Source organism: Schistocerca piceifrons, chromosome 2 (genome assembly GCF_021461385.2).
Source record: "Schistocerca piceifrons isolate TAMUIC-IGC-003096 chromosome 2, iqSchPice1.1, whole genome shotgun sequence".
NCBI lineage: Eukaryota > Metazoa > Arthropoda > Insecta > Orthoptera > Acrididae > Schistocerca > Schistocerca piceifrons.
In genome coordinates, this window is record NC_060139.1 from 596,868,315 (window position 1) to 597,012,493 (window position 144,179).

Consider the following 144,179-nt stretch of genomic DNA (forward strand, 5'->3'; position numbering starts at 1 on the left):
AAATGTTCAAACGTAACTACATTCTGTATTTTAATTTAAAAAACGTAACTGTTACCAGCTGTTTATCTAAAATTGTCAGCCATATGTTTGTGGCTATTACAGTGCTATCTGTCACAAAGTGAAAGAAGCGATCCAACTAAAACATTCATATTTCTTTACGTACTACACAAATATGTAATAAAAAATGGGGGTTCCCATTTTTAAAAAACACAGTTGATATTCATTTGGCCTATGACAGTGCCATCTAGTGGGCCAACCATAGCGGCATCTGGTTTCCCCCTTCAAGCTAGACAAGTTTTGTTCTTTATAGTTTTTTCGTTTGACGCTTATTTCGTGAGATATTTGGCATGGTCACCCTGTACGATATAAACATTGTGTAAAATGTGAGATAATTCAAACAACATAAGAATGAACATTTGGATACTTTGTTATATACGGAAATGAAAGTAAGGGATAGAATTATAGTGTGTAAATCTGTTGCAGGAAGAAGTGGAATTCTTCTTCACCATGAGTTCCGATGTCATTGATAAATCAGTACCTGACCTGAGCAAAAAACTTCTGGGTCTTAGGGAGTGTCTCTTCCACATGGCCCATGAAATGGTTGGCATATGATGGGACAATCAAGGTTCCCATAGCAGTCCATTTGGTTTGTTTGTAGTTCTGACCTTTATAAGTGAAGCTGTTAGGGGGAAGGATGAAACAGGCTAGTGTAATAATAAATGAGATTTTAGGAAGATTTTAGATGGGCATTGAGAGAGGTAGTGTCCCAGGGTGAGGAGCGTGGCTGTATGTAAGATATTCATATAAGGTGAGGATGCATCAATTAGAACAAGCCTTCCAGACAGGAGAGAGGTGAGAATGGAGTTGAAACATCTCAGAAAGTGGTTAGTGTCTTTAATGTAGGATGGAAGGTTCTGCATGATGGGCTGGAGGTGTTTTTCAACCCAAGCTGAAATGCATTTGGTGATGGATTTAAAGCCAGCTATTATGGTACAACCAGGACATTGGTACTTTTGTATTTTGTGGAGTTGGTAGACACTGATGGTGTATGGGTCAGGGAGATTTAGAAGTTCTATGGCATCAATTGGGAGCCTTTATGAGGGACCTAGAGTTTTCAGAAATTTCTACAGCTCAGTCTAGATAGAATGAATGTTGTCATTAGGGACAATTTTGTAGGTTGAGGCATCCAAGAGCTTGTGGTGGCCCTCTGCCTCTCCTTACAGTGAAGTACAAAATAGCTGACCCCTGTCCACAGGGAGAATGATCACAGAAAGAGATGCCTTCAGGTCACAGGAGAGTTGGAACTTTGGTGAGAGACAATGCAAGAATTGAGGAATCCTTAGAATTGAGGAATTCTTAGAAGAAGAATATAATAATTCCAATCCCAAAGAAAGCAGGTGTTGACAGATGTGAAAATTACCGAACTATCAGCTTAATAAGTCACAGCTGCAAAATACTAACACGAATTCTCTACAGACGAATGGAAAAACTAGTAGAAGCCAACCTCGGGGAAGATCAGTTTGGATTCCGTAGAAACACTGGAACACGTGAGGCAATACTGACCTTACGACTTATCTTAGAAGAAAGATTAAGGAAAGGCAAACCTACGTTTCTAGGATTTGTAGACTTAGAGAAAGCTTTTGACAATGTTGACTGGAATACTCTCTTTCAAATTCTAAAGGTGGCAGGGGTAAAATACAGGGAGCGAAAGGCTATTTACAATTTGTACAGAAACCAGATGGCAGTTATAAGAGTCGAGGGACATGAAAGGGAAGCAGTGGTTGGGAAGGGAGTAAGACAGGGTTGTAGCCTCTCCCCGATGTTGTTCAATCTGTATATTGAGCAAGCAGTAAAGGAAACAAAAGAAAAATTCGGAGTAGGTATTAAAATTCATGGAGAAGAAATAAAAACTTTGAGGTTCGCCGATGACATTGTAATTCTGTCAGAGACAGCAAAGGACTTGGAAGAGCAGTTGAATGGAATGGACAGTGTCTTGAAGGGAGGATATAAGATGAACATCAACAAAAGCAAAACAAGGATAATGGAATGTAGTCTAATTAAGTCGGGTGATGCTGAGGGAATTAGATTAGGAAATGAGACACTTAAAGTAGTAAAGGAGTTTTGCTATTTGGGGAGCAAAATAACTGATGATGGTCGAAGTAGAGAGGATATAAAATGTAGGCTGGCAATGGCAAGGAAAGCGTTTCTGAAGAAGAGAAATTTGTTAACATCCAGTATTGATTTAAGTGTCAGGAAGTCATTTCTGAAAGTATTCGTATGGAGTGTAGCCATGTATGGAAGTGAAACATGGACGATAAATAGTTTGGACAAGAAGAGAATAGAAGCTTTCGAAATGTGGTGCTACAGAAGAATGCTGAAGATTAGATGGGTAGATCACATAACTAATGAGGAAGTATTGAATAGGATTGGGGAGAAGAGAAGTTTGTGGCACAACTTGACCAGAAGAAGGGATAGGTTGGTAGGACATGTTCTGAGGCATCAAGGGATCACCAATTTAGTATTGGAGGGCAGCGTGGAGGGTAAAAATCGTAGAGGGAGACCAAGAGATGAATACACTAAACAGATTCAGAAGGATGTAGGTTGCAGTAGGTACTGGGAGATGAAAAAGCTTGCACAGGATAGAGTAGCATGGAGAGCTGCATCAAACCAGTCTCAGGACTGAAGACCACAACAACAACAACAATAGAATGCCAGGAAAAGATAGCTTTGAGAAAGAGGATCCCACTTTGATACAGTTTGGAAGTGTTCTTTACAGGGTTAAATGTTCACTGTGCTTGTTATCTGTTGGGAAACAGTGATATTTACATTTGAGTTTACAAATGAATAACAGGATTTTTCACTAAGGCAGTCTGGTTAAATTTGAGTATGGGGCTGAATATTAGGTTTTTGGAAATAATTGACGTACCAGGATCAGAGAGGGACCTGGATCAGAAGTTAAGGATGGATTGTGAGCCTGGGTTGTTAGGTGTTAGGGTTTGTCAAGGTTCATGGTTGGGTTTTAGTGGGAGATGTGCTGGGATTGAGACGTTAAACAAGGAGGGTAGCTTGGGCGTGTTGGTTAGAAAGTGAGGAGAGCTATTAGTGGTAGGGCTGAGGATGGCAGTTGAGGCTCTGGCATGAGGACTTGGTAATGGGACACCACTCTGCAGAATTTGACAAAAAAGTCTGGACACATTCTTTGTGTGGTGCAAGACACTTTGTTCTGGTTTACATTTGGCTTCCAGGAGAATTGCACTGAATGTGCTAGCGCACCCAGGAGGTGGATTGTGGGAAATTTTAAAAAGAGAGATAGCAGCTACTGGATTTGGTGATTGGTAGAAACAATCTATTGGTCAAACACTCTTAGAAAACAAAGTGAAAGCCACATTATTATTGTGTCTCACAGAACATTGGCTTGATGAAGACAAGTAACATACTGTGTCTCTACCCAACTTTATGGTAGGTGGTTATTCTGTAGAAAAATTCTTAAACATGGTAGTTGCATATTCATAAGAAATAATATAAACTTAATACATATAAAATTTCCTCTTGAAATAATGAAGGAAAAAGATGTAGAGCTATCAGAAGATGAAATAGTGGACACTAAACTAGTCATTACTTGTTTATACAAAGTTCCAGCTGCTTCCACAAATACTTTCCTAATAAGTTTGGAATATTCAGTTAACAGAGTAACAGAAAGAAACAGAAGAGTTATTCTACATGGTGATTTTAATATTGATTTTTCCAGGACACCAAGGAAAGGAATGAATTACTGAATCTTTTGCAAACATTTAACATGGAAGCTACCATAGAAACAACAACTCATATGCAAAGATTTCATCTACCACCATTGATCAGATATTTGTAAATGTAGAAATGACTGTAAAACAGAAACACTAAACATAGGCTTTAGGGATCACACAACTCAAAAACTGTATCTGAGTATCAAAACTGAGCTAAAATTTAAACACTGCCTACCAACCACCAGTAGAAACTACAGTAATGAAAATATAAATCACTTTCTCCATTACTTGAGCAAAGAAAACTGGAAAAAGATTTTTAACTGCAAACATACAGATGGAGAATTTAATAATCTTATTAACAATTTTTCCTACTGTTTTGAATTGTGCTTGACTATACACAAGGAAAAAAATATATAAATTGATCACTTCTGGGATTCTGATATCCTCAAACAAAAAAAGATTACTACACAGATTGTCCAAACAATTCACATCACCAGAATTTGATACTTATTATAAAACCTATCAAAAGACTTCAAAATTGCTGTCAAACAAGCAAAAATAATGGCAAATGACATACGTAACAAATTCCGCCAACAAGATGAAACCCATGTGGAATATTGTAAGGAAGCAAACTGCAGCAGAGCAGACAGATTTCCATAATATTAAATGCCTAATGGAGAAGTCAAGTGTGATAACTGAACCTACAAAAACTGCAAGGACATTTAATTCCTATTTTACGCAGATAGCAGAACATAATATAAATAAAAATTTACAGTGTACTTCCAGAAATCAGTCCAGATGTACTAGAAATAATAAATATATTTTTCTATACCCCTCCAATGAAAAAGAAATACTTGCTATAATCAAAGAACTGAAGCCCCAATTCTCTGTTAGCATGACAATATCCCTGACTGCATCTTGAAGAAATGTGCTCCCCTGATAGCCAGACCACTTTCAACAACGGTAATTGTTCTCTATCAGAAGGGGTGTTCCCAGAAAAAATGAAGTTAGCAAAAGTAAAACCCCTGTTCAAGAAAGGGATAAAAACAGAAGTACAAAACTACAGGCCTCTTTCACTACTATCTGGTTTTCCCAAAAGAATTGAAAAAAATATCTGTTATCAAATACACAACACGGATTCTGAAAATCTAAATCTACTGAGACTGCAATTCGATGATTCCATCTCAAATCATACAGTTCATGTCAAGTCATGGCCATGAATTTCTCTGGAAAAAATATATATTAGACCTCTATATTGTGAGTGTTACGAAATGAAGTATTTTCGTTTTATCTTTATTTTTATAAATGTTACAGCACTTTGAAAAACGTATTTTGTAAATACTAACTCTTAAAACATTAGAGCACAAAAAGAAATATAGCTAATAAACTGAAAGTGTCAGAGGCCTGGCAGATGATTTGTTTTAGAGCTCCCTCTTAGTTTGTTGAAATTTAGTTGACAGCCACACACTTATGGGCTTCCTTTAACTTACAAATTTAAGACAAAAATACGAAATTCAAGCTAATTTTTCCACTTAACTTTTTTTCTAATTGGAAAGTCACAAAACGCTACTTTTCTGTCGTATTACCAGACACTACTGCTGTAATTATAAACAGTATCTCCTCTGCTCTAGCTATCTGTATTTTCTAAATGTTTATTACTGAAAATGTAAAAAATTACATTTTTACGAGTTTTTACGAATTATTTGCTCGAAAACCCACATCCAAAAACTTTTGGAAATTGCACAAAATATTGTTTGGTTAATATGTTATTGGTCAGTACAAACACAGTGAAAAATATTTTTCTGTGTCAAGTGTTAAAAATTTTTCAACATTCTGCGTATTTTGCATCATTAAATTCCTAGTGTAAAATATGCATGTTGGGAACACTGTTTCCAGTGCTCTTCTATTGATAACAAACAAGTGAGGACTTGCACATAAGCCATTATGCATTGAGTATTGTGAGGAAATACAGTAGTGAAAAAGTGTGGTGTGTGGACTATGAAAAAAGACACGAGAAAGAGGTGTTTAGGAAAAGAGAAAAATCCATTGTGCAGGAATTGCTATCCTCACTATAAGAAGAAATTTAGTGACAACCCATCTGAACAATCGCCATCATCTGTATGTGAAACTGAAGAAGACAGTGCAGATGTTTATATTCCTGGATGCGAAGTTGTTGGTGCATTGAATGTTAGCATTTCTGCTGTAACCCCTACTATATCCCTCTTTACGCCCAGGAAAGGTGATAAGCACATGAAGAAAACAGTATGTAAAAAGAAAGTGGAAGAAACTGATAAAGTTTTACACAAGCAACGTCTTGAAAACTTTGTGAAGTGTATAAATGCAGATGCAATTGGTCCAGAACCAGAAGATAGTGATATATGCACGGAATGTGATATGTGGTTTCGAAACCTAAATACTGCCATCTCAGAAGTCATCTATACTGAGACGGTCCAGTTACTGACGCTGATACCAGGCAGCTACTCTAAGCAGCAGACACAGAAATACATACCCATTTCCTCACATTATTTGGTTTCAAAAACTTGTAAAATAAAGAATGCGAAAAGTATTTGTGCATGCCCATATTCTTACTGTGGACATCCGTTGCAAGATGATACATTTTCTGTTTCTCTGGAATATTACCTAAGGGATGACAAAGATTGCAGCAGCCAAAGTCCTAACCAGGGTAATGTTATCTCTGTTAGTGAAAATGGTGAAAAAGTTGAAATGGTAAAAAGATATCTGACAAGATCAATAAGAAAAGTATGTCTCCTAATGAAAAAGGAGAACCTAAATTTAAAAAATGGTCTCATAAAATTCTACTCCTTACGACCAAAATGGGTAAAATGCCGGCCAGTGAAGGAAGTATGTAAATCCCTTTACTGCATTAATTTGAAACATGTTTTTTAGCCATAAGCAATGTCACAGGAAAGAAGTACACAGAAATGGACCTGATGCCTTTGTGTACATGTCAAGAGCTGCAAAATAAATGTTGGTTGCAGGAGTGTGCAATGTGACTCGGTGCTGAAGTGATGACTGTTGAAGCATTACACCTTCAGGACACTGACAATGACATAATCTATGCATTGTGGGAGGGAGCAGAGTTGGTGAAGAAGAGAGTAGAGCGAGAGAAGTTTGTTAGAGGTTAGGCATTGGGTCATGAAAGGAATAACTCACCATCACATCGGGAGGATTCAGAGACAGGCCATAGCAGAAGTAAAATCAGCCGCATCTCAGAATTCTGTCGCATTAGTTCTTCATTTTGGCTTTGCTGGGAACTGGTCCATTATTTTGCAGAACGAAATTCAAAGTTGTCACTGACATACATCACAGGCATCAATATTCACGTATTGCTCACTTCCTTGGAATATCACACTGTCTTGTTACTGTCAATGATGATTCTATTCATGACAGTGAACATGCATGTTACGCTCTCAGCATAATAATTGATGATATAGCATCTAAAGGCCACACACTGTAGAGATTCGAGAATTTCTGTGTAAATTCTAGAACCACTCAGCCTTCTATGTCTCAAACACACGATATTCTGGATATGAATGTGGAATCCCACCTACTGCACGTCACATGTTTGTGTGTGCAGGTTTAAAATCACCTGCTCTCAGGTACGGACAACCTCCACTGAGGTGGTCTCCAATATTGGAGTCTTGTCTATTGACATTTACTCCACGAATATAAGATAAAATTGACTAGGATTAGAAGGGTTAGCTAAAACTTATCTGAGCTCGACAGGATTAAATATTGTGGGTGCTAGGAAACTTGCGGTGTGAGGAAGAGGAATGTCTGTTCTTCTTCTTCTGCTTAGCTCTTGGAATAGCAGAGATTATGCATTGTCAGTCATGCTTGGTAAAAATAAGGAGCGGTTTATAAGGTCCAAGTCCCTCTTAGGAACGATGGTGGTTAGATTTGCAATTGCCCAACCAAAATCATAAGGCTTGTGGGGTAGAGGTGGTTTAGGAACATTGGAGTCGGTAAAAGGGTATGGGGTATTGTGATGCGCATACATCTTGTCACACAATGATTTTGCGACCATCTTCAGTAGTTCTGGCGCAGTCATTTCTGTCCCTGCTGGCGGCATATTGACTACCTCTCCTGTGTCTTGTTCTTGGATGGGCACAGCAGTTGTGTCTTCATCTTTCATCAGTGGCTGTTCCGCCTTGTCCTCGGGAGGGTGGGTGGGTGGCTCGATGTCCTTGACGACATCCTCCCACGTTGCTGGTGGAGCTGGCTCGGAATCTTGTTTCCGCAGGCCCTCCCCTTTCGAGGAGGGGACACACATCTCTATCGTCACCTCTGTGAGCACCCCCACAACACCCTGCATTACCATCTCAGCCCGAAGTGCAGCCCTACCCTCTGCCATGGCAGATTTGAGAGCGGAAACTGTGTTAGAGACAGCATCATCAATCTTGCGAATGATTTCGGGACTGCAGCAGCGCAGTCCTACATTCGCGCCAACACCAGCAGAAGTGTGGGCAGAGTGTTTACCGCATCTTTGTCCATTGCCACCTCCTCTTGCGTGGTGATCTGCCGTCGGCATGTGTGCCGCCCCTTCCCACGGCCACAGTCTTGAGATAAATGCAGTCACGGTAGATGGCGGCATGTGTGCTGCCGCAGTTGAAACATGTAGCTGCGGTGTCCCTAGGTTTCGTGCAATCGCATGTGAGGTGCGACTTTGCACACTTTAAACATGGGAGTACACCTGTGCAGTCCATGGCGAAGTGCCTCAGCTTCTGACAGCGGAAGCACTATACAGGCTTCTTCCTCTTCTGCTTGCTGTCCATCCTCTTTTGCTTGCTGTCCAGACCGAGCGCTTGGCCCAGGAGGCTAACGATTGCGGTAACTTGTTCTCCTCGTCTTCCCATTGGGCGTCCAGGCATGTTGGCATGGAGAGCGAGGGTAGCAGCAAGCAGCAGTTGTGGTTTAAAATCAGTCACGGGAAGAAAGTAGACGCGGCAGACGAACGGCACTGACAAGTACCTGTAAGGCAATTCACAGATGTTTTAGTGCGTGTGTAACGAAGAACCATGGAGTTTATACGCAGCTCTGTGCTTACTGGGCCATTGACTATTGTTATTATACAAAGACAGTTGTAAAAGAACTCTTGAAAACTTTTGACATAACGTTGCAATAGGCAAGACTTATTTTCTGATTTATGATAAGAAAAGTTATGGTTTCGAAGCCAACTTTCTTTTAACTGTAATTTAATTTGTATCTGAAGTTTGACTGTAAGAGGGACTTAAGGGACGTTATATATTTATGTTGAAAGTGAGAGTTTTATTGCGTATGAAAGTCAAATACATTGTTAACTGACGAAAAGCAAAGTTTGTACCATAGACTGGGGCGAATAGGGACAGAATTTCAGGTTTTTAAATAATAAACCCAGAAATACAATCTGAACATGAGTTTTTAATCATTAAAGAGGGAGATGGTATAATCATTCAACCTTGAAACTGGGTATATTTGGTATTGCTTAATATAATTTGTGGTAATTAGCAATTATAAAGCGTCCCTATTTACCCCTTGGTAGGGGTCACTAGGGACAGTGATAAGTATAACTCACAGAACCTTATTGCAACAGGCAAATGGGTCAAAAGGGACACAAAAATGGTTTTTAAAAATACAAATTAACCTTTAATACTTTAGGATATTAAAACATCTTTCAAACATATGCCTGCCTCGTCTTATTAACGGTTCTTTCATGACTTGAATCACTTGAATAGAATCAAATTCAGATACTTCTTCAACAACAGGGAAAACGTAAACATTATTGTCTTTGGAGTTTTGACTCAAAAATGATGCCACATATGTTTTTCCTTCAAGCACAACTTCGGTAATTCTACCAATAAAATATTTTTGAGCCCCCTTTACGCTCTCAAATTTCACTTCCACCCAATCCCCAACGAGTAACACCCTATCAGTAGACAGTTCTTTTGGTTTGTGAGTAGTTGTGGAGACTTCTCTCTCTTCATAACTGTGATCACTGTTGTCACCATCACTACCTTCTTATGATTCATTCACTGGATTCGACAAGTCATGTGCATGAACATTTCTGCCAGGTGGTATGTTCAGTTTCCTTTTTCTACCTGGTTTTGGCAAATTATCATCAGGCCACCTTTGATGGTTTAAGAATTCAACCAGGCTGTCATTAACAGTGCCAGTGCTGCCTTCTCCACTTTTTTCAGATGACAACATTCCAATAACTTGATCTTCATTGAAAGGGTAAATACCAGTCTCCTTGAAACGTTTCTTTCTATGGTTGGTGATAACATGTCAAGGATTTCTTTCAAAAGTCGAGGAAAGTACTTCTTATCAATTCCTAAAAACTTGTTGTTAGTTCTGCTTTTCCAATTCTCCAGAACCTTTCGCCAAGCCTGTTTCAATGGCCTAAACATTGCAACATCTAGAGGTTGTGTAAGATGAGTTGAGTTCGGTGGTAAGAAAACACACGCAACGCCATGTTTTTTGCACAAATCAATAACAGCTAGAGACAGATGAGAGCACAAGTTGTCACCAATAATGACTTTTCTTTCCTCAAAGCAATGAAAATAAGGTATCACTATAGACTTAAACCAATGTGAGAAACAGCTGCCGTCCATGTAGCCTCATTTACTTCTGTTAAACCTTGCCCCAGCAGGACCACCTTCACTCCACAGATCGTATAGGTGTTTGTTTAGCTTTACATATCGCGTTAGGTGGCAATAATGTGCCATCGCCTGTAGCAGCAAACATCACGCATACATTAGATTTTGTTTGATTCATAACCCTGTCAGGATATTTGCAGCCTCTTTTGTACAGAAGTTTTTTCCTTCCAGGGTCGTCCACCAGGTTTGTCTCATCATAATATAATACTTGCTCTGGGGGAACACCATTAAGAGACATTTGCAACTCTTCAAAATAACGAACAATATCCTGTGAGGTAACTTTAGCCCTGCTTTAGGATATAGTTTGACATATTAGCGGAGAAATAATTTTGTGTCTCTCGATTAAAGATTGTGGCCAATCTGGACCTGGAAGATTGTTTTTAAATTGCTTTATTATTCTTCCTTCTCTGTCCAAATAGTACTTCACAAAACATCGTACATCAAAAATGCTTAGTGGATAAGGCCAGCACAGCAGCAGTACAGCCAGTTCCTTGCTGAGCTAGGACCAGCTACGACGGACCTCACCGACGCTCTTGATGAATAGTCATCTACTTGTTATTTGTTTTCTTTGTGTGTATATAGTGATTGTTCGAGAAGTGTAGTTCAGTTTCAATAAAAGACATTATACTGAGTGTTCTATAATACTGAGTATTCTTCAAGGAGAGCATGCCAATGGAGTGGAAAATGGCTATTATGTGGCCCATATATAAAAAAGGCTCTATAAATTAAACTGCCAGAATTACCAAGGAATATCCCTGCTAAATACTACGAGGGCCGTTCAGAAAGTAACCTCCGGTTGATTTAAAAAAATACACCAAGTTAAATAAAAATATTTTAATATATACTTCTTACAACTACATCTTTGCACTATTTTTCTACATAGTCTCCATAGCGATTGAGGCACTTATCGTATCTCTTCACAAGCTTTGAAATTCCTTCTGCATAAAAATCACCCGCTTGTGCCTGGAGCCAGCCTGTGACCGCATCTTTGAGCTCTTCGTCGTCATCAAACCGCTGTGACCCGAGCCATTTCTTCAAATGCATGAAGAGGTGATAATCACTTGGTGCCAGGTCTGGGCTGTAAGGTGGATGGTTGATAACGTCCCACTTGAAGGACTCAAGAAGGGCCGTTGTTCTGCGAGCAGAGTGAGGACGGGCGTTATCGTGCAAAAAAACGATACCGGAAGTCAGCATAGTACGGCGTTTGTTCTGTATAGCCCGTCGTAACTTTTTTATTGTTTCACAGTACACGTCTTGATTAATGGTCGTACCACGTTCCATGAATTCAACCAACAACACCCCTTTGGCATCCCAAAACACCGTTGCCATCAGTTTTCTGGCAGAAAAATCTTGCGAGGCTTTTCTTGGTTTGGTAGGCGAATTTGAATGTGCCCACATCTTTGATTGTTCTTTTGTCTCAGGGTTCACGTACTTAATCCAGGTTTCGTCACCGGTCACGATTCTGTTTAACAATGGTTCTCCTTCGTCCTCATAATGTGACAGAAAGTCTAATGCAGAGGCCATTCTTTGAGTTTTGTGGTGGTCGGTAAGAATTTTGGGCACCCATCGTGCACAGAACTTACGGTAACCCAATCTTGCTGTCACTATCTCGCACAAGAGAGTCTTAGAAATCTGTGGAAAACCAGTAGACAACTCCGACATTGAGAAACGTCGATTTTCATGAACTTTTGCATCAACTGTCTGAACGAGTTCGTCAGTCACCAATGATGGTCTACCACTCCTCTCTTCATCATGAACGTTTTCTCGTCCACTTTTAAATAAACGTACCCATTCATGGACAACTCCTTCACTCATAACTCTTGGTCCGTACACGGCACAAAGCTCACGATGAATAGCTGCTGCAGAATATCCTTTGGCTGTAAAAAACCTTATGACAGCACGCACTTCACATTTGGCGGGGTTTTCTATTGCAGCACACATTTCAAACTGCCACAAAAACTAAACTAGCGCAGGTACGACGTTCACTCGACCACGGCTTGATGCCGACTGACCTGTTGAGTGCGTGAACGCACAGATGGCGTCGCTACTCCCCCCCACAACCCGCACTGTGACCAATCGGAGGTTACTTTCTGAACCGCCCTCGTACATATAAAGTGTTCTCCAAGACCTTAACTAGGAGGCTTACTCCCTATGTGGAAGAGAGAATTGGAGACTATCGGTGTAGCTTTTGAAGAAATAGGTCAACAACTGACCAAATACTCACACTACTCGGAAAATGTTCTGAACATCAAATAAAGAAATATCAGCTTTATATTGATTTTAATCAAGCCTATGGTACCATCTCAAGAGTGACATTGCAGAATGTTATGGAAGAGGCAGGATTACCTAAGAAGCTCGCTAAACTTAATATGATGACCCTCAGTGAAACAAATTATAAAGTAAAAGTACAGTATAAAATCTCCAAAGAAGTGGAAGTGAAGAAGGACTGAGACAGGGTGACAATATCTTCTCACTGCTATTCAACCTCTGCCTAGAAAAAGTCATAAGTCAGATAGAGATAAATAGAGGAGGAACCATTTTTTAATCGTTCACTGCCATACCTAACCTACGCAGATGTTGTGGCATTACTCGCCCAAAACACTGTTGTGCTGGCTGATGCCTATCAACTGGAGAGAGGTGCAAAGGAACTTGGCCTGGTAGTCAATGTCGAAAAGACCAACTATATGGCAATGACCAGCCAGCAAAACGTACCAAATCTCAGGATAGCCGACAAGGAGTTTGAAAGAGTGAGAGACTTCAAGTACCTCAGATCGACTATCACAGAGACGGTTGACATCAGCAGCGAGGTGAAAGCTAGAATAGCAGGAGGCAACAGATGCTACTTTGCCACACTGCCCATGCTTAGGGGCTCACTTCTATCACGAAAATCTAAAACCCTCATTTACAAAACAATTATAAGACCAGTTGTTGCCGAGACATGGACTGTGATTGCAAATGAGGAAAGGAACCTTAGCATTTGGGAGAGAAAGGATCTATGTAAAATATACGGCCCAATATACGATCAAGAATGTTGGCACATCCGTATGAATGCAGAATTAGAACAACTTTTGAAGAACCTGACATTGTCACTACCATTATGATAAGAAGACTGCAAAGGGCAGGACACATGGTTGGAATGGAGGAAGATAGAACATGTAAGAAGATTTTTGATAGCAATGGCAGATGGCAGACGACAGAAGGGATGTCCCAGAAAGAGACATGTGGACAGAATTGAAAAAGACATGAAAAAGCTGGGTGTCAGAGGATGGAGACAGAATGCCATGGACCAGATAGAATGGCAGGATATTGTGATGCAGGCCAAGGCCCTCCAAGGGCTGTAGAACGGATTAGTAGTAGTGGTAGTAGTAGTAGTAGTAGTAATAACCTGCTGCTTTAATTTTGTCTTTTCTGGTAATCTGGATTGGAATACACCAAAGACTTTTTTGCAGAAAATTAATAATTTTAACTAATTTAAGCTACTGTTTTGATATTGTTTACATTGTGCCTCACCGGTATTTTGAATGAAGGAAAGATCTTGGATTAGAAGAATTTATACACAATACAAACTACTGGCACATGACAGGAATAAAATTGCTATTGTAATTATGGACTAACGAACACTTAAAGCTCTCATATTTCTAGTCATCAAGAGACAGCTCTTTTTATGTTTTCTAGATAAAAATTGTTTGTATCCCAAATAAAAATATGACATGATAATTTTTCAGTCTGAATTAAGCATACTCACGTTTTAATTAGTGTTAGTTAATGGAATTGTAATCACAACTATGTAGAAATGTAAAATTTTACTCGTACAAAATTTAATTAATTGAATCTAGGACTTTCATTCAATAAACTAAGCCCTCTGTTCACCTGAAAATGATAGGGTGATTTATATTTAATTAAGTAAAGTAATATATGCAAATTAATTTGTTTCAATGATAGAATATGTAATTTATGGTCGTAATAGAAACAGATTCTTTTCTGTCTTTGCATGAAATTATCACTTCTATTTCACGTAAATGTCTATGGAATTTGGGAAGATGTATGTAAAAATTTTAATTGTTATAAACCTAAAAATTTAATATCTGACAATGACAGTAACTGTTTAAAACCATATAAATAGAGGTGATTTGTAGGCCGCCATAAGTTAGTCAGAGGTTCCGTCTTATGTCAGTCATGAGACAGTATTAAGTCAATTCTATACATGTAGTTTGCCACCAAACATCTATCATGCAAAATAAATTTCTTTGTGAACAAGAAATAATGGAATTTATTTTAACCATTGCATAATTCCTGTGTGGAAATGCAGTAACATCAAGATGGACCTATGGCAGCATTAAGAAGCAGCATCCCAGATTACACAAGATGCGTATTATTTATATGGTGGAGGATATCCACAATGTGACATGGTATTATTCTTGTACTTGTGTTAAGCAATGATACACATCCCAAACTTCATCACCCAAAAACATTTTCGCCATGTTATATTACTCTCTCTCTCTCTCTCTCTCTCTCTCTCTCTCTCTCTCTCTCTCTCTCTCTCTCTGTGTCTGTCTTTTACAGGTATATCTCCCTGTGACTGTAGCAGCTCTGAATGTTTGAGAGGTTAACTTGGATGGAAGTGAATCATTAATTGTGGGAGAACCAACAGAATAAGATCAAATTGTTTCACATATGGTGTCAAAGAATGATGCTGAAAATTAAGTGGATTGATCAAATGAGGATCTCTATAGAACAGATGAGAAACGGAATGTGTAGGAAACATTGTCTAAGAAGGCGCAGAATGATAAAACCTGCATTGAGAGTCCAGCAAATAACCTTGATAGTACTAGAGGTAGCTCTAGAGGCCACAAACTGTAGGACCACATAGAAACTGGAATATACAGAACAAGTCATTACAGGCAAGATGTAAGGGATACTAAGGGACAAAGGGATTGCCACAGGGTAGGAAATCATGGCAGACCACATCAAACACTCAGAAGACTCACTGAAAAAACGTTAGTAGACCAACAAGCATGGGGAGCAAAGAAAGGGATGGGTTGTTGCAACTGCGGTAGAGATACACTTTGAGAAGCATTAAGTTGTGCACCATCACTAAACTGGAGTCTTAGAGGATGAGTCAGAGAGAGAGAACTGTAGGGGAGGTTGGAATACAGTGCTGGGACTGAAGAGGAATTGGATGAAAAATGACAGAAGATGCAAGAGTGAAAGCAAGGGAGTGAGAAGGGGACAACTCAGATGGGGAATAGCAGAGGTTTATATCAGGGTAACTGTGAGAAATGAGAGTACGTTGCTGAAACAGTTACTTCTTACATAGTACGGAGGCTATGAAGAAGCTTTTTAATTCACTGTTATTCTGGTTTTCATTGTTTTCAGAAATCACACAGTCAAGTTTACAATTATCCACTGCTTGATAGTGGCCATTCATTACTACAGACAGTTTTTCAGTTGTCGTACCCACATAGAGTGCTACAAAACAAATGCATCAAAGGCTATATATGAAATAGCTGCTTTTGTGGGTCAGATGTTTGTGTTGGGTTAGATAAAATATACCTGGGTATGAAAGGTAGTAAGTGTGCTAGTTTCATGTGAAGGTCTGGTATTGTCTCTGCCATGTCCATAAGTGAATGTTGCATGAAGTTCAGGTTTGGGAGCCAGTCTGCCTAAGGGATGAACAACAATAATATGTTGTCTAGATGAATGATGAAATATTTCATTGGGAGATAAGGTTACAATTTATGAGATCTAATTTTTTGTGTGCAGATGGTCTCTCTCTTTTTAGAATGTGTTCAGATGAATGTGAAATGAGGTCACTTTGAAATTTGGAAGCGATGAGTGACCTAAATATCTGAATAAACAACACAATCAACAGTACTGGACACATTTTAATTTATTTGAAAAGATAGTCTATTATCTCTGAATTCAAGTTTATCATTACCACATTCAGACGCAACACAGAACCTGATCTGTATGAGTGTTTTATATGCACCTTGGGAACAAAATAAAACAAAACAAGCATATCTTTGTGGTCTGGGGCTATTCAAAAAGATATCATCTTTAGTTATTGCAAAAGATGCAATTGTGGTGTGTCTAATAGAGATCTAACAGCAAAAGAAAAAAGAAACAGTGGAAGTGCCTACCAAGCAAGCTGCAAATTAAACTGAAAGAAAAACTGTCTACTGCATAAAAGCGATTAGAATTCATGTCTCTGTGAGTTTATTTCAGTAACAATCAACGCAAATACATATTGGCAATAACACAGATACCACAAAAAATTTCAGTTGACTTGATTTCTTTTGGAGCAGTGATTATTTCATCTGATTTATGTATCTGCAACATCAGTATTATTGTAAGCTTAATGGGGTAATCATATTTGTGCAAAGATCTGTAATGCTGTTAAGGAATGATTTTGAGGAAATTTGTTGATATTATTTCCAGTATACAATGAATTTTTGATGTAATTACATGATTACTTTTGAAAGGAAGTGATATGTCAACTATACCCTTGTTTTTGTATTTATAATCAGTCTTCAAAAGGTATTCATGAGAATAGTTCTCATACAATGTGATTACTGTAAGCTGAGAAATAGTGTATTGAAAGGATCAGTGAAAGAGTGGAATTTTCCTTGTTTTGTTATTATCAAAACTCATTCTCTTGTGATCTTTATCTTAATGTATATTTTATCTTAAAATAACAAACTACTGATACACGGATGCACGTACATACATTTATAAAGAGACAGGCAGGCATTAAATTACCTGTGGTAAACTGCTCTCACTCAATAGATTCATACAGTAATTAGTTTCTTATAGACTATGATGCCTCACTTAAAATTAATTTGCCTAGCACATGTGCTTTTGTTATGCATTCACCTAAAACAAGTTCAGGTAAGAGACAAATCATGTCTAAGTGCTCTTAATTTTGTAACAAGTAGGTTAAAATTGGAAAAAATGTACTTCATATCTATTTTGTATATTATTTTCTGTAATCAACATTTTTTGGTTCAGAAGCGCACCTTTAGAATAATATATGTTATTGAATGAAGCTGTTGTTCTTATTGTTGAAAATTTTGTTTATTGCCTACAACTTTTTCATAATAAATCTTATTTTTATGTTAGGGTGCAGGAAGTTACAAAACAATTGACACACCACTGGGCTCTCTAAGAGGTCAGCAGTTAACCACTACAGCTGGAAACACTGTTTATTTCTTCAGAGGAATTCCATATGCTGAACCTCCAGTTGGGTCTCTGCGTTTTCAGGTGAGAAAAAGACTAGTACTGCAAATGAAAAAATTTATACATTTGTAAATATGTATTTAAAAGTAATGATCAATGGTAGAAGCATAAAACTATTTTCAGATTCAGTAGCCGGTATCAAAAGACAAAGCCTCAAGTATATACAACATTTAAAACTGTTACATCAAAAGAACCAAGACTGAATATCAAAATTGTTAGTCCTTCTGATGGAAGTTTTATTTTGCTTATGATCCAAAATATTGTTTCTATTAAGCAAGCATTCAGTTAACAGAAATGCCTCTTTGATAACATCATCATTTAATTTTGCTATTTATTATGTTATTGTCATAATTTCTTTTGCAATTTAGTTTCATTTTTTTCCTTAGTTTACATATACTACTTTTGTTACATTCTGGACTTTCCATTCTTTGATTTTATTCTTCTGTCTTCCTTGCATCTGCATATTGCTGGCATTTGATAGTGACTCAAGTGAATAATATTTAAAACACATACCATGCATAAGTATTCGTAATGGGCTACTTTCATTTATGTGTCATGTAATTAAATGGAGCCAAATAATAAAATATATGACTGTGAATCCAATGCTCTCTCTTGTACTTTGTAGGAATAGATTGAAGACATTTGCATTTCATTACTGATATCCTATCTTTGTCATACAGAAAATGCATAATTTTTGTATTTTGTAGTATCCTCAACATAACAGAAGCAGTTCAAAGTAATTATTTTAAATATTTAACACTTTAAGGTCCAGCCACTTAGAAAGCTTTTGGGCCCAGAAAATCAGCCGTTTATGTCATTATTTGAAATTTTACTGGCTGATCTGTGTTGGAGATATCTTAAAGGGCAATTAATACTGACTTGTCCCTTACCAATTTGTATCTATGTACAAAAATAATGAAGAGGATCAATAAGATGATACAATACAATACACACTAAAAAGACCAAGCTTCAAGTTTTGTTTCTCATCACTATCATATTTCTGCACTATATTGCAAATTTTACAATACTGATGAGAGAAAATATAACTATCTTTTTAAAAAATGTGCAAGGTAGGTTTTTGAACAATTTCACACATAATTGGCCTATGCATGGAAAAGTCTGAAACACTCTGACATGAAGAGAAATATGTTGCAGTTAGGGCAATATCAGCTTGTTTAATAATTTCAATTATGTGATTTTGACAGTAATACCATCATACAAACCTACTGCTGATAGTTGCACTAAGAACAAGTTTTGAGCCATTGTTGTGCCTTTTCTATAAGAGTTCTTCATCAATTTCTTCAGACTTTCTCATTCAGATATTTCTCCCTCCAGTCCAGAGTCATAAATTGTTTCATCTAGTTTCCAACCCTTTTCACTCTCTTAACAAATGTGACATATTTGTCACAGAATTACAGAAAATATCAAAAGTTAATGGCTACTTGCATGAAACTCATGACAATGCAAACGCACAATAGCTCAGTTAGTTGTGACAGCAACTCTTAAACTCACTACTGTTTCTTTTGAAATAATTCTGTAAACTGACGACAGAGATCTGCACCAGTCAAGGGACAGGTAGATAGATGTACATACATTGTTCACATATGAAATAAGTCCAGTTTTTGAGCTTAGTTGACTGACTCATCATAAACCATTGCAGCCCAAAATATACTCATGTATGGACCGGTCGCAGCAGTATCACGGCCCAAGTTGTGTGCAGGCTTTGTCATCAAAGTGTTAGAGTGAGGTACCTAAACAGATACCATCATAAAATAATCTTACTGATATCTTGTCTACAACATGGAACTTGTATATACTATCCACAGTAGCTAAAATGATGTGAGAGCAGAAGAGGCTGTGTTTTGTGCTATTGTTTAACACATCCCAGGTACACTTCTTTTAAACATATCCATATGGTCTGTTTCCAGTGCCACAGTAAACAGTAAATGTGGTATCTGTGCATGTTCAGAATCCAGAATAAATTGAACAGATCTTACATATTGAAGGATATGATTCCAAAAAAAGGCAGCAGATATCCAACATTGTCCACAAGAAAATGTATGTTGATGGCAGTAGAATTGTTCTGCAGTTTGCTTCAAATGCCAGTTCTCTGAATGTTCTCTTAATGAACTTCAGAATCCTCAAATTAAACAACTACAATGTGTATTAGAGATGAAAAAAGACCCACTGTGACACTTGCTAAGGAAAGAGGTGGAGTGGAAATAGTATTTGGCACAACAAGAACATACTAAATAAGAGAATGTCTCAAAACACCTCCAGTGCTTCATTATTATGATGTACATGAAGATGAGAAATTGTCAGTTGATCCCAGCAAATGAGTTATAGTAGCTGTCCTATTTTAAAGTGAACAACCAGTTGCATATGCTACAAACTCATAGTCACCAGCACAATAGTTCCATCCACAAATACACTCCTGGAAATTGAAATAAGAACACCGTGAATTCATTGTCCCAGGAAGGGGAAACTTTATTGACACATTCCTGGGGTCAGATACATCACATGATCACACTGACAGAACCACAGGCACATAGACACAGGCAACAGAGCATGCACAATGTCGGCACTAGTACAGTGTATATCCACCTTTCGCAGCAATGCAGGCTGCTATTCTCCCATGGAGACAATCGTAGAGATGCTGGATGTAGTCCTGTGGAACGGCTTGCCATGCCATTTCCACCTGGCGCCTCAGTTGGACCAGCGTTCGTGCTGGACGTGCAGACCGCGTGAGACGACGCTTCATCAAGGCCCAAACATGCTCAATGGGGGACAGATCCGGAGATCTTGCTGGCCAGGGTAGTTGACTTACACCTTCTAGAGCACGTTGGGTGGCACGGGATACATGCGGACGTGCATTGTCCTGTTGGAACAGCAGGTTCCTTTGCTGGTCTAGGAATGGTAGAACGATGGGTTCGATGATGGTTTGGATGTACCGTGCACTATTCAGTGTCCCCTCGACGATCACCAGTGGTGTACGGCCAGTGTAGGAGATCGCTCCCCACACCATGATGCCGGGTGTTGGCCCTGTGTGCCTCGGTCGTATGCAGTCCTGATTGTGGCGCTCACCTGCACGGCGCCAAACACGCATACGACCATCATTGGCATCAAGGCAGAAGCGACTCTCATCGCTGAAGACGACACGTCTCCATTCGTCCCTCCATTCACGCCTGTCGCGACACCACTGGAGGGCGGCTGCATGATGTTGGGGCGTGAGCGGAAGACGGCCTAACGGTGTGCGGGACCGTAGCCCAGCTTCATGGAGATGATTGCGAATGGTCCTCGCCGATACCCAAGGAGCAACAGTGTCCCTAATTTGCTGGGAAGTGGCGGTGCGGTCCCCTACAGCACTGCGTAGGATCCTACGGTCTTGGCGTGCATCCGTGCATCGCTGCGGTCCGGTCCCAGGTCGACGGGCACGTGCACCTTCCGCCGACCACTGGCGACAACATCAATGTACTGTGGAGACCTCACGTCCCACGTGTTGAGCAATTGGGCGGTACGTCCACCCGGCCTCCCGCATGCCCACTATACGCCCTCGCTCAAAGTCCATCAACTGCACATACGGTTCACGTCCACGCTGTCGCGGCATGCTACCAGTGTTAAAGACTGCGATGGAGCTCCGTATGCCATGGCAAACTGGCTGACACTGACGGCGGCGGTGCACAAATGTTGAGCAGCTAGCGCCATTCGACGGCCAACACAGTGGTTCCTGGTGTGTCCGCTGTGCTGTGCGTGTGATCATTGCTTGTACAGTCCTCTCGCAGTGTCCGGAGCAAGTATGGTGGGTCTGACACACCGGTGTCAATGTGTTCTTTTTTCCATTTCCAGGAGTGTAGAAAGAGGTCACAGCAGTTAAATATACAGTCAAAAAATTTCATGAAGATAATTATGGCAAAAAATTGAACACAAAGGACCGGAGTCAATTTTAAAAATAATTATTGAGAGGTGCACCTGCAGGACTAATTATTGATATTTGGCCATACACTCATAAAGTAATTCATACTAAAGCATCAAAACATACGAATACCTGATATTCTAAGTAGAGTCTGCAAGGAACAAGAAGATAAAGCAGAAATGGAGGAACTGGAAGTACTGATGGTTTCATCTGACAGTGGAGAATTCCTGATTTAAATGAAGGAAGCTACATTAAAGGATAAAAATATTAGTTACCTGACCATATGTAATGCAAGGATTTCCAAATACAGTTAAGGAATTTCCACAAGAACTGTCATATTTCTGGACCTTTAAAGAAATGATTAGCTATGCTGAAGGAATTTCCTTCAAAGGATAAAATATAATTATGCCAGCACAATTAACTGGAAGGACAGTGAAATCAATCCATGAAAGACACCTTGCCATAGAATATTGTTGCAAGAGAGCTGTAGAATATGTGTACTGGAGAAATATGAAACAAGACATTAAGAAATACATATCAAGATGTAACATACGAGGTGTGGCTAGAAAAAAACTGGTCTAGTACTGGTGAAACAATAAAACGAATGCAATAAGGCTGAGAGTCGTGTGGCCTGTCACGTGACTCTCGCTCCACCTACTGCTCGAGTTTCATCTGCCTCCTGCACTCAGTCTGCCCGTGGCGTCTGTTTTAAGTAGTTGACGTTTCGTCAGTGCGTCGGAAAATGTTGAGTGTACAGAAAGAACAGCGTGTTAACATCAAATTTTGTTTCGAACTAGGAAAATCTGCAAGTGAAACGTTTGTAATGTTACAACAAGTGTACAGCGATGATTGTTTATCGCGAACACAAGTGTTTGAGTGGTTTAAACGATTTAAAGATGGCCGCGAAGACACCAGTGATGACACTCGCACTGGCAGATCATTGTCAGCAAAAACTGATGCAAACATTGAAAAAATCGGTAAACTTGTTCGACAAGATCGCCGTTTAACAATCAGAGCAGTGTCTGAGTTAACAGGAGTTGACAAGGAAAGTGTTAGGCAGATTCTTCATGAAAGTTTCAACATGAACAAAGTGTGTTCAAAAATGGTTCCAAAGTGTCTCACAATTGAACAGAAGGAACGCCGAAGAATGATTTGTTCTGACATCCTGGAAAACATTGAAAGTGATCCCACCTTCTTACAAAATGTTATTACTTGCGATGAATCGTGGTTTTTTACTTACGATCCCAAAACTAAACGCCAATCGATGCATTGGAAAACTCCTGGTTCTCCACGACAAAAAAAAGCACGAATGTCAAAATCGAAATTCAAGGCAATGATGATTGTTTTTTTTGACATCAAAGGGATTGTGCACATTGATTGGGTACCAGAGGGACAAACAGTGAATCAGCATTACTACATTAGCGTCCTGGCTACCCTACGTGAGCAAGTACGGAGAAAACGGAACAATTTGTGGAGAAAAAAGTCATGGATCCTTCACCAAGACAATGCCCCAGCTCACAGTGCATTGTCAGTGAAGACGTTTTTGGCAAAACACAACATTCCCATCTTAGATCATCCACCCTACTCACCTGATTTGGCCCCCTGTGACTTTTTTCTTTTCCCTAAAGTCAAGTCAGCTTTGAAAGGAACTAGATTTGAGACTGTTGAAGCAGTAAAAGAAAAAGCGATGGAAGTAATGTATGGACTTACCGAAAATGATCTGCAGCATTGCTCTGAACAGTGGAAAATTCGTATGGAGCAGTGTAGAGACCGAGGAGGAGAGTACATTGAAGGAGATAACATGAAATTGTAAATAATTGTAAATAAATGTTTTTTCCAGCATCAGTCCGGTTTTTTTCTAGCCGCACCTCGTATGTCAACAGCTTTCAAGAAATGAGATAAATGAACCAATTATAGTAAAATCAATACTAAGTGGTGGATAGAGCAAATGGATGTGAAAGTTAAGGAAATGTGCAAGCTTTCAGAGCCAGTGACTCCTTATTCTGAAAGAAGGGTTGAGGGGGAAGGTAGAGTATTGAGGGTTACAATTCAAGCACAACATCTATTTTATTTTATTTTTTTTCAGTGTGTTCCTTTTTCCCTTTCCCATGGCAACTCTGTGCTATTATCTTTTATTCTGTTGTTGATATGAGGTTGCCAACTGTTATGGTTTCTTGTGCTTGTTTAGAAGTGAATAGCTGTTAACTGTAGTTCATAAAATAAATCATTATTATCACTCATAAACTGATAATTCATGTGCCCGAGGAATGCCCACAGCTCTTTAGATTAATCAGGTTATGGGCCCAGAGGTGCATTGATCTACAGGACACATAATTTGCTTATATAGTACAAGGGATGTGATCTCAATATTGATCATGGTTGTTGAGGCAGGGGAATATAAAATTCCGCTGTTTGTGGAATCAGTTTTAGTAACTGGAAATTTCAAAATGAGGTGTTATTAAATGAGATCTATGTGTTGGAATTTATTTGAATGAAGTATTCAGAAATTGTCATATTTGAAGATAATTGTATGGCAGAAGTACAAGCAAAGGAAGTTGCACAATTGCATCCTCAGGGTCTTTCGTGGTGGGAAGACTGGATAAAATCCTCTCAGTTTTCAAGCTGCATCAATTCCAATAAAATTCTTGAGCTTTCAACAGCTAGCTTCACTGTCATTGTCGGGAGTAAAAGTGCTGACTGCCATGAATGGCACTATTTCCCATGTATATACCTATGATTACACCCACTGGCACCAATCAGAGAGGGACAAAATGATGTGTGCGCGGAAGGCGAATTGAGCAGCTCATAGCTTATTAGAAGATGACGCATAGCAGCCACAATCTGACACAGGCCATAGTCAGGAAGATAGGGAAGTTATTAAAGGAATCTGGTTTACCAGATGAAGTGGTGAAGAAATTGATGCTTCACACTGCGAGACCTTCCAGGCTTTATGGACAGCCAAAGATATATAAGGAACTTGTTCCTCTTATACCCATTGTTAGTGCAATCAACTCGCCTGCCTGTAGACTGGCAAAACATGTTACAGGATTATTAGAGCCAAAGCTGGATCATTGTGAACACCATGTTGTAAACTCACAGACATTTGTTGAAATGCTCAAGACAAGGAAAATAGGTCAAAACAATGTAATGGTTAGTCTGGACGTGGAGTCACTTTTAATGAGGATGCCAGTACAAGACATACTGGATATTTTGGCTAAACAGTTTCCACTTGGAATTCTCAAGTTGTTATCATGTTCTAGCAACAATGTACTTCTTGTACCATGATGAATATTATGAAATGATGGGTGGCACAGCAATGGGCTCACCACTGTTTCCTGCAGTCACGAATTTCTTCGCGGAGCACTTTGAGGAAAAGACTCTGAACTATAGGGTGCTGTGTCCATCTTGCATCCTCAGGTACATCGATGACGACCTTCCTGATATGGCCTCATGGTGAGAATACAATGCAGCAGTTCATGGTCACATGAACGTGTCAATCCCAACATTAAATTTACCGTCTAGATGGAGAAGGATGGCAAACTAGCATTCTTTGATGTTTTAGTTGAGTGGAAGGAAGGAGGCTGGTTTGGTCATTCAGTCTACAGGAAACTGGCACACACTGATTGATATTTAAATGCCGATAGTTTTCATCACTCTGTACACAAGAAAGCGGTCCTGAACACGTTAATGCTCAGAGCCAAAGTTATTTATGATGACGACCACCTACAGTCTGAATTGGAGCAACTGAGGCATGTGTTCAGGGAGAATGGCTTCAGCAAAAGAGACACTGCAAATGCTGTTGGGCGTACCAAAGAAGGACGTTTGGGAATCGGCAGAAGAAGTTGAGCTGATGGCTTTCCTGCCATACTGTGAGGCAGAGCAGCAAGGTAGGATGTCTACTGCAAAGACATGGACTGAGACCAGCGGTCTGGCCCACCCCGAAGATATGAGATATGTTGTGCCCTGTTAAAGATGACATAGCTCTTCATGTATCCAGTATGTGTTGTCCCTTGCGAGTGCAGCAGCATCTATATAGGCCAGACAATTCCCACAACTGCAGAGCATTTTACCAAGCACAAGAGACATATTAAGCAAAGAGAGATTGACACAACAGCCATAGCTGAGCATTGCCTTGAAAACAGACACAAGATACAGTTTGAGAACACAAAGACTGATGGCTCATGTGTCAACATACTGGGACTCAGTTATAAAAGAGGTGGCTGAGATTAGAATGAACAGCAACAATTTCAACAGAGACCAGGGCTACTCACTGGGTGTATTGTGGGGCAGGCTTTGGATATTGAAAGGAAGCAACGGTGGATGTTTAACGTTTATAAGGAGGCGGGAGCAGCAGTTTCATACATGGCACTAGCCTGTTATGCCATCTGATGTCACACGGTCCTGCGGCAGGCTGGAGCTGTTATGAGATGCCCAACTCATCTTTCACACACATGTCATTTTGGCCCTCTCTGATTGGCACCAGTGGACGTAATCATATTTATATAAGCATGAAATGGTGCCAGTTCTGGCAGTCAATAGTTTTACTCCTGATGATAATGGTGGATCTAGCCACCGAAAGCTCAAGAATTTTTTTGGAACTGAGACAGCTTGAAAATGAAGATGATTTTATCCAAGATGCACAATTAGCAACTTTGAAGAAATGCGACAGCAAATAAAAGTCACAAATTGTACAGAGAATTAAAGATACTTATCTGGAGGATGCCAAAGAGAAAGCTACCCCATTTGATATGTGGTCAGTGTTAAGCAATGTTTTCAAGCAAAGGGGAATGGCAAACCAGTTGTTAATTTGGCAAATTTTACTAATGATGAAATTTGACGCAACAAAAAACTTGATTATTGGTTATTTTCTGCAAAATCACAAATTGATTTGAGAACTATGATTGTCTGACGCAAAAGTAGAAGAAGCTGATGTTGTTTGACATCTTTTGTTGACAATGCCTCCAGATTATGATAATCTTGTCACAGTACTAGAAAGACTGTGATCAGATACATTAACTCTAGATTTCATCACAAACCAGCTTTTGCATGAAGGGACGAGGAGGTAAGTTGCTGTCAGGAAAGACCACATTAAATCATTGACAGTTTTCTTGTCACAGCCAGGACAGAAATTTAAGTCTGGTAAGTATGGTAAAGTATTAAATCAGATAGCAGAGGTACTTATCATTTAGTTTTTCCTTGTTATAATTATAGTTTGAAAGGATATAAAATGTCAGGTTGTTGAAAGCCAAAGAAAAATGAAGCACAGAAACTGAAAAAAACTCTGCAGGGGCAACCTCTGATAATCAAGATGGGAAAGAGAATAATTACTGTTTCCTCACAGATAGTTGTAAAAATTCATCAAAATTTAGTGGAATTAAATGGTATTCGGATTCTGGAGCTATAAATAATTTAATAAATAATAACATACAATTGAAATGTGTGAAAATGTTTCCATAATCAATTAAAATCAATGTTGTGAAGTTTGCAGCATTTTATATGGGCTGTGATAAATGCATTGTTGAAACTGAAGTTATGAGTTATGTAAAATAGCCAGAAAATTCTAATTTTGAATATAGATATTTTCTCAGTTGCAGACCTCAGCTATAACCTGTTGTCAGCATGTAAACTAGAACTGAAAGGTTTACAGGTAGTTTTTGAGAACTATGTATGAGTCAAACACATACACACTAAATTTTATATGCAAGGGACTTCAATGTCATGTAGCCTCAGCAATAGAGACTATTGAACTATGGTGTGAAGAGTTGTCTTATCTGAGTTACGTAAGTTTTCATAGGTTACAGATGCAAGTTGATGGAATGAATTTCAAACATGACTAGTCAGTTTATGATTTTTATTATACATATATTGATGGGGAACAGATGTCATATCCCCATAAAACATGAAGAGCAAAAACAACCAGACCACTAGAACCTATTTATAATGATCTAGATGGATCAGTTACTCCAAACTCATATGAAAATAAAATGTATGTTTTAACTTTTATTGATTATTTTACTAATTTTTCTTGTGTCTATCTGCTAGAAACATAGTCAGAAGTGTTGTATTTTTCAAAATTCATGAAGCAATGTCCATATCTCATTTTAATTTGAAAATTAATCATTTTCACTGTGGTTATGGGTGATAGTTTCTCAAATTAGCTGTAGACTTTCTGTTAAATTTTGAGCATTCAATTTGAGTTAACTATGTGATATATACCATAGCACAATGGAGTTTCTGAACATCTAAATAGGACTATTTTGGACAAAGCATGTTGTATGCCTTTCAAATCAAAACTCGACATGAGTTTCTGGACAGAAGCAATGTTGGCCACAGTTTATATTACAAATAGGAGTCCAACTAAAGCCTTGGTAGGAAAACTATTAGCAGAATGAAATTTTCACTCTGCAGTGGAGCGTGCGCTGATATGAAACTTTCCTGGCAGATTAAAACTGTGTGCCGGACTGAGACTTCAACTCGGGACCTTTGCCTTTCTCGGGCAAGTGCTCTACCAGCTGAGCAACCCAAGCATGACTCACAACCCGTCCCCACAGCTTTAATTCTGCCAGTATCTCATCTCCTATCTTCCAAACTTCACAGAAGCTCTCCTGCATACCTTGCAGAACTAGCACAACAGGAAGAAAGGATATTGTGGAGACATGGCTTAGCCACAGCCTGGGGGATGTTTCCAGAGTGAAATATTCACTCTACAGAAGAGTGTGCGCTGACATGAAAGTTAAGGAAATGTGCAAGTTTTTGGAGCCAATGGCTCCTTCTTTTGGCAGAATGGTTGAGGGGGAAGGAAGAGGGATGAAGGTAAAGGACTGGTGTGGGTCAGGGGAGACTTACTGGACAGTATGAGAAGAAAGGACTGATTGTTGTGGACTGTACTGGACAACACTGAAAACCTTTAAGTTCACAGGTTTTCAAATCTCATCCAGTGCAGTATTTCAGTTGTTTATTGTGTATTCAGTTTGATAACAGGTGATAGAAAATATGTTGGTGACTCTGTCTGATTTAATAAACTAGCACAGTGTCATCCATGATTATCTGATAATAATAAAATCTTATGCCTTGTGCCTGTACACCTTCCAACACTTTCAACTTTCTAGCAACTATCACGACTTATTTTACAGGAGATGCAGTTCTAACTATTTATTAACATTTCAAGAGCACTTTGTTTACTTTTGGAGTTTCCATAATTCATCACAGATAACACTTATGGCAGTTAGCAGTGATTGTGCACTAAATTTACACTTCCATCACACTTTTTTTCCCCCATAATCTGTATACTGTTTTTGTACACACAACGTTTGTCCACTTAGCCAAAGAAGTTATTTTCGTGAGTGCATTTCATTATATCTCACTTCAACATTATCTCACATTTTTCTAATTTTACTAATATTTGCGTGATACATTATAAACTTTCACATTGGTTCTCAGCTTGGTTCATCTACATCTACATCCATTTGTTCGTGTAAAGAAAGATTGTCAGTATGCCTCTGTGTAGGCTCTAATCTCTCTGATTTTATCCTCAAGGTCTCTTTGCGAGACATACATAGGAGGAAGCAATACTCTGGTTGACTCTCCTCGGTGAAGGTATGTTCTCGAAACTTCAACAAAAGCCTGAACCAAGCTACTGAGCATCTCTCTTGCAGAGTCTTCCACTGAAGTTTATCTGTCATCTCCGTAATGCTTTCATGATTACTAAATGATCCTGTAATGAAGTGCGCTGCTCTCCATTGGATCTTCTCTATCTCTTCTATCAACCCTATCTGGTACGGATCCCACACCAGTGAGCAGTATTCAAGCAGTGGGCGAACAAGTGTACTGTACCCTACTTCCTTTGTTTTCGGACTGCATTTTCTTAGAATTCTTCCAATGAATTTCAGTCTGGCATTTGCTTTACCAACGATTAATTTTATATGGTCATTCCATTTTAAATCACTCCTAAAACCTACTCCCAGATAATTTATGGAATTAACTGCTTCCAGTTGCTGACCTGCTATATTGTAGGTAAATGATAAAGGATCTTTCTTTATATGTATTTGCAGCACATTACACTTATCTACATTGAGATTCAACTGCACCATGCGTCAATTCATTGCAGATCCTCCTGCATTTCAGTACAATTTTTCATTGTTACAATCTCTCGATATACTACAGCATTACCCTCAAAAGCCTCAGTGAACTTCTGATGTTATCCTCAAGGTCATTTATATATATTGTGAAGAGCAATGGTCCTACAGCACTCCCCTGCAGCACACCTGAAATCACTCTTACTTCAGAAGACTTCTCTCCATTGAGAATGACGTGCTGCGTTCTATTATCTAGGAACTCTTCAATCCAATCACACAATTGGTCTGATAGTCAATATGCTCTTACTTTGCTCATCAAACAACTGTGGGGAACTGTATCAAATGCCTTGCAGAAGTCAAGAAACATGGCATCTACCTGGGAACCTGTGCCTGTGGCCCTCTGAGTCTCGTGGATGAATAGCATGAGCTGGGTTTCACACAATCGTCTTTTTTGAAACCCATTCTGAGTCCTACAGAGTAGATTTCTAGTCTCCAGGGAAGTCATTATACTCAAACATAATATGTGTTCCAAAATTCTACAACTGATCGACGTTAGAGATATAGGTCTATAGTTCTGCACGTCTGTTCGACATCCCTTCTTGATAATGGGGATGACCTGTGCCCTTTTCCAATCCTTTGGAATGCTATGCTTTTCTAGAGACCTATGGTACACCTCTCCAAGAAGGGGGCGGGAGGAGGGGGGGGGGGGGGGGCAAGTTCCTTAATGTACTCTGTGTAAAATCGAACTGGTATCCCACCAGGTCCAGCATCCTTTCCTCTTTAGAATGATTTTAATTGTTTTTCTATCCCTCTGTCATCTATTTAGATATCTACCATTTTGTCATCTGTGTGACAATCTAGAGAAGGAACTACAGTGCAGTCTTCCTCTGTGAAACAGCTTTGGAAAAAGACATTTAGTAATTCGGCCTTTAGTCTGTCATCCTCTGTTTCAGGACCAATTTGGTCACAGAGTGTCTGGACATTTTGTTTTGATCCACCTTCCGCTTTGATATAAGACCAAAGTTTCTTAGGATTTTCTGCCAAGTCAGTACATAGAACTTTACTTTCAAATTTGTTGAACGCCTCTCACACAGCCCTCCTCACACTACATTTTGCATCATGTAATTTTTGTTTGTCTGTAAGGCTTTGTCTATGTTTATGTTTGTTGAGAAGTTCCCTTTGCTTCTGTAGCAGTTTTCTAACTTGATTGTTGTACCATGGTGGCTCTTTTCAATCTCTTATGATCTTGCTTGGCACATACTCATCTAATGCATATTGTACAATGGTTTTGAACTTTGTCTACTGATCCTCAACACTATCTGTACTTGAGATTCCTGTTAATATGATCTATTTCTGTTTAATAGCAAGAACAATTTCCTGAACTTAACTTCCTAAAGTGACATAGCAATGTCAAGAGTGATATGTCGTGCCATTTCTTTATAGGCTGTGAAAAGATCCAGGATTTAATTTTTAACGGTGGCACACAGACTAATGACTGTGATCTGTATGTCACCATCACTTGTCCCATGTCTGAACAAATACTGCTGATAAAAATTTGTTTCACTGAGTAGACTCAAAATGACTGTCTTTGGATGCAAAAGGAATACACCATCATCCTACAAAGTGTAACCTACTTGTTCTGACCCAAGCATAATGAAATGGAAAGTTCAGAATGGAATTACAACAATATGAAAAGGATAGATTGTTACTCACTACATAGAGGAGACATTGAGTTGCAGACAGAAAAGTCCTTCTTCCAAAATAGAAAACACACATTCACACAAACACAAATCACACAGTCATGGCCACTGTCTTCAGGTGCTGGGACTTCACTCACAATAAAACACAGCAAGGAAGAACAGGAAAAGGCTGGTTACTGAGTAATGTAATGTGTTAGACTAAAGAAACAAAGGAAAACAGCAGTGGGCTGTGGGATGGAAGGAAAGCCATTTGGCAAAAATCAAACTGTGGAAAGTCAAGGGTGGAATGAGAACAATATCAAAAGAATATTCAAATAAATTACAAGAATGCAGCCAGGTGACTTAGCCAACAACTGTCAATATTTTGACAGGACACACCCTGCCATTTTCAAGACATAACTGCAACAAGGAAGTGCTGTGCAAGGGCATTTAAAAGTCCAGCTTTCAGAGAAACTCTGAAGCTTCAAGAGTTTCGCTGAAAACCAATATTTTAAGTTTCCTTGCAGAACACTTTCTTGCTAAAATTTTGCCTTGAAAATGGCAGGATGTGCTTCTGTCAAAATATTGGTAGTTGTTGACAATGTCATCAACTGCATTCCTGTAAGTTATTTGAACATTACTGAAATGTTTTGACATGAACGAATGTAACCAAGTTAAGACAACAATGTATATGCCATAAGAAACTAAGGTCTCACATGAAAAGAATAGATTGCTACTCACCACATAAGTCACAGACAGGTACAATGAAAAATACTGCTAACATTTAAGGTTTCAGATAAAAAAGATGAAACAATGGAAACTCTAGGTAGGAATATCAACAATGTGGGTCCAAGCTGCTTGAGATGGCAGTTGTATGTGCATGAGGTGTGCTTGCTTGTGTGAATGAATGGTGTGTCTATCTCTTTCTTTTTCTGACAAAGGCTATGGCCAAAAGTTAATCTATAAGTGCCTTTTTTAACTGTCCTGTCTGGAACTTAACATTTCGTCTTTATGGCTAGTTGCAGTCTATCTTTTCCTACATTGTAGACAAAAAAGAACTCCTTCTGAAATAGAAAACACACACACATTCACACAAGCACAACTCGTTCACTTAGCTCTATCAGTATTTCATTCCAATAAAATAAAATATTTATTTAGCACACTGAGCAAAATAATTTAACAAAGCAGGACAAATTGTATTTTTCTGTGTATCTCATTATAATCTTTCATTCACTGTAACCAACTGCAAAACAGCTTGTTTAGATTTTTGGGTTTTGTGGTAAATTCAGATACATCTTGTCAATCAGATACTTCATGGTCAAACGACAGCTCACTTTCAGTTTTCAGCAGACACATGTACATTGTAGCAGACACATGTACATTGTATTTGGGAACTGTCTAAGCATTCATCTCAGTGAAGACTATTTCACAATTGACTTTACAAATATCAGTATTTTCCAAAGGTGTTATGTTGAAGAAAGATGTTACATATCAGAGAGTTTTAAAACTGTTACATGTTTATCCCTCAACACAATTGATTTACGAAAGTATTATGAGTTTGAATATGGTTTTTTAAAAAATGTTGCATGATCAAATTAATATAAATTCACGACTGATTTTCTGATAAAAGTACTATTAAAAGAACAACTTGGTTGCAACACAATTATACATAATACTAATTCATGCAAATACTTCCTCTAAAAATATAAATGAGCAAACTAATACCATATGGCTTAATAATTACAAAACAAAATGACTGATGCCACATCACAAAACTAAGTGCACTATGAAACCATAAACTGAATATACTGATGCTCCTTTTGCAGAAACATCACACAGAGATGAAAGTGGTCATGTGTGTGTGTGTGGGGGGGGGGGGGGGGGGGGGGGTTTACATACCAATTTATGAGTGAGTGTGTGTAGTTTGCATTACTCAATTTATTTGCTTGTGTTTCTGTATCTGATGAAGGACTTTGTCCAATAGTTAAAAGAAGACTACAGTCTGCTTAGCGGCTATTTAACGTTTTCCTAAGGGGTGAATTGCAATCTGTTCTTTTCCTAATGTTATTCCATCCCAGATTTTCTATTATTTGATAATTTGTATTTAGTTTAAGAATAATGTACATATTTTCAAAACCAGTACTGAAGAACACAGTCTTTTACATTTAACACTGTGCATGAGCCCATATGGTTAAATATGTTGTACTTTGCAGCCACCTGTACCTATATCACCATGGACTGAAAGGAGGGATGCCTTGGCAGCATCAAGTAGCTGTACACAGCTAACTGGTAAAGGAACTATAGAGGGAACTGAAGATTGCCTTTATCTCAACGTGTTCACTCCTGAGGTACTTTCCTATATGTATTTGTTTATTTATTTAGATCCTTGTATCTCATCATTATAAAATGATGTAGGATTTGTCATAGATGATCTTTCATAGATAACAGAACATTAAAGATTCATAATTATATGTTGGCTAATAAGATTTTCTTACATATAACATGAAACCATAGACTTGAGAACAGTCATAATATATGAAATTAGAATTATAAATGAATACAATTAATTTTTCAAATAAGCATGTTGGGTCAGTATGATAAAGGAAATAAACTGTTCTATTTTTCTGGCTGAACTGCTGTATTTTGCATGCTGATGATTCAAATATTCGTTGACACTATAAAAACTCTTGCTAATTAACATTTCTTTGGCTATTTTTTGAATATGTGGAATTTTGATATTATTTTAACTTCCTTTGGTAGTTTGCTACACATAATTTTTGGCTGATAAGGAGCATATTTTTGATACATGATTTTTGTGTAAATTTCTCTTTGAAAAGCATTTTTATTTCTCATTTTGTAATTTTGTATTCATATTTGTCATATGACATACTTAATATACAAATATATAATGTTTTATATCATGACACCTTCAATAATATGCTCAGTTAATATTGATATGTACATGGTACTATTTTATACATCCCTTCTTCGTATCTGCTATAGTGTCTTGTTGCCTGTGTAGTGTCTATACTCTTATGTCTGAATAATTTCTTTTTTAATTCAATTGATATGTTCAAACATCACGATTTCCTTCTCTGAAATCACTGATATGTTTCAGTTTGTAGTTATCAAATAGATGAATTTCTTGTGACTTCATAGCCTTTTCTGGAGTAATAAGTCTTGAAAGTCTCTTCAGGTTTGCTGCTGCATCCTAATTTTAATATTTTGGTGATCAAACTGGTTGCCATCTTCAGGAGAATGCTGCTTCTGCTAATGTGTCCCACTGAGAACTGACGCCAAGCTGGAAATCGACACCCTGTATAGGCCACCGTACTGTACATGGCGCATGCACTGCCCATCAAGGTTGCCGGGGCCAAGACTGGGTAGTTTGAGCCCCCTTTAGTAGAACACTGGCGGCAACAATATATCACACTCAGGACAATTTTTGAACAATTGGATTGGCCACACCAACGAATGTTCGGTTTTGATGCGGCATAGTACAGGATTCCATGTCCTGCTAAGAGGAAACCCATTATCTCAGTTAATTGAATTATCTGCCAAGCTAATTGCAATTGCCTCTATTTAGAGACTGTTCCAAAAACCAGAAGTGTTGGTAACTATCTTAGTTTCATCAAATTTTGTACTGTGTCCCTAATTTAAGCAGTGTTCTGCTACTGGCGATTTTTCCAGCTGTTGTAGCCTCATATGATGGCAATGTTCCTCACACCTGTCATGAACTATGTGAATCAAATGGACGATGTTAGCCTTTGCACATTGACATGGAATTTTATGTACACCATGTTTGCTAAGCCCCAAATCATCTTTCACAGAGTCGAGTAGTTCCTTGATCTTAGAAGGTCGATGAAACACACTCTTAATGTCAAAAAGCCTTAAAATTCTTCCAGTCTTAAACAAACACCACAGCACAGGGAATAAATGCCACCAATCTATGTTCCTCTTCATGAACGTCCAGTGATGATCCAGACTCCATATCCCTTCTCAGAGCGTCCATTACCCTTAAAAACAGCCATCAAATGTGCAAGTTCTTGGGTTAAGCTATCTGCATTGGAAATGGCATATGCTCTGCATACCAATGTCCTGAGGATGCCACTGCATTGGTGTGGTGAATGACAACTCTTAGAATGCAGATATTGATGTGTGTGTATTGGCTTTAGGTAAAATCCTTACTTTTACATTTGAAAAGTTTTACAACTTGTTTCTTTGTTAAGCACAATTAGAGACTAAATGTATTCTTCACTCATTCAGTGACATCCTGTACAGGCTGCTGTTCTCTTACCAAACTTTTGTCCTTATGGAGGTGGTCTCTGAAAATGAATTCAGGCTACTGCAGATAGAAAAAAGTTAACCTAACATCCATTATAAAAAATATTGTGTAGTTAAAACTTTGCTCACAGTATTGTTTCTACAACTGTCCTCTATGATATGCACATTGATTGTACAGAATGTAGACTCAAAATAAAAGCAAATTGAAACTACATTGGTTCTGGTGCACTTTTGTACTGTAGTATGTATGCATACTATTTACATATATTAAACTGCCATAATTCTCAATTTGATAATTGCTTGAAGATAGGAGGATGTCAAGCTAATAGCTGCATGTACATGTGTCTAACATGTATCTGTTATGAAAGTGTGAAGATATCAATATAACTTTATTCAAAAGTAAAAAGGAAATGAAAATCTGTGTTTTGTGAGGTGGAGAAAAGATTGCCATTTACTATCTCAGGTGCAATTAATCAAGAATTGACAAATTCATGCATGGGAAAACAGACCATAGAAATTCTAATGGGTCATAGTCAAGAGAAATAAGCCTGAGTGAGCTAGCAGGCTCAAAAATAGGGTCTGTTGCACTGACACAGTGTACATTAAATGTAGTTTTGCAGAGGTCACTGACGTCCACAGTAACATGTGATAATTTTTTTACTGAGTGTTTAAAAGAGATAGCACTTGCACATGTAAATAATTTATCTCTGCTCAAAGCATGTACAGGTGAATATAGCTACTACCAGCATATCACTGAATATGAAATTAGTTCAGTTAACACTGTCATTGGCAGTGGAAAACTGGCTTCCATGCCGGAAGAACTTGTCACACACTGCAGCAATGAGCATTTCTCACTTCTAGAGACTTTGAAAGAGATAGTATTTGCACAATTAAATATGTTTTTGCTGCACTCAAAGCATTTATGCATATATACATACTACCTTCATGTCACTACAAGTGAAATGAATCCAGCTGACCCTACCATGGGCAGCAGGAGACTGGCTTCAGTCACTATAGATCTTGTTAAGTATTGCAGTAAAGAGCATCACTCACTTACAGATGGTGCTGTGATCTACTGAATGCTTCTGTAAACTCATTGGTGTCATATTGACTTACCTACATTTACACAGTGGCAGTATTATGTTCCCAAAAAGAATTTAAGTGAGGTAGTGGTGTTTGCCATTCACTTACTAATTCAGATGAAACAGAATACTTTTACAAAACTGTTGTCACAATAATTGCCAGAATAACATTTTTTTGCTACATATGTCAAAATCTTGCCTACTAATTGTTTACACAGTTACTTTATTTTGGTAAGAAACACCATCCCACTGTACTGTTGGTTGCCTCTGCTATTTGAAGATATCCTTGTGAGATATTTTAGGTACTCTGATTGCATGATAACCAGAAAATGCTCTTTGATCATTTATCAAATTGTGTGATTTTGATTCATCTTTGCTGTCAAGACAAAGATTAATCGTCCATATAAAAAACTGTCTTATTAGTATCTTTTAAACTGCAGTTACATCTTTATTACATTTACCGATGTTGAATTGTCTGGATTTGATTATTTTTCTTAAAGAATCTTTATTTATTCACCAGCATAAACTTTGTACCCTTTAAATTAATCCCCCTTAGATATAATACACTTGTGCTAGTGCTTTTGACAATCCTTGAAGTACTTCTGGAATTCACTTTTCATTATAATGTTCAGCTCCTTTAGTGATTCTGCTTTTAGCTCATCAGTAGTAGCAAAACAAGATCCTTTCATGGTGCTCTTCAGCCTCAGGAATAGAAAGAAGTTGCAGGGGGCATGTCCAGCAAAAACGGTGACTGACACAATATCAGTTCTGTTTTTTGCTGAAAAATAATGAAGAAGCTTTGAGTTGTGAGAAGGAGCATTATCATGACACAATTTCCCTGAGGAGTTTTGCCACAATTATGCTTGCTTTCTTTAAATTGGTTCATGCAAATGGCACATAACTTCAAAGTATTATTCCATATTGCCATACGGCCAAAAGGCAGGAACTCATGATGCATTATCCCATTGTAATCAAAGGTAACATTCACATGTGATCAAACTTGTCAAATTATTTTTGGTCTTGAATGTTCAGGTAATTACCTTTGGTATGATTGGGCCATACCTGTATACCCATGTTTTGTCACCTGTTATAAACTTCTTTAGAAGTTCTCGACCATTGTCGACTTCATTCAGTAATTTCTGAGTGATGTCTATGTGATGTCATTTTTGGTCAAAATTCAACAACCTTGGAACAAACTTTTCTGCTACACATATTGTGTCAAAAAGGTTCAAAAAATTGCTAGGCATGAGCCAAGGAATCTGCTGACATCATCAGCAACCTCTGAGATGGATATTCGGCACTTTTCCAAAACAATTTTCTTTACTTCTTCCACATTGTCATCAGCAATTAATGTGCCAGAGCATCTAGGGTGGTTATTTTCTTCAACATCTTATTGAACCTCTTTGAAACATTTACACTGCTCATAAACTCTTGTCTTACTCATAGGAGATTTGCCTATAGTTGAGCAGTGAAGCACAATGTGCTGAGCAGCATGTTCAGCAACTGGGTGGTCCAGCTGTCTCTTGGGCACAAGAGAGATTAAGATGTTTTTTCTGGGACATCTCAAAGGAAATATTAAGGGATCCTAAAACTGACAAAAATGATGAAAAATAAGAAAGGGGTGTATTTTAACTTGAAAATAAAAGTTGACTTTCAGACATGAAATGGATGGATAACAGGTCTGCAAGTTTTCTCTTGGTACTGGACAATGTAGTGGAACTTACAGTTGTCAAAAGAAAAATTAAGGGTGGTTCTCACCAAAAATATTAATCAGTGTTTTGTAATCCAAGTGTGTACTAAGATTATGCTACAGGTATACTAGCTGAATGGGCTGCAGTGCTATGAAAAGCTTCTCTGTTGAGCGGCTGAGTAAGATTTATTTAATTTTTTTGCTATAGCCAATAATTTTATACTGGGAAGACTAACAAGAAACAGGTGTCAAAATCAGCTACCATTTCATGTCTTTGGCAAAGTGATAGCAAGAACTATTTCTTGAAATACAGAGGATGGCAGCCTCTTTTCCTGTTCCTATGGATGATTAGTGTAGGCAAATACCAACCTTTTGTTAGGAATACCTACAATAGGTGTTCAAATTGTTGCATGTACTCATGTGAAAAGCTTACAGTCTGCATGTGTAAAACAAATTATATACCTTTGTCCAGTACCCATTCTTCACAAATTTTCATGTGGAGCTAGATTTTGAATTTTCAGATAAAAGTCAAGTTTTTGCTCTTGAAATGTGAAATAAACAGCATATGCTAAAATGTCTGAAGAAGTGAGTCATATGTAATATACAATTTAATATGGAAGTATATGTTGGAGGAATACTTTCAATCTCCTAGTATAACCAGATACAAATGGAAAACAACACATATTGTTCTACCAGAATTATTTCAGGTAATCCCAGATAATATTTTAATGATTGTGTCTTCTAAGTGACACACAAAGGGGTTAGAATAACAGACGAACTGGTTGCAGTGCTCATGGACATGATTGATCACATGTAGCTTTGCAGTTTACATTTGCTAATTCAAAATGTTCAGTACAATGTTAAGTTTTAATGACCACGTGTTCTGTTCCCACCTCTGTATGTATAGGCAACAATGTGATTATAAAATTACAAAGAGACAGAATGGTTGGCCAGTACCTACCTCTAGGAGGCTAAATCCAGTATTACAGGCAGACATATTTAATAGAGACAACTGCAATTGGTCTTGTCCCTCCTCATCCACACACTCATAAAAAGAATTGTGGCCTGCCCCTATCTATTACTAGTTATTGTAATGCAGCTGGTGAACAATCTAACAGTTCAGAAGGCTCAGATTATGGTTTTCACTTTCACTTTTAAATGTGTATCCCGTGGTACAAGAATTTCACCTCCTGACAATAAGTAAATGCCAGCAATTCTGTCTCTTTGTAATTTCATAGTTTCCTCAAGTGAATTTGCGTTTCTATACAGCACTGTAATTACTCTGTTGCCTATAGATACAGAGTTTATGCCTAGAGTGAATAAGATAAAGGGTATGATAAAAGTAGCTCCATTTATAGAGTTACTCAGACAATTCCCAGAAAAAAATAAACATACCAGTGTATAGGTAAATCAAAAGTTCTCCTTGGATGCATTTGTCTAGACAGATTACATGATCAAATGTTATAATCTGCATACAAAATCTGATATATTTAGCTATTACAGTGGACATACTTTGAACTAGTTCAAAAGCTGTTATTAAATAAGTATTGGCCTCAAGTTCTCACTTTCTTTCCTGACAGCTACCATCAGATAATGATAACCCCAAACCTGTACTAGTGAATATCCATGGTGGCTGCTTCACTGCAGGATCTGGTGGTTCACGACCATCTGAGTATTTTATTGACAATGGTATTGTATATGTTGCAATCAATTATCGTCTTGGACCATTAGGTAAGCATACTTCCAACATTTTAGAAAACTCACAGATTCTGTAATACATATGTCACTATCCATGATTTTGTTTCAATATGTTTGCAGATAATGACAACATAGAACCCACCAATGTCATCAATCCATCTATGTAAATGAAAAAAAAAATCTGCCTGAGTCATATTGGATCAAAAGCTGTTATTTTTCTCAGAACAAAAGAGTAAGAGGAACAGAACTGAGCAGTTTTACTACAGAGTATGATGAGGAAATAAGGAAGTAGTGACTCTTTTGCATTTCGTAAGAGAAATGAGTGCTTATTATTAACTGGAATACAATTGATAATGATTTATTATTTGAATTATAGAATGAAACACTAGCAGAATGAATAGAAAAGAAGGAATGATAGGGTAGACCATCATGTTGTTGGTATGGTTATAAGGAACTCAACATTATCTCAACTGAAAAATTTTGGGCTAAACAATATTGGTTGTCACCATCTGGCAGGAACCACAATGGCACTACTTTTACTGATAATAATGTGTAATGAGATTACTGCACATTTTAAATGAAACATAATCTATGTGAAGAAAGCACTCTAGGTTAGTCAATCATTGTAATTGAATGTTTATACAGCTCATCTGTTTTAGGAGCTGTAGTGACTAAAAGTTACAGAGAAAACATGGATAATAAAATGTTTTCTGATTATGCTGTGGCAACAGGGGGATATTTCAGCTTCTTTGTTCTAGATTGGGTGACTCACATGATTAAAACAGGTGCCAGAGACAGACATTCACAAGTGATCATGCTATATATGTTACCTGAAGATTACCTTCATGAGATAGAAAATCTAGCTGTGAGGGCAATGTATTGCATCTAGTGGTAACTAACATATTCCAACTTTTGGATGAAGTTACTGCAGGGTATGGAATCACTGTACATGAGGCTGTTACAGATTCAATCAGCACATATGTCAGTATTAATGTTAAGAAAGGTAGAAAAATATTTTTTCATTGCAGCTGTAACAAGATACAAACTGCAACAGCAAACATTCTTCTGTGAGGATGAAAATGTGGAAAAGCAATAAATAAATTCAGAAATATTGTATAATATGCTTTACCCATGTTATGGACTAGTTAGTTTGTGACAAATGGGAAATATCTGCCATTATTTACTAGCTATGTTAGAAAGTTGCTCTGAAAGCAACATGTAGATGCAAATGATGGCAAAGAGTTTTTGAGGAAAAACGCAAATAGATTTACAAAGATCAATGTGAGAAGCATTCAGTGAATCCAAAAGTAAACATTTGTCTCCTAGTCTGATGAAAAATCCTAAGACTTTTGATGTTACATAATGTCAATAAATGAATTGATGTCACCCACACAGTATCCCAGTAATTATTCTGGTATTGGAAGGGAGGGTTACAAAGAGAAGACTGAATTACTGGATTTAGTCTTCCAAAACAGTTTCACTGTGGAAGATCATCCTATGGTGTCTCCTTTCAAATATTGCGTGAACGTCAAAATGTCGGATATTGAGAAAGTGATAAGGTAACAGAAAACCATCTACAGTCACTTAACAGGAGAAAAGCAACTTTACCTGATAAGATAGTTGTATGATTCTATATAGATTAAGACAAAGAACTTGCTCCCATTCTTGTAACAGTTTATCATATGACTCTGAAGTAGTCCATGTGACTGCAGAAAGATACAACTCATTCCCATTTTAAAGAAAGTTTCTGGGGCAAGTGCATAACTACTGGTCTATATTTTTGGTATCCATTTTTGTAGAATTATGGAATATGTTTTATTTTCATGCAAAATTACCTGTTTGAACACCAAAAATCTCATCTGTAGTAATCAAAATGGGTTCCATAAACAACATTCTTGTGAAACTGTCACAGGGCAGTAGATAAAAAACATCCAGGTTTATGTCACTTTCCTTGACTTCCAAAAGGCATTCAATATAACTGCCCACTGTCACACAATGATCAAAAGTTGAGCTTATAAAATATCACACCAGGTTATAACTGGATTGAAAACTCTTCAAGACAAGAATTCAACACACCGTAGCAGGATGAAATTATATGATGCAAAACTGACTTGGGACATATCCCATGGCAGTATTACAGGAACGTTATTGAGATCATTAGTAAGCACAAGATCATCACAGAAGCGCTTATCAGATTACAGTGACAGACACTACAACAGAAACATTCTATATCAAGGAGAAATCTGTACTGAATTCAAACAGTGTACATTCCAGAAGAGTTAGGCAATACATTATTTCCTTCATCACACATTTTACAAAATGACCATGATGTAAAACTCAGGGAAATTTGAGTTCATGCAGAGGCTTACTGACAGTAAGTGTCCTTGCACACCATTCTTAAATGGAAAAGGAAATGAAAGAACGGTACCCAAAGAAATTTCTGCCAGTCACTGTGTGGTGATGCAGGCGTAGATGATATAGGGGAAACTACGAAAGATGTGAATCCTGTAGTTCCCTTACCCTCTGTTTCATAATTAGTCTGTTGAATTCTCATCTTTGTTAAAAAGGAATTTGCATTCTGCTTCAGACTTAAAATATATGTTTTTTTTTTATATTTTTAGGATTCATGAGTACTGGAGATTCACTCCTTCCTGGGAATCTTGGTATGAAGGATCAAGTACTTGCACTTCAGTGGGTACAACAGAATATTGCTGCATTTGGTGGGAATCCCAATGATGTTACTATTTTTGGTCAAAGTGCAGGAGGAGCTTCAGTTCATTATCATCTATTATCTCCATTGTCAAAAGGTATGATTACAAAGACAAAGTATCTTAATAGCAGATTTTCAGGAAGACAGAATGGCTGACCAGTATTTACCTTAGGGATGTGAAATTTGAAGTATTGATAAATATGTACAGAAAGACTAATTTTTGAAACTGATAGTAGTTTCCTCATTTAGGAAAGCAGGACAAACAGAGGAAATTTAGAAAGGAGAACCAGATCACTCTTACCCATATTAAAATGGATTGACACAGAAAATATAATGTAACATACACATTCATGACACTTTAAATATTGGTGTCATACAATGTTTGTAATTGAAAGCTTCAGTTTTCAGCCCTATTCAATATTAACAAAAAATAGAGGGAAAAGGGTTATAACATAGTCATTCTTAAACAACCATAAAATTTAATGCTCTATTATTCATACAATTCAAATAACATTGCATGACATATCACAATTTCTCCACAACATTATGGGTTAAGCATTAGCTATAACTAAATTATACTTATCTGCTTATTTCATTGCAGTCATTCATTGATTGTAGGTAAGTGTTAACCAGCTTCTTCCATCCTTTGGACTCTGTGCAAAATACAAACACAATATGTTGGTCAGGTATATCAAAATCAAAAGAAGACCCTGAATTCATTCATTTTTCATGAGATGCAAAATTTATTTTTCACTATGTGAATACATTTCTTCCAATCACTTTCATTAAAAAGCTACTCGTATTGCTGCAGTTATTACAGCATACAAACATAATACTAACAACTGTGCCCTCGAGATATGACCTGGCAGATTGGTCTTGTGTGAACAGAGAAATTCGCCTAACGAATAGTAAACCGAAACACTTTTGCACTAAGTTTATGAATGTGACACTACTGGATACAGACAGGTATGAGAGACACTGCTTCACAAAGCATGGACTACATCTAAATCAGTTTGGCAAAAATAAACTAGCAGCAGACATTGGAAAAGCTTTTCATGAAATAATAGGCCTAAACAATAACGATCATGAAAGCAGACCAGTCATAGCCCTAACTAACGAGGGAAACTAGTGGCCTGGGCCAACTCTAGCAGGATTTGGTCCAGTAACAAAAATCTGCAACAAGTAATTAATACATAAACGGAAGTTCACTCAAACAGCAATACAATTAAAGACAAACAAAAGTTAACAGTGTTTCATCAGAACATAAGAGGCCTATACTGCAAGCTGGATCAGTTCACAGCAAATATAGAAGACACAAAAGGTATAAACAGTGCCCACATTCTGTGTCTAACAGAACACCACATCACTGCTGGTATTGAAGTGGTCCCTATTCCCAACTATGTTTTGGCAACATCTTATTGCAGGAACTATATGGGCAAAGGAGGAGTGGCTGTATATGTAAAAAACAATGTCTTGTTCATGGCAATAGATGTACAAAGATTCTGCTTTAAGCTACATTTTGAAGTATGTGCTATAGAGGTGCCAGACACTGTCTCCAGATTAACAGTTGTGGCAGTTTACAGGGCACCATCTGGTAATTTTAAAGCGTTTGTTAAACAATTAGATACTCTTTTGTTGTACTTAAGTAGAAAAAATAGGGGCATGGTAGTTGTTGGGGATTTTAACATAGATTTCTTGGTTAATTCTCCCTGCAAGGTGGAGTTTGAAAATCTCATGTGCACGTACAACCTTGTTCCCGTGGTTAGCTCGCCCACCAGAACCACAACCTCTTCCAGTACTCTTATTGATAACGTTTTTGTTGATCAGAGTAAAGTCAACCATATTAATATTGAAATGGTTATAAATGGTCTATCTGACCATGACGGACAACGAGTTACTTTCAACAGCTTGGGAATTCCTCTGAGTGACACCTCACTTAGATGGAAAACAGTAAGGAAAATAAGTGAGGAAGCTATTCAAACATTCAGATCATGTCTTCAGCATACTGACTGGACACCTGTTTATCTAGCAGAAACTGCTAATTCAAAAAACCATTTATTCACAAATGAGATAGCAGGTACCTTTGAAAGTGTATTTCCAAAAAAGTCATAGAGTCCAACCTGCTAGGTCTGCAAAAAAACCATGGCTCACTAAGGGCACCATGGCTTCCTGTCAGAGAAAAAGACAACTCTACATAGCATCAAAGACTTCTAACAACCCTGCTCAGCTAAAACATTATAAACTCTACTGTAAAATTCTTGCCAAAGTAATTAAAAACTCTAAAAGTATGTGTATAGCATCTGAAATTACTAATTCTGAAAATAAAATTAAAACAATCTGCAATGTGATACAGAGAGAAACAGGGACTGTAAACTACACCAAAGACAAAAATATTCTTTTAACTGTTAACAATTCAGAGATAACTAATAGTGAGGAAATTGCTGAAATCTTTAACCAACATTTTTTAACTGTCCCAACACAGATAGGTTGCCAAGGTTCTGTAGATAAAGCTGCCTGTATAATGAAAAATAATTTTCCAGAACCTTTCAGTCAAATAAGTGTGCTTCCCATTACTGCCAATGAAATCAAAAAAATCATACAGTCTTTGAAAAATAAACATTCTGCCGGTATCGACGATATTTCAAGCGAGCTGTCGAAGGCTTGCTGTAGTGAAGTGACCGAAGTTTTGTCTCACATCTGCAACACATCCATGCAACAAGGAGTGTTTCCAGACAGAATGAAATACTCTGTTGTCAGGCCCCTGTACAAAGCAGGGGATGCTACAAATGTGTCAAACTATCGTCCTATCTCTCTATTAACAACATTTTCAAAAGTCCTAGAAAAAGCTCTGTACAACAGGATTGTGGCACACCTTGGTGACCTGAACCTCATTAACAGTCAGCAGTTTGGTTTTCAAAAGGGAGTTTCAATAGATAACGCAATTTTATCATTCACAAATGATGTTCTAGAGTCTGTAAACAGCAAGAGGCTGCCAATTGGTGTCTTATGCGACCTATCAAAGGCGTTCGACTGTGTAGATCACCAGATACCCCTCAAGAAGGCCTGTCATTATGGAATTACAGGACCTGTAGGGAACTGGTTAAAATCGTACCTCGAAAATAGGAAGCAGAAGATTATTCTAGATGTTTCAGATAGTGTATCACAATATATAGTGGACTGTGAGTGGGGAATTGTGCATCATGGAGTGCCACAGGGACTAGTGCTTGGGCCCTTGCTGTTCATCATATATGTTAATGACCTGCCTTTATCAATCAATAAGCAGTGTAAATTTACAATGTTCGCTGATGATACGAGCATTGTGGTGGATAATGTGTCAACTACTGACTTAGAATCCGAGGTCAATGATATCCTTAAAGAAGTTCTGTGTTGGTTTAGTATTGACTCCTTTTCAATAAACCTGAAAAAACCAATTTTATCCAGTTCCAGACAACCCACAGAAGCCCAAAAGAAATAGTTATCACACAGAATGATCAAATGATAAAGCAAGTGTACTTATCAAAATTCCTAGGCGTATACGTGGACAGTAGGCTGAACTGGGAACATCACGTTCTACAAACACTAAAACGGCTGACGTCGGCAACATTTGCTTTACGAATTTTGTCACGCTTCAATGACATTACCATCTCAAAGTCAGCTTACTTTGGCTATTTTCATTCAGTCACGTGTTACGGCATCATCTTCTGGGGCAATACACCTGCCGCAAGGGAAATCCTCACAGCACAAAAAAGAGCAATAAGAATCATTTGTGGTGTACCCCCACGAACCTCATGTTGAAATCTTTTTAAACGACTTGAAATACTGACAGCAACATCTCAGTACATATATTCACTGATGTGCTTCATAATAAATAACCCCACTCTGTATGAAACGAATTGCCTACATCATGAACATAACACCAGAAGAAAAGAGGATTTCCACTGTGAGTTAAAGAACTTGACACTTGAATAGAAAGGGGTAAAGTACGCTGGAATGAAAATTTTCAATTCCCTACCCAACAGCATCAAAAGTATAAGGAGTAGTACATCAGTATTTAAACATAGCTTGAAAAATTATTTACATGAGACCTCACTTTATTCACTAGAGGAGTTCTTTCAGAGAAATAAGTAAAACCCAGATTGGAAAGATGTTTTTAAATTTTTTGACACTGTTTACTGTTAAACTAATGTAATAATGCCCTAATGTAAAAATTCCTGTTTTTCTCATTTCCATTTTTGGGTCACTTTTAAACCCAAAGTGGAAGTTTTGATTACTGTTCAAGGTTAAAATAGATGCAATAATGCCCTAAATATGAAACTGCTATCTTCACATATATGTTGACTAGTTTTTAAGCTAATAAGTATGACTTTTGTGCACTGTTATTAATACTATAACAATGTCTTTATTCTATGTATTTTATTATGTACATTGACACGTTCCACAACTGAGTGACTTGCTCACATGTACAGATCTATGGAACAAGTATATAAATAAATATATATATAAATAAAAATAAAAAAAACAATCACTCTCTAAGCATTAATGCACAACCAACAAAATCCATCTTACAATCAACTACCCAATGTTCAGCAAAGATGGTGTTCATTTCAAAGACATTTAAGATATTAAATATTTATCTTTAACATATTTATTTTAAAAAGCATTTTGAATTTTAATATAATTATTGTAAATGTTCATGTAAAATATTTGTTTTTTTCAAAGTGAAATAATTATTGTAACTAATAAAAATTTACAGTGTGATTATAAAAAAGAAATAATTTCTTTTTCCTTGAAAAATTGACATGGATGTGACAGAAGTATACATCATGTGAAAAATTTCCTCTATTAGATAAGGAGCAAAGTATGGCATACAACACAAAAATAACAAAATGGAAAAACTGATATCACATCACAAATAGTATTGCAAAACTTAGTTTTTGTTGTCTGCGAAGTTGTTATTTCTTAGTAACTCATGATCCCTGTGGCACTGCAGGAACTGACATTATTTAGCCCCTCTTGTAGCATACTTATTAGTGCATTGAACTTTTTGCAACTTGATTTATGTGAAACTGTTTCCATAATGAATATTAACAAATCAAAAACTAAGATCAGCATGATCAATGTCAATTTACAATTAATGTTTTGCTTAGCTATCATAAAAACTGAGGCAAATAGCAAAGCAAGGAGAAATCAGTGGAGTGTTACATTTCAAATCAAACTACGTAAATAATGTTTATGTATAAATACAAATTTGTATTTATATTTAAATAAAACGATTAAAATACACACACACACACACACACACACACACACACACACACACACACACACACACATACACACACCCAGAGTCATAGTTAGTGTTTGCAGTCCACCATGTCACAAAGTCCGTTCACATTTGTACTATATCTGTATCATCCCAAACAGTTATATGTGCAATTGTAAGTGATGTACTATAGCAATGCACTCTTTAGTTTGCACCCTCTGACAGATTGTATTATCTCACTGCCAAATTGAAGGAGAACCATTAGGTCTAGCAGTGAGAGGCAGACAGTATTAATCAGGTCTATAACCTACACCAACAAAAAATTATCACATCAACTATTAAGGAGAATCATTATGTGCAGTTTGTACTTCAAAAATGAATTTATTATTCAAGAACCACTAAATATAAGCAAAACGAAAAGAATTAAAACATCAGCAACTCCTGCTTTGTCAGATAAACTAATTCATTGCTGTGTAGTTACTACTGAGTAGCGTACTTTATGTTTAAGTTTATTTTATGGTCAATACATATGGATAACACTTACTATATAGTGCAAGAAACCAGACTAATTCAATACATTGGTTATTTGTAATACTGCTATTGACATTTTTCATTTTAATGCAGACTGGGTTGAAAGATGGTCTGTGATGTACTGCATGGTCCAGGTTAGGTTGGAAGCTGATAAATTGGTTGTGAGGTGGCAAAGCCAACAAATGTGTCATGACAATCATGCCAAGGAGTAACAAACAGATGTAGAGGTGGGCATGCATGGTCCTCAAAGATAGAAACGTACTTGTGCTGATCCATTGAGCCGTTCAGAATGATGAGATCACACACGTGATTACATGAAAACATTCCCCATACCATAATCTTCCATCCTCCTCCCTGGACCCTTCCAAAGATTGTTCAGAGTGGTTTTTTTTTTAGACTTCATAACATATGCACCAATGGCCATCTTTCTGACTGAGTTTAAAATGTGACTCATCTGAAATGGCCACATATCACTATTCAGTGGGTGTCCAGTAGTGATATTGGTGTACAACTTCTAGCCTTCATCACCAGTGAACAGCAGTAAGCCCCGGTGCATGAACCAGGTGCCTGCTGCGAAGGTCCATACACAGCAACATTCATTGATCAGTCATTGAGGAGACATTGTTGGTAGCCGATTGATTGATCTGAGAGGTCAGTTGCACCTGTCACCTATAGACCGAGGGGCACCACAGTTGTCTTGGATCGAATTTTGGATAGCACCATTTCACCATGTACAGTATAATTTAACCACAGCAGCATGTGTACAGTTTACAAACTTAGTCATTTCAGAAATGCCTCCATCCATGGCCTGAAAACCAAAGATGATGCTGTATGTCAGACAAATCCCTCTATTTCCACATTATGACAATGACTGCACTGTTTTCTGGATCCCCACCAACATGTTATATATATCCTCCACTGCTCATAGTGCCACCTTCCATATGTGAGTGGCTATCACACATGATATTGAACATAGGTGGTCACTTCATAAGTGTGACTGGACTGTCTAATTCACTTTTCTCTCTACCACCTCTCCCTTCACCTATGTCTAGAAAATAAATATCTACAAAGTATAAATAATATACTCATAATATCTCATTACAAATTATATTTGGTGATGATTATTTCTAGTTTGTCTATCCACAGGTCTCTTCCATCGTGGAATAGCGTCAAGTGGAGCAGCCCTTAATCCGTGGGCATTTGATAAAAATGCGGCAGATAGAACTTTCCGTTATGTTTCATACTTAGGATATAATGCAGAAAGCACTTCAGATCTTATGGACTTTCTTATGAATGTTGAAGCAACTGAACTGGTAAAAGCAAAGTCCCCAGCTCTGTCTGATGAGGTATGATCCCAGCTGTTTTTTAATGCAAAAATAGATATATTGTCTTGCAGAATGTCCATGACTGATATTATTATTCTAACTAATCTATTGCCAAATAAAACTTTCATCATTCTACAGTTGTCAAAGTAATTTGTCTGGGAATAAAATGGTTGAAACTTTTTTTTGTCATATTTATAAAATAAGTATTGGTAGCTCAGTTCCAGCTTTATAAAACTATGTTAGCTGACTAAAGTAATTCACTTCCACGTAATGAAATGAATGTGTGGGAAGGCATTTCTAAATTTGGAAAGACTTTGGTGTTTTCTGTTGCCCTAAAAGTAATTGTCATATTTCTCATAGTACTTGCAACATGTTAAAGGAGCTCTTTAAGATGAGAAAGATATAAGTTAGCTTGCATTTGGTTACATTGATATCTTTAGAAACACAAAATCTCAGCTCACCTGCACTTAACTTCACCAGTCATATCAGTAGAGACTTTCATCATCCAACAATCAACTGGGAAAATTACAGTTTTCTTAGTGGTGTGCATGATAAGACATCCTGTGCAATATTACTAAATCCCTTCTCTGAAAACTGCCTAGAACAGATAATTCAGAATCCTGCTCATGATGAAAATAAGTTAGATCTATAGGCAACAAATAGACCTGACCTCTCTGAGGATGTCCACACCAAAAATGATATCAGTGATGATGAGGTGGCTGTGGCAACAATGATTATTGAAGTACAAAGGACAACCAAAACAAGTAGAAAGATATATATGTTCAGGAAGCTAGATTAAAAATCAGTAATGTCATATCTCATTGAGGAACCTGAAACTTTTAGCACAGTACAGTTTAAAAGAATAGTTGACGATGCACTGGATGCATATGTACCCAGTAGATCACTTCATAATGAGAGGGACCCTCCCACTTCATAATGAGAGGGACCGTCCATGATATATAGTCACGAGTCACTATAAAGAAGCTTCTAAAAAAAATTTTAAAAAAATAGAGATTACTGCATACCAGATGAAAAACAAAGCCTAGGGCTATAGATACAGAGATGCTGAATTGCATGCATTTGGCTGTCAAGAGACCAGTGTTGAAGCCTTCAGTGACTACCATAACAGAATATTGTCAAATTATCTTTCACAAAACCTTATGATATTCTGGTCATATGTAAGGGCTATTAGTGGAACCAAAGGTAGTGCTCACTGCAGTGTTATGTGGCTTTATGCTTAATTACAGACTTACAGTTTTATCAGTTGATTTGTTTTCACCACGTAACACCCACTGTTTACGTCCTTCTTCATTGCTGAGTGTTGTATCACTTTTCGTTCTGACACCACAACTCTTCCTTTCCTATATCTTTACTACTTTTTATCTATATAAATGATGAACTATTGGTTTTGCCATTTAACAACTTTTTAATAACTGTGGAAGTATTACAGGTATCGGGTCCCACCTAATGTGTCACCCACCTATACGTTTTACATGAACCTTTCAAGACTCAATTGATCTGTTTTACAAAGAGAAGGCAGAATATCTCTTCCTTTGATGTTGTCCAACAATGACCTAGGAGGCTCGACGCCCTCGTGGCCCAGTCTCTTCCATGGCTCGTGGTAGTTTGCAGCATTCATTTTATTCCTTGCCCACTTGCCGCTATGTCAAACTTTCATGGTGATCGTTGGGCAACGTCTTCCATGTTATCTGCAACATAAATAAACTTTCTTCCCACAGTATTTCTAAAAACCCAAAAACAAACTTAAAGAACATAATAATAATAACTGTTCTTACAATTATTCGTATAAGTCTTGGTTGATTTAATGAGGGGTGGGACAGGCCTAAGCCTTGTGACACCACACCACACGCTCATGAATGAAACAGGAACTGGTATTGTGGGCACCAAAACAAAAGCTGAAATGCTTAATTCCATTTTCAAATGTTCTTTTACAAAGGAAAACCCAGAAGAATTGCCCCAATTTAATCTTCATGCCACTGAATTATGAGTGAAATAAGTTTTAGTGCCAGTGATGTTGAGAAACATCTGAAATTGTTAAAACCGAACAAAGCTCCAAAGCCTGATGAAATCCCTGTCAGATTCTATAATGAATTTGTAGTTGAGTTAGTTATCCTTCTAACTAGAATCTGTCTTAGGTCCCTTGAACAAAAGACTGACAAGAGGCACAAAATGTAGTTGAAGTGATCCACGAAACTACCATTCAATATCCATGACATCAATTTGTTGTAGAAACTTGGAACATATTGAAGCACAAACATAATGAGGTACCTCAGACAGAACAACCTCCTCCATGCCAGCAAGCATGGATCCTGAAAACATCAATCACGTGAAACGAAACCTGCACTTTTCTCACATGATGTACTAAAAACTTTGGATTAAGCCAGTCAGGTGGATGCAGTATTTCTTGATTTCAGAAAAGTATTTGAGTCAATGCCACATCTACGCTTATTGTCAAAAGTATGATCATATGGCATGTATATAAGCAAAATTTGTTACTGTATTGGGGACTTTTTAGTAGTGAGGGTGCAGCATGTTATCTTTGTCAAATGTAGAAGTAACTTCAGGTATGCCACAAGGAAATGTGTTGAGACTCTTGCTGTTCATATTGTACATTAATGACAATGTCAATAGTGATCTCAGACTTTTTGCAGATAACACAGTTATCTGCAGTGAAGTACTATCTGAAAGAAGCTGCATAAATATTTGGTCAGACCTTGATAAGATTTAAATGTGGTATAAATAGTGCCAAATCACTTTGCTAACTTGGTTTAAATGTTAAGGAATGTAAAATTATACAGTTCACAAAATGATAAAAAAAATAATTATCCTATTACTATAATACAATCAGTCACAGTTGATATTGGTCAACTCCTGCAAATACCTAGCTGTGAAACTTGGCACAGATATGAAATGGAATGATCACATAGGCTCAGCTGTGGATGAATCAGATGGTAGACTTTGGTTTATTGGTAGAAAACTGGGAAAATGTGATCAGTCTACAAAAACAATTGCTTACGAATCACTTGTGCGACCCACTCTGAATACTCCAAGTGTATGGGACCCATACCAAATAGCCCTATCAAGGGATGTTGGGCATAAACAGAGAAGGGCAGCATGAGTAATCACAGATTTGTTTTTATCCATGGGAGAGCATCACAGAGCTTCTGAAGAAACCAAACTGGCAGACTCTTCAAGATACACATAAACTATCCCAAGACAACCTACTTACAAAGTTTCAATAACTGGCTTTAAATGATGGTTCCAGAAATATATTAGAATCCTCTTTTTTTTTTTGCTGCCATAGGGACTGTGAGTCAAGATTAGATTAATTACAGCACACACAGAGGCATTTAAACAACATTCTTCCCACAATCCTTATGTGAATCGAACAGAAAGAAACCCTAATAACTGGTACAGTGGAACATACCATCTGCTGTGCACTTCACAGTGGTTTGCAGAGTATAGATTTAGATGTATATGTACAATTTCTGTATTACTGTTGTTACAAAGCTTTAATCAGTGAGAATAAGCAGCATAAAAATATTTATCAATTGCTATATGCCCAAATTTACATGTATCACTCTCTGTGTTACCATTTGCAGTATTTTGAAGGAGAAAGCCATAGCAAGTAGTTTGTATGTATACACCCAGATCTTCTTATATGCAAACATAAAATCATTTTTCCCAATATATATGAACTGCCATTTTTCCAAATATCATTTATATTCTATATTATTTAGTGCATGGAAAAGCAACTGAAAAATGTAACATTTATGAAACAGAAAAATTAGATAGAAGGTAAACATGAAAATATTAACATATTAAAATGTAGTTATGTCAAACGAACATTAAGAGTAACTACACAATAGCATTTGAAAAGACCTTCATGAAGTCATTTCAGCCTCCTAGAAAATTCCATTTTGAGTATTCACAAATGGCATAGTGTGTTGTTTGCTCCAGTGTGTAACAATGGGATTGGATTTGAGGCTGTATACAATCCCCCATTTATAAAATGATGCTTTGCATCTTGAATGCCTAGCTCTGCTGCAGTTTAGGTGGTTTGAAATATTTTTTGACGAATGCATGCTGTTGGTGGCATTGTTGGCTCCGTTTGATTTGCCAGGCATTGTCCAGCAAATATTGTTCATGTAGTTCTCTAGCACTCTTTTAAATTTCAATGACTATGTTAGTGGATTAGTGGAAACTGTTGGCATATCACACATGCATTTTAGATAAAGCTTGATATGTGGAAGCTGAGAAAGAATTTTGTTGATCTGAGACTTTACATTCCTTATTCTGCTCCAAGTTCATTATATTTTGTCAGTACCTCACTTTTTTTGTTTCTTTGGCTGCTACTTGTGCTGTTTTCCCTCTTTATCACTTGTCACTTTTCAGTTTTCAACTCTTTTTCATTACTGTTTTACAGCTAAGTTTTCTCATGTACATCTGTCCCATCAGTCCAAAAAGTTTCAAAACTAGAGTAATAAAATGTAGAGAAGAGTTAAGATGGCGGTTTAGTGCTTCAAATGCTCTTCATAGTCTCCCCCTACTTGTGTGACTTGATATGTATCCTGTAGGTATGCCTGTAAGAGGCTTTTGGCTATTCCTCTGATACCATAAGCTTCGATCTTATGAAGTAGCAGCTCATCAGATACTGTGTCAAGTGCACATGATAATCTGGCAACAAATATGTCATCTTTTCTTTCTCATTCAACTTCATAAATGTTGTATGTATTAGTTCACACATGGCAGATGTTGTTGAGAAGCCTTTTTCCTCTGACAAAAAAGCTTTCTAACCTTATTGCAGTAATCTTTTCTAATTCTATGTTGGTAGTTTTCAATTTCATCATATTACCTTTTTGTGCAATGGCTTCACTATTGTATATTTTAATTCAGAAGGAAACACATCTTCATTCAAATTTTCATTGAAGAGGTGGCCCATAACAGGAATGAGTGAATGAATGTTGGCATCTTTTTAAGATAATGAAGGAAGTTTCATCAATCTAGTAGAGACTTTGTTTTCCATTTTATTTATCAGTTATTCTCTTTGTCTTCAGTGTTTTCTGCACAATATATATCATTCTGTGTCTCAAACTGCAGTGTGGACTTGAACTTCTCAAAAGATTTTTCTTTGTCATCTAATTTTGCTCATCTCATATGTACGTTGTGAATTGTGCATGCTCAGTAATTCCATTGTCTGGCAAAGATGACCAGAGAGGTGAAGTTTTATTATATAAACTCTGCAGTTTTCTAAGTTGGTGTAAAAGTGATCTATACAGCTAGAGGAACTCAAATACATCATGTCATGCATGTGCATACTTCAGATTGAGACTGAAGGCTGTCATTCAACCTAAAGACAAGTAAACTGAATGATTGTACTTGATAGGCTCACCCAAGTACTGTGAAAAGTGATTGTGTAATACGTAAAATTTTAAGAAAAAATAGAAAAGTAGGAGATGAGATACTGGTAGACATAAAGCTGTGAGAATAATTTGTAAGTTGTATTTGGGTAGCTCAGTTAGCAGAGAACTTGCCCACAAAAGGAAAAGGCTGTAGGTTCAAGTCACAGTCTGGTATACTATTTTAATCTGCCAGGAAGTTTCAATTAATGGTGACACATCCTGTTGACATTTGTTTGTATCTTTTATTTACATTTTCTTTGCATGGAGCTGTCACAGTGACGGCTCTTGCAAACTTCAGAAATAATAGTATGACAATAATTAAAAACTAAACTAAGCTCCACCTGAACAGATCACGAAGGCCAAATGATACCAACTGGCCACCATGCCATCTTCAGCCCACAAGCATCACTGGATGTGGCTATGGAGGGGCATGTGGACAACATTCTGCTCTCCTGGCTGTATGTCAGTTTGTGAGATCAGAGCCACTACTTCTAAACTCTAGCAGCTCATCAGTTTGCCTCACAAGGGCTGATTGCACCCCATTTGCCAACAACACTTGGTAGACTGGATGGTCACCTTCCAAGTGCTAGCCCAGTTTGACAGCACTTAACTTTGGTGATCTGATGGGAACTGGCATTACCACTGTGACAAGGCCACTGGCATGATAATAATTACACTTACAAAATATCTTACAAACTACAACTGCTGCATCTTGTATCTATTTTATACATTTAACAATAGATGACAGGAAGACTTTATAGAATCATGTGATCATGATGCAGTTATACATAGAATATTTATGTCTAGGTCACACTTAATTTCTTATAATTACATGTTTCCGCAGACTGTCAGCATCACAACTGTAGTAAGCCAAAAAAGAATAAGCATGGAATACAACTTATTACATATGTTACTATAAAGGACACAATTTCAGAAACTGATAAAAGACAAATAAAGCAGACAAATATGAAAGATACATATCAGTAACTTAAAAAATAAATACAACATATTACATCAAAAAGTACATGTTCACACAGGCATGTACTACTGGTAACAAACCAACAAGTGAGAAAGTAAATTGTTAATCCATTGCCAAGTGGAACTCTAAACTCAAGAAAAGTGCACTCTAATTTAACAGAAGAATCACAGGTTTGAACATAATTAAAATACAAATTACATTAAAAATATGTTTTACCTTTGGGTTTCAATAATGCAATGTCATTTGTCACATGCTTATGGATTAATGGATAAACACATACATACTTAAATGTTGTAAGCTTTACCAAACATGAAGTTATATAAGGATAAGACATTATGAGAAAGAAACTTTCCTAGCAAGTTAAAACTATGTGCCAGGCAGGAAATGAAAAATGGGACTTTTATCTTTCATAGGAAGTGTTCTATCAACTGAGCTATGCAAGCACAACTGATGTCCCAACCTCACAGCTTTTCTTCCACCTGTACCTCAACTCCTGGAAACAATCCATGTCTCCACAACATCCCTTTTTTGGTAGTTGAAGTCTCACAAGGTACGCCAAAGAGCTTCTGTGAAGTTTGGAAGATAGGAGATGTGATACTGGTAGAGAATAATCTGTGAGACTGAGTCATGAGTAATGTTTGGATAGCTCAGTTGGTTGTGCAATTGCTCGTGAATGGCAAAGGTCCCAGGTTTGAATCCCAATCTGGCACACAATTTTAATCTTCCAGGAAAGTTTCAAATCAGCATAAACTCTGGTGCAGAGTGGAAACAAATTATGGAATTATGAGACAGTTTTATAACAAAATGGCAGCAAACATTAAAATAATATTGGGTGAATGAAGAATACTAACTGCAGCCCAAACTTGTGGTGGACCTGAATAAAGGAGTGCAACTTGAAGAGCAGTCAGATCTCAAATAAAGGTGCACTAAATAAGATATTTTGCTTTTTAAAGATATATTCAACACAAGATAAAACTAATAAGAAAGACACAAACAAATCACATACAAAATAACGTGAAGAAACTATATAAAATATTGAAGTAGCATGATTCGGAAGAGTAAGGCCACAGATTGTTGTGAGAAATTGCAGAGCATGAAAATACAGTTAAAAAAATCAGTAGCTAAAGGACATTGCAAGTGTAAAGTATAAAAGTCAACCACTGCACAACATTCTTTCAAAGCCATGAGAAAGTAGAGCTTGCAGGTGTTTTGACATCATAACAAGTCATAAAAAATATCAAACAACCAGTTGTTACTAAAATCAGTGTGCTCATTTAACACATTCTGACTGTAAATACTTTAGGAATACACACCTAAAAGTAGAATCATTAACTCATTGACAGGAAAAAAGAAAGAGAGAGAGAGGAGGAGGAGAAGAAGAAGAAGAAGAAGAAGAAGAAGAAGAAGAAGAAGAAAGAAGAAAGAAATAAAGAAAGAAAGAAAGAAAGCTTGCTAACTTCTAGAATAATCCTTCTTTGAGCTAGTGTAAAAACTCACACAGGCACACCTTTGCCCCTACATGAAACCACTTGGACACACAGTGCCAGGTCTGTCTAGGATGAAGTGGGGGTTGTGTTGCGTGGTGTCACTAGTGGGAGAGAGAGGTGGAAGGCAGGGAGAGGGGTTGGGGGTGGGTTGCTAGTGGCTCAGAAGGAGGCAGCCACTTCCTGGCTGGGTTGGTTAGAACTGAGGATGTGTTGCAGCAATAACTCCCATCTGCATAGTTGTGAAGCGACCATTGAAATTGAGCATGATATGCTCATCTGGATTTTGCACCATCAGATGGTCAACTTTGTTTTTGGCTACAGTTTTCTGATGGTCATTCATCCTTGTGGACAACTAGTTGGTAGTCATTCTGGCATAAAAAGCTGTACAGTGTTTGCAGCAGACTTGGTATACAATATGGCTGCTTTCACAGGTGACTCAGCGTCTGAAGCGATAATGGAAGCCTGTGGCATGACTGGAGTAGGAGGTGCTAGATGGGTGGATTAGTGAGATCTTACACCTGACTCTTTCACAGAGTACCACTTGAGAAGGGGTGGAAATGATCTTGGGTAGGATATCCCTCATAACAGCATGATGGTAGATAATTGAAACTGTGACAAAGGACAGGGTTCACTCATTTGCAACTGATTCTTGTGGGTGGTGAGAGGATTGGGAGTGTGTGAGGATGTGGCACAGGAGATCTGTTTGTGGTGGGTTTTGGGCATAGTGCATGTCTGTGAAGGCCTTTGTGAGACTGTAAGCATACTAGGCAAGCGTGTCACCCATGGGTGGTCAGGATGACTGGGAGGGATTTATGATGTTGAATGGATGGCAACTGTTGAAATGTAGGTACTGTTGGTGGATAGTGGATTTAAAGTGGACAGAGTCATCAGAGGTGGAGGTCAATGTCCAGGATGGTGACACTATGGGTTGAGGGGGACAAGGTGATGCATATGGGAGAGAAGGTGTTGAGGTTGTGAAAGACTGACAATAGGGTTGGCACTTTGGGTTGAGGAGGACAAGGTGATGCATATGGGAGAGAAGGTGTTGAGGTTGTGACAGACTGACAATAGGGTGTCTTGGCCCTAAGACCAGGTCATGAAGGTATCATCAGTAAACCTGAAACAGGCTAGGGTTTGGGAATTTTGGGAGGCTAGGAAGCTTTCTTCTAGATGACCCATAAACAGGTTGGCATATGAGGGTGCCTTGCAGGCAGGGCAGTTTCAAAAAGATTTTTCCATACAGAGGACAAATCATTTGGCTCCCTTTCCCCCTCCCACCCTCCTTACCCATACAGACCTAAGTTACTTTTCTGTGTGCTCTTATCAAGACTTTTATGAATAAATCCAAATCTAGTGATTTTTTACAAATAAATTTTACATAGATAAATCTCTGTAACAGAAATATATTTCTTTATCTTACTCCAGTGCTAAACACTAAAATACCAACGATTTATTTCTATTTAAGATAATCTCTGAGATTTTGTTAGCTTTATTTTATTTTTTATGGTTTTACTATGGGAGAAAAAACTAGACAGTGTAATTTTCTATGTTCAGTTAAATTGTGCTATTGACTAAAATGAGTGAAAAGCATGCAAATATAAAATTTTGTTATTTTATTTTAGTTTATTAATAGAAGTTTTTAACTTTATAATTTCCAAGTTATTTCATTTTCTACCAGAAAAAGTCTGGGAGCAATATGATAAAACATCGATATAACTTTCATTTGTCTAGATTGTCAGTTTGTAAAATACAAGGACCCATCACATTAATTTAACCACTGCCCATGTTTGACATCAACATATTTTAATCACTCACAGATGGCAAGTGGCAGCTTTAGCAATGGAGGACACATAAAGTTTGTTGGGGCACATGGAAAACAGTGCAGCTGTCATCGTATTACCTGATGTCCAAAAAAGGGCATGACATTGGATTTTGAGGCAAACATGGAACCATTTCTAAAATGGCTAAGCCTGTAAACACTTCATGTGGCTCTTTGGTTAAAATATACCATCTATGGCAAGATAGCACTTCCAATACTGGATCAAGGCAACTGTGGTCAACCATGGACCATGGATGACAATGGTTACCAATGGCTGCAGAGATGTGTACAGGCAAATAGATTACAACTGTTGAGGAGCTGACTGCCCAGATGAACTACCAACAGGGTCTCCTCAAGGAACGTTTGCTTAATGTTGTTGCATATGGGCCTTCACAGCAGGCACTTGGTTCAAGTACCCAAGTTGACTGCTGTTCCTCAGCAATGAAGGGTGGAATCTGCTCACCAATACTGCAACTTATTGTCCACTGAATGCCAACAGGGGCCCGTTTCAGGTGAATCACATTTTGTGCTCCATTGTACCATGGCTATTGAATCACCAGAAGGGTCAAGATCAAAGGAAGGATGTTATGAAGTGGGGCTCTATGGCATCCACCAGCAGCAAAATTCAGTGTGTCTCACAGCTTGCAGCATATGTGCATGGTTCAAAGATCACTGTGATAAACTGATCATACTCCCATGGCCACAAAACACCCCAGATTTAAACCCAATCCAGAATCTGTGGGCTCACCTTGATTGGGGTGTTCACACCACATATCCTTAGCCAAGAAATCTAGTGCAGCTGGTGACACCATCAGGGTCATCATACTCCAAATGCCTTTTGGTGCCTCTGAGAGCCTCAATTACCCTCTTTCTAGATGTTTCACAGTGCTCTGCACTGCAAAAAGTGGTTACTCAGGCTTTTGATAGGCAGTCACACTAATGTTGCTGGACAGTGTACTTTTACTAGTTTCAAATGTATTAGCAATCATCTCAAGATCATTATATGTCATTACTAACTGTAACACATCACTTGTTTTAAATTCAAGTACTGCATTATTTTTTAATGATTCAGTGCTTGATTGTACAACATGTGACATGTTACATTCTGTAACATTATTTTGTGATCTGAAGATGATTGCTAGCACAGTGGAAATGGGACATATAATTCTACAAACTCACTACCTAGACAATTAAAGGTTATTAATGTCAACACAGTATTCATTGCATTACATTTCTTTAATAATACTTTTCATGTCCTTACCATTCTGTTTTGGAAACATTTATTTTTCACTGATCAGGACACCTCTTCCTTTTCCAGGAGGGACCATCACCCTTGGTCTCATCATGGTCATTTGCAACTGCTACAGAGCATTTGACTTCTTGCAGAATTCCTACTGTTTCAATTATTCCCACTTTGTCTGTACCATCTCTTGCATTTAAACCATCCACAAAATAACTCATTTTCTTCAAAACATTCATTCAAATATGTCAACAAATGTCCTACTGATAAGCTGAACTGTCCTTACCAGTGTCTATTTCGACAATGCATTGGCAGCAAGAGCTTCATTGTTGTGTACGCATTCACTACAGCGCAGCCAACCTAATTCTGAATAAGAAAAATATTCCTTTGAATTGTAACAAACTGAAAAGAAACTTTGAATGTCTAGATTGGTAAGTCTGACGTCAGTTGGTATTCCTTGCATCTGGACATGGCTTGATGACCACCATGCGTATTGAATTTGGTTGGTTTTGCAAACGTTGGACTCTTAGCGGGATTTGAACTCAAAGGCAATGTGCAGTTAGCAGCTTTTGCAACTGAATACGATTTTCCACAGCCAATTTCAATGGTTTATTGTGGGGTTTGCACCCTGAAACCTATTCTATCGTTCCAGGACTGAAAAAAATTTATATGGTAGTGCACTCCAGTCAAAATCAACAAAAAATGCATTTAGCAGCATTTGAATCTGGCCTGCTCGTGTACAATTTGTTATTTTTGGAACTTCACAGTCATTTGTGAAATTGCTAGGATAGATTTTGCTACTGTCAGTACTGATAAAAATTTTGTCTGTGAACAATATAGTGGTCTAGGAATTTAGAAATGTTCCTGGAACCATTTTATGGGCATACACTGGCTATATCCTATTTACAAGTACAAGCACTATACTGAAAATCATGGAAAATTATGAAAACCTTAATTAAAGGCTTAATCCAATTAATGAAGTATGCCAACCCATGTTGTGTATAAACATTAGGTCAGCAAAAGTGTAATGTCAAAGACAAGAATCTAAAATGCAAAGAGGCACTATCTGTTATGGAAAATGTAACAGTTTTTGTAGCTTACTGTTGATTATATTGTAAGTTAATTAGTTTCACCAAATTTGAACTATTTTTCTGAAAAGTTGGAATGCCAGTCTTTATAATGTATAATGTGTGGTGTCACTAAGCCCATAAAGACATATTTTCTTAAGCAATATTTGCTACGTTTTATGGCAATGAAAAGTTTAATCATTCATATATTTTGATTAGTATCACTTTCATAAAAAAATTACATATATTAGAAGTATTGGAACATTAAAATCAATATTCTGAACACTGAATCTAAGTGAAATGAAGTGTATAGAATATTTTGAAACATTTATGTACATACCATGTGTAAATTTCATAAGTAACACTATCCAGATAGGATGAAGATCAGAAAAAATTAGTTGTTACCAGGAGTTGAAATCATAACAGATGGAGTAATCCCAGTTTGTTATGTCTCAAAGTCTAGTTGGTTTCTGAGACACTGAATATTTAAGTGAATCATCTTTAAGGGTGTTACATTTTCTTGTTGATTTGTCACTTTGTTCAAATTACATTTAATTATGTCACATTGTTGCAGTAACTAATTTCACTAACTGCCTCTTTAGCACTGTGTTTCAATAATTGGTCACTTATTTCAGAACAGCTTTTCTTCAAGCAAACAGGACTCAGACACATCGGAAATACATCCTTGAACTCTTACATGTTGGCTCTTTATTCTAAAAGAAGCCTCTTGGTTGTAGTCTAGGCCAATTGGCCCCTCATTCTTTTTAGCTTTGTGGCACAGCTTACTTATTTGGGAGAGAAGCTTACCTGTCCCTTTGTGCAGTCAATGGCTTTTGTGTTCATTACAATTTATTTTACCTGGATTTAGCAAATGTTCATAGTTAAACTTATCACTGCATTTTTTGGCTCTGAATTGTAATACTGAACTTCTTTGTTTATACGTAACCATTGTGACAAATCATATCACACTGACATGTTTTTGATGATGGTATTTGTATCAAATAGCAGAGGGAGGCACACAAAGAGGATGAGGGAATGTGAGAGGGGAGGAGGTGATGAGACGAGGGGCCAGAAACTATTGGGTGGAAATTGTAGGGACAGTAGGTTGCCATAGGCTGAGAGGCCAGAATAATATCTGGAGTTGAGAATGTGTTGTAAGGATAACTCCCACGTGTGCGGTTCATAAAGGTGGAAATCAAGCATATTATGTTCTGCAGCATTTAGTGGTATAGGGTGGTGTACTTTGCTTCGGGCCACAGTTTGGTGGTGGCCATTCATTCTGATGGACAGTTGGTTGGTAGAAATACCAATGTAAGAAAAACTGTGCAGCTCAGCTGATACACAACATGACTGCTTTCACAGGCAACCCTGCCTTTGAAGTGGTAAGATAAGCCTATGAGAGTTCTGGAATAGGAAGGGCTGGGAGGGTGGATTGGAAAGGTCTTGAACATAGGACATTGTGGAGGTTGGTTAGGAGATGAAACACCACATTGGCAGGGCTGAGAAGGATCTTGGGTAGGACGTCCTTCATTTTTCAGGGCATGACGATAGCTAATCAAAGCCCTGATGTATAAATTAGTGCAGTTACTTCAATTCAGGGTGGTTTTGGGTGACAAAGGGGGCATTCTTTTGTAGCTGGGTTAGGTTAGGTTAGGTTAGGTTAGGTTAGGTTGGGTTAGGTTGGGTTTGGCTCTTGGAGATGGTGGGAGGATTAAGGGTGAGTGGGGAAATGGCACATGTCTGTGCATGTCTTTGCACGCCTGTATGCATTTTTACTTATCTTTTTTGTTATCCAGCCCCTCCCAAGCAACTAACAACTTTATTTCATTTCCTACTCATTTCCTAAGGCATTCCCATTTTCCCAATGCCATCCCTGCCACATTGGACCCCTGCTCTATCTTTGTGCACCAGTTCAGAAAGATATCTCTCTCCTTGGCTAAAATCCCACCCCACGTCCTGTTCTTTAAATGCTGCTTAAACCATGGAATCCTGCCCAATGGCCTAACCAAAAAAATTCCTTTCTCCAGATCAGACTTGTCCTTTCATAATGGCATCCACCTTTTCAGAGTCCACCAAACTCTATCCCTTACATACTGCAAAAACACATTTCCATGGCACAGGCATCCCAGAACCTCCTCTGCTCCCTCTGCAAGATAATGCTACTCTGCAGTCCCTATTCCATACATCACACTTCTGAAATTGAGTCCATTGCTCTCCAGCACCTGGGAGAGCTTTCCAGACACCACCTCCATAAGTTACCCAACATGCTGACATCCTACTGCTGCCATGGGGCACCACTATCCAGTCCTTATCCTACTCAAAGTGTTTCTCCTCGTCAACCTCTCATAGCACCCAGACCCTGCCTGACAGACCTTTTCAACATGACACATCCCCGAAGACTCCCTACCATCATTCCAAATCTAGAGTCCGACAATCTTGTAATATTGTTGTTAATCTTTCCATCAAATTACTCAGCCCCACAGAAGTTTCAGTCCTATCCAAAGGACTCACTTTTAGCACTACACCCATATTTAACCATACTGGACTTGTCAAAGATGTACTCTCCTTCTCATCCCTGTAATGGAAACATTTCTTTGCCACCAATTTCTCCAACCAAATCCAACCTAATTCCAACATTGAACCCAGCCTCTCCCAGATCATGCCACCATCCTACAAGTGTAATCCTCCCCCACTTCCACCTAACCTGCCCCAGACCACTTTCCATGAATTCCTTGCCTCAAAATTGGCCTCACCATCCTTCCCCAGGAACCTTCCTCAGAAAATCAACCTTTCAGCAGAGGAAAGGACAGCCATACACAGTGTGACCTAATAATCCTCCCTACTGACAAAGGCTCCACTACTGTCATGATGCATCACAGTGACTATCAGGCAGAAGGGCTCTGCTAATTGTCTGACCCATCCACCTATAAACTCTGCCTTAGTGATCCCATCCCAGGAGTACAACATAACCCCCAATCCCTGTTTAAATCCTTAGGCTCTTTCCAGAACCTCTCCCCTGACTCCAGTTCCCTCATCACCCTTGCGACACCCTGCACAAGCACAGTCTACATACTCCCCAAAATTCACAAACCCAACACCTTGGTTGCCCCATTGTAGCTGATTATTGTGCCCCCATGGAAAAGATTTCAGCCCTCGCTGACCAACACCTCCAACCAATTGCCTGTAATCTACCCTCCCATGTTAAAGGTACCAACTACTTCCTTCACCAACTCTCAGCCATCTTGAAACCTTTACCTCCTGTTTCCCTATTGGATCACTGTTGATGCCACTTCCCTATGCATCAACATCCCACATGCCCATGGTCTTGCCACAACTGAACACTATCTCTTCCAATGTTCTTCAGACTCCACACCCACTACCTCATCCCTCTTTCACTTAACTGACTTTATCCTAACATACAACTACTTCTCCTTTGAAGGGAAGGTATACAAACAAATGCATGACACAGCCTTGGGTACCTGCAAGGCCCTCCTATGCCTACCTGTTTATGAGCCATCTGGAGGAAAATTTCATAGCATCCGAGAACCCCAAACCCTGCCTGGTTCAGGTTCACTGATGATTTCTTCATAATCTGGACTCAAGACTAAGACAGCTTATTCTCATTCCTCCACAACCTACCAATCAATTCACTTGGTCCTTCTCAACCCAGCATGACAACTCCTTAGATGCTGTTATTGTCCTCTCTGATTGTTCCATCCACACCTCTGACCACATTAAACCCACAAACCACCAACAATACCAACATTTTGACAGCTGTGAACCTTTCCACTCAAAACATCCCTCCCATACAACCTTGTTACCCAGAGATGGCATACCTGCAGTGACAAGAACTCCCTTTCCAAGTATACTGTATGTTTCACCAAGTCCTTTACAGACAGGCACTATCCTTCACACCTAGTCTGCAAACAGATTTCCTGTGCTATTTCCTTACATGCCCCCAGTCCTCCATCAATCTCAAGAGTCAGCTACAAAGCAGTGCCCCCTTTGTCACCCAGTACTGCTCCAGACTGGAACAACTGAACCACATCCTTCATCTGTGCTTTGATTGTCTATCGTCATGCCCTGAAATGAGGGACATCCTACCCAAGATCCTTCCCACATCTTCTAAGGTAGTGTTCCATTGCCCACCCAACCTCCACAACATCCTAGTCCATCCCCATGCCACACCCAAACTAAATCCTCTGCCCCATGTATGATATCCCTGTGAAAGACCTAGGTGTAAGACCTGCCCAATCCACCCACCCAGCACTTCCTGTTCCAGTCCAATTACAGGTTTATCTTACATCATCAAAAGCCAGGCCACCTGTGAAAGCACCCATTTTGTGTACCAGCTCAGCTACAACCATTGCATAGCTTTTTTATTGTGGCCAAGAGCAAAGTAGACCACCCTGTGGCACAACAGGCATCTGAACATAACATGCTTCATTTCAAAGACTGATTCACAATCCAGGACATCTGGATCATTCCCTCAACCACTGGTTTTCTGAACTGTGCAGTTGGGAGTTATCCTTACAACAAAGTCTCTGCTCCAGAAATTATTCCAGCCTCAACCTAAAATAATCTACTGTGTCTACACGTCCACCAAACAGTTTCCACATCCCCTTTCCTATCATCTCCTCCATATTCACATCCCCTCACCCTCTTTGTGTGCCACCCTCTGCTGATACACTCACCCCTTCCCAGCTCCTCTTCTTTTTCACTCCACTTTCCCCCACACCCCTTTCCCAACCTCTCTGCCCCACAGCCTCCCGACTCTGCACCTGGTGGTAGTTTTGTCATACCTTGTTCATGCTCCATTCTTCTCTTCCACAACCTACAACCTGCTATCCCTTCCCCTTCCTTGCCCCCTCAAGATTGCTGCTTCCTTTCAATGTGGCAGTGGCATTCTGGTCCAAGCCTCTGGAGATGGCAGTCGTGTGTGCGAGAGGTGAGCTTTATTGTGTGAATGAATGTGTGTTCCTTTATCTGAAGAAGGCTTTGGCTGAAACCTAAATGTGTAACAGTCTTTTTGTAATTCCTGTCTGTAACTCAGTGAGTCAAATTTATGATGAGCAGCAATCTGTCTGTTTACTTATATTGTTGATATTCCAAACTGGAGTTTCCATTGTTTGAAAATTTTATGACTCATGCAATCACTACCTGTTGCCCAGTTGTGCACATGGAGAAAATTTTGGTATCAGCTCAATGTTTTCAGAAATATGTACTGTATTACAGGACCGTACAAGTTTCATGATGTGCGTGTGGGTACCACATGTGGAACCAGAAAATGATGGTGCCTTCCTGACTGAGGAACCATGGGTTATTATGTCTGAAGGACGTTATAATCAAGTACCTTATCTAACTGGCATCACAAGTTATGAGTTACTTGGCAGAACACAAGGTACGACTTCAAAATATATTAAGTCCTCTGAAGCTTCTGTGTTGTTTCAATAGCAGTCACCAAAGTGAGAGCAGGTACCAACTAGGTCAGCTAAGAAAAGCATTCTTTGAAAACACAACTTGTTTTATTCTTCATTTTATATGCTCCTGTAAACAAGTAAACCATAAGTGTCTATGTATTTGTTTTGTGTAGTGTTTGTAATTTTGTGAGCGTTACTATTGATTGGGTGTAGTAGAGTAATAGTTAGGAGCAACATAGCAGCAGTATTTAGACTGTATCTAGCAACTACCCAACTTACAGTATATTTCTTGTTGCATAGCGGAACAAAGTTAAAGACCTATAGGGACTGAGCCTGTTGTAAACACAACAGAATAGTGGGGGAAACTGAGCACTACCTGGAGACAGTTGGGAGCTGAGTTGAATGTGGTTGACTGACTTGAGGGTGCTTTCCTGATCAGCAGTAATGCTGAGACACCTGCAGCAAAAACTGTGGCAGCTCTTCCCTTGAGGACTCTTATGTCATATCACCCTCTGGCCATTCCACACTCACCTGAGTGTTAACAGCAAACTTCTGGGTGGAAGGTAAATGTGAGTACTGGCGGCAGTCTTGCCATACCTTGTTATAGACCCCACAGGCTCCAACAGACAGTGCTCTTCTTTCCTCTTCCCTGCCCTGTCCCAGTGTTGTGTCAGTCTTGTGATACATCATGAAGTTTTACATATATCTTAGAATTTCACTGAGACAGTACAGGATGCCTCATATTTTGGGCCATGGTATAGTCATATGATATTCCTAAAGGTTCTGGACAAGTGCAGAGAGTGTGTTTGCTGGACATGGAGATGTGAAATGTAAGATGGGTGATGGAGCCCATCAGGAAAATAGCAAGCATGACAGGAAGGCAAGTGTGCATTGTGGTTTCTGGATGTAGAGAGCATCAGACAATGGCTGTTTAATGCACTGGATACAGCCAGTAACAAGTTTGTGAAGTGTGGCCCACATCAGCACAAATGATGCTTCCCCAATTCCAACAGGGAATGACTAAGTTGGTGAAGGCAGCTAACCTCTCACATTGGGTGAAATCTGAGCTAGCATGCTGATTGCAGTCCTTGGTTTGGAGCTCAACAGAAAGCTTAAACAAGATGTTCAGGCAAAACTATGATGCTGTAGGATGCAGATTTCTTGACATTTTTGGGTATAAAACAGCGGGACAGGCATTGACTATACCATGAAAGTGTCTACTAGAGAATCAAAGTCCATGTGGAGTGCACATGTTGGTGTCTTAGGTAGGAGAAGCCCCTCCTTAGATAAAATAAATTAGATGCTGATTTTGGAGAGGATAGAATATAAATCTGATGAAATCAAATGTTAAAGATGGACAAAACATTGAAATCAGAAATCTTAACAGGCTCATTGCCTCAGGAGCCATATTTATTTGTCATTAGCCAACATATGTTGCAACAGACACTGCAAATTTTGCAATTCTGAAGTTTTGCATCAAATTCAATAGTTTGCCATCTTACAGATAGAAATTTGCTTCATAACAGTTAAATTGATGTGCTGCACTTGGAACTTGGGGTGTCATTGGTGTCACTGGTTTGCATTCATGTGCTATCTGTCACCTAGTTGCATGTGTGTCAAATCCAAATAATTTATGATCACTAGTTGTGAAGTGAATTTCTGTAGTGGACCTGCTCTGCAGTGCCACTAAACCATACCATGTGACTTTTTCTCTTTTCCAATAGATGTGGTTGCTAAAAGAGAGCTCTGATCTATTTAAGCTACTAAAATTATGTTATCAGGTTTGTGCTAACTCTTCTGTACTAACATCAATGTCTCCATTGTACAATTACTTTTACAGTTGCAGGTGATGCAAATCACTCACATCCTGTAGCTCACGATAGAGCATAACATGTATGTACCATGCTTTGACATTAGAGACCAAACAACATTTCTCATCATGATTCTACAGTTGTTCCGTCATTCATATTCTTGCCAGTGCCCCTATTCTCATTGACTTCCACAGCACAACCAAGCTGTGATGCCAAAGCATAAGTGGGCCTCCTCAGCAGGTGGAGATGCACATTTGCCATAATGCCTTGCTCATTTGCCAAGATGACTTCTTTTACATGAATCTGCACTTAAATTTAAGAAGGGCATGTGCGGTGGGATGTTCTATACTTAACAACAACTTAAACTACATTTTTAGCTTCCACAAACATCATTCATCAGTGTAAGAGGGTAAGAATGGAAAACACTATTTCATTAAAAATGCACCCAGTCTTTTTTCTTCTCTACTTTTCCACTAACGCCCCCCTCCCCCTTCTCTCTTCCCTGCCCTCCACGTAACCTCCCAAGAGCACCTAGATGTCCTACCCTCTCTCCACCTCATCCCTGCATGCTCCACAACAGCACTTCATGATCCCCCACCACTACCCGGGTATCCCTCACCCTCCCTACCCCAGCCTCCTACTTATGCTCACCCACTTGCCTCTCCCATCATGCACTGCTGTTGCTGCATGTAGAGACTGTGGTCATGTGTGTGTGAGTTGTGTTTGCATGAGTTGTGTGTGAGTGTGTGTGTGTGTGTGTGTGTGTGTGTGTGTGTGTGTGTGTGTATATATATGTATGTGTTGTTTATTTTTGACAAAGGCCTTATTGGCCAAAAGCTTATTTTGTGACAGTCTTTTTGTTGTGCCTATCTACAACTCAGCATATCCGCTATATGGTGAGTAGCAACTATCCTATTAATAATATTGTTACATGCTCATCATCTGAATTTTCCTCTGCATCCTCAAGAGAAATTGACTTCTTGTTCTTCTCTAACCTGACTTCTATTTTCTTCCACAACCTAAATTGTCATTTATCCTTCCTGCCCCTTTCATTTTGAAATTTTGTCTACGTTCTCTTCATCACAACAAGTAGTATCTGATCTATTACAGGAATATCAGTTTGCTGGTGGCAAGAAACCTAAATATTGATATACCTCAATTTTCTTTGTGAAAGGTACAAATACTCTGTACCCTTTCGCATCATCATCATAACTGATAAATAAGCCATCTTGTACTTAGGATCTAGTTTCAATCTCTTTTCTTTGAGTAGAAGGACAGACACACAAACCCCAAATACACTCCTGGAAATTGAAATAAGAACACCGTGAATTCATTGTCCCAGGAAGGGGAAACTTTATTGACACATTCCTGGGGTCAGATACATCACATGATCACACTGACAGAACCACAGGCACATAGACACAGGCAACAGAGCATGCACAATGTCGGCACTAGTACAGTGTATATCCACCTTTCGCAGCAATGCAGGCTGCTATTCTCCCATGGAGACGATCGTAGAGATGCTGGATGTAGTCCTGTGGAACGGCTTGCCATGCCATTTCCACCTGGCGCCTCAGTTGGACCAGCGTTCGTGCTGGACGTGCAGACCGCATGAGACGACGCTTCATCCAGTCCCAAACATGCTCAATGGGGGACAGATCCGGAGATCTTGCTGGCCAGGGTAGTTGACTTACACCTTCTAGAGCACGTTGGGTGGCACGGGATACATGCGGACGTGCATTGTCCTGTTGGAACAGCAAGTTCCCTTGCCGGTCTAGGAATGGTAGAACGATGGGTTCGATGATGGTTTGGATGTACCGTGCACTATTCAGTGTCCCCTCGACGATCACCAGTGGTGTACGGCCAGTGTAGGAGATCGCTCCCCACACCATGATGCCGGGTGTTGGCCCTGTGTGCCTCGGTCGTATGCAGTCCTGATTGTGCGCTCACCTGCACAGCGCCAAACACGCATACGACCATCATTGGCACCAAGGCAGAAGCGACTCTCATCGCTGAAGACGACACGTCTCCAGTTGTCCCTCCATTCACGCCTGTCGCGACACCACTGGAGGCAGGCTGCACGATGTTGGGGCGTGAGCGGAAGGCGGCCTAACGGTGTGCGGGACCGTAGCCCAGCTTCATGGAGATGGTTGCGAATGGTCCTCGCCAATACCCCAGGAGCAACAGTGTCCCTAATTTGCTGGGAAGTGGTGGTGCGGTCCCCTACGGCACTGCGTAGGATCCTACGGTCTTGGCGTGCATCCGTGCGTCGCTGCGGTCCGGTCCCAGGTCGACGGGCACGTGCACCTTCCGCCGGCCACTGGCAACAACATCGATGTACTGTGGAGACCTCACGTCCCACGTGTTGAGCAATTCGGCGGTACGTCCACCTGGCCTCCCGCATGCCCACTATACGCCCTCGCTCAAAGTCCGTCAACTGCACATACGGTTCACGTCCACGCTGTCGCGGCATGCTACCAGTGTTAAAGACTGCGATGGAGCTCCGTATGCCACGGAAAACTGGCTGACACTGACGGCGGCGGTGCACAAATGCTGCGCAGCTAGCGCCATTCGACGGCCAACACCGCGGTTCCTGGTGTGTCCGCTGTGCCGTGCGTGTGATCATTGCTTGTACAGCCCTCTCGCAGTGTCCGGAGCAAGTTTGGTGGGTCTGACACACCGGTGTCAATGTGTTCTTTTTTCCATTTCCAGGAGTGTATTTTCAAATCCTCTAAAGGTGATTCTCTGACGTAATAACCAGTTGAAGTGGCGCTGTGGTTAGCACACTGGACTCACATTTGGGAAGACAACAGTTGAAACCCATGTCCAGCATAGGTTTTCCACAATTTTCCTAAATCGCTTCAGGCAAATGCCAGGATGTTCTTTCAAATGGCCACAGTGACTTCCTCCCCTAGACTTCCTTAACCTTATGGGACTAGACTTCGCTATTTGGTCCCCTACCCCAAATTAACCAACCTGCCTTAAAAGGTTCCAGAAGAAGTTTTACCTTCGACAGGACTTGGACCAGATTAATTTAGCACATAAGCCACAAGTTAAGCACATCAGACCAGAAATGTCTGGGCATTCCTTACCTCTGTGACCAAGGAGCTTCAACCAAGGTGCACATTTCTCTCTCAACTCTTCCATTTTGCTGTGATGTTTATATGGAGCATCTATTTTTTGATGGGTTATGCCATTTTCACTCACAATGTACCTGAGTCAGTACTGATACATTCCAGTACATTATTTTTGATTTTCTCTCTCAGCTTTTGCAATAAAGTTCTTGGTCAAACCTTTAACTTCATGCCTCTGTTCATAAAGAATACTTTGAAATAATCTGAGTAGGCATCCTACGAATGCATTTCCCTCAGTCTGCAGATGTTTGCATGAAGTCGGCATTAGCTCTTTATGAATTTATGAATTGATGTAGAAAGGAAAAAAAATGTTGTTTATCTGCCAAACACTCCTCACAACTGACAAACTCATCAGTGAAGTCCACTACTTTATGTGACAATAATTCTTTTGCATGCACAATGCTATTATGGCAGAACTTTTTATGTCAGAGACTCAAATTTTCAACATAATTAGACGAATTTACCTGACCACTATTAGTATTGACTGATGAAAGGTCACTAGCGTCATTATTGTCAACCAAAGACTGCATTTTATCTGCAGCCATCAGAGTAATCATTTATGGTTCTTACCGCAGTCTGTTTAGGGAAAATAACATATGATACATTTTACTGATGCATGAACTTCACTTCTACTGTTCAAGGATTTGTATTTTTCCTTCTTTGGCGCTAAACAGGTACCTTCATCCAACACAGCTCCTACAGAAAACAGATTTAATTTCAGTTCCGGCACAAAAAAGCAGTCCACTAAAGTACTGTTTTGATAACTTTAACCCCATTCCCTACATGCAGTTCCACAGTACCACACCCAGCCTCATGAAGAAGTTTACCATCACCCACAGTAACTTTCATTGAGCTTTCACCTGGTCCAGTTTCTTAAACAATTCTCTCTTATCACACATATGCTCCCTAGCACCTTACTTATGAACTAGGCTGTTACTCATAATATCACCAAAACACTCTACCACTGCATTGAAAAACAGACATAAGCACATGGGGCTGTAACATTTAATCAGGCACAGTACATTAAGCTTTATTATAAGTAAGCTTGTACAAAGTTTATTTAAAAATGTAATAGCTTACAGTCAATGCCTGATGACAATAACACACAATGAGAATAAGCAAAAAAACCAAAGCAGTTTACAAACATAAGTTAACTCAAACCAAAGAGAAACAGCGGTGCTGCCTTAAAATCACACTAACATTTTACCACTAATAAGAACACTGAAACCTTTAATAGGAAGCTTGAAAAACACACTAATATCTATGTTTGATGAGTAATCTGCACTAAACTAACTGTTATTTCACTCTAAATAATTTATCTTTTTGAAACCACAAAAATTTGCACATCTCATCTGGCACAGAGCTGTTCATGGTGCATTGGTATGAGCAGAAAGTCACCCTGTGTTAGAAGTAGGACTAGACTACACTATTTCAACAATGTGTTGCCATTTCTTTTAAGGTTGTTGTACTACATTTTCAGAAGAAAAATGGGAACTTGGAAGAATAGTTATTCCACACAATGTGATCCAGGGCATGAGTAACCTGATTGAGGTGGTCCCACAGATTCTCAACTGAGTTTAAATCTGAGCAGTTTTGTGGCCAGGAAAGTAAGGTAAACTAATCCTGGTGTTCTTTGAACCACGCATGTTCAGTAAGAGCTGTATGACATGTTGCAAAGTCCTTCCAGTAGATACCATCATGCTGAGAGGGGGGGGGGAAGGTTCAAATGGCTCTAAGCACTTTGGGACTTAACATCTGAGGTCATCAGTCTGCTAGACTTAGAACTACTTAAACCTAACTAACCTAAGGACATCACACACATCCATTCCCTACGCAGGATTCAAACCTGTGACTGTAGCAGCAGCACGATTCCGAACTGAAGCACCTAGAACTGCTCAGTCACTGCAGCCGGCTCATGCTGAGGAGAAACAAACTGCATGTAGGGGTGTACATGGTCCCCAAGGGCAGATGCTTACTTATGTTGATCCATCACGCCTTCCAGAATGACAACATCACCAAGGGAATTCATGAAAACATTCCCATACCATAAAACTCCCTCCACCATCCTAGACCCTTCCAATGATTGTGGCAGAGTATTTGCTTTCAAACTTTTCATTCCCAATGGAGCATAAAACATGATCATCTGAAAAGGCCATCTTTGCCACTCAGTGTATGTTCAGTTGCAATATTTTCATGCAAATTCCAGCCTTTGTCAGAGATGAACAGCAGTCAGTGAACCAGGCACCTGCTGTGAAGCAACATTCATTGAACAAGAATTGAAGAGATGCTGCTGGTAAACCTTTGGTTCATCTGGACAGTAAGCTGCTCAACAGTTGTACTTCTATTTGCCTGTACATGTCTCTACACTCATCACTGAGCCACATTATCTATGGCCCATGATGCACCACAGCTGCCTCAGTGCCAGTTTTGGAGAGCGCCATTTTGCCATGTGCAGTACATTTTTATAAAAGTGGCACACAACAAGTTTATAAACTTAACCATTCTAGAAATGCTCCTACCCTTGGACAGAAAGCCAGTGATCATGTTCTTTTGGATGTCAGATAAATTGCTTCATTTATGTGGTATTACAACAATGACTGCACTGTTTTGCAACCCCAACCCCTTCTCTCCCTGACACACTTTACGTATACCCCACTGCTAGTGCTGCCACCTGCCATCTGTGAGTCGTTATTTCACATTGATGTCAGTCACAGGGGGTGGTCACATTAATGTGACTTGAAAGTGTGTTAGTGCCAGTCCATTATTCTTGGTACTGTAGCACTATAGCTTACATATGAGTATTTTCTGTGGCACAGTGAGATCTAGAAGTAAGGCACAAGTGAAGGAATTGTCTGAAAACCATCAAGAATATCTGCAACAAGCATTTGTACTGTATTTACTGTAGAAAAACCTACCCTAAAACCAAAGAATGAAGAGGAAATCAAATTGTGATAGTCAAAATAGTTGCAAAAAAGACAGCAGATAACAGCACCCAAATTGATTACCTGTTCCTTGTCTTCCTAAAATCATTCAGTATAGTTCCACCCCCTTGTCTAATGGATATTGATTGAATGATTCATCTTATTTATTTATTTATCCATAGAACAATATGCATTGTATGGACATCACCAAGCAATCTGTTGTACAATTTTATTCCATAGTATGTGATAGTCAAAATAGTTGCAAAAAAGACAGCAGATAACAGCACCCAAATTGATTACCTGTTCCTTGTCTTCCTAAAATCATTCAGTATAGTTCCACCCCCTTGTCTAATGGATATTGATTGAATGATTCATCTTATTTATTTATTTATCCATAGAACAATATGCATTGTATGGACATCACCAAGCAATCTGTTGTACAATTTTATTCCATAGTATAATGTACTACCTTGAGATTTGATTTGTTTCTTATGTTTGGATGTATACAGTGGATTTGGTTCCATGGTCACGTACTGTGCTGTTTGTGGTGTACTGATTAAAATTTTTTCTTATATAAAGTTGTGATAGACGTAATCACACAGAAGTGTAAGATTTTTTCTTATATACTCCCTTTGTCAGAAAAGTTCCAGGACAAGACTTTTTAAAAAATAGAAAATTGCACTTACCAAGTAATGACCATAGCTCATATTGAAGTAGTCCCCTCGACTATATACACATAGAGTGTCAGAAAAGTTCCAGGACAGGACTTTTTAAAAAATAGAAAATTGCACTGACCAAGTAATGACCATAGCTCATATTGAAATAGTCCTCTCGACTATATACACACAGAGTAACCAACGTTTCCAGAGGTCTTGGAAGCAAGCCGGAAATTTTTAAACTGTGATGCTAGTAAGATCATTCAACAGAGCCCATTGGATGTCTGTGATATTTTGATGAAGCTTTCCTTTCAGTCGCCTTTTCACTCATGTAAACAAGAAAATAGCCACAAGAGGTCAGGCAAATATTGCAGATGTGTGATGGCAATAACACAGTGTCTGGCCAGATATTCGGTAACAGATAACTGTTCTGCAGTTAGCACCAGTCCTGAGAATGCCACAAATGGGGGCAATAATGAATTGCTTCTCACAAATGTTTCAAGATTTGATGTAAAGAGTTTGGTTCAATGTTTGACTTTGAGGAATATTCTCATCATGAACCAATCCTTTACTATCAAAGTATTTTATAAACATTGTCCTTATTCTCAAAGGTTGTCATTTGACTTTATTCAAGGCTGGTAATCCAGGACTCTGCCATTCAGCACTTTGACACTTCATGTTATGGTCATGCTGGTAACAACTTTCATCCTCAGCAATATCTTTGACAGAAAAGTGGGATCCCATGTGGCTCTATCCAGTAGATCAGCAGAAATTCTTCATCTTACCTCTTTCTGTTTGTCTGTTAGTGTGTGAGGGACAAGTTTCTGTTTCCATAAATCTTTGCATAAAATTTTATGACACACATCATGATTCAAATTAAGTTCTTCTGATATTGCACACACAATTTTATGACAGTTTTCTAGGAATAACTGCCTACATGCTCCATATTTGCATTGGTACATGCTGTAGGTGGATGACCAGTTCTTGGATCACCTTGCACTGAATCTCTGCCTTCGCAAAACTTTTTGTGCCACTCAAAAACAGGACTTCTTGAAAGTGCCTCTCCTCCTTATGCTTACTTAATCGTTGCCCACATTTCACCAGGGGTTTTCCTGAGTTTAACACAGGACTTAATGTTCACTCTTTGCTCACAATCAGGATATGTTGTGTCACTGTACTAGTGCACCAAGAACCCAAACAGTGTGTTGCTAGGCACAGGCCTGCCACCTAGTGAGTTTGTCGAGAACCACGATTAAGGTCATTTCAAGGATGCACGCATACCAGGTAACATAAAAACAATGCTTGTTCCTTTTTAATATTACAAATTCAGAAATGAAAAATCTGGTCCTGGAACTTTTCTGACGAAGGGAGTACATTATGTTGTGATAGGTGTATTCACATAGGACTGTCAGAATTTCTAGCTTTATGAATTATTCTTTACAGTGTTCCCTGTTACTGCCATTCATACAAGTCTTTCCTGTATCTTGAAAACAGTTTGCATCTTCACAGCACTTCATCCCCAAAAATGTATCCCATAATTGAGGGTAGAATGGATATATCCAAAGTAGGCTACTTTGAGGAATGAGATACTGTACACTGGTGCAAGGTTTTGCATGCTGAGGGTAAAAGGCTCACATGGTCTGTCAATTCCAACTGACAGTCTACATTCCTCCCCAAGAATATGGTATCAGTTACACTATCTAGTACATCATTGTTTACTTTCAGTGTAGTATCATTGGGTTTTTTTAGTCAGAAGTTTATAAAGTTTTTCTTTTTCACATTTAAAGTTACTATATTGTGCAATGACCAGTTGTGAACATCTCTGAGAGCTCCATTGCATTTGTCTGTCAACTGTATTGCATTTTTAGTCTGTAATCACTACAGTACTGTCATCAGCAAACAGTATCTTTTTCTACTTACCTGACACACTGTGTGAAATCATTTACATATATATAAGGAAGAGATCTGGGTCCAATAAACTTCCCTGGGGGACATCAATATTAATATATCTCAGGTCTGACAAGTCTTTCCTTTTCATCCCATCTGATAAGTCTCCCCAGACCCAGAGTCCTGGGTGACCTTCACAAACTCTACCCCTTTTCCTAAACCTCTCCAGTTCCTTTCACTTCACCCCTCTTCCTTCCCCTTCAGCCTTTCTACCAGAAGAAGAAGCCACTGGCTCTGAAAGCTTGCATTAGTAAAAGCCTTTATTTTACATGTGTGTCCTCCTACTGCCACTTGGTGAGTAGATCTTTTATCTATCCATTTGTTTTTAATTGGTATTTCCAGGTAAAATAGTGTATGGAATATCAGGCCAGCTTTATGGTTATATTGTAGAGTTTGTTTTGAACAGGACAGATTGTTTCATTCTTACCGGAGAGAAATCTTCAGATGTAGAAGTAGCTTAAGGATCTGCCCTGAAAAAGTTTCATAGAAGATGGCTGTTTACTATAACTTATTACGTATAAACATGTGGCAAGATCTACTGTAGTTTGATTATATGATTGTTGAATGATCACTGGAAATGGTCACATGTATTAAATATCTGGAGGTATGCATGTGGAATGATTTAAAGTGAAGCAACTAGATAAAACTCTTCATATGAAAGGCATATGCCAACCTGAGATTCGCTGTAAGAATCCTCAAGAAGTTGCAGTCCACTTTCAAAAGAGGCAGCTTACAAAACCCTCAGTAGATTAATACTCGAGTACTGATTATCAGTCTTATCAGGTATTATTAACTAGAGTATTACAGTGCACTCAAAAAAGAATTGTGTATTTCATCACACATTCATTTAGCAAGTTAAAAAGCACCATGGAAATCCACTAGAAGAAAGGCACTGTGCATCACAGTACAGTTTACCGTTAAAATTCCAAGATCATATGGTTCTAGACATGTCAACCATTGTACCGATGCCTCCTACATATAGCTTGCAAAGGTTAGAGAAATTTAAGTGAGCTCACCCCATTAGTCATTCTGTCCCCACACTGCTTGCACCTAGAGCTGGAAGGGGGAACATAACATTGGTATGCCAACTAACCTCCACCACACATCATAAGTTGACTTCTGCATTATGAATGTAGTTATAGTTGTAGATGCAGATGTACACGTAGCCATAAGAATTCCTTCAAGATATTCTTCAGTGGAGTAGGTAGAGCCATTCAACAGAAGTTTCTAAACTTTAACAGTCTTAAAATTCACTAAATTTCCTAGGAGACATTTAACATGCTCCAGCAAGTTATTTAATACATGTGTACCCATGAATCTAACTGCTTCCTATTTTTATGTTCAACTCCTCTTGTGTTTATAGAGGTTTCTTGGGTCCTAGTATGATAATCATGCTTTCCATTATTTTTTATCAAATTAGAAATAATGGAATTGCTTCCTGAAGAGTAGGTATCTGGAGGAGTTTCTAGAAGTAAGATAAGCTATTATTTCTATGACACTTAATTACTTAGTTTAATGTTCCATAGATCAATTGCACAATAAATCATAATAATGTGAAATGGGTCATTTTACATTCACATCAAAAACTACGAGAGCATACAGAAAAGTTATGCCTCCAAATTTTTTATATGAAAACTCTTAAGGCTTTTTAAATAAAATAAAAATTATTACATTGTTGCAGGTGTTGCAGCACTCATGTGGTCTGGCACTGTTATGCTGAAAGGGACAGTGCTCCATTTGTGGATAAACTCTTCGAATTCAAAACTGAATTACAGCACACTGTTCCACTCACTAGACATTACATGCTGCCATGTTTCATGCTAAAATTAAGAGTCCTCTTGCAGCATAGGGCTGCAAATATGTAGACTGTTAATAACATTTGTTTTATTTAAAAAGCTTTAAGAATTTTCAATTAAAAAATTCTGAAGCATTACTTATCAGCAGGCGCTCATATTTTGTAAATATGGCTACATGCTGAACATTTAGAATTTTTGTTAAGACAAACAAATATAAGTTGATAATTTCTACCCAGCACCTTTCACACATTACAATAACACAAAATATTTTACAGAATAGAAGGAGTTATCTAGGAGAAAGTTTTTCAGATTATTTTCAAATTTTACTTTGCTGTCTGTCAGGCATTTTATGTCAAATTTCTGTGTTCTGAAAGTGTTATCATTGCAACTTTAGGTTCCCTAAGAAGTGGTTCCTTAACATATAACTGAACATAAAAACACAGAACAAAGTACTTTTATCAATTGTTAAATCATTTATGGCTGAATTCGTGTGTGCATATAATGGCTTCTTTAAATGCTGTCAGCTCTAAACACAAATGCAATGGTCACCAATTACATTTTTGAAGTACAAAAAGTTATCCACTGGAACTGGTTAGATATGTATAGCATATCTAAATTATTGTGTCATGTAAAAATCTTCACTTAGATTATATTACTTGTCAGTGGGACTATATTTTGTTTCATGTCATGTTTAGTACAAGAGTTGCTTTTATTTATTTATTTTCTATAAACTGCAGAAGTCTTATTGAGATACTCACTACTGCACTAATAAATTAATTTTCTGTTTGCAGCAAATGGAGCATTTGCATCTGAAGATGGTGTAAAAAATCTGAATGATAATTTTGATGCCTATGTTGCTCATGATCTTCGAATCTCAGATAAAGATGAACAATCGGAAGTTTCAGCACAGATTCGACAGTTTTACTTTGGGGACAATGAGATTACACTGAAAGATAATGATACAATTGCAACTGTAAGAGATATTTTTTTACTTATTTTTAATGAAAACACAACTTCCTTGCTTTGTGAGGATGTTAATCATGATTGGTGAATGATTGCCATCCTAAAATCAACAAGTAAAACAATATATTTCAGACGTACACTGTGCTGTTGAAATCTCCCCCTTTATTTATTTTTTCCATTAGCATTTATAGATATGAAAATCAGTGTGTGTTAACTTCATGACTTTGAAATACCTAGAACAATTTCATCAAAACTTGAGGCAAATATGATTTATCATGTAGAAAATCCTTTTATGTTATTTTTACTATACAAAAAATGCTGTGGTGATGGGATGTCCATGTGATCCAGTCCGTAGATAGATGTAGGTGGCAGTGTGAAGAGGGTGACATGTAAAAATAATTTGCTGGCTGACAGCAATCCCAATGACATAAAGCACTCTGTCATCAGGCCCCAAGTGGCCCATTGGGACCATCTGACCGCTGTGTCATCCTCAGCTGAGGATGCGGATAGAAGGGGCGTGTGGTCAGCATACCACTCTACCGGTCATTACGATGGTTTTCTTTGACCGGAGCTGCTACTATTCGGTCGAGTAGCCCCTCAATTGGCATCACGAGGCTGAGTGCACCCCGAAAAATGGCAACAGCACATGGCGGTCCGGATGGTCACCCATCCAAGTGTCGGCCACGCCCAACAATGCTTAACACATGATGGAGATGCTGGGTTGCAGATAGGCACGACAAAAAGACTGTCACAAATAAAGCTTTTGGCCAGTTAAGGCCTTCATCAAAAATAGATCACACACACACACACACACACACACACACACACACACACACACACACACACACACACACACACACACACGACTGCAGTCTCAGGCAACTGAAACCACACTTCAGTTGCCTGGGACTGCAGTCATGTGTATGAGTTGCATTTGCGTAAGTGTGTGTGTGTGTGTGTGTGTGTGTGTGTGTGTGTGTGTGTGTGTGTCTGTCTGTCTGTCATCTATATTTGACAAAGACCTTACTGGCCGAAAGCTTTATTTGTGACAGTCTTTTTGTTGTGCCTGTCTGCGACTCAACATCTCCGGTATGTGGTGAGTGGCAACTTTGGTTTTCATAATATTGTTACATTCCATACTGGATTTTCAACTGTTTGATTGTCACCATGCATTGTAGCATGGATTATGGAGGGTGCATGTAGATGTATATGAATTTTAGTTTGGAGAGGGAGTTAAGCTGTTATAGGAGGTTGAGGAGTTCTTCTTCACCATAAGCCTAGGGCATGAAAAGTTCATAACCTGTATTATTCTACAGCATTTAACAGCAGAGCTAGCTAGAGTCTTTAGTTCGCATATATCAACATGGCTGTGACACTACAAGATGTAAACCTTCAAAGAACTGCCCTGTTAGGCAAGAGGTGAGGCTATCCAGTTCTTGAGAGCAAGACGGAATTTATAAAGTACATTGAAGCTATTAGATTTAATGAATGTGCATATAAAGATTTAGTACCAAAGTACACTTGTATCAATTTTAAAATTATTGGCAACTTCTGAGATAAACACAGGCCGCAGTAATACAGGCCCCTTCCCTGACACTCTTTCTGGTCTGAATTCACAGGCAAAAAGAATATCAGAGTGGACTGACAAAGTGTAGAAAGCATTCAACTAGCCGAAGACTGCCTCACAAGAGTGATCACTTTGGTTCATGCAATACTCAATGCACCGCTCACTGTCACAGTTGACGCTGGTGAATCAGCCATCGAAGCATTCGTACAACAAGTTGTAGTGCATGAAGCACAGTTACTTCGCTTCTTCTCTAAAAAAAACTGAATGGCCTCACTGTCAAAATGGTCCATGTTTGACCATGAATTACTCACCGTCTACGAAGCAATCAAACATTTTAGTGAAGATAATGAAGGAAGACATTGTTATTTAAATGGACCACAAGCCACTTGCAGATGGCATATGACACCCTTCGAAAGACATTAGTCAACGTCAACTCAACCTTATTGCACAGTGTATGACAAGACATTTGTCATCTATGTGGTGCCAACAATGTAGTCTCCTACTACCTATCATGGATCTATGTTATTTCAGTACAACTAGACTACAACAAACTAGCAGAAGAGCAGAGCCACAATGTGGATATTAAAGACTTACTTAACAGTGATTTCACCAGTCTCCACATAGAACAGTGGACAGCCCCTTTGACTAATATCCAAATACTATGTGATGTATCTCAGAATAAAATTAGGTCACTAGTACCAACATCTATACCCCACATGACTTCCAGTCAATTAAACAACCTGGTGCTCCTGGGGGTTAGACCAACAGGACTGCTCATCACTGAACATTTCATTTGGCTGAATATTAAACATGACTGTTGAGCCTGGACACAAACTTGCCTGGTGAGCCAGTGCAGCAAATTTGGTTATCATACACAATGTCAAATAGGTCACTTTGATATACCATAATCACATTTTCAAAACAGCATATAGACCTCATAATCCCCCTGCTTGCTGTCAGTTACAGACAGAGACTCTCATTGAGTGGAAGCAGTCCTAAATAAAGATACTACAGAAGAGTCAGTGACTTGTGTTCATGAATGATCGGATACTTGATTTGGCTACCCTAAAATGATAGTGACAGACCAGAAAAGACTATTTCAGTCCATGATATTTGAGGCTCTCTGCCACCTTGTGGCATTACACATAATTAGATGACCACGTACCACCCTCAGAATGCTGGGCTTGTGGAGCAGTGAGAGAGAACCCTAAAAGCTGCACTCATGTGCCACAGAGGACAGTGGATGGAAGCCTTGCCTTGGGTGCTACTAGGCATTCACATGGCATTCAAGGACAACTTACACAGATCACTAGTAGAAATTGTGTATCAAGAATTACTCACACCTCAGGCAGAATTCTTTCTACCAACTCAGCCCTCTGGCCCAGCAGACTTACCAGCACTGGTCAAGTGAATGGATAGCCACATCAACAACACTTCGGTGCCACTGCCTACCTCATATGCCAGGGTGAAAGTTTTAATGCATTAGGCACTGATTAATTGGTAATTTGTAATGCTATGGGACAATATGATCCAGCCAGCTTAACAGCCACAATACTCTGGCCAGTGTAGAGTGTTAAAACATGACACCCACACAATGAACATTTTGCTCAATGAGAAAGCAAAAACACCTAAAACCAGTGTGGATCCTGTGCAAACACTCAGCAGTGCAGTGCATTGCAAGGACCCTCAAGAAATGGACAATGACCCATATGGTCATTTACCGCTTGAAATGCAGGTCCCTAATTTAAACTCAGAGGAGCCAGTCTTCATCAAACTTAACATGAGACACTGATCCAGTGAATGTGCTTGTGAAGCTTGTAAACAGTGATCTGATAGTGGACAAATGCCATGACTAATAATGGGCCAATAGACTGAAAACTTACATACAAATGTCAGTTACCACAATGACAGCTACTGCACACTGCATCACACAGAGCTTGTATCCTCCTACTGATATGCCATTCCAGCCTCCCCATCCCCTGTCGCCACATATGCCAAACTAATCTCAGTACAACCACCTCCACTGACCTCCTCACCATTTTGTACGATATCATCTACAGGGTGTTACAAAAAGGTACGGCCAAACTTTCAGGAAACATTCCTCACACACAACTAAAGAAAAGATGTTATGTGGACATGTGTCCGGAAACGCTTAATTTCCATGTTAGAGCTCATTTTAGTTTCGTCAGTATGTACTGTACTTCCTAGATTCACCGCCAGTTGGCCTAATTGAAGGAAGGTAATGTTGACTTCGGTGCTTGTGTTGACATGCGACTCATTGCTCTACAGTTCATGGACGATGGAGCTCCTGCACATTTCAGTCGAAGTGTTCATACGCTTCTCAACAACAGATTCAGTGACCGATGGATTGGTAGAGGCGGACCAATTCCATGGCCTCCACGTTCTCCTGACCTCAACTCTCTTGACTTTCATTTATGGGGGCATTTGAAAGCTCTTGTCTACGCAACCCCGGTACCAAATGTATAGACTTTTCGTGCTCGTATTGTGGATGGCTGTGATACAATACGCCATCCTCCAGGGCTGCATTTAGCGCATCAGGGATTCCATGCGACAGAGGGTGGATGCATGTATCCTCGCTAACGGAGGACATTTTGGACATTTCCTGTAACAAAGTGTTTGAAGTCATGCTGGTACGTTCTGTTGCTGTGTGTTTCCATTCCATGATTAATGTGATTTGAAGAGAAGTAATAAAATGAGCTCTAACATGGAAAGTAAGCGTTTCCGTGCATATGTCCACATAACATATTTTCTTTCTTTGTGTGTGAGGAATGTTTCCTGAAAGTTTGGCCATACCTTTTTGTAACACCCTGTATACAGAACGACTGCTGTGAGCCTATCCATGATGAGAAATGGAAAAACCACTGTGATTTGCAGCCAAGCATGTCAGATCAACACTGAGAAATGGTCCAGCAGTGTCCAAATCAACAGCCAGTCACAACATGGCTTATGAAACACTTCTGACCCCCCCCCCCCTCCCCAGTTGACGAAGCCCACTGACTATTTCTCCACCAGAGCTCTGCACTATGGAAACAGGAGGGGATGCATCTCTGCTAGGACATCAGCATGAGTAACAACTCTAACCAGAGCACATGTGGTGCTGAGTGGAATACCTGGGTGGATTCCAGAGAGCTTAGTTCACTTAGAACCTTATATTACGTGGATGTGCTGGATGTTGTGTATGGGAATAAAGCACTATTGTCACAACAGTGTGCCACCTCTGTTATCAGCATGACCACTGCACTTAGTCCGCACCATTAGCTGAGTGGTCAGCACATCTGACTGCCACACTATGGGACCAAGTCTGATTCCTAGCTGGGTCATAGTTGTGTTGTCCTCATCATCATTTCATGATTACCAACACACAAGTTGCCCAATGTGGCATCAACAAAAGGACTTGCAACTCAGTGACTGAACTTTCCAAGGACTACAGAACCTCCATCAAACTGTAATGGCTGATACCTTCTTCACTTGCTATGATTACCTGATATCCATTATCAAAATCCCTTTATAGTAGTGCTGTCCTCAGTTACCTGCCTTACCTGATATCCATTATCAAAATCCCTTTATAGTAGTGCTGTCCTCACCTGATATCCATTATCAAAATCCCTTTATAGTAGTGCTGTCCTCAGTTACCTGCCTAAAACTGGCTTCACAGTAGTTATGACCTTGTAACCTGATTCTAATTTCTCTCTATTTGGCCTACACCCTTCCCATGACTACTACCTACTAGCAGAACTCTTTATCTTCCTGCTTCATTTTGTTTACAAACTACCATTAGTTATATGACTATCAGCCCGGTGCACTCTTCTTTCTATTATAGCTAGATGAGTTTCCTCCTAAAATACTTCATGTAGCAAGCAAAATTATTATCTAATATGATTTCAAATGTGACTGCAGATCTCTTTTCATTTTGCTCCTGGCTTGGCATTTATTCGCTGTTTCCACAGTATTTTTCCCCTCAGCTCTATCTAATTCACATTTCTCAAAATCTAATTTAATCTGAAGGGTACAGATGTTTTCCAATACTCTTCTGTATTCCCTACTGTTCCATGGGAGAAACTCAATCCATTCTCTGTGGAATTCCCCACCACTATTGGTCCAGTGGAAGATCCACCCACAACCCTCACATGGCATTATATTGTTCACTACCCTACAGCAAATACAGAGTCTTGTCACGTATCGTAAAAATTTCAAATCACAAACAAGATTAAAATACTAAAGGAAGATTAGAATTCACATAGTGCTGTCAACTGCAGCACCCAGAGGGTCAATAATGTGCTGAACAGCACTTTCAGGCATGTTTCATTGATATAACAGCCAATTATGATTATAACTGTTATTTTTTACTTTATCAGCCCCTCTAATTTTCAAAACCCATCTGTAGAATATCTCAAATGCATCAAGTCTCTTCAGTTTTCCCACAGTCCATGATTCACTACAATACATTCTCAGAAATTCCTGCCTCAATTTAAGGCCTATGTTTGGTACATGTCTTCTTTGCCAGGAATTCCCTGTTTGTCTGCTCTAGTTTGCTTTTTATATCCTCCTTTCTTCAGGCACCATGGGTTATTTTGCTTACAAGGTAGCAGAATTCCTTAACTTCATCTACTTCATGATCAATTTTTATGTTAAGTTTTTTGCAATATTCATTACTTTTGTCTTTCTGCAATTTACTCTCAATCCAACCGGGGGGGGGGGGGGGGGGGGGGGGACATTTCAGGGTTTCTCTTCAAAATGACATATGCATGTTATCTGTACAATGTTTGGTTCTTGTGCAATAAATAATTGAAAGTGTTCCTGGACTTTATGTACACCCTGTATATTATTACGTGCAAGCACGTGTGCACACAGAAAGAAACACACACACACACACACACACACACACACACACACACAAATCTCTCAAAACATTACACCAAACTTGCTTTGATATTAAGTATTTCATAATGTCTTTCTTTCAGCACCATCTTTAGGCACTTTGGGCCACACTGTGCAGAGATGACAGTGACCATCTGTGTGTGTGTTATGCATGGGTGAATGTGTGTGTGTGTGTGTGTGTGTGTGTGTGTGTGTGTGTGTGTGTGTGTGTGTGGCGGGGGGAGGGGGGGGCCACAAGCACACATGTGCACCTCTATTGCTAGCACCACATATGCGCAGATGTGTGTGTAGTAATATTTTTAGTAATATCCGACACACTTCTTTTAAATCTGCCTGTCTGCAACTCAATGTGGTGAGTAGCAAACTATTCTAATTAAAATTGTTCAATGGAAATTCTGAGATGGAATAACAACATGAATTAGGATAGATTCTACTCACCACACAGAGGAGGCATTGACTGGCACACAGGCACATTTAAATTAGCTGGAGCAGGCAGTGGGGATATAGAAGAGATCTGAGGCAGAAAGAAGAAGCAGATGTTAGAAAGGGTTGAGAATCATTTATGAAGCTGGAGTGGGAGCAGGGAAGGGCACAGAAGCAGGCTGAGGGTAGGGATTAGCAAAGGTTCAGGCCAGGGGGTTTATGAGAGCAAAAGATATGCTGCAGGGAGAATTCCTGCCTCAATAACTAAGAAAAGCTAGTCTTGGTTGGGAGAATGCAGACAGCTTTAGCCATGAAGCAGTTGTTTGTGTAAAGTATACCAACCAGCATGGCACACTTAGCAACTGGGTGATCCACCTATCTTTTGGCCACAGTTTGATAGCAGCCATTCGGGTGATGTGCACATAGAGTGCTGCACGTGGGATGCATTAAAGTTAGTACTCCACAGGACTACCTTCTCAGGTGGCCCTGTATTTGATGTTGTAGGAGAGTGAATAAGATAGTTCTTCCATTTGGGTCTTTTATAGAGATATGAACCAGAGGGTAAAGGTTTGTGAGGGGGGTGGAGCAGGGATGGGCAAGAATACTGTATAGGTGGGGTGGGTGGTAGAGTATCTCTGTGAGAGAACAATGCAAAGAATACTACTAATTTCAGGGTATTATGAGAGATAGTCGAAACCTTGGCAGAGAACACGATTCCGTTGTTCAAATCTTGGGTGATACTGACACATGAGGGTGGAAGGCAGAGGGGTTTCCGCTGGATAGGTCAGGAGTCCACTACACGCAACAAGCGGCTACACGGGTAGCAGGGGTTGTGTGGCGTGGGCTGGGCGGTTTTTTAGGTTAGATGGCCTTGGGCAAGTACAGAAAGGGCAAAAGCCTCAACGGGTGCGGGGAAAAGTCAGGACATGCGGGGACCAAGCAGCAATCGGTATTTTAATTGTCAACTGTCGAAGCTGCGTTGGTAAAGTACCAGAACTTCAAGCGCTGATAGAAAGCACCGAAGCTGAAATCGTTATAGGTACAGAAAGCTGGCTTAAGCCAGAGATAAATTCTGCCGAAATTTTTACAGACGGTGTTTAGAAAGGATAGATTGCATGCAACCGGTGGTGGAGTGTTCGTCGCTGTTAGTAGTAGTTTATCCTGTAGTGAAGTAGAAGTGGATAGTTCCTGTGAATTATTATGGGTGGAGGTTACACTCAACAACCGAACTAGGTTAATAATTGGCTCCTTTTACCGACCTCCCGACTCAGCAGCATTAGTGACAGAACAACTGAGAGAAAATTTGGAATACATTTCACATAAATTTTCTCAGCATGTTATAGTCTTAGGTGGAGATTTCAATTTACCAGATATAGACTGGGACACTCAGATGTTTAGGACGGGTGGTGGGGACAGAGCATCGAGTGACATTTTACTGAGTGCACTATCCGAAAATTACCTCGAGCAATTAAACAGAGAACCGACTCGTGGAGATAACATCTTGGACCTACTGATAACAAACAGACCCAAACTTTTCGACTCTGTATGTACAGAACAGGGAATCAGTGATCATAAGGCCGTTGCAGCATCCCTGAATATGGAAGTTAATAGGAATATAAAAAAAGGGAGGAAGGTTTATCTGTTTAGCAAGAGTAATAGAAGGCAGATTTCAGACTACCTAACAGATCAAAACGAAAATTTCTGTTCCGACACTGACAATGTTGAGTGTTTATGGAAAAAGTTCAAGGCAATTGTAAAATGCGTTTTAGACAGGTACGTGCCGAGTAAAACTGTGAGGGACGGGAAAAACCCACCGTGGTACAACAACAAAGTTAGGAAACTACTGCGAAAGCAAAGAGAGCTTCACTCCAAGTTTAAACGCAGCCAAAACCTCTCAGACAAACAGAAGCTAAACGATGTCAAAGTTAGCGTAAGGAGGGTTTTGTGGCGGTGTTCGTAGGGACAAACACTTGGCTGTAGAAATGGCTTACGAAGTCACCGCCACACTTTTAATTGCGGGCCGACCGGTCCGCTGGAACAGTAAACAGAAAGATGAAAAACCAAACACTCTGATTAAATAAAAGTCGGTACTTATCTTTATTGATAAAGATACAGAAACACAATAGGGAACTCCGTGTCTACAGAGATCTGTCTAGTTCGAGTCGGAGCGGCTAGGTCAGCGTCGGCTGACGACAAACAACAACTCTGCTGCGATGAACACACAACTGACTAACAAGTACACAATTCGGTGGCGAGTATACAACTGAGCGGCGAATACAGAACTGTCCTAGCGCTCGCGACTCCAGCGCTTAAGAAGCCAGAAGCCAGCGGTGGCGCGCGCAGACTTGCGGCGATTTCCTGTATCGCTGGCGCTGCTTATGCGGACGGCGTCCGGACTTTGATGCTGCCAACCTTTTGGCAGCGGGCTCGGTTGGCATTACTGGCTAGGATACAACAGAGGGCTATGCGTGAAGCATTCAGTGAATTCGAAAGTAAAATTCTATGTACCGACTTGACAGAAAATCCTAGGAAGTTTTGGTCTTACGTTAAATCAGTAAGTGGCTCGAAACAGCATATCCAGACACTACAGGATGATGATGGCATTGAAACAGAGGATGACAGGTGTAAAGCTGAAATACTAAACACCTTTTTCCAAAGCTGTTTCACAGAGGAAGACTGCACTGCAGTTCCTTCTCTAAATCCTCGCGCAAACGAAAAAATGGCTGACATTGAAATAAGTGTCCTAGGAATAGAAAAGCAACTGGAATCACTCAATAGAGGAAAGTCCACTGGACCTGACGGGATACCAATTCAATTCTACACAGAGTACGCGAAAGAACTTGCCCCCCTTCTAACAGCCCTGTACCGCAAGTCTCTAGAGGAACGGAGGGTTCCAAATGATTGGAAAAGAGCACAGATAGTCCCAGTCTTCAAGAAGGGTCGTCGAGCAGATGCGCAAAACTATAGACTATATCTCTGACGTCGATCTGTTGTAGAATTTTAGAACATGTTTTTTGCTCCAGTATCATGTCATTTTTGGAAACCCAGAATCTACTATGTAGGAATCAACATGGATTCCGGAAACAGCGATCGTGTCAGACCCAACTCGCTTTATTTGTTCATGAGACCCAGAAAATATTAGATACAGGCTCCCAGGTTGATGCTATTTTTCTTGACTTCCAGAAGGCGTTCGATACAGTTCCGCACTGTCGCCTGATAAACAAAGTAAGAGCCTACAGAATATCAGACCAGCTGTGTGGCTGGATTGAAGAGTTTTTAGCAAACAGAACACAGCATGTTGTTATCAATGGAGAGACGTCTACAGACGTTAAAGTAACCTCTGGCGTGCCACAGGGGAGTGTTATGGGACCATTGCTTTTCACAATATATGTAAATGACCTAGTAGATAGTGTCGGAAGTTCCATGCGGCTTTTCGCGGATGATGCTGTAGTATACAGAGAAGTTGCAGCATTAGAAAATTGTAGCGAAATGCAGGAAGATCTGCAGCGGATAGGCACTTGGTGCAGGGAGTGGCAACTGACCCTTAACATAGACGAATGTAATGTATTGCGAATACATAGAAAGAAGGATCCTTTATTGTATGATTATATGATAGCGGAACAAACACTGGCAGCAGTTACTTCTGTAAAATATCTGGGAGTATGCGTGCGGAACGATTTGAAGTGGAATGATCATATAAAATTAATTGTTGGTAAGGCGGGTACCAGGTTGAGATTCATTGGGAGAGTGCTTAGAAAATGTAGTCCATCAACAAAGGAGGTGGCTTACAAAACACTCGTTCGACCTATACTTGAGTATTGCTCATCAGTGTGGGATCCGTACCAGATCGGTCTGACGGAGGAGATAGAGAAGATCCAAAGAAGAGCGGCGCGTTTCATCACAGGGTTATTTGGTAACCGTGATAGCGTTACGGAGATGTTTAATAAACTCAAGTGGCAGATTCTGCAAGAGAGGCGCTCTGCATCGCGGTGTAGCTTGCTCGCCAGGTTTCGAGAGAGTGCGTTTCTGGATGAGGTATCGAATATATTGCTTCCCCCTACTTATACCTCCCGAGGAGATCACGAATGTAAAATTAGAGAGATTAGAGCGCGCACGGAGGCTTTCAGACAGTCGTTCTTCCTGCGAACCATACGCGACTGGAACAGGAAAGGGAGGTAATGACAGTGGCACGTAAAGTGCCCTCCGCCACACACCGTTGGGTGGCTTGCGGAGTATAGATGTAGATGTAGATGTAGGGGGGGGGGGGGGGGGGGGGCGCTCCTTTTGTGGCTGGTCAGTGATTATGTGATGGATAGTAGGAGACTTGGGGGACACAAGGACGGAAATCTGTTTCTGTACACCTTATCACTTAATTTGTGAAAGGAGGGCATTAAAAACCTTACAGCTACTGAAGTGGATAACCTTCTGTACTATTCATAGGTTTGTATGATCATAGTGAATGTCCCTTAAAAGTGAAAGTTCCTTAAAAATATTTCTGCATTGGTTCTAGGATGAATTCCTCTCATGATTCTTAGTCTCATTTCTGTGGATATAGTGCTTCTCTCGCTAGTAGCTTTATTCCATATTTCTGTGATACCAAACAATGTGTGAACACAGTCTTTTGCAATAATCCAGGATATAGTTTGACCAGTTTAGTTTGCAGTATAGTACTACCCTAGCAATCTTTTAGTCAACCAGTTTTCTCCTATCTATTCATCAGTAGAGGTTGTCTGAAACTAAGAAAAGCTCGTTTTACTGTAACTAGCGGGAAGACCATTTATGTATAACATTTCATAATATACATAAAAACCTTATTAACTGACACTTCATGTCCATTGTAAATTTACAATATTCTGCCCAGGGAGACAGATCATTAATAAAAATAATAAAAAATTAAGGCACCCACAACTGAGCCCAGAGGCACACCACATGCGATGGTAGCTCACTCTAATGATACCCTGCAAATTGACACCATTGTAACTGTTGCTTATTACTGTTATCTTGATGCCACACACCTCAATTTACTGTTCACCACAATATTGGTGTGATACTAGAGATATATATAATACATTATTTCCAACAACTTACAGTCATGTTTACACACAACTGGCCAAGTTCCTGCAGGATCACCACCCAACCCCTTACTTGCATGAGCAGTTGCTGCTCCTATTTCATCCATTTACCCCTAGTGTGAATCTGAGTAAGGTGATGCAGTGGTTAGCACACTGGACTCAAATTTGAGAGGACAGTGGTTCAAATCCTCATCCAGCCATCCAGATACAGGTTTTCCATAATTTCCCTAAATTGATTAGGGCAAATACTGGGATGGTTTCTACAAAAGGGCACAGCTGATTTCCTTCCCCATCCTTGACATAATTCGAGTTTGTTCTCCGTCTCTAATGGCCTCAGTGTCGACAGGACATTACACCAAATCTTCCTTCCTTCCTTTCTTCCTAGTACAGAACTCTCTGTCATTAGTGAGGCTGTTACCTGCTTCATTTACTAAGATCATGCTAAAACTGGTGCTTGGCTTCACAGTACTTGAGACACTGTAACCTGATTCTAATTGTCCTGCAGCATACATAACTCTCCTACCTAATGCAAGGCTCTTTTCTTCCTGTTTCATTTTGTTTCTGACCTACTCAATAGCTAGATAAGTATTCTGAAGTACTTCTAGTAACAAGCAAAATTTTCATCTAAAGTAATTTCAGATGTGACTGCAGATCTGTTTCCTTTTTGCACTTTACTTGTTACCATTTCCACAGAATTTTTCCCCTTCAGCCTATCTGATTCACATTTCTCAAAACATCTTATCTCTTCTGTATGGCCACCTGTTCCACAGGAGAGTCTCAGGTCATTCTCTGTTCAATTCTCCACCACAGATGGTACATAGCAGAGATGCTACCCATAACCCTGACATGGATGACCATTCTATAGCAACAATAACACTTGTTATATATCATAAAATACTTAAAGGAAGCTTAAAATGCACATTTTGCCATTGTTCATGCATGTCAATATTAAAGATATATAAGATCACATGAGCCGTAAACATTTTTCATTCCTTTTACCTGATGTTACATAACAATTTCACTAATGCACCTAAGCTTAACTTATATTTATATTTATCAAGGCAAATTGTGCATAAAGTAACTTCTAAACTACCAATTACTTAAATATTGAAGGAGCAAAAATCATAACATTCCTATGCACAGTGTTGCCAACTGTTGCACAAAGGGGGCCTTGTTAACAAATTGTACAATGTGATTAAGTGTCAGTTTGAGATGGTGAAACAGTAAACATGGTGTCTCATAATGTTTGGTGGTAAGCTACTCTTATTCCTGGTTTGCATAAATTATTTAACTGGGAGATTGGAGAGTGTTTCAAAAACTGTGATGTTTGCTAATGAGACTAGTATACTAATAAAGAGTTCAAACACATCCATACAAAATACAGCCAGGAGAAAAATGAAACAGGCTTATGACTGCATCACACCAAACAGTTTAACCCTTAATCATACAAAGACTCATATTATGGAATTCCAAATTAATCTAATTGATTTACAGAAACCAGCACATACAGGATGAGCTGGATGAGTCTGCATGTGTGACATTCTTGTGTATCTAGAGAGATAGTAAACTGAAGTATTAACAGCATTTGGGTAAGTTAAATGAAGAAGCTTTGTAATGCTTGCTTTACTTGGAAACCTTTCTCATTACACTATTATGAAAATTAAAGTTATTACTCACCCCATAGCAGAGATGCTGAATCGCAGATAGGCATAACAGAAAGAATGTCACAAATAAGCTTTCGGTCAGCAAGGTCTTCATCAAAAATAGACAACTGAGCTGCCAGAGACAGCAGTCATGTGTGTAGTCGCATCTGTGTGTGTGTGTGTGTGTGTGTGTGTGTGTGTGTGTGTGTGTGTGAGTGTCATCTATTTTTGACAAAGGCCTTGCTAGCTGAAAGCTTATTTGTGACAGTCTTTTTGTTGTGCCTATCTATGACTCAGTATCTCTATTATATGGTGAGTAGCAACTTTTCTTTTCATAATATTATTACATGTGGTCCTATATGTCTCATTATACTGTTATGCAGGTGTAATTCCTAGACTGCTTTTCACAGTTTCACTCTTAGAGCATAATCTTCCAGCATACTGCAGCTATAGTTAAAAAAGTTTTTATTACATTAGTTATTTAGACACATACACTAAGGGCATTGTGTAGAGATGATAACCAAACATCTTGCAGAAGCGTTTTCAGCAACATGTGGGTTCTTATATTCATGTGGCAAGTACATAACCTCCTTAACAGGATTTGTCAATAATGTAGGATGATTAAATTAGGGCAAAATGTGCACAATTCACAACTATAACACTAATAATAAAAGCAAGGTAATTCACATAGTCATCTGTATGAGCTAGTTAGCATTAACCATAATTTATTGTTACTATACTTTCTAGAAGTAGCCTTCAGTGTTTTCTCCTGCCTGTTGATACTTAGCTTGATTCATTCCAAATCCCTAAAGGCTGTCCATCAAGGTGAGATTTATAGAAAAGCATGTGTGAGTGAATTAATGAATGACATGCCACAACTGCATTACTAACATGTCACTGTAGCCATCACTTTCATTCATTCATTATGTTCCATAAATCCCTTCATGAAGGAGAGCTTTAGGAATGTGCAATAAGCCAAGCAGAAACTCCTCTTGCAGCCTACTTCTGTTAAGTATACTAACAACAAATTATGACTGTTACTAATGTATTCACACTGACAATTATTACTTCCAAGTTGCTTCATTCATGATTGTGTATATAAGGAGGATATTAGCTACTTTGAGAAAAACCACTGTTCCTCGTGTTCTGCTACTCACATACTGTCTTATCCAAAACTTTTATGTAACTTTACTACTTTCCCTTTTATTTAAGAGGCTGCTTATGTCCTACTAACCTTACCCTCAACAGGCTTTTGTAAATACATCCAAAGTCAAGATCTGTTTAACACAAAATGTTAGAGATTTGCATAATCTGTCTCCCTATGTGTCCAGATATTGTAACAAGTTGTAGAACAAATGGCCAAGATGTGTTCTTTCACTTAATTTTTGAATATCTGTTGATGTTAAACACCTGCTTGATGTCTACCAACAATCTATTAGATAGGGATGCATTGGTTTTTGTGGGAATTATTTTTGCTCTAAGTATTGAGGTTGTGAACTACATAGTTCATCCTAAATTAATTCGTGTTGTTAATCACAAATGCAATTTTGGACTATATTTATTGGTGCATAAGTGTAAGAACCTCTAGGTCCATGAAGAGGCTTCTGTAAGATGTTATGTTATCAAATTTACACAATGTTCTTTCTGTACACTTCAGAAGAATTAGGTTTTACTTCCTTTGTTGTACTGCCTCAGAGGATTATGTCTTAGGACAGTACTGAGGCAAAGGTCACAGTCCGACTCTTCTTCTATAGATAGACCAGTATAAAAAAGAATGTTGGAATAACTTGCAAGCAGATGGGAAAGATTTGATTTTTTTCCTTGACTGGAAACCATGGTTGTTTCCATTATTGTCTCTTACATTCTGAGTTACAGTAGTGCATCAAAGACTGATCACCCTGTAACAGTTCAGTTGAGAAAAACATAATCCATCATGAGTGGTAGTGTATACAGATCCATGACACTTGAAACCACTCTTAACGCTGCAACACAATATATTATTAAGCTTACATCACAGATCATAGAATTCATGTTATTTAATGGCTAGCTATTGTAGTTTAGTGTCTATGACATAATAACTTTGCAGTATACAAATTTTTCCATTCTGTTGCAGCTGGCATCAGATTTAATGTTTGTTGAAGGAATAGACACAGTTGTGCGGAACATGAGTTTGAGTTCTGCAGAACCAGTTTACTACTATGAATTTTCTTTCAATGGACCACTCAGTTCATACCCAGATTTCCCAGGTAAACTGCTATATGTTCCTAAAATCAATAATTACACATAAATTTACTATGTATTTCATGTACTATTACAATTGTTAATGTACATTATTTATATGTTCTATGTCTTCATATCAAGTGCCACTTCCTCATAACCTTACTGCTAAATATTGTTTCACAGGAGCTTGCCATGGGGATGATGCAAGATACATGTCGAATTATGCAGGCCAAGACCCAAATTCTGCTGCTTACAAAATTGGGCTTCAGATGAATCAAGTGATTGCCAATTTCATCAAATACGGGTAATGCAATTAAATTTTTACAGATATGGAACATCACTCATGCTGAGAGTGTGTGTTCTTTCTTTTAAAAATGAATGAAAAATCAGGAAAATTTTATTACAAGTATGTTTTGTCCATAATTTCTGTTATTTTGTTCTTTCAGTGATCCAACACCAAATACTGATGATGTGGTTACAGTTGACTGGAATACATACAACTCAGATAGCACAAATTACTTGGAATTTGCCTCACCTCTTTACGTCAGCACTGGGCTCAACAAGGAAAGAATGGATTTCTGGCACAGTGTGATGCCCTAATCTGTTGAAAGTATCAAATACGTATTAGAAGAACCAAAATGTATTTAGAAAGAGATTTAAATAAAGCATCTATTTAAAAAACCTGAACATATTCCTAATTTTATTGTGTTAATAGACTTAAAATCATTGTTACCACCAATTATTATGTTTGTTCTTTTCCTATGTGACATAATTTGTTGAACAGATACGTATAAATGATGGAAATCAGTCAGAAATGTTGAACACCTACAAGCATTATAAGAACATAGGCTTCCGTGGCTGGTGTCATAGTGATTAAAATTCTTCTGGGTATTATGCCGCATCATTGCTAAAAACTAACAACAATAATAAACTAAAACCAATGTTTTGGTCGAATTTCAATGGCTTTCCTCAGGGAATGACTGGTTTTGCATGGGGATAGGTGCTTCTATTTATTACAGACTATCGATGTCTGACGTCACTGTTGTAAAACTTTTAATTGGCCCTCTAATATGATTGGCTAGTCATGACATATGGGACGATGGAAAGAAATAGGCTATTCATGGATGTCCATGTCATCAACAATTGGTAGCTGTCCGCCAATCAGTGTTCGGCTTCTGGTTGCCAAGTTTTCCTCCTGGTGTGTGCGGAAGTGGACTGACAGTTGCTCTTTGCTCTACAGTTGTTTGTGCAGATATGTCCATGTCCCTTGTAGCTTCTGCCCCGTGACAGCAAAATAATAAATAGAAGCACCTATCCCCATGCAAAACCAGTCGTGCCCTGAGGAAGGCCGTTGCAATTCGGCCGAAACATCGATTTTAGTTTATTATTGTTGTTAGCTTTTAGCAATGATGCGGCATAATACCCAGAAGAATTTTAATCACTCACAAGCATTATTTGGAAAGTAAGGTGAAAACCACCATAGCTAATCAAATGTTATGCAAAGATTGAAACATGCATACAACTGACCGCCAGCACACCTTGCTCAGCAAATGTGGCCATTTCCATTTGTATTGCTGCAATGTGCTGTTTACAGTATCAGTTGAAAATTTTTAAAACAATTGAACAGCCCACTGGCTGTGAGATATTGTCAGTGATTCAGTTTTTGTCAACAAGGAGTGTTGCAGCAGTGGAAATTTATTGATGGTTAAGTGAAGTGTATGGCCACAATCCAATGAGTGACAGCAAAGTGTATAAGCAGATGAGAGCTTTTAAGGGTGGACATGATAATGTTCATGGTGAACTGTGATCAGGCCAATCATCAGTGATGTCAGAAGATTTGGTCAAAGCTGTAAATAAAAAAATTTATAAAGACTGGTGATCACAATTTCAATTTTAGCATTGGAACTTCTGAGTAAGGATAGAACGGAATACTGAAGAAAATTTTACTGTGTCTGGAAAAGATATTATTAATTATGCCTGTGAGTGGTCTACCAGAAAGAAGCTAATTGTAAGTCCCTAGGAAACAGTATTAATAAACTTCCGTATAGATCAAAATAAAAATGCACCACAACTAGTAAAATGTGTGGGCAATCAACATATCATTGTGATTTATTGGGATCTGTATCAGGAAGATCTGAAATGGATTTGTCATATCTCAACTCTAAATTCAAGGCTAGCAAAAATGAACTATGTTCTAAGAATGCTTTGCAATAAACACTAGTACTAAAGCAGTTAGGGCTGTTTACTTTTCTCATGTGCATTCATAACTGAAGGAAGATATTATTTTTTTGAGGAAATGTACAAAATACCAAAACAGTTTTCAGAAAACAAAATCCAATTTATTGAAACAAGCAAGCAACATAATACCATACATTCTGTTCTTTAAAGATAAAAAAATTTTACCTCTTCCTAGCATTTATATACTGGAAGTATTTTATTCAAAGTAAAATTATCAATGGTTACAGTACCAGATCCAACGTGACATACGTGATTGTCATTGCAACACCAAACTGTGCCAAAATGGTGTGAACTATGCAGGAACAAAATTATACAACAGGTTATCCAGACATATAAAATATCTTTCTGAACTGAACATCTTTAAAAAAAAATCCATGACATCCAACCTACTGCATACCTGTTTTTAGTCATTCAGTATCTCAGTCATGAAACCATGAAAACCCATACCTTTAAATGTGTAATAATACTCAGATATGTTAAATGTGCAGTATACACACAACGGGTACTTAACTGTACAAAATGCAAAGTGCCAAATTTATGAACTGAAGTTATTACAAACAAACTGTCTGTATTACAGTGTATTAATTATTTAATCCTCAAACTTTTCCATGTTACAAATGAGAGTATCTTATCAAATGTTAGTGGTGGTTTCATGACACAGTTGGAACTGTTTGGTGCTGAAGGCACTTCAAACAGAAACATTTGTGAAAGGTGCTAAGTCCCATCAAATTATTCAAGGTGCTATGTTCTTAGTCACTCTCCACAGATCTGCATATCTTTATGCTCGTTCTTTTCCAGGTAAGGTATCACAGCCTTTAAATCTTTCTTCCTTTCATCTGTAATTGAATGGATTGAGGAAATAGATTCAAAGGTAACACATTGAATGTTTTTGCATATCTCCCTTTTTTGAGCACACCCACCTTACAGAGTCTTTCCATGTTGGTGTAACATCCTACCCATGCTACATCTGTTGAATCATATGTGATGCAGACAGCTTTTGAAATGTTCGGCTTTTTATAGAGAGTGTGTCATCTGCTATAGCTTGAATATTTAAAAAAATCTGAAGTATTCATAGACATTACTTTGAAAGGCCTAGCAACCTTTGCTTCCTCGACCATTGTGCATAGGGCACTGGGTATAAAAGCGTCTGTCAGCGACTTCCTTCTCTCTACCAAGGCAAACTCAGAGTCACAGGGGAGGAAGCTGAGCCCACTGACAAGAAACCACTGTTCTATTCATGTGGACAACCCATTTGCCATCAGGAAAAGAAAAAGAAATACCATCATTCAATTCTTGTTTTGTGCAGCACAGCTGTCACTCCAAACAATAAAGTTTTTCTTCATTGTTACCGTGATGTTTAAGACTTTCAGAATGCATGATGCGACTTCATTTCCTCCGCTACCAGTGACACTCTCATCCCACATACACATGTAAGACTGAAGGGTGTCATCTACAGATACTGCCATGTTGTAACAAGGTAACTGGTGGCTATAAAACATCTCAGAGTACGTTAGTGTGGGCACAAACATAATCTGCTGCATGTCGATTGATATTCAGCAAATGTAACTGTCAGGGAACTGAGAAGAACTGATGTCACTCATCAGAGGGCTCTGTGCCATCTCTGCCTTCCTATGGTGAATCTCTAAATGTGCCTGTGACTGCAGTGAACCTGCTTTTGCTTCAATGATCAGTAGGTCACATGTCTTGCAGGTATCTTTCCTAGGTCTGTGGAAGGAAATTCTTTCAGAAAGACAGCACAATAAAAACTGGAACTTAGGGTGCTTTCAGGTAACATCTTTTTTAAAGTGGGAGTACATTCTTGAAATATTCAGGTCAGGACTGAGGAATTTCTTGCTTGCTCTTGCTCGGCTCTAATGCCAAACTTCCCAGGGAAAGCAATTTGTGTGCTGCTTCATAAAAATTTTGTCTTCTTCGCTGTATTGGGATTGAGCATGTCTTGTTCTGTGGTCGGTGAATGTTGTCTCTCCAACACTTTTCTTCTTAATAAATATTTCCAGCTTTTACTATCCAACAGCAAAAATATTCATAAAAGTGGTTTTGAAAACTGGAACAAGATCCCCTGTACCATCTGGAATAGAATACCGAACTGTTCCCTGTTTGTGACTTTCAATGGGATTATCATAGGTTCCATGCCAATGACACTGTGCTGGTATGTTCTTTATGTTGTGTTGTCTTGCTTATAGAACTTAAAAAACAAATCTGTTTTCAATACAGGCATCAGTTCACTGCACCTTAATCTACATTTGCATAGTACCTAACGGAAAGAACAACAAAACATTATGTTTTCTATAGAGGTCACTCAAAATATGAACACTTTCAACAGTAATCATTCCTTATGTAGATTTCACAGCTAGTGAAGGGCTTACAATCGTACCGGTACCTGCAATGAGACACAGTTTCCTAGCTGGTATATTTTGTGTGTGTGTGTGTGTGTGTGTGTGTGTGTGAGTGTGTGTGTGTGTGTATGTGTGTGTTTCATATGCTTAACCTTTCGTCTTTAATTACTTCTGTTAACCTCTGAATGATCCACTGCCATTCTTCCTCCATCTCCAACCCATGTGGCTTTCATCTGCCATAACCTAACATATGGACATAAAATACTTACCAAATGATTTAAAAATAACATGTAGATATATAATATTTCATTTATATGACAATGTTGTATGACTGTATATGACCATAATATTATGTGATGTTTATACACATATCTTATAAGCTAAAGAGCAATGATTCACAACAAAGGACAGAATAGAAGTCTATGCATAGAAGTCTACACTTATCATGGCAGCAAAGTGAAACAAACACAACCGAACGGCACGTTGCACCATTCTTATGAAATCAGCAGTCAACTGAACACCAGTGGTGGCAAGTGTAACCACTTGGAATTCTCTGTGGACTTAGCACTTTTTGTATGTAATCCTCGGTATCCTGCACCTTTCAAACCACTTCACATTTTCATGAATTTGGCAATTAGCACATTTCTATATTTGTTCATTATGTGGTCCACTTTATCATAAAAATATAAATGACATAAGTTTGCTAGTTGTAAAACCAGCAATTAAAAAGTTTTCCATTGTACAACATATTTACTGAAAAAATGATTTTTATGGACAAATAAGACAAATAAAAAATAACTGAAAAATATTTCTCGTCCGTGGGCAGTTGTCGAATACCGGCTCATGCAGTAATGAAGTGTGGGTGAGTTTATCTCTTTGAGGAAGCCACTGCTCTACCCACAGCTTTCCTTCACTAATCCAACCATGCCAGCTCTGAAATATCAAAGAAAATCCTGTTTTACACTTTTGTTGTGCAAAGTGGCATCTCGAACAGCCAAGCAGCCAGTGATGGGCATGGGGCACTGCTGTGCCATCGAACGATAAGTGTGGAGCCTGCCACCAAGTTCGTCAGCAGATGAGTCAACCAATAAATCGAACATCCATGTTGGTGCCACTAGATTGTTTTGCGCAAATAGCTTGGGAATCATTGTACACCATTTTATGTCAGAGCGAATATTTAAATCATTGAGCTGGTTTACAATTTTTTGTCTATCAATTTTTTGTATTTTGTGTTGGAAAACTTTGAGTTTCTGAATGTGTCTACCACAGAACAGTTTGCAGCTTTACTGACCAACTTACAGGTCATAAGCGAAAAAGTCATGAGAATATATTAGATTGCAGATTCCACAGAGAGTCATGATTGAAAAATTCATGAAGAAATAGTCGCAGCACCGGATGCAATTGCAGCTGTGCAAGCAGAATTAACACAAAAAGAAGAAGCTTCATCTGCTGATTTATTAAAGGGGAAAGGCTCTGGTAAAAACTTATCAAATGCAGGGAGTAACATGACAAAAAACTGTATGCTTTCTACAAAAGAAATTCGACAAATGAGGAAAACAACCAAGTAGAAAATTTGATGAATAATGAGCAAATCGATTAGAATAATTCAAAAACAACCTTGCTGATGCATTCTCTGAACAGCATAATGATAGGAGAATTCCACTGAAGAGAAGTTAACTGTCACATTGTGAAATGTCGACCTAGCAAAAGCTGATGAGGTAAAAGAACTCAGCAGCAAGGTTTCAAAGGCCCAATGATAGGTACAGAGCGAGGTACAAGACAGATTGAGGCTAAAGCTTTAAACCTGCACATTCATGAATAGTTAAGAGAACCTACGGGGCACCGTTGGTGAAGTTGATAAGTTGCAAACCGAGCTTGCAGATTTGTATGCTCATGTATATGAGGATATGATGTATAGGTTTTATTTAAGTATTCATCATTAATTGATATATTAATGTGTGTTATTATAACAAAAAAATCCAAATATCTCTTGCACATTGTGCAGCTGCAGATGAAAATGGATCAATAAATCAAATCAAATCAAAAAGTGTACAATACAATGTGTAGGTTCCAAGTGAACCAAATGAATGCGAGGGAAGAATTAGCTGAGCAAATCCTCATTGTAGTGGAAGGTATTCTCCCACACTGGAAATTCTCCACTTTCAAATCAGCAAAAAAAGTTTCCACCCTGGGTCTTTATAAGATCATTCTGTGACGTACTACCAAATAACTATAACGAAGTTGTCGCTTTTTTATGTAGGCAATCATATGCAGGGTGAGGAGCAGATGCAGATACTGGTGAAAGGCTGAGAAAGGCTTCTTCATGAAAAACTGGCCCAGGGGCATTCAAACGCCTAATTTATTTGGGATGCTCAATGGCCACTTTCATTTTCCTGACATGTTTTTTCTTGGTTGGGTGGCCCAGACTGGTAAGATTGGCACCCTGCCGCAATACTGTTAAAAGTACACTGACGGAAAAATATTGCAGTGCCAAAGAGGTGTTGTGCGACATAAACAAAAGGTGGTAGGCATTTTTATATGTATGACAAATGATGTGTATTCAAATTTCACATCAGTCGCATAAGAGTGGTGCTAGTAGCAGCACTATGAGGATGCAAATCAAGGCTGCTGTAAATACATGCTGTAATGGGAGTGAGTGTTACATGCTGTAATGGGAGTGAACGTTACTTACCTTTGAGATTGGATGTGGTGGGTCGATGTTAATCAAGAATGCTGTGACAGTACCTAATGGCTGCTGCTGCTGAATTGCTCCGTTAGACACCTTTCCCACACGAGCAAACCAGTTGTTTCTTTACCTGCGGTGAAAAGGGTTCTATTCTAATGTTTATAATTGGTGTAAGTGACAGAGAATTATGTTGAATAATGTTATTCAAAAGGACATCTTAAAAATTATTCTTATCAAATGCAGTAAAGTTACTTTGAGAACGTTACAAAATCGTAGCAAAATCAGCAAACTAACTACCGGTAGTTGTCAAAGACTAGTGAAAACTTAGACCATTTCATGACCACAAGACATGAAATATTCACCAGCTCAGACTGTTCAGAGTTCAACATGATGATTCAAAAAGTAACACACATGATACAAAGAACAGTAACTCATACCCTGACTATCCTCAGTTCTGTAACAGTGGCAGAAAAAGATTTAGAGTCCTATTCTGGAGCACATTCAGACCTGTCGAAATGTATTGTAGCGGCTGTTCACCACCCAGAATCAATTACCTGTATGAATGCCTTCTTCCAGAACACATCAAGTGTCCAGAATCATTCTTTTGAACTCTTCACGTCAAAAGCCCCATTCTCCACTTGACAACCATAGTGTACCACTACTGTCTGCTTTTCCACTTGTTGAAGGCCATCCCTACCAAACATACATCATTCTTCCTTGCTAGAGACATGATTTGACTCATCTTGACCACTTTCCTGCTCTAAACGAATATATTACAACAACATTTTTTTCTTAAGGAATATTATAAACGTTCCGTCACACGCGGACGATGTACTATGATCACAAATAAAGGTTTTTTCACAAATAAATAAGCTAGTATTATAGCGCCCATGTGCTCACGATAAATGACAATGAATTGTCGTTAAATTTTATTTAAACAATTATTTATGCCTTCTTGAAAAAAGGTGTCTTTGGTTCTCTTTTCAATTGTTGCGTTCGCTAACACAGACAATTGAACACTTTTAAATTGGCACAGTTTTTAATAGCACTTGCAATCATCATTTAAATAAATGTAACTTACAAAATACTAAACTTTTCCTTGAATGACTGCACAAGTATGACATTATGTGAGGTACTCATACTGATTCATTAGCTGTGTAAATGTGGAGAATACGATGTTCTGATGGATGTTTACGTAATGCAAAAGATATAAAAGACGTCAAAAATCAATAAATAAAATATATACAGATACGTAGCATTCATGGATGATAGCTACAGTGCAGTGCTATCATCTGACAACCATTTGCTGAAACCGCATGAAGCGATTGAAAGTTGTTAATTCAGAGGTACATTGGATAAATGTTTATCCACTGTGAAATATTAACTTCTGTAGTTTTAAAGATGTGTCATTGGATGTGTCTCATTTATCTGAGATCACTGATGCATTCAGATTTGCTTTAGTACTTGATAAGAATTATTATAGACCCCAAGAGAGCTATAAGAAGCTACCCTTCAGCTTGTCTGACACTTCGACATGTCTTGGAGCAAGGTCTCCTTAAATTTACCATTTTTATCCCTTACACAAGCAATATAACCCCCAGAATACTTAAAACTTACATGAAAATACGCCCATTTGCACACTTATATTAAAACACACTTTTTCATACTCATAGCACTTCAACGGAGAGGAGTAATTTCCACAATAGGAAACTGTTTAAGTCTGTTGGATAGGTTGTTTCTTCTTAATACTTGTCGGAAAAATACCGTTTACAAGAACCCGCTCTAATTCACTAATATCTACATTCGATGATATAGTGGAGAACACTATCCTGGACTGGGGAGTAATATATTTCGCCAGCTTTAATGCATTGCTTTTGTGTGATACTTGTATTGTCTTTGTTGAAGTCGGTGTTATGAATCGTCATGTAGTATGCAGGTGGATAGTTAAAACTGAATGTAAATAGAGCATAACTTTAAGCTTTTCTCAGTCTTGGGTGTCTGGGAGGTTGAAATTGTATCAAAACGCCCCCAAACATCATCAGAATGTCTATTAAAGTACATCCAAACTGCAATAAACTGTTTCTGAGACTACAACATCCATCATAAAAACTTTCAGCTGCTCCACCATTACAAGAACTCCCTCCCCACACAGGTGACAAAACTTTACTCAGGTCTTGGTTAAATCTATGGAAACAACTTCAATCACAGACCTGTACATTCTGCATGATACATAAAGGCCCAGTAGTTATTCTGTGAACAGTAAAATATGTATCAGAATTGGATGGTATAAACAGAAATAGCAAGCCACATCCAGTAAGCAGTAAATGTATGTACACAGGGGTAAATATCGAAAGTATTGAAGAACATCACAAAATCAGCAAAATTCTGTTACGACTCGTTCTTGCTAGACACCTGTATTTATACTTAGAATGTAGTGGACATGCATCTGTTCACAGAATAACCGCTTGGAATTTTATCTACTGTGCTACATGTATTGTCCTGTGATTGAAGGATGGTGCATTACACAGACGTGGTTTCAAGACGAAACTGTCATATCCCTTTATGCATGAATAATGCTACCTAATGAGACCACTGCTGTACCAATAGTCTTCCCTTCACCCCCCCCCCCCTCCCCCATCCCCACCACCCATTGCAGTTACGCATTGTATGCATGTTAACTATGTCCAAAGAGTTTGGGGTGAGGACATTCAATGAGGCTAGCATTTCCGTTCATCCTGATTGGCAATTAAGTGCCAGAGCCATCCACGAAAGTCACTGAACTCGCTGCTACAGGTTTGCAAGCACAAGCATATTTGTAATGACTTTCCAGTATATTCGCATCTTTAGGATCACACTTATACACAATATTTCAACTTTTATCAGTTTCCATGAGGGATCTGGCTTGTTATAAGTATTTTATTTCAATCAGTGTCACACACAAGTTGGTAATGGAGAAACTGAGAACAATGTCATTGGCTGATGGCATCATCGGATCGATGCCATGAGATATTTTGTTGGCATGACAAGTCATTGAGAGCAGTTGTTTGTAACTTGAGTAATTGGGTAAAATGAGTTAAAATTATGGAAAACACAGTAAACTGCGAAAATTTATGTAAAATACATAAAAATGAGGAAAATACAACAAACGTGAGGGTACTTACATGTTCACTTGCATGTATGAAAATCATTCCAATCCTTTACTGATATGATGACAACCAATGGCGCATACTATCTGTGTTCTATGGGTTTAAGTACTGCAAAATACCCCCCTTATTCCACATGTGGTTATGCATTTTAAGCTATAGAAATTTGGGTAAAATGCGTTGAAATTAAGGAAAACCTAACAAAATTGCACAAATTGGTGGAATATATATAAAATTGAGGAAAACGTGACAAAAATGAGGGTACTTACAAGCCAGCCTGGAAATATGAGAGTCGTTCAAATGGTTCAAATGGCTCTAAGCACTATGTGACTTAACGTCTGAGGTCATCAGTCCCTTTGACCTAGAACTACTTAAACATAAGTAACCTAAGGACATCACACACATCCATGCCCAAGGCAGGATTCGAACCTGCAACCATAGCAGCAGCGCGGTTCCAGACTGAAGCGCCTAGGACTGCTCGGCCACAGCAACCGGCTAAAGTCATTCCATTCCTCTACCAGTGCGGTTGAAAACTGATGCTGCAACTACCCATGCTCTCTGGCTTAAAGACCTGAAGAACACACCTTGTTTCATGTGTGGATATGAATTGTAAGGCATAAAAATTAAAGACACAGTGTCGAAAGATTTGGAAGTCAGAATCACTAACACCTAGGACACTGGAACAGTGATCCTGTGCCTGGGAGCAATATGAGGAATCAATGCTCTTGGTCTCTTCAAAACTGGGACACCATGGCAACTGCTACCCTGTCACTATGGAAGGCGATATTAAGTGTAGAGGTCATCATCTTCAGACAGCTGTTTGGCAAGCTCTACAATACTGCTAATTCATCTACTTTCCATATGTTGTCATGTGTTCCAAATATTTGCCCATAAGAAACACCACCCCTGTCTTTTATTTACACCACCCTGTGTGTTGTGGGAGCGGCACACCCTACACCATGCTATGTCGAGCTTTCTGTGGGAGCCAATGGAACTAAACATGTTAATATCAGTTTAGCACACACGAGATCTCAAAATTGTGGTATGAAAAGAGAATGAATTGCAATATACATATCTGTAGTCGTACACTGCTTGGATGTGTTGCAGCAAAATCAATGTATCAAACTGCTCATGAAAACACCCAGGAACTCTCTGTTGTGACTGACAGTCTGTGGGATCTGGTCTTCTTACAGTACAGGTGACAAAACTTTACACAGGTCTATGGAAGTTACTTCTATCACTGGCCACCTGCTCCAATGGACCAATATGTGTATACTTAATGGGCTCACAACATATACTTGCTGTCAACTTGAGGAAGGTAATTGTTTTCGAAATATTAGAAGAGAGAGTGGTGGTAAAATCTTATTGTGCTCTCTATCAGGTGCCATTAGTGGAGTTTTTATAGCTCATTGTTTTACTCCATTGGATGGTATGAGTAACAAAGAGAGAGAGAGAGATGGGAATTGTAGCTTGCTGTTGAATGTACGTAAAAATGACCGTGGTTTTTTTTATCCTGACATGCAAATATATAGCTCAAAAGATACTGTTCTGTATTGATATTTCACATATTGTGTTATGTCCTAGCCAGTAATGCCACCCGAGCCCGCTGCCAAAAGGTTGGCAGCATCAAAGTCCGGACGCCGTCCGCATAAGCAGCGCCAGCGAGACAGCAAATCGCCGCAAGTCTGCGCGCGCCACCGCTGGCTTCTGGCTTCTTAAGCGCTGGAGTCGCGAGCGCTAGGACAGTTCTGTATTCGCCGCTCAGTTGTATACTCGCCACCGAATCGTGTACTTGCTAGTCAGTTGTGTGTTCATCGCAGCAGAGTTGTTGTTTGTCGTCAGCCGACGCTGACCTAGCCGCTCCGACTCGAACCAGACAGATTTCTGTAGACACCGAGTTCACCACTGTGTTTCTGTATCTTCATGAATAAAGATAAGTACCGACTTTTATTTAATCTGAGAGTTTGGGTTTTCATCTTTCTGTTCACTGTTCCAGCGGACCGGTCGGCCCGCTATTAAAAGTGTGGCGGTGACTTCGTAAGCCATTTCTACAGCCAAGTGTTTGTCGCTACGAACACCGCCACAAAATTGGCGACGAGGTCTTCCGAACTCGTGTGCAGGGCTGGTTCCACTTATTCTTGTTCTACTAATTATAGCGACAAACTTTTGGGGGCTGGTTTAATTTGTGTTCACTATGTCTGCCGAATTACAACAGTTGATCTTGTTACAGAGTCAGCAAATACAAAGTCTGGTGGAAGCAATCGCCAAACAAGCGGCTCATCCTCCAACACAAAAGGAACAAGCACAGGCAGCACCACAGTTCCGGGCTTTTGATGAATCCAGGGAAGAATGGCGAGAATATTTCGCGCAATTGCAGGCGCACATGACAGTCTACAAAATCACAGGTACTGAGCGGCAGCTTTATTTAATTTCCACTGCAGGCGTGGAAATCTATCGACTACTTTGTAAGTTGTTCCCGGAATCCCAGCCAGAAGCTTTAGACTATGACGTTGTTGTTAACAAGCTTGCTGAGTACTTCGAGTCGCGAGTTCATCTGGCAGCAGCCAGATTCAAGTTCTTCAGATTAAAGAAACTGCCACATCAATCTAATAAACAGTGGTTAACAGATTTACGGGGCCTCACCCGTCAGTGCCGATTTAATTGTGTGTGTGGAGCTTCCTACAGTGATGTCATGTTACGAGACGCTATTACGCAAAACATTGCAGATTCTCGTATTCGTGCTGCTATCTTAAAGTTGCCTGACCCGTCATTAGAGACTGTGATGAACATCATTGAAGCCCAAGATATTTTTGACTATGCTGAGTGTGAGTTAGATCAGCCATGTATTTCTCAAATTGCCTGTGCTAAGCAAGTTATGTCACGCCCGCGGCCCCACCGGCAGAGTCAGACTGTAAACACTAGCCGGCCGCGTCATGTTAAACACATTCGTCAGCCGCGTGTGCAAAATGATAGAGTTAAGTCTTGCCCTAAGTGTGTTCTTGCTCATCCTCGTGAACGTTGCCCGTTAAGAAACGCGGTTTGTCACTTTTGTCAAAGGAAAGGACACATCCAGACTGTTTGTTTGCGTAAACGCAAGAACAATTCTAGTGCTGCCCAGCCCATGGATATTCATGTTCTTCAAAGCCAGCCCGCCCAGAAGGTCGCGTTTAAAGACTCTTCCACGGTTCGTGTGGGTAATAAACTTGTTCGCAATAAGCCACCCACCCAGCCCTCTGCTATGCGACCCAAGCGTAATTCAAACGCTGTAAAAAGAAATGTACAGACTGCAAGTGAAGCGGGAGTTGTTGTTCCACCCGCCCAACCCACGAGTTGTCGTAAGCAGCGGACACGCGCTAAACGCGCTGATTTTGTGTCTTCCGCCTCCACTGCACCGATCCAGAGACAGTGTAATAAACTATTTGTGAAACTACGCATCCAGGATAAGACCTTCAATTTTCAATTAGACACTGGTGCGTCTGTGACTCTCATAAATAGTGCTACGTATGCGGCTATCGGCCGCCCTAAACTTTCAGCGGCAAAACATTCTTTGGCTACTTATAGTGGAGAACAGATTCCTGTGTTAGGTGTATGTAGCGTGCCAGCCACATTCCGTGGCAATACAAAAACAGTTTCATTCACAGTGCTCCGCGCTACAGACAGTGTAAACATTTTCGGATTGGACTGTTTTGACTTGTTTGGCCTGTCTATCCAAGACAATGTGTTGCAAATTAATTCTGTTGTTGTTCCTCAAGACAGCATAACCGATTTGTGTAAACGATACAGTGACATATTTAAAGACGAACTAGGTTGTGCTGCGAACTTTGCCGCTCATATTACGTTACAAGATAATGCTCAGCCTCGATTTTTGTCGTGCTCGTCCAGTGCCTCACGCCCTCCGGGCACCTGTAGAAGATGAACTTCGTCGTTGGCAAAACAATGGTGTTATTCAACGCGTTTCAGCGAGCCAGTGGGCTTCTCCCTTAGTTATTATAAAGAAACCGTCTGGCAAGTTACGTTTGTGTGCTGATTTTAAGTCGACAGTTAATCCTCAGACTGTCATTGATTCTTTTCCTTTGCCTAGACCGGACGAGCTGATGGATAAGTTAGGGGAAGCTCGTTTCTTTTCCAAAATTGATCTCCGTGAAGCATATTTGCAATTGCCCCTCGACGAGCAATCACAACAGTATTTTGTCATAAACACGTCGTTGGGGTTGTTCCGTTTTCTGCGTTTGCCTTTTGGTTGTGCGTCCGCTCCAGCTGTTTTTCGGCGTTTTTTGTCACAACTTCTGGCTAATGTGCCATCGTGTTGCAACTATTTAGACGATATTGTTGTGTCCGGTCGGACGCCTGCTGAACATTTCCGTAATTTGGAGTGTTTGTTTAAAGTGTTGTCCCAGGCAGGCCTCCGTTGCAACATCAATAAATGTTCATTTTTCCTTACGGAGCTGGAGTATCTGGGACATGTTCTTAATGCTCAAGGCATTCATCCCTCCCAGTCACATTTAGCAGCTATTCGTGATTTGCTCGCCCCTCGCAATCTGCATGAATTGCAAGCAGTTCTTGGCAAATTGACATATTATATTAGGTTTATACCTAATGCATCACAGATTGCTGCACCGTTGCATCGTCTCCGCCGTAAGAATGTTCCGTTTGTGTGGTCAGCTGATTGCCAATCAGCCTTTCAGCAGCTTAAAGAGGCTTTATTGAATGATCGTTGTCTGGTCCATTACGACCCTAACAAGCCTCTGGTGTTAGCTTGTGATGCCTCTTCTTTCGGCCTCGGTGCTGTGTTGTCTCACCGAGTCGGTAACACCGAACGTCCTATTGCGTTCGCATCTAAATTGCTCAACAAAGCTCAGTGTAATTATAGCCAATTGGACAAGGAAGCGTTGGCTATTGTGTTCGGTGTCACAAAATTCCATCACTACCTCTATGGTAGACCATTCTATTTAGTAACAGATCACAAGCCCCTGACGTCACTGTTTCTTCCGTCTAAACCAGTTCCTCAGCGGACAGCTCAGAGACTACAACGTTGAGCTCTTTTGTTATCACAATACCAGTATGAGATACTGTATTGCCCTACAGCTCAGCATGCAAACGCTGACGCGCTTTCTAGATTGCCGATTGCTGCGGATGATGTCTTCGATTCCTCTGACGACGCTTGCCATCAGATTGACGCCGATGAGCATCAATCCCTCCGGGATTTTCCGATTGATTATCGTCAGGTGGCACGTGAGACAGCTACGGATCCTCATCTGAGTTTACTATTACGTTTTGTTCAACGTGGTTGGCCGTCCAAGGCAAAGGACATATCGGATCCTGTGGTTCGTCGCTATTATCCGCAACGTCATCTGTTGTCTGTTTCGCACGGAGTTTTGCTGTTACGCACCGAGAATGACCAGCTTCGTGTAGTGGTTCCCCAAGTGCTCCAATCAAAGGTCCTCGACTTGTTGCATCAAGGTCATTGGGGAGTGGTCCGCACCAAGCAGCTTGCCCGCCGTCATTGTACATGGATCGGCATTGATAAGCAGATTACGCAGATGTCTACAGATTGTTCGACGTGTGCCGAACACCAAGCTGCTCCGCCTCAACGCTATTTTGAGTGGGCACGCCCTGCCGGTCCCTGGCAGCGAGTACATATTGATTTCGCTGGTCCATATTGGAATTCTCGTTGGCTCATCGTGATAGATGCATTTAGTAATTTTCCGTTTGTTGTGCCCATGCAGTCTACAACGTCTGCACAAACTATACAGGCGTTGACTTCAATTTTTTGTATTGAGGGTCTTCCAGAAGTTTTAGTGTCTGACAATGGTCCACAATTTACCTCTGCTGAATTTGAAAGTTTTTGTTCTGCCAATGGCATTCGCCATGTTCTTACTCCGCCATTCCACCCTCAATCGAATGGTGCAGCGGAACGTTTTGTACGCACATTCAAGGATCATATGGACCGCCTTCGTGTTACGCACTCTCGTCAGCAGGCCCTCATCACGTTCCTGTCGTCGTACCGGACCACGCCACGCGACGGCCCTTCGCCTGCGGAGCTTCTCCACGGCCGTCGTCATCGCACCCTACTGCGGTTGTTGCACCCCCCGGATCGACCCGCCGCTTCTGAGCATCGCACGCGTTTTCAGCGCAACGACGCCGTTTTTTTTCAGAGTTTATCACGGTCGCCGTCGTTGGGAACGTGGTACCGTGATAAGTGTCCAGGGTCGCGGTTTTTATACTGTTCAAGGTGCTACTGGGGTGCACAGGAGGCATCAGAACCAGTTGCGCCGCGCTGGCCGCCCGGATTCTGGCGCTCGTTCTTTGTCCACAGATTTGGCCCGCGGCGGGTTCCAGCCGCGCCTTCCGACTTCGCTGCCGCCCCCGGGGCAGCAGCAGCAGCCGCCGCCGCTACCACGCCGACAGCCCGTCCCGTTGATGCCTCCCGCGCAGCTTCATTCGGGAGCGCCCCAGGTGGTCGCTCCGGCGCCTGCGGTCCCTCTTCAGTCGCCACCGCCTTCGGAGCTGATGGACGTCGACCCCTCAGCCGGGCCGCCTTCCCAAGCGGTGGCTGTGCAGTCTGTCCTGCAGCCGCTTTCCTTGGGCACCCCAAGGAGTCTGACACCGCAGCGCCTTGTCCGGGGCCCACTCAGCAGCCGTCGACGCAGCGTCAGGAGCCGCTGCCTCTCTTCGTGGGTCCCGACGCCCCGTCGCGTCCGGTACCAGAAGCTGCGCCCGTGGTCACAGGCGTGCACCCTGACCTCGGTTTTCCGTCGGTGTTTCCCGAGGCCCCCCGCAGCCAATGCTGGGGTGCGGACCGGGGACTGCCACCGACAACAGTCTCCGCCCCGGTCTCTTCTGCTACGCCTGCGGCCAGACCCCTCCCCCGCCGTCGACGCTCGCCACGTCATTATTCAACGACGGTGCGGCGATTTGGGGGGGAGGAGTGTTATGTCCTAGACAGTAATGCCACCCGAGCCCGCTGCCAAAAGGTTGGCAGCATCAAAGTCCGGACGCCGTCCGCATAAGCAGCGCCAGCGAGACAGCAAATCGCCGCAAGTCTGCGCGCGCCACCGCTGGCTTCTGGCTTCTTAAGCGCTGGAGTCGCGAGCGCTAGGACAGTTCTGTATTCGCCGCTCAGTTGTATACTCGCCACCGAATCGTGTACTTGCTAGTCAGTTGTGTGTTCATCGCAGCAGAGTTGTTGTTTGTCGTCAGCCGACGCTGACCTAGCCGCTCCGACTCGAACCAGACAGATTTCTGTAGACACCGAGTTCACCACTGTGTTTCTGTATCTTCATGAATAAAGATAAGTACCGACTTTTATTTAATCTGAGAGTTTGGGTTTTCATCTTTCTGTTCACTGTTCCAGCGGACCGGTCGGCCCGCTATTAAAAGTGTGGCGGTGACTTCTAAGCCATTTCTACAGCCAAGTGTTTGTCGCTACGAACACCGCCACAAAATATTGAAATTCACATAATATCCATGTGCATAACAAGTTATTTACAAGACTTCCACACATAGTAATTTTGAATGTGAGGAATGCTCTCAGTTATGCCAGTTTGTCCATCAAATTGAAAGAAATCAGTAGTACATGTTCTCTTGGAATCATGACTACCGGGATTGTGTTTTTTAATAGCTGGTCACTTGTAAGAGGCAAGTTGATCTTAGATACAACTGTTTCCCTAAAGATTTCCATCAGATAATAGCTTATAATATGAATGTTTTGGTAGATCGAATGTTTTTGGAGGTTAAAGTTGTTGCATTTACTCAGATGGATGTTCCGAAATAACAAGGACATTGTGTGGTGATCGGTAGTTTTCACACCAAAATATTGTATTTGCTAGATTGATGTAGGACGTGTTATCGATTTTATACATGGTACATATGAACAATAGGTGCGTGATAGGATAATACATGTATCAGATGTATCGTTACAGAGATCTGACCTCAGCTATTTGCTCACCTGCCATCGGCAACAGTATCATACACCAAATTCGTAGTTTTACTCAGCTGGATATAACAAAATAATGAGGAAGGGTGGGAAATACAAACTGCAGCTTGCTATTGGGTGTGAAAATGACAGTGTTTTTTTCCTGACATGAAAACAGATTGCGTGAAATCTGGTGTTCTGATTAATATTTGCGCATCTAAAATGTATGTAATACCGACACATGTGACGATTTATTTACAAGACTTCCACAGACTAATTTTGAGTGCTCCAAGGCTAGAAGAGCATGCAGGCTATGGGAGGCTGCTGGAAGCAGCCAGCGGAAGTGAGAGTGGTCGGCACCAGCATATTGAATAGTGATCACCCGCAATGACCTCAGTGACTGCTGGTCATGGCGCCCACCACTGTGAACACGTAACTGTAATTGTAATTTTGTATATCCTGTAGATCAGGCTGTTCCAACCGAGCTCCAGGGAGCCTGAGCGCTCTGGAGCGCTCACTGCAGCAGCTCGGAGCTTGCTTGGAGAGGGAAAGCGAACTCACTGCCCCCTGGCCGCATACAGCCGCAACTGTCGCAATAATCTGTGTTCAAAGACAGCCATGACTATTTGCGAGAGCCCTGTACCTCTATTGGAGGATACCTTTCTATTCATTGAGAGGGATGGTCGTCCGCAATGTCTTGTCTGTCATGAAGTATTTAATTCTGCGAAGAGGTACAATATACAACGACATTATACACGTCTTCACGCAGGGCACTATGACATAGATATTGTTAGACATTTCAGGATTTAAGCTAGCTTCCTACTTCTGCAGAGTAGATATGGATGGAGGAGGAGTTGCCACATTTATCAAAAACTACCATAAATTCAAGAACATTGACATTAATAAATTCTGTTTAGAGCAGCATCTAGAAGCATGTGCAACAGAAGTAGAGTTCCATAACAGATCCTATATAATAATAACTATTTACCGAGCACCTGCAGGAAATTATAATCTATTCTTAGATCATCTAGAAGCTCTTTTGGGTTATTTAACAGGAAGAAACAAAGAAATTTTGATTGCTGGTGACTTTAATACAGATTTTCTAATGCAATCTTCCAGTAAACTTTCACTGCAGTTAGTAATGTTGTTTTTCAATCTAACTCACACTGTAAACTTTCCAACTAGGATCACTAAATCCTCAAGGACAGCCATTGATAACATTTTTATAGACAAATCAAAGGAACAAAATCATATCATAAAACCTGTTATAAATGGACTATCAGATCATGACATGCAGCTCCTTGTTTTAGATGTAAATTCTAAGCAGATTATCAAGACTGCTAAATCTGAGTACAGGAGAGTAGTCAATCAACCAAAAATTGAGTGTTTTAGAAAACTGCTCAAAGATATGAACTGGAAAGGTGTTTATAGTGCTCATGACATGAATGAAAAATATAACACATTCATGAGCAATGTCAGTACCATGTTTGAAAACTGTTTTCCTCTAAAAGTTACTCAAATTAAACAGAAGTCTATAATAAAACCATGAATTACACAAGGAATAAAGATTTCCTGTAAGACAAAAAGGAAAATGTATCTGTCGACCAAGAATAGCTCCAATGCTGATGATTTAGCTAAATACAAGGAATACTGTAAAAAATTAAAAAAAGTAATTCAGACGTCTAAACAAATGCACTACGAGAAGAAGATAGCAATGTCAGGGAACAAAATAAAAACAATATGGGATATAGTGAAAGAGCAGACTGGTAGAACAAGAAAGGAACAGGAGCAAATAGCACTAAGGGTAGATGACACATTAGTAACTGATGGGCATAGTGTGGCAAATCTATTTAACAAGTACTTTATATCCATTACTGATAGAATGGGACTTTCAGGATTAGTAAATAATGCCCTTGAATATCTGAAACTAGCCTTCACAAATAGCTTCAAGTACATGAATATATACTCACTTCACCAAAAGAAATAACTTCCATAATAAAATCTTTAAAAACAAAGCATTCTAGTGGGTAGGATGAAATATCAACAAAGTTAATTAAGGCATGTTCTTGTGAGTTTAGTACAATTCTAAGTTACTTGTGTAACCAGTCAATTATAACTGCGACATTTCCTGACTGGCTAAAATATGCAGATGTTAAGCCTCTATTCAAGAAAGGGGATAAAGAGATACCATCAAACTACAGACCGATTTCACTTTTGCCAGCATTCTCAAAAATTTTAGAAAAAGTAATGTACAGGCAGCTGCTCAACCATCTGACCACAAATAACATATTATCAAGAACACAGTTTGGATTTCTGAAGGGTTCTGATATTGAGAAGGCTATTTACACCTATAGTGAAAATATACTTAATTCATTAAATAACAAATTACAAGTAGCAGGTATTTTCTGTGATTTGTCAAAGGCATTTGATTGTGTGAACCACAACATCCTTTTAAGTAAATTAGAATGCTATGGTGTCACGGGCAGTGCTGCAAAATGGTTCAAGTCGTACCTCAATAACAGGAAACAAAGGGTGTCAGTGCAAGGGACTAGTGAATTAAGTCATCAGTCATCATCAGAATGGGAAGAAATTACATGTAGTGTCCCACAAGGATCCATCTTAGGGCCATTGCTTTTTCTTGTGTACATTAATGATCTCTCATCAGTTACACTGCCAGAAGCAGAGTTCGTTTTGTTTGCAGATGATACAAGTATTGCAATAAATAGTATGTCAAGTGTAGTTCTAGAAGGATCTGCTAATGATATTTTCATGGATATTAATAAATGGTTTAAAGCCAACTCACTGACATTAAACTTCGATAAGACTTACTATATGCATTTCAGAACCTGTAAGAGGTTTCCACCCAGCATATGCATAAAATACGAAGAAGAGCAGATAGAAGAGGTTGACAGTCTTAAATTCCTGGGATTACAACTTCATAATAAATTCAGTTGGGAAGAGCACACTGCAGAAACGCCTTAACAAATCTGTATTTGCAATTCGAGTGTTAGCAGACATAGGCGACATAAAAATGAAAACGCTTGCATACTTTGCCTACTTTCATTCCATAATGGTATAATATTTTGGGGTAACTCTTCAAGTCAAACAAAAGTTTTCAGAGTCCAAAAGCGTGTAATACGTATTATTTGTGGAGTAAATTCATGGACGTCCTGTAGAAACCTCTTCAAAGAACTGGGTATACTAACTACTGCCTCTCAGTATATTTACTCATTAAAGAAATTTGTCCTAAATACTATATCTCTTTTTCCAACAAACAGCTCAGTTCATACATACAATACCAGGAACAAAAATGATCTGCACAAGGGCTTAAAAGCACTTACTTTAGTTCAAAAAGGGGTCCACTGCTCAGGAACACTCATCTTCAATAATTTGCCAGTAAACATAAAAAATTTAGTTACAAATAAAGATCACTTTAAACGGAGCCTGAAAGACTTACTAGTGGCCAACTCCTTCTACTCCATTGATGAATTTTTTAATAGAGACAAATGATGTATTGTATATATTCACACTATTAGTATTGTCATTTCAGCTAAAAAAAAAATGACATGTTCCACATCCACGAGGATCTCCTCAGCACAGATCAATGGAACGAAAAACTAATCTAATCTATCTAATCTAATCTATAAGGTAGAAGGCGTAGTACGAAAAATGGCTCTGAGCACTATGGGACTCAGCAGCTGAGGTCATAAGTCACCTAGAACTTAGAACTACTTAAACCTAACTAACCTAAGGACATCACACACATCCATGCCCGAGGCAGGATTCGAACCTGCGACCGTAGCAGTCGCGCGGTTCCAGACTGAAGCGCCTAGAACCGCTCGGCCTCCATGGCTGGCAAAGGCGTAGTACGCAGAGAACTGGTAGCCAGGTTTAAGAACGACATACCAGCGACTTAAGTTTAAAAACGGTTTCGGGATACGGAGGGTATCAAAACATGCAACATAGTTCGTGTTCTGTAATGCGTTTATAATTTTCAGGTGAATGAGAGCGGAGAAAACACTACTGAATCTGCAATTCGAACAAGCTACAGGGTCGCTCACATCATTGCGACGAGTGGCGAGCCGTTTTCGGTGGGACTAATCGTAAAATCGTGCATGGTAGCAGTTGCAGAATGTTTGTTTCCAAGGGTGGTGCAGGCAATTGAAGGGAAGCAAACAGTGTCTCGTCGAATCCTGGCAGCGGATTTAGAGAGACAGCTCAGGAAAAAGGTGGAGAGCTTTGTTGGATTTTCGATAGCGCTTGACGAAAGTACCGACTTATCGGACTGTGCTCAGCTTACAGTCTTTGTGCGTGGTGTCGACATGGAGCTCCAAGTAACTGAAGAACTCTTGGATGTGGTACCACTCGATTACACCACAATAGGACGTGACATTTTTGAAGCTGTTTGTGAATCAGTGGACAATATGAATTTGCCGTGGGATAAGCTCCATTCTGTAGCGACAGACGATGCACCACAAATGATCGGGCGTCACCAAGGTTTTGCTTCTCGTTTAAAAAATAAACTCAGGGACGAATTCGGGAAAGACATTTTGACTCTTCATTGTTTTATTCACCAAGAGGCACTGTGTGCTGAAACAGTAGATCTAGGTGGCGTAATGAAAGATGTCGTGAAGTGTGTGAATTTTGTGCGGCGTCACGGCATGAATCATCACCAGTTCAAAGGATTCCTGAAGGACATGGAAGCGGAGTATGGGGATTTACCTTACCACAGTACAGTTCGTTGGCTGAGTCGGGGAAAAGTTCTTGATGTTTTCTTTGCCATTCGTGAGGAAATATCCCTTTTTCTCGAAATGAAAGGGGAAGAAATGCGTTGTCTGAAAGATATAAAATGGATATCAGACCTGGCGTTCCTAGCTCACATAACTATGCATTTGAATAATTTAAATCTATCGTTGCAGGGCAAAGGGCAGCTAATCGTTGACATGCACGACCAGATCAAAGCGTTCATGGAAAAGTTACGTTTATTTGAGAGGCATATGAGTAATAGACATTTTACGTTCTTCAATCGTCTTGCTTCTTTAAAACTATCTGAAGGTACTACTTTCGGCTATTACCAAGCACAGTTAAAGCAGCTCATCACGTCGTTTGAAACACGACTCCGAGACCTCACTAGTTTGGAAATGGAAATTAATGTGTCCAGCACTCCTTTTTCTGTTTCCCCCAATGACTTACCATCGTCACTTCAATTGGAGATTATTGATTTGCAAAATTCAACTTTGCTGAAAGAGAGGTACTACAACACGTTGGATTTGTCACGATGGTATCGTTCATTACAGCAAAAAACATTTCCCAAGCTTCACAACAATGCAGCTCACATCATGTGCATGTTTGGATCTACGCATTGTTGTGAGCAGCTTTTCTCAGCAATGAAAAGAGTAAAAAGTTAGGAACGATCGTTTCTCCAGGATGCAACAATGAAGGCCGTCCTCCGCATTAACGCTGCGAACACTTTGACGCCTGATATTTCCGATCTTGTAATGAAAAGAAAATGTCAAGCTACAGAGGCCCAATAAATTTAGTATGCAGTTTCTTGTAAAACAGTTGTTTCTTATTTATTTCCTGAACGTCGTATTTCCCGGTGTAGCATGTCACTACGTCCTAGCAGCTAAGAGTATGACCTTGTCGATCTTGTAAGACGAAGCTGGCACCTCAAAATGCTTGTCTTGCCGCCTGCCTCAGCCAGCCGTGCCACGTGCCGGCGTACCGGCCCACTTGAATGGTCACAGCGAGCGACACGGCTCCCTGGAGCAGGGAGCGCTCCGCGGCTCACAACGGAGCCGACGAGCTGGAACAGCCTGCTGTAGATCATACATTATGTGCAGAGAAGCATATGATGATATACGTCAAAAATTGAGCTGAGATGATACATGGTCAAAATGATCATGACAGTTATATTAGAATGATAGAAATGTTCGTGTAATACATATGTAATACCAAGAAACAGAAAAGCATATAGGTAGATTTTTTTGAAAAATTAAGAATTGCATAATATTTCTAAATAAGTCCACATTATTAAAGGAAAGAAATACACAGGGTGAGTCACTAATTATTACCACCAAGAATAACTCTGAAAGTATGATAGGAGCTGAAAGGTTTGTGGGGAAAAAGTTGCATGGGACAGCGGGGGCCATAACATGGCATTGATTTTTTGTTGCTAGGTGGGGTCGCTTCAGAGATATGAAAGTCAACTTTGTTTTTCTAAATGGGATGCTATAGTTTGGTACTTATTTTCTGAAAGCAGCTATCAAGATGAATCCAGTGATGTGTAACAGTAAGGTCTTTGAAGGTCAACGAAGGTCAAAAACGTGGCCTGAACGTCCATTTACAGAAGGTGTTTGAAGTGATAACCATTGGTATCAATGCAGTGCTGCAATCTTCTTATCATGGACTGAGTGGTATTTCTTATCACATCGGCACTTATCGAAGCACATGCTCTGACAGTTCTCTCTTGCATATCTTCTGGTGTAGTTGGACTGTCTTTATAAACAATGTCTTTTACGAATCCCCACACGAAAAAATCCAGAGGCTTCAAGTCTGTTGAACGAGCTGGCCCTGACACATTTCCTTCACGTCCAGTTCATCGATTTGGGAACTGCCTCTGCAAATCGTTTCTAGCCATCAGCATAAAGTGTTCCGGACACCCATTGTATTGATACCACATTCTGTTCCTTCTTCCTAAAGATATTCCTTCCATTAATAGACCTAATGTTTCTTGCAGGAATGTGGTGTACTTCCTAACATTAAGATTTCCTTTGTTGAAATAGGGACCTATAATTCGCACACCATACAGTAACCGACCACAGGTTTTGGTGTGCAACTTGCCACAGTCAACATGGATATTCAGTTGCCCAATAATGCATGTTATGCAAATGAACATCTCTGTGGTTTGTGAATGTAGCCTCATCAATAAATAAAATCAAATTAATAAATGTGTCAGTTCTCTGAATCTGAAGTTGAGCCCATCGGCAGAATTCAATGTGACACGTACAATCTGTACCAGTTAATTCTTGGTGGAGACTGATATGGTAAGGATGATGTTTATGGCGATGCAACACAAACAACACTACTCTGGCTCATGCCAGGTTCCCTTGCAATTTGAAGTGAACTAACACAAGGATCTCGAACCACAGTGGCAAGAGTACCAATTTCCATTTCCTCGTCAGTAACTTTCCGCCAGATATGTTTCCGGTGCATTAAAGATTAAATTGTTCTCAATTTATGATATGCATATTTAAATGTATGACGTGTAGAGTGAGTAGGTTGAGGATATCTTTCAGCATATAAGTCTCTAGCTCTCAAAGAATTTCGTTGTCATTCTCCATAAATGAGAAGCATATCGACTTGTTCTTTGAAGGAATACATCATTCACATTCGCTTGATTCGATCATACTAGTCTCACTGTTCTTATTAGTTTTGTACAGTGAAACCGTCAAATGTTGTTTACATGTCAATGGGACGTTAGATGGATGCACCATATTCGGCGAATATTTACTATTTGCACGATATAAGAGAGAGAATTGTCAGAGCGTGTGCTTTGATACAGTAAGTGCCAATGTGATACGGAATACCACTCAGTCCATGATAAGAAGATTGCAGCACTGCATTGATACCAATGGTCATCACTTTGAACACCTTCCGTAAATGGACGTTCATGCCACCTTTTTGACCTTTGTTGACATTCAAAGACCTTACTGTTACACATCACTGGATTCAACTTGATAGCTGCTTCCATAAAATAAGTACCAAACTATAGCATCCTATTTACTAAAACAAAGTTGACCTTTATGTCTCTGACACGACCCCACCTAGCAATGAAATATCAACATCATATTATGGCCCCCGTTGTCCCATGCAACATTTGTTCCACAAACTTTTCAGCTACTACTATACTTTCTGTGTTATTCTAGGTGGCAATAGGTATATAAGCAAGTAACATGAAAATTCTAAAGTACCATATACATTTAAAAATTCATCACTAAAGTAAAACAATAAAGGTGACGCACTTCTGTATGAAAGTATTCAGGTTTACATACAAAGTATAGAACTTGTACAGAACAAGTAACATGGGAATTCAGAAGTATACATTAAAATATCAAATAAAATGGAAATACAAAAGTACCATATACATTTAAAAATCCATTAATAAATCAAGACAGCAAAGGCCTATATTAAGGTTTTGAAGTTTACATAAAAAGTACAGTACATGAAAGAACAAATAACATGGAAATTCAAAAGTATACATTAAAAATACATTACAAATGGGAAAGCTCACTTCTGGATCATAAAGTTTAGGTACACATACAAGTGTATAGAGGATCAACAGAAAAAGTGACAATTTAGACAGCCTTACATTGCATATAAGAAAAACGCATAGATCATGGACAGAAAAAGTAACAATTCCCACAGACTTATATTATACACTCCTGGAAATGGAAAAAAGAACACATTGACACCGGTGTGTCAGACCCACCATACTTGCTCCGGACACTGCGAGAGGGCTGTACAAGCAATGATCACACGCACGGCACAGCGGACACACCAGGAACCGCGGTGTTGGCCGTCGAATGGCGCTAGCTGCGCAGCATTTGTGCACCGCCGCCGTCAGTGTCAGCCGGTTTGCCGTGGCATACGGAGCTCCATCGCAGTCTTTAACACTGGTAGCATGCCGCGACAGCGTGGACGTGAACCGTATGTGCAGTTGACGGACTTTGAGCGAGGGCGTATAGTGGGCATGCGGGAGGCCGGGTGGACGTACCGCCGAATTGCTCAACACGTGGGGTGTGAGGTCTTCACAGTACATCGATGTTGTCGCCAGTGGTCGGCGGAAGGTGCACGTGCCCGTCGACCTGGGACCGGACCGCAGCGACGCACGGATGCACGCCAAGACCATAGGATCCTACGCAGTGCCGTAGGGGACCGCACCGCCACTTCCCAGCAAATTAGGGACACTGTTGCTCCTGGGGTATCGGCGAGGACCATTCGCAACCGTCTCCATGAAGCTGGGCTACGGTCCCGCACACCGTTAGGCCGTCTTCCGCTCACGCCCCAACATCGTGCAGCCCGCCTCCAGTGGTGTCGCGACAGGCGTGAATGGAGGGACGAATGGAGACGTGTCGTCTTCAGCGATGAGAGTCGCTTCTGCCTTGGTGCCAATGATGGTCGTATGCGTGTTTGGCGCCGTGCAGGTGAGCGCCACAATCAGGACTGCATACGACCGAGGCACACAGGGCCAACACCCGGCATCATGGTGTGGGGAGCGATCTCCTACACTGGCCGTACACCACTGGTGATCGTCGAGGGGACACTGAATAGTGCACGGTACATCCAAACCGTCATCGAACCCATCGTTCTACCATTCCTAGACCGGCAAGGGAACTTGCTGTTCCAACAGGACAATGCACGTCCGCATGTATCCCGTGCCACCCAACGTGCTCCAGAAGGTGTAAGTCAACTACCCTGGCCAGCAAGATCTCCGGATCTGTCCCCCATTGAGGATGTTTGGGACTGGATGAAGCGTCGTCTCACACGGTCTGCACGTTCAGCACGAACGCTGGTCCAACTGAGGCGCCAGGTGGAAATGTCCTGGCAAGCCGTTCCACAGGACTACATCCAGCATCTCTACGATCGTCTCCATGGGAGAATAGCAGCCTGCATTGCTGCGAAAGGTGGATATACACTGTACTAGTGCCGACATTGTGCATGCTCTGTTGCCTGTGTCTATGTGCCTGTGGTTCTGTCAGTGTGATCATGTGATGTATGTGACCCCAGTAATGTGTCAATAAAGTTTCCCCTTCCTGGGACAATGAATTCACGGTGTTCTTATTTCAATTTCCAGGAGTGTATATAAGAAGATGAGCTGTATGGAGAAATTAGAATTTTGTGTCGAGAAATGCAGTAACAGAGCCAAAAATAATGTTTTGAAAAAATTTATTTTAGTTTTGTTCTCATTTCCTTCAGATTATTAATTGTCTGTATCTCTGAGGGAGATGGTTGTAAATTTCGGTGCCTATATATTTAACACGTCAGCACATAATTTGGTGCTGTGTGCTATAATTTTTACTTACATTTGTTTCTAGTGTCGTATGTGAGGCAATCTTGATTTCTGTGTAGGGTTCCTAAATGCTAAGCTACAAAGAAAAACAGTTCTATTACATAAAAACATCGCATTGCCAGGATTTTTATTGCGTTAAAAAGTGTTTTACAGTGTTCAATTCTGTTTTTTGATGCCATTATCCTGAGTACTTGTTTTTGTAATTTGAAGACTGTATTGGATTCAGAACTATTTCTCCAGAAAATTAGGCTATAGCTTATAATGGATTGAAACTGAGCATGGTATTGGCAGAATCTTGTATTGATCTGAGTAGGCAGCGCATTTTGCTGAGCTTCTTTGCAACTATCCCTACATGCAGTTTACAGTTTAGTGTACTACTGACAGTGAGTCCAAGGAATTTGGTGTCCTGTACACTGATAATTTCATCTTTTCCTATATGTGTGTCTGCACACAACAGGCTAACATTCTGCCTTGTGTGAAAGTTCATGCTTACAGCTTTCTGGGTGTTTATTAGCACTCTGTTTGCCTCAAACCAAGCCTTATGTGACAGGTGGTTTCATCGACTGTTTCTTGACATGCATCTTTTTTGATGAAAATAAAAATATTCCTATCATCAGCATACAAAAAGAATTGGCATTAGGGATGTATCGTCAGAGTTCATTGATGAACAATGTGAAAAGGGCTGGGTCAAGAACAGGCTCTGTGGGACACCACAAATTATATTTAAGATATCTGACATGCAATAGGTAGAATCCTTGGGGTTTCTGATTTCTACACATTGTCTCCTTTCACTTAGATAGCTACTGAACCAGCTGTGGGCAGTACCCATGATTCCAAATTTCTCAAGTTTTATGAGGAGCAGCTTATGGGTGATCCTATCAAAGGCCTTGCATTGGTTAAGGAATATACCAATAACAGTCTGTTTATGATCAATTGGACTTGAGCACTCTCTAAAAACTCATACAGTGCATTTACAGTTGACCTATTTCTGTGAAAACTGCATTGAGAAGCTGTTATCATGTAGTTGGAGTTTAAAAAGCATTCTAATCTTATGGTAAGACAGTATTCAAAACATTTTGAAAATGCAGATAATGTTGCAATGGGCCTATAATTTGACATGGTAGTTTATTCTCCTTTCTTATACAGTGGTATAATTTTAGAAATTTTAAACTGGTCAGGAAACATTCCCTCCTCAAAATAGGTGTTAATAGTATTTGATAGAGCCCACAGATGAAATTGGAACACTTTTCAAGTAAAAAGCAAGGTACCATATCATTGTGAGCAGAGAATATTTTTTTGATATTTTGCATTATAATATCCTCTATTTCACAATGTGTTGTTGGAGATGGGAAATAGAGTTCATGGGAATATTGTTGTTAGTATGAGAGTGAACAGTGTTTGAACAGGCAGCTAATACATTTTTGAAATTTCTGAAAAATATTTGTTAAAACCATTGGCAATTTTTTATATGTTTTCTGTTTTTTGTCCTTCTATAATCAGCTTAAATTTATCCTCTGTGGTTCTCTTTCTTCCAGTTTGGTTGTTTATTATACTCCATACTGTCCTACATTTGTTGGAGGAGTTCTTAATGAGGTTATCATTGTGAGCCTGTAGTGATTCGAGAATTTCTGTGTAAATTCTAGAACCACTCAGCCTTCTACCATCTGGAACGCACGATATTCTGGGTATGAGTGTGGGATGGTAGAATCCTACCTACTGTGTGTCACATGTTTGTGTGTGCAGGTTTAAAATCAGTCGCGGGAAGAAAGTAGACTCCGCGGACGAACGGCACCGAAAAGTACCTATCGGGCAATCCATAGATGTTTTAGTGAGTGTAAGGAAGAACCATGGAGTTTATATGCAGCTCTGTGCTTATTGTGTCACTGACTATAGTTATTAAAACAAGGACAGTTGAAAAAAAAACCCTTGAAAACTCTTGACGTAAGTTGCTATAGGCAAGACTTATTTTCTGATTCATGTTAAGAAAAGTTATGGTACCTAAGCCAACTTTCTTTTAACTGTAACTCAATTTATTTCTTATGTTCGACTGTATGAGAAACTTATAGGAAGTTACATATTTATGTGGAAAGTGAGAGTTTTATTGTGTATGGAGGTCAAATACATCATTAATTGACGAAGAGTAAAGTTTGTATGCCTACTTATTTCATAAGTAGAGAGAGTCTAAAAATTCCTGTACATAGCGTTATTCGACGGAGAAGAAGTCAAGAGCATTTCCACTAGGCGGCTAGCGAGTAAAAAAGAGTGGCTGCAAATTCCAAGTACGTCACCTCGTAAAGAAGTGGAAAGTGGTTCTGGGGAATAAACTGATATAACCCAGATTCACGCTCACACTCTAAGTTGTTAGAACGTTAGAAGCTTTTGCTGTTGCTTTAATGACTCCTTTATAAGTATTTTTGTATTTTGTAAAGTACAAACTGAATTCTTCCGGCCTGCCACTGTCCTCCGAGCAGTAGCCTCATTTTGTCTGAGATGAAATATTAATGCCTTTTGTAATCCAAGAATTTTTATTTTGTGGACCATGGTTTTTGTTTTTCCTGGGAAATAATTGAAGTGGATCTGGAATATATGTGTGAAGTTTTCAAATTTTTCATTTACTGTTGCTGAATCATATACACTTCTCCAGTTCTCTTAAACTATGTATAAAATAATTTAAATTACTATCGTTATATCTTCTACATTTTATAGCTACTTTCCCAGAGGAAAGTATGGAGTTTGGAGATTTCAACTGAGTAATAAGCGCACAGTGATCTGAAAAGCCAACTTCCCTGACCTTTACAGTGCAGTCAGTGCCAGTTGCTACCTGGTCGAGACAATTTGTTAGCCTTGTTGGAGACGTGACTTTTATACTCAAGTTGAAAGAAAACACTGAGTTCACAACCTGTGAGCGTTTGGAGGATTCTTCAAGAAAGTCGATTTAAGATCTCCACATATAACTTTTTTAGACTAAACTCCGAGGGAATTATGAACAACAAACAAGACATCTTATCAGAACTCTGCCAGACTCATAAATGGGAAGTGTTATGCATCCAAGAAACCTACAGAACCGCAGAAGCAAAAACACCTGAAATACAATGAATGCAACTAGCTGTGGAAGCACCACATCCTAAACATGGCAGTCCCATACTTGTTAGAGCTCAGATGACGGTGACTTATGTCGGAAAATCTACAGCCAATGATATCAAAATACTAACAGCTGAAATTGGAAACTTTACAGTAACATCCATGTATAAACCTCCACGAAAAATATCTGCTTTCATCCCGCCAAAAGACTTTACAAACCAAACCACCAAATCCACTGTAGGAGATTTTAACTGCCACAGCACCACTTGGGGATATAGTGAAACAGACGAGTATGGACACCAATTGGAGGAACGGATAGAAACAAGAAACCTCAGTATCCTCCATGAGCCAACACTTTCCCCCCTTCTTCACAAGTAAAATATGGAAACGTGGATATAGCCTCGACAACTGTGTTACCAGCTCAAACATAAATGACTGCTGTGCTAAAGTAGTATATCAGCCTATACCTCAAACGCAGCGTAGACCAGTAGGGATACAGGTGTATACAGCAGTCAAGATCACTAAAGTACTGTTTTGCAGAAATTTTAATTTTAAAAAGGTCAGTTGGGAAACTTTCGCAGAGGAATTGGATAAAGCCATAGTAAGACTCGCCTCAACCCCAGAAAACCACCAGGTATTTGTGCGAATGCTACAGAGAATCTCCAGACAACATATACTACGAGGCTGCCAACAACAGTACATCCCAGGCTTCTGACATGACACCAGGCATCTCCTAGCCAAGTATGAGGAATTATACCAAAAGGATACCTTTAAAAATGGTCCCAAACAGTCTGCCGCAGTAACACCTAATAAAGTGGCTCGTCGGCTGCTCCTGACTGGAAAGACTAATACAAAATAACAGAAAGTAAAAATTAACAGGACTTTAGAATCAGAAACTAATAGATTTTTAACACACTTTACAATGAAGGAATTCAACAAGGGTCTCAGCAATGTGAAAAGCAGCAAAGCAGCTGGGATGGATGACATGTGCACAGAGCAGATCAAACGCATTGGACCGGGCACAAAGAACTGGATCCGGCGACTTTTCGATCAATGTTGTGAATTATGTAAGATCCTCCAGATATGGAGGAAGGCAAGGATAGTGGCACTCTTGAAACCCGGAAAGGGACCTGATTCACCAAGGAACTATTGCCCAATATCTCTCCTGTGTCATCTTGACAAACCGTATGAGAGACTTATTTTAAATCGTGTGACAGACTCTATTGAGATGAAACTTACTCCTCAACATGTTGGTTTTAGACCTGGAAAATCATGTACTAGCCAAATTCTGTGTTTACCAGAACACACAGAGGCAGGATACGAAAATAAAAAGATAACAGGGCTAGCCCTGGTCGACCTTAGCTCTGCATACGATACAATTAGCCACAGGCTGCTGCTCCAGAAGCTCTACAATGGACTAAAAGACTACAAAATTATAAGATTATCGAGTCGCTATTACAAAATAGACAAGTTTGTGTTGTTCTCAATGGGCAAAAGAGCAGATGGAGAAACCAGAAAAATGGTCTGGCCCAAGGAAGCGTTTTGGCCTCCTCCCTACTTAATCTGTACAGCAACGACCAACCGACGCCTAAGCATACGAAACATTTTTTGTAAGCAGATGACCTGGCAAATACAGCACAGCGGAAGACCTTTGAGGATGAAATGTCAGAGTATTATAAAAACAACTTTCTTAAGCCAAATCTGTCCAATACACAAGTTAGCGCCTTCCACCTTCGATCCTGGCAGGCTAACCGTAAACTTAACATCTCTTGGAATAATATCACACTGGAGCATACCGACAAACTGACCTACCTGGGTATGGTGCTCGATAGATGTCTGACATACAGGTACCATTGCGAAGAGATGCGACAAAAGGTAACTGCCAGAAATAACATTTTGCAGAAAGTAGCTAACAGCAAATGGGGTGCTAAACCTTCCATATTAAGAACCACCATACAAGCCTTATGCTTCTCTACAGCCGAATATGCCTGCCCAGTATGGTCCAGATCAACCCATACAAAGAAGATCGACGTAAGTCTTAATGAAGTATGTCGATTAACAATGGGATGCATGAAATCTACTTGCCTAACAAAACTATACAGAGCTGCTGGGTTTGAGAATCCTAACTATCGAAGAACATCACATGAATTCACAGAGAGGTGCAGACAAACTATTGACGAACAACATCCTGTTTTGGGCAGTGAGTGTGAACCTGGGTGATTGAAATCCAGTAAAAGGTTCTTAGCCACGATAATAGAAGCGCCCAGCAGATTCAGCACAAACTGGAAGACATGGAGGGCACTGAACTGAATAAGTACAGGGATGGACCCAGTGAAGACAAATATGATTTGGTGGGGTCTTGGAACCAAGTGTGACTGGCACTGTGCAGGACATGGATCATCTGCTCGCCTGCCCAAACAGCCCTTACAAGCGCAACCCTGACGATTTATGGTTGGACAAGAAAGAAGCCTTGAACGTGGTACTATACTGAGCTTAAAGACTGTGACCTGCCTTCCAGACACGAAAAAGTAAAGTAAAGTATGTTTCAGAACGAGAGAGACATCACCATAAGGTGATCTGTGTACGCATATAACACATGTATTTAGGTGTGCAAGCTCTACTCCTGCTAATTGAGGGTCTTTGTCTAAAAAATACATTTCACAGGGATAGAAAGTTTCACTTTTGATACCATTTTTTGGGTGTATACAGGTTCCACCATTTTTATAGTTTTCCTAACCTAAAATTTTCAATATAGTGATAACTCTGGTTCTTTTACCCAGTGTTCATCAACACACAACAAATGCAGATCTGGTAAGAAATTCATATCATCTGTGAGGTTTTCAATTTCACTTGCTTTATTTCGCAGTCTTTGGACATTGTGACAATATACGTTCAGACTTTCACAAATACGATTTCCTGTCTGATGTGCGGAAATAGAAGAGGCCAGATGCATGTCTGCTATTTTCTCTTGTGAATTAGGAGGCTTGACCAAAAAAAAAAATGTTTTTGACTGCTTTTTTTTTTAATCTTCTTGGAACCCTTGAGCTCTTGAAGCTGCTGGTTGCAGCTGTTCAGTCAGACGGAATTTGGACATCTGATACTGAATGTGATGGTATTAGAATCTGCTGAGGACTTGTTGGTTTTGCTAGTTGGGCTCTCGATTCGATTTTTTTTTTTTTTTCTGGAATATCATCAAGTCCCCAACTGGAGTTTCTTCTGTTTTCCTGAGTGATGATTCTTCATTTTCTGTTCCTCTGACTGAAGCTAGTGGGAGGTTTGGTGACGCTATTTGTTTTTATATTGGAGTTGATGTGCTTTTTTTAGGCGTAGTCTCAGCAGTGATGGAGCTATGAGGTTGCATTGAAGATAGATCTTCTACTGGAGCTGATGTAGTTTCGTTACTTAAATCACTGGTTTGGGAGGCCAGTGTAGCAATGGTAGAAGAGTATGTCGGAAACTTCCTGCCGTTGCGCAGCTGGAAATGATTTTTTCTCCGTCATGGGCCAAGTAATACTGGAGCCTGTGCTCCACCCAGCCTCGCCAGAAAGTAAGACCCACTGCCGTAACAGTTTCTTTAAGCGGTTGCGTTACTTAAATCAACACGTCTTCAACTCCGGTACCAGCTACTGATCACAGAGACACACACATTCACAGAGACACAGTGGCGTCGCATATGATCCAGATAGCATCCCATAGTGCCCAAGGGATATACAACATCAAGAAGAATCGCTTCTCGGTTTTTGGCAAGATCAATGTTTAGTCTTTTTATTCAAGGCCAACACTTTATTTACGATAATACAGAGTTAAGTCACCTACAAGTGATACATCTCCACAGCTACCAAGTCCTTTATACCAAAAATATACAGCCTCATCATCATCTACCTTCCTGCGACCACGTGTATGTACACTACTGGCCATTAAAATTGCTACACCAAGAAGAAATGCAGATGATCAACGGGTATTCATTGGACAAATATATTATACTAGAACTGACATATGATTACATTCCCACGCAATTTGGGTTCATAGATCCTGAGAAATCAGTACCCAGAACAATCACCTCTAGCCATAATAATGGCCTTGATACGCATGGGCGTTGAGTCAAACAGAGCTTGGATGGCGTGTACAGGTACAGCTGCCCATGCAGCTTCAACACGATACCACAGTTAATCAAGAGTAGTGACTAGAGTATTGTGACGAGCCAGTTGCTCGGCCACCATTGGCTGGCTCTGAGCACTATGGGACTTAAATTCTGAGGTCATCAGTCCCCTAGAACTTAGAACTACTTAAATCTAACTAACCTAAGGACATCACACACACCCATGCCCAAGGCAGGATTCGAACCTGCGACCGTAGCGGTCGCGCGGTTCCAGACTGTAGCGCCTAGAACCGCTCAGCCACACCGGCCGGCTCGGCCACCATTGACCAGACGTTTTCAATTGGTGAGAGATCTGGAGAATGTGCTGGCCAGAGCAGCAGTAGAACATTTTCTGTATCCAGAAAGGCCAGTACAGGACCTGCAACATGCGGTCGTGTATTATCTTGCTGAAATGCAGGATTTCGCAGGGATCGAATGAAGGGTAGAGCCACGGGTCGTAACACATCTGAAATCTAACGTCCACTGTTCAAAGTGCCGTCAATACGAACAAGAGGTGACCGAGACGGGGATCCAATGGCACACAATACTATCACGCCGGGTGATAAGCCAGTTTGGCGATGATGAATACACACTTCCAATGTGCGTTCACCGCAGTGTCACCAAACACGGATGCGAACATCATGATGCTGTAAACAGAACCTGGATTCATCCGAAAAAATGACGTTTTGCCATTCGTGCACCCAGGCTCGCCGACAGCAGAAATTCCTGCCGGATTTGGAACTTATTGTCACTGACCACTGAAAAGGTTTACAATGTACTCCTCCCCCTTCCCCCTGTCTGTCAGGACTATTTTACGACAGCTGTTCTTAGAAACATGGCTGCTATTGGTGTCCCATTACTTGTCAATACGTTGGATAGTTCGCGTTGACTCACCATCAGATCGATCAGCTTCATCCACACTGTACTGACGACAGGTCCTTTGTGCCGCTCTATCACGTCCCCGTGGCACCCACCATACTCTGCTAATTTCGTAGAGCTGACTGGTACACACATCCCGCTTCGCTGCCTTTGCTTTGTCAGCGGTGTAAAGTCACATTATAACGAAACTTTTCTTAAGTACACTACTGGCCATTAAGACTGCTACACCAAGAAGAAATGCAGAAGATAAACGGGTATTCATTGGACAAATTTATTATACTAGAACTGACATGTGATTACACTTTCACGCAGTTTGGGTGCATAGATCCTGAGAAATCAGTACCCAGAACAACCACCTCTGGCCGTAATAACGGCTTTGATACGCCTGGGCATTGAGTCAAACAGAGCTTGGGTGGTGTGTACAGGTACAGCTGCCCATGTAGCTTCAACAGGATACCACAGTTCATCATGAGTAGTGACTGGCATATTGTGACGAGACAGTTGCTCGGCCACCATTGAACAGGCGCTTTCAATTGGTGAGAGAGCTGGAGAATGTGCTGGCCAGGACAGCAGTCGAACATTTTCTGTGTCCAGAAAGGCCCGTACAGGACCTGCAACATGCGGTCGTGCATTATCCTGCTGAAATGAAGGGTTTCGCAGGGATCGAATAAAGGGTAGAGGCACGGGTCGTAACACTTCTGAAATGTAGCGTCCACTATTCAAAGTGCCGTCAATGCGAACAAGAGGTGAAAGAGACGTGTAACCAATGGCACCCCATACCATCACGCAAGGTGACACACCAGTATGGCGATGACGAATACACGCTTCCAATGTGCTTTCACCGCGATGTCGCCAAACCCGTATGCGACTATCATGATGCTGTAAACAGAACCTGGATTCAACAGAAAAAATGACGTTTTGCCATTCGTCACCCAGGTTCGTCGTTGAGTACACTATCGCAGGCGCTCCTGTCTGTGATGCAGCGTCAAGGGTAACCGTAGCCATGGTCTCCGAGCTGATAGTCCATGCTGCTGCAAACGTCGTCGAACTGTTCGTGCAGATGGTTGTTGTCTTGCAAATGTCCTCATCTGTTGACTCAGAGATCGAGACGTGGCTGCACGATCCGTTACAGCCATGAGGATAAGATGCTTTGCATCTCGACTGTTGGTGATATGAGACCGTTGGCATCCAGCACGGCGTTCGGTATTATCCTCCTGAACCCACCGAGTCCATATTCTGCTAACAGTTATTGGATCTCGACCAACGCGAGCAGCAATGTCGCGATACGATAAACCGCAATCGCGATAGGCTACAATCCGACCTTTATCAAAGTTGGAAACGTGATGGTACGCATTTCTCCTCCTTACACGAGGCATCACAACAACGTTTCACCAGGCAACGCCGGTCAACTGCTGTATGTGTATGAGAAATCGGTTGGAAACTTTCCTCATGTCAGCACGTTGTAGGTGTCGCCACAGGGGCCAACCTTGTGTGAATGCTCTGAAAAGCTAATCATTTGCATATCACAGCATCTTCTTCCTGTCGGTTAAATTTCGCGTCTATAGCACGTCATCTTCGTGGTGTAGCAATTTTAATGGCCAGTAGTGTATAAACAAAGCTTGCGCAGGAACTAAGTAACAACAACGATCACCTACTACTTCACTAAAATGAAAATTACGATAACTAATTACATCTCCAGAGCAAAACTCTCAAGGCCACTGTACTCACTTATGCCTCCACATCTAGCAAACACAACAGTTAACCAACCATTACGATTACCAGACGGAGTAGCACCAGCCTGACTTACAACAAAATCAAATCTACAAGCTAAAACCACACGGTCTATCCATAACAGCACGAGAAGCGATGCCTTTAACTTTATTCTTCGCTGTGATAATAGCAGTCTTCGACTCAACGTTGTCTTTAGCGTTACACAAAGTCGCGGGGGAGCAATGACGACAACGACAGCGACGCCCCCTGAGCCGTTCAGTGCTGTTGCACGTGTACCATTCCAGGCCATAGTCGCTGTGATATTAGCTCCGCGAGGCTAATTATAGCCCAGCAACAGCCTTATCAACCGTATCTTCCTGCCAGTTGCGCAACAGGAAATGAATTTTCTCCGTCACGAACCTAGTAATACTAGGGCTCGTGCCACGTCCCGCCTCGCCAGAAACTAAGACCCACTACCTTAACAGCTTCTTTAAGCGATGACCAATTGCGGCTCACAGGGACACACACATTCACAGACACACATGGAGACACGGGGGAGCTAGATTTTTTGCTTGGCAAATATTTTCACTGATATATGATTTACCATTTCCATTAAGGTGTTGCCCATGATTGGTGAACAATTCCCTTTTCATATTTTCAGTGGACACAAAGTTTACATTGCGAAATGCAGCACAGATTTTTCTGAATAGTCCATTCGTTTTAGCTACTTCTTTATTTACACATGAGTGAACGACCAGGTCGTACCTATGTGGAATTCCCGTGAGAATAATCTTAGAACTACCAGAAGTATCCTGTTAATCAGTGAGTGACCTCTTTTGCTTCGTTTCTATAAACGCTATTTGCACCCATTACTGGACAATATACTTATCACTTTGTTCTGATAGGCCTATATTGTTATTTATACCGTTTTTCGTGATTTCACGCAAACCTGCTGAAGGTTTCACAAAACTCGTTACATTAGCTAGCTTCTCAGACCTTAACGTTTGTGCTAATCCACTTCCATGACTATCAGAACAAACTGAGATGCTCTGATTTTTCAGCAGAGATTTTCCTTTGTGTATACCGCACTGGTTGCAATGTTTACTGTTTTGTTTGTCCGGTCTGATTTGCAAAGATGCCTTAGGACTAATTTATTCCACTCACTTTTCCATGAATTTATGTCCGTGTAGGCAGTACTACACCTGTAGCTTGTAGAGGTTATCAGAGCTTGTCGCACTTGATCCTCTGATGATTTCGTTGCACTTTTTAAACTGTCTTCAAAAAATCTGACGTTTATTTTTTATTTTTATTTTACTTTGCTTCATTTAGCTGTAAACGCTGTGTGTCCGTCACTGAATCGCTCAGATCTTTCTTGCACATTTCAATTGCCGATTTTCGACCCTTACAATTTGGACCACAAACACAGGAATTGTTTGGTACAGCAGACTGAGAGAAATACTCGGAATAAAACCATATCTGAAATACAGCAGACGTCCTTAAGCCTCTTTACGTCATCCACAATTGACATTTTATAGGCGCGGAATAGTCTATGTTTACGGAGTGATCTGTTCCTGCCTCGTCACACGCCCACGCCGTCACGTGCAGCCCTTCGAGATGCCTCTTCCGACCGCGAAACGCAGCCGAGGGCTGTAGCATGCCCCATCCGTGCGAATAGTCAAATATTTCGTTATTGTTCCAGGTGTCGGCATTTCCGAGAAATGTGTTTGATTTCTGCAGACCTGAAGCAGTGTTTCATTGCCAACCCAACACTGACCAAAGCAGAGCATCGTATGCAGATGGACGGATTAGATTAGATTAGTCCTTGTTCCATAGATCATGAATACGACACTTCGTAATGATATGGAACGTGTCAGGTTAATAAAATACAAGATATTACATTACACAAAATAATACATGACACTCAATATTTTAATTTTTTTTCTGGGAGTTACGAAATTACCCACTTACTATATCCAAAAATTCATCTAATGAGTAGAAGGAGTTGCCATTAAGAAATTCTTTTAATTTCCTTTTAAATGCTATATGGCTATCTTTCAGACATTTGTTGCTATTAGGTAAGTGACCAAAGACTTTTGTGGCAGCATAATTTACCCCCTTCTGAGCCAAAGTTAGATTTAACCTTGAGTAGTGAAGATCATCCTTTCTCCTAGTGTTGTAGCCATGTACACTGCTATTACTTTTGAATTCGTTCGGATTCTTAATAACAAATTTCATAAGTGAATATATATATTGTGAGCCTACAGTGAAGATTTCTAGCTCTTCACATAACTATCTGCAGGATGATCTTGGATGAGCTCCAGCAATTATTCTGATTACACGCTTTTGTGCAATGAACACTCTTTTATTCAGTGATGAACTACCCCAGAATATGTTGCCATACGAAAGCAGAAAATGATATAGGCGTGGTAAGCTATTTTACTCAGATGTATATCGCCAAAATTTGCAATGACCCTAATAGTATAAGTAGCTGAACTTAAACGTTTCAGCACACCCTCAGTGTGTTTTTTTTCCAGTTCAACCCCTCATCAATGCATACACCTAGAAATTTTGAATATTCTACCTTAGCTACCGATTTCTGATCGAAGTCTACATTTATTAATGGTGTCATTCCATTTACTGTGTGAAACTGTATATACGGTGTTTTGCCAAAGTTTAATGAGAGCCCATTTGCAGAGAATCACTTAATGATTTTCTGAAAAACATCGTTTACAATTTCACCAGTTAATTCTTGTCTGTTGGGTGTGATAGCTATACTTGTATCATCGGCAAAAAGTACCAGCTTTGCATCTTCGTGAATATAGAATGGCAACTTTGTGTACCACCAACGAGGGATTAGAAAAGGCCTGGAAAAGCAGGAACACTATCTACTGGAGGATCCAGTTGCAGACCAGAAACAGTATATCATTGTCAGCCCAACACTACTAACCTGACAAAATTAATTTGGAACAGTCTCGTGTCGTTACGTAAATAACGTGGTCGTTTCAATCTAATATGACAGCGGCAAAATGTCGTAAAGCAGATAAAGGGTGTAAAAATGCTTTATTTCTTGTAACTAAAGTGAGTGTGTGTGCATATGTTCTAGAAAAACCAGTATTGTAACCAGCTGTACAAGTATTCACCCAGAAACGGCGAAGAGCATCTATACAGCGGTGGCTGACAGCAGCTACACGCGCCAGAGACCATCCTGGGTGAGCTGGCCGCTATACAATGGAACGACAGCCACAAGAAATTATATATTGATTGTTGAAGAATAATGGTAGCGCCCTATGTTTGTCTAGATTTATGGTTCAGCTATGGTTTTGTGGAAAGAAGCAGTTAGTCACTATCGAGGAGCCGAATGGTACGTGAGCTTGCGTCGGTAAGTCGACTGATGTGTTACTGCAAATGGGTCGAGACACGTTTACGTGAGTCACTGTCGATACGTTGCTATGAGAATTCGGTATCGACTATCCAGACAGCTGGAATTTTCCGTGAACTTTTCCGAAAGGTTTCGGAAGCTAGTAATATATGGATTTAGATTTTTAAATGCAAGATTAGATGATGCAGTAACGATACTAGGGCACAATCAGTGGAACTGTTTAAAGACTTTTTTGGAATGTAGCTGCTAGTAATTTTGTTTTGTACTCGACCTGTAGTCAAGCGATCTTTGAGCGACGGGCTTAGTGTGGCGTTGCTGGTACGCTGTGTTGGTTGGAAGACTGGTATTCGTGTGTCGTAGATACGACCGTGGAACTTTTAATCTCAGCCGTAGTATCTGACGAAGTCCTGAAGTATCCTGATCCGAGTCACCTTTTTGAACCTCTCAGCTACAGTCCTACAGATAGTCCTTATGCCTCTTGCAACTACCGCCATTTCTGCAGCTATGGGCATGTGATCGTTCCAATTTAATTAGGAACTGAGCAGAATTCGGAGAGAGCTGTATCTACCATCTTCTGCAACCCACGTAGAAACAAGAGTGATCTTAGTGGGTGTGACAGGACTGGGTTTTTACCATTCGGAGGAAATGGGAACATGTTGTTATACTCTGCCAACATTGTACGATGTGTAATGTCAGCCCCAAACGAAGCCTGCTCCTGCAACATGAGGCAGTATAAAAGACAGTACGGAAACTGGGGGAGAGGACGAGGATTTTGCTACTGCATTATGGTACGCCCCCAAACTACAAGAAGTACTGCTGCCTTAAGCAGATCCGTGTCCCTCAGGGCCAATTCACGTCTATCACCACAAAACGACAAATACGTAACGGCGGGAGGCTTTTTTGCAGTGCGAAAACGACATCCAGCTGGTGCAAGTGAGGACATACCATAATTTTTACAATTGATAGTCAGAAATGTTAGGCTGGTGCTTGAATGTAAAGGGACTGTGGCTTATGTTCCGACATATCGCCAGACGTTTGTGCGACGTAATCAAACTACTGTTCACATAAAAAAGAAAATTACGTACGTTTAGTCATAAGGGAAGGATACATTTGACGTGGTGAATTGTGATTTCAACGCATTGAGGAATACATCCGAATGTAAGGGGTGATGGATTAATTTCGTAAATGGCTGCACAATATGGCAACGCAAGGTCTCAACTGAACTTGCTGTTGTGTCCAAAAAGGACGTTCAATACGTCTGTTAAAAAACATCTCCTCATCAGTACGCCCTAAGCGTATCCTCGCGTTTTCCTTGTCGCACTATGGACAATGATGGTTACAGTACACCAAGCCGTATTAGTGATATCTTTCCAACCTTTCCGACCGCCGGGGCGTTGCTGATTATCACACAGTGCCGGACGCCTGTGCTTTATAACACTTGTTTGAGAGAGTCTTGACAGGATGTAGCTAGCACCTTCCGGAAGCGCTGACTGGAAAATTTAAACGTCAAATAATTTCCTAGAACTGAAGAGAATGGAGACACGCTGGCGTGAACGTGGGTATGCCATTATTTTTTCAGGTGCTATACACATATAAACGATAACTGTACTGTTTGTCTGAAATGCGTATATACGGCAGTGTAAAGTTACTGTGGCTTATGTTCTGGCATGTCCAGAGATACTGACTGTGTGTCCTATCGTGAGGGAGGTACAGATTCAGCACGTCAGTAGTGATAAGTGGAATGAAAGATTTTTTCCCTACGTTGAAGATTCGTTCCAGAACCAGGGTCATAAAGAGGCTATGTATCCAGTACATTGCTCGGTGTCAGACTGTGGCAGCAATTCTAATATTTAATTGTAGGTACACCAAAGCGATTCGTTCAAGATGGAGGCAAGGTATCTCCGGAAAGTTCTGAGAAACACTGTGGCATTAGGACATTTCCAGACTAGTAGCTGTAGGACACAAAAAATTCCAGCCTTTTTCTCTTCTGTAGCATGGTGCTTCGAATTCTGTTTGTGTAATTGTTCCGATTTTCCCGTCTGTGCTTAGACAGTACTCTTTTTCCAAATAACAAGAATGCTTTTATGATTAATGGTGTTCTCGCGAGAGTGCACAGACATGATGAGGGCTTTTAGCGGTGAGAATGTTTACTGTTTCTGACACGTATGTTGAAAGCAGGACATCACTATTTCCAGGACGGGGACAAGTGGTGTCTCGTTGGGGCCATCAGGAAGAATGCGTTCGGTGTTATTCTGGTCTATTTTCGTAAACAGGTCCTGTTAGGGCAAGAAATTCCATGCAGGCAAGGTGAGACATCACGATAGCTCCTACAAAAGCGACAGTTAACTATTTCTGCAGCACTTTACGAATTCCAGGAAGGGACTGATAAGTAATGGACGGGCTTTCCTGTAACATTGCTCTCTGTGCTGGACCTGCAGCTCTGCGTCATCACACCAGCAACGGTGCGTAGGTGAACACGTATTTCGATAGGTACTTCTCAGATGTCATGTATCAAAGGGCTGCTGCCGCCTCATCCTTGTGGGACCTGAACTCACATCTGCATGTGGTTCAGCAGTTTACGGCCGCGTCATCACTTCGTGGGGGCCGCTGGTGCATCCCGACTCTTGGGAACGGCCGGCCGAAGTGGCCGTGCGGTTAAAGGCGCTGCAGTCTGGAACCGCAAGACCGCTACGGTCGCAGGTTCGAATCCTGCCTCGGGCTTGGATGTTTGTGATGTCCTTAGGTTAGTTAGGTTTAAGTAGTTCTAAGTTCTAGGGGACTAATGACCTCAGCAGTTGAGTCCCATAGTGCTCAGAGCCATTTGAACCATTTTTTGAACTCTTGGGAACGTGTGTGGTAGCGTCCTGTGCGGTGCAGTGGACAGGGGACGGCGGGCGGTGTGTGCTTCGTGATAGAAAGATTTTTAACTGTGTGCAATTACGTGTGATGTGTGTTTCATGATGGTATTCCTTGTGCAGTCAGAATAAGAAAAGAAATGCGATCGATGTAATTACTTCTCACAAGACCGGCAGAGAATGGTGAGCAAGTGAAATCCAAGCCCCGCAAACTGACTTTTTTAAATAAAAGAACAATATACCCTTTAATTTCCCCCTCTCCTCCGCAGATCCGCCAATTTCCAGATAGAGGAGGGGAGGGCGAGAGGGGAGGGTGCGAGGGGGTCGGGAATGGTGTGGCGGAGGTGGTGATAGATTTCCTGAAAAATTCTTTAAATAAATAAATTAACTATATTCCATACACTGCCTTGAATCCCCTAAATTGTTTAAATAAACAATATTCGACACATTGTCCAAATTGTTTAAACAATATTCCGTCCACTACAACTGAATTCCCTCCAAATGATCGATCAATTGAATCTTTTTCCAGCCAATTTGTGGGAGGGAAAGTGGTAGGGGAGGGGGTTTACCTGTGGGGGAGAGGTTAATAAACTGATTAATTTAATTAAGTAATCAATCAAACTGATAAGAGTGAGAGGGGCTATTCCAATAACTCAGACCTGAAAGTGTACTCGTAGCAGCGAGGGGGGAGGTTTCCTGAGGGTTGGGAGGGCGGAGGCTAGAGAACAATAGGTTAAGTGCCTGTCAATCCAAGGAGAACAATGTGTTAATGGCATGTCAATCAAAGGAGAACAACAGATTTGCTCCTGAATGCATACCTGCCCCTGATGTATGCAACCTGCACTGATAAAATGCACCTGTAAAAACTTTGCCCTACTACTCACTATATTGCTGAAGTCTTGCACTCACCATTGGGTGTGGAATATACTAGTTGGGTATATGTGTAGAGACTGCTGGATGGAGTCAAGTTTAATTTTGTGGTATTTTCGACCCAAGATTCTATGTTCTCGGTTCAATATTCATTGTAGCTAGTGAAGTTCAAACCATGAGAGTGAGTTTACACTTATTTAGCAAGAGATGTCATTGATTTTAGTACTATAGCCGCTATTTACGCTGTTGCTGTCACAGTATTCGTTTTAAAAGCAAAGACTACACCCGTTACACGATGTGAGATGATATCTGTCGGTGCAATATGTGTTGTAGCAAGCATAAGAATCACACCTGGAGATTAAGTTTAAACTTATTTAGCTGGAGTTTTCATTGATTTTTAGTACTGTATCCACTGTTAGCATTGTCACAGTATTCGTTTTAAAAGCATAGGACTACACCCTGATTTCCGTCGGTACAATATTCGTTGTAGGGAGCATAAGAATCACGCCTGGTGGATACGCAATGTAATTCTTCATGCAGCAAATGAGTGTTTGTGTTTATTGAGTCACTTTTTTTAAATTAAGTAATTTGGCATTACAGCAGTGGAGCGGTTAAGAACTGCAACATTTCAGGCAGAAATACAGTGTCTTACTCCACGAGGAGCATCCTCTATTCCTTCGCCGTCTGTACAGCAGGAAAATCATCCTTCCATAGTGCACGAGAACACACACACACACACACACACACACACACACACACACACACACACACACATACAGATTTGTATTATTATCTCAATGTATTTCCGACATGAATCTGATTTTACTTAGCTGAGGACCACTCAGACAGTACCGACACATCAGAACCTTTGAAAGCATGCTGCAGTTCACCATTCAGTTCTTATTCCATGATGGATAGTTGTATGTATTGCTATTGTTCCAGGAGGGCCAGTCTTTCCAAAAAATACGTTTAATGGATTGCAGGACGCGTCCTCTTCTTGAGTCTTTTGTCCATCTGTGACTGATTTTTGCATACTAGAAACGTTATGTCACTGCCAGCAGATGAACCTCTTTGTGTACAATCAGTGACAAGATAGAACAGAAATGGAAAACTGGTATCCCTGCTTGATGGCAGAGAGAGGGAGGGAGGGTAGAAGTAGGACGGGAGGCAAGACTGGTTGTAAGCTGCTTATTCTGTATCCAGGCATCGAGGTGAACACATGAGCAGCTGCCGCCTTCTGCCGAGACCTTCTGGGGTCGGTTTTTGCTGTAGCTGTGTCAGTACAATGATTTTTCTCAGTTCCCTGTGTGTGTGTTGCATTATCATCCGTTGTAAGAGTGGTGGTTTCTTCATGACAATTAAGATGTGTGATCAGAGCAATGAATCATTTGCCATCAGTTGTGGTAGTCTATATTGGCCTTTCAACATCAGTGATAGTTTGCTGCCTTGTCCCTTATTACCGTGTGTGTGTGTGTGTGTGTGTGTGTGTGTGTGTGTGTGCGTGTCCAAGTTCCTCATCAGCTATTTCATTTGTAGATCGGTACGAGGCAACTCTTCCTGCATTTCAGTGATAGCTTGCTGTCCTGTCCCTTCTTACCATGTATCTGTGCACAAGTTCTTCAGCAGCTATACACTTGTAGATTGGTAGGAGGCAGTTCTTCCGGCAGTGGCTGTACCTTCCAATTTCGAGTGGTATTGTGGACTAGGCACACTGCAAGGTGGACACATACACACACGGGATCGGAAAGGAGAACAAAACCCGTTTAATGCCCCCATACACCAAGGGGAGCACCTCTGGTTCATTCAGTTTGTGATGGTGGAATAGGATGAAACTGTTTCCTGCACTGTGGATTCACCAGCCCTTCTTTTCTTTTTTTTTTTTAAAAAAAAAAAGAAAGGAAACATGAACAGTTACAGCACAGCCAGAATTTCTATGAGTTGCGAAAGGCATTCTCAGTTCATCTTGCTGCACCACTATTATTTGCTGAAACGTATTCCCCTTATGCTAATGCATTATTACTTCCTTACATTCCTCTTGTAGGAGGCTATGGACGCTATGTACGCTTATTGATAATACACTTATTAAACGGCTCTCTGTCCAACACCAACTTCCCGTCAATTGAACACATTTCCTGCCCAAAATAAAGACAGCACTTTCCTCTCCAGTCCTTTCCCCGCCGTTTCACAAGCAGATGAGGGTAGACGGCCCTACGACAATCCGATATATCCTTTCCCTCCAGTAGCTCAGCACATACTGATTCTTTTCCCCACCAATTCATAAGTGGGGAAGGGGAGGGGAGAAGCCCTGTCTCCCGCAAACTGATTAAATAAAGAATATGCAAACTAAATTATATAAATAAACAATATACCCTCTACAATGTTATTGACACTGATTTTAATTTCGTGTCATGAGGTCCTACCGACCTATCACCATCACGCGACCAGTGCTTAATGTATACAGTTACGTTGCGGTTCAATAAACGT

The 144,179-nt window shown here is 39.9% G+C and overlaps 1 protein-coding gene across 1 annotated transcript; it reads left to right on the top strand.

Moving 5' to 3' along the window:
• The first annotated feature begins 13,089 nt into the window (after positions 1 to 13,089).
• On the top strand, positions 13,090 to 96,439 carry LOC124775646 (esterase FE4-like). Its single transcript, XM_047250474.1, has 9 exons — positions 13,090 to 13,206; positions 17,519 to 17,659; positions 33,510 to 33,650; positions 39,939 to 40,089; positions 42,678 to 42,863; positions 49,707 to 49,906; positions 67,136 to 67,301; positions 80,377 to 80,558; positions 96,266 to 96,439. The coding sequence occupies exons 1-9, from the start codon at positions 13,090 to 13,092 to the stop codon at positions 96,437 to 96,439; spliced, it is 1,458 nt and encodes a 485-aa protein (XP_047106430.1).
• Positions 96,440 to 144,179: the final 47,740 nt, after the last annotated feature.

What these genes read in the sequence shown, in the direction of transcription:
- LOC124775646 (XM_047250474.1), top strand. Translation starts at nt 13,090, where the DNA reads ATGACCAGCCAGCAAAACGTACCAAATCTCAGGATAGCCGACAAGGAG. An exon ending in CGGTTGACATCAGCAGCGAG is followed by an intron (nt 13,207 to 17,518) that starts GTGAAAGCTAGA and finishes TTTTTATGTTAG; the next exon opens with GGTGCAGGAAGTTACAAAAC. An exon ending in ATAATGATACAATTGCAACT is followed by an intron (nt 80,559 to 96,265) that starts GTAAGAGATATT and finishes ATTCTGTTGCAG; the next exon opens with CTGGCATCAGATTTAATGTT.